The following is a 144,179-nucleotide window of genomic DNA, read 5'->3' on the forward strand; positions in this document are numbered from 1 at the left end:
TCACTTGGCAGAATGGATGCGCAATGAGATGTGGTTCAGGATTTATGGGTAACAATGGCTGACCGGATCTCCGTGTATTTGTCATGCAATCCACTAAACCTGAACAAAACAAAAATAACAAACATAAAGTAAAATTTCAGAATCTTTGGCCAAAGGGTCTATTAACTATCACAAACTTAGTTGACAACCGTATTCCCCGGCAACGGCGCCAAAATTTGGTACGCCTAAATTACAACTCTCGTTAGAAAGTACAAGCGGTCGTTGTCAAATATGGAACCCAACTGGGTTGGGTGTCGAATCCCACATGGAATACTATGATCACTAAGTATTGCAATTATTATTAGACTGTTGATCGAAGGTTCTAAGGTAAGGGGGTTTCAGTTTAGGTACACAATAATATTATCAGTGTAACGATGAGATAATATGTGTAATAATATTTGATCATAGAGAATGACAAATTAGGGTTATGTCCACCTTGTAGCTTCTACTTCTCTATTAACTATGAGTAATACGGATTTTATACATGCATGCACTTATAGAGAGACGTACTCTAATTCTAAATCCAAGTGTTTCTCAACCATCAAGGATTTATTCACCATAGTTCTCTGGAATCCAAAGTGTACAACCAATTGTACGAACTCTCCAAGAAGTTAATCCTGCTAAGGTATAACGTGTTAAATAGAGGTTGGAAACCCTATTTTCTTGTCACACTCTCTTTTTTAAATAGTAACTTTTCTATCGAACAAGTTACTGCTATAATGGCGCATTCCCTATGTTCGCAACCACAAGAATTCAATCAAAATGAAGAGAGTAATGATATAAGTGGATTAACACATCATAAATTCAAAAACCCATAGCAATAGAGAGTATACTACAAGGTTTCCATAACCCTAACAAATAAACTTAGCTACTCATGAATAAAACGGAAATCACAATAGAAATATTCATCATACCAAAACTTAAAATGATCTTGGTTATAAATATGAATAGCAAAAATAAGAGAGAAAAGGGTTTCTCTCTCTCCGTCCTCAAGCTAGGCCGCTTTCTCTTGTTTTCAAAATAATACAGAATGTGAATCATCCCTAAAAATTCAGCAATAAGGCTTTTAATAACATCCTTCTCTAGTAAATTGCTACTGCATCCTTAACTATTTAAAAATATTGAGTTTTCCCGGTAAAAATTTTCCATACATCACATTCAGTCCAAAAGCTGCTTTCCTTTTTATGTGAAGTTTTCTTTGCTGTCCACAGGTTCCCAAAGTGCTGTAATCTTCCTCATTAGTACCTGAAAAGCATACTAATCACATAGGTCATCTCACTTAACTAAAAATAGACTAAAAGTGCAAGAATTATGCATTTTATCCTCAAAACTTAGCTAAAACATGGGTAAGTTATGGTGCTTAGACGTATAAATACGCCCAACATCATTTATCAAGAAATTCTATAACAAACTGCATGAAATTAAAAGGAGATTCTCCAAAAATGTTCTTTCTGCCTTCTATAATGTTACAATTGAGTGATGAGATAAGTAACTTTAGGCACCTGTCGAATGATGTATTATGTGAAAGATGTATTCGATTTTAAAAGAAGCTGACTCAATGTCTGAATCAAAAGATTGTTGATGAGCAGTTGGAGGAAATATTTTAGACGGAACTAAACCCGAACACAAAGACAATGGTTGATATTCTAATGGCAGGTATTTTAATGGCATATACTTTTATCAATATAATCATGATATCTGATAGATTGACAAAAATTATTGGAGCTTTGCATACTAGGGATTTTGAGGTAGCAAGTAATACATATGCATTTGGTATTTTAGTTGAGAAACACCAAAGATAAGAAAAGTCTGACCAAGATATGGCACACATAAAGATACAGATGGATTCGCTAGCAAAACTATTATTATTTGGTATTGTTAAGATTGTGAAGTTAGTTTATTTATATAATAGTGTAGCTGATTGTGATTCAGACAAAGAAGCGTACTACATAAACAACCATGGGGTTTTGGGGCTAATGTCCAAGGAAACTAAGGTCAGAACTATCGAACAAATAACTACTATGAAAAAGCTAGTATAAAGATTGTAAGCAAGGGAATTATAATAACAAACACAACAAAAATAGATTATTTGTACAACTTGGTAGTCGTAATAATGGTGAAAATGATTTGAGAAAGCTTTCCATAGAATCTATGATGGCTAAGTTGTTAAAAGGGATGAATCTACTGACGCGGGTGTCAAAGAAATGAAAAATGAATTATCTACAATGAGATAACTAGTTGACTATCATTCTACTTCTATCAAGAATCATGAGCACCAAGTGAGTTAATTATCCATAACCATTAACCAGCAGAAGAGAAAACCTTTCCCAATTACACAATACAAAACTCGAGAAATGATGGATGTTTAGAAATCACCACAAGAAGTTGTAAAGTCTTACCTGGAACAAAACCTATGGTTTGAATAAAGGTGGAGGACTTAGTCAATGATTACAAAATGATGGATAATGTCATTGGAGTTGATGAGATTCCAGCCGAAGCTAAAAAATAAAAAAGTGTTGTTGATGAAAAGGCAGATGCTGAAAAATATTTCAAATTAAAGAATGATGAGGCCTAAAATAGGGAGAAAGATAAGGAGGTGACAAAAACTCTACCACAAATGTCTATACTCCAAAACCATTCCCCCACAAAGTGAAAAAAATAGTGGATGGTAAGGTTTATTTGCTTTTGTCCTTTCTTAAGCAGTTGTCAGTAAATGTTCTATTTGTAGAAGCTCTTGAACATATGATGGGATATGCTAAGTTCATGAAGGACTAGAATATAAAGAATAGGATAGTAACTTATGAACTAGTTAACAATACTCTTCACTCTAGTGCTATCCTTTCATACTTATTGGTTGAAAATAAATTGGAACAGGGGCATTCACTATTCCACATAGAATTGGTGGATTGAGTTTTGCTAAGATACTTTGTGATGTTAGAGCTAGCAGCTACTTAATGCCATTAGCTATCTACCAATATTTTAGATTAGAAGCCCCCAAGACATTATTAGTGCCGCTAATGATAGCCAAACCATTCTATTACATGACTAGTTTGGATTTTATATGTTGGCATTGTTGAAAGTGTATAACATCATATTCTTGATGGACTTTGTGATTCTTAATTGTGAAGTGGACTTTGAAGTACCTATAATATTCGGTAGACCCTTTTTGTCCACCAGGAGAGTCTTGCTAGATATGAAATTGTCGTGACTGGAGAGTGAGGGAAGAAGGTTTAATAAATTAGAGGTAGATAACTCATTTCTAGTTAAACAGGTACTTGAAGCTACCCTTGATCATGTTCCATGGTATGAATACTCTACTAACTTTATGGTCAGTGATGTGATATAAGAAGATTTTAGCTTTCATCAAAGAAATAAGTTTCTTCTTGATTTCAATAATTATTTCTGGGATGAACCTTATTTAGTTAGGTTGTGCTCTGACAATATCATTCAAAGACGTGTTAGAGGTAGAAAATCTAAGTATTTTTCAAGATTTCCATTCATCCGCAGTGGGAGAACATTGTGCTGATGAGTGTACAATGAGGATCATTTTTCAAAATGGGTACTAGTGACCTACTATTCATAAAAATGGATATGATTTTGTCAAACTTTGTGATCAGTGCCAGAAGACAGGGGCGAAACTCTGGACATCTACAAATGCCCATGTCCCAAATATTGAAGGTAAATTTTTTTATGTATGGGGAAGTGGCTTCATGCGTCTCATTGTGAGTTCATTTAGGCACAAATATATCTTGGTTCCGATAGACTGTGTGTCCGAATACGTGGAGATTGTGTCGTTAATAGATAATTAAGGAAAGAGTATGGTGTTCTTAAGAAGGTACATCTTCTCTCATTTTAGTACTCCTCGCACCATTATAAGCGATGGGGGTTCTAACTTTAGTAACAAGGTCTCTTAGGAAACATTAGAAAACTACCGAGTAAAACTACACAAGGTGACAACTCCATATTATCCCCAAACTAGTGGTAAAGTAGAGGTATCATTTCTACAAATAAAAATGATATTGGCCAAGTTTGTTAATGCTAACTAGAGCGACTAGCCATGGAAGCTTGATTAGGCTATTTGGACCTATCACACTACTTGTAAGACTCCAATAGGTATTCCACCTTATGAATAATTCTTTGGTAAGTCTTTTCACTTACCAAAAGAGCTTTAATACAAAGCCATATGGGTGCTCAAATAGATTAATTTGAGTTAGAAGGAGCCTACAAACTTTAGGTTAGATAACTTAAATGAAATTGATGGGTTCTGACTCCATGCTTATGAGTGAGTCATACTTAATAAGAAGAAAAATAAAGTTTTACCATTTTAAATAGATTGAAAAAAAAATTAATTCCAGGTGAGAAACTTTTTATTATTATTGAACACAAGGGTTAAAATATTCTTGGGTAAGATGAAATCCAACTATTCCCATCTGGAGTTGTAGAATTGGAAATAAAAAATGGGAAGTTGTTCAAAGTAAATGGTTAACGAGTGAAACAATATGTCGGTCTGCCAGAAGGGGTAAAGTTGGCAATATTTATGTATCTTGATGAAGTCTGATGTAATCCAGATACTTGAGTCATGTTGTGATGTTAAATCATGCGCTAGTAGGAGGTAACCCACAAATGTTCTAAAATCATATTTGTGTTTATCATCATCGTAAGCATGGTTGATGTGTGTGCTAATTGTGCAGGGATTCTAAGAACAAGGGATTTAGGAAATTGTTTGAAGCCGACGGTTCCTCTAAGGAACTATCTATGGACTAATAGAATGTCAACAGAGTAATCATAATAAGCGCAAATTAAATCTATTCTAGTTATGGTGTGACTTACAAAGTAACGAGACGCCAGGACTCTGACAAACTTTCAACTTAACCATCATAAAGAAGAAAAAATTATATCATTCTTGATAGAGCTGATGATTGAGCTATTGCATCAATTAATGCTTTAGGATAGTCAACCCATCCTCCGGAGACAACTCAGTTAGGGTTTATTCTATGTACACTTGGTAGTCGCTCCGGCGTGCCATTTCTTCATTGACTAACTATCATGAGGACCGTTTGAGGTAAATTTCAAATTTCCTTTATTCTTTTTGACCGACTTTACCTAACCAAATTAAACCCAGTTTTCCAACTGATACTAGATCTAAAAACATTGAGCATGTAAATAACCCTATTTTAAATGGATTGCACACATTCTTATTTTCTCTCCTTAAATGCACGTTCTACATTCCTATACTTTAAATAACTCCCACTGACTATGTCCATAACCCATAAATTCACTATAAAATCCTTACTACTATTTATTAAATCACCTCAATCATAATGATTCGTCACAAGTTCCCAACAGTAAAATTTTGGTCCATCTTTGCAATCCTTGTATACATTGTACACTAAATTAACACTACTTTTGAAGTAACCACATTCCATTACATAAGTATTTTAAAATGTTTTTTAACTTTATTTATGAAATAAAAAGCAGCACGAGTATCAGTATATGTAAGTTGGTTAAATAATTGCTGAGTTCTGTTAATTTTTCATCTTTTTGATGTGGTATAGTAACCCTATGGGTAATGTCTTAGTAACCAAATAAGAATGGATTTTGTGTGATTGAGTTAAAAATATAAGGAATCCTATAGAACATTAAAACACTTTTACAGTAAATTGGGCTACCGACCAAATATTTGATGAACCTTCAAAGAATAGTTTCCATGAACTAGTATTCCTTGAAGCTTAAACTACTAACCCTTAAATCAATTATGGTTTGGTAAGTTAACCATCATAAAAAAGGTAAGAAATATTTAAAATGGTTAAGGTTTGAAAGTTCAACTAAAAAACCATAAGTATCCCGACGTACCGTCAGATCAATTATAATAAATCTGATGTTTTTAGTTAAAATTGAATAACCAAGATGACTATAGTGATGAACTATCACCCTAACCCATCAAAGATAAGTAGTTTAAAATATTATTTTTTTCTGAATGTCTTATTTTATGCAATGTCTATTGGTTTCCCTTATATGTACAATGCCTCATAAGTTTGCACTAACAAAAGAGAGAGCAAGAGAAAGATCAACATGAATGCCTCCCTCGCCAGACTGAGAGATGAACCTGAAAAAGATAGTAAGAAATATGAATCCCCTACCTATAACACCAAACAAAATGAAAAGAGAGGCACTCATGTATCAAAGTCTAATGAGGAAGTGGGTCATCGAGTGAGGCTTTGAGTAGTGATGGGGAGAGAAATGATAGTTCCAGCTTTATCCTTAATATAAAGGGGGAGAATAAGGATATCACCAATCCAGAAGTAGGACCCGAGGATGATAGGAGTGATATGATTGATAAGAAAGAGCTGGGGTATGAGAACTAATTTGTTGGCAAATTGAAGAGGTAGAAAATCACTACTATGAATAGTTTGAGCAAACACAATCAAGAAGCATGAAAAGGCCATAGGTAGAAAGTATTAGATAGTGACGACATAACTACCAGAGTAAGCAAATATTGAGCAGAGGTTTAAGAGTATAAGTTAGTCTATTTGAGAAAACATCTGGGGTTTTACAATCCTACTGTTGCCTATAAGTTTATTGCATATTATTTTACTATTCTTGAGAAGGATTAATCCAAGGGGGAAAAGGTGGCTGATATGAGGTATAGGGTAAGAATTTTAGTTTGGACGTGTCACTTAAAATTTTGGACCACACAATCAGTAGAATTTTTTTTGTTAGCTTTATACACCACCAACCATCACTCTAGATCTATAAAATTTAATAACCACTGCCTCAACTCAATGTCTATGGTTCGCATGATTACTTACTAATAATAGAGAACCATCTAGGTTGAAATCTATAGGGTAAGAATTTTTGTTTGGGGGTGTCACTAGATGTTTTAGACCACACAATCAATAGAATTTTATTTTGGTAGGTTTATACACCTCCAACCGTCATACTAAAGCTTGATAGTCGAATAAAAACATACGCAACGCAATGTGAATGGTTGTCCTAATTACTTACTAATAATAAATAACCATATTGGTTGAAAAAAAGGAGCATATATCTAAATCCTGATTAAGCTTCAAAGAAAAACTTTAGTGGGCGGTGGTTAGCGTATGATTGATTCCTACCTATGGAGATAGTAACCTAGATCCCCAAAAAGTTGTGTTAGTAGTGAGTTTGATAAAGAGGCTAAAGGTTTAATTTGTCTAAGTTATTGTCGATGAGTTATTTCTGAGGTCTCAAAAAATTGCCAGTCCAATGTATTTCCCTTATCTCATTATAAAATTATGTAAGCTAGTAAAGGTACCGATAATCAGTAGAGTTAATAATAAGGTAAAGGTGACTAATAGAAATGACATGAAAAAGACGATGGATGGTAGCAAGTCTGAGTTTAGGGTTAACAAGCTACCATTATTTTGACCTCAATCTCAAGATACTCTAGAGACATATGATATCCCCATAGGTAGGCCCATGCTAATTGATACTATTGATCCACAGGGTGCCTCTACAGTAGCTGCTTCTATACCCAGAAAGGTTGAGATTACTGACTTACCCCATGCCTCTGCCTACTTAGACTATCATTTCACCCTTGATAATTATATGAAAGTGGTAAAGATTCATAAGAAATTTGAAAAGCAACTGAATGCATGGGCAAAGCAATTTGAGCCATTTATGGATCAAATCATTGCACAGGCTTTGAATCCATTTACTAGTTTGCATGCCTGTATGAATAATATGGAGAAGAGAGTAAACAATAGACTTATTGAGTTTTCTTTTCTTGATTTGGCCAAGTCTATGTCTGAATAAAAGTAGGCCTAAGATAATATTCCTTCATTAAAAAAGACCCCAACCATTAGGTTCGTGGAACCAACGATCATAGAATCAAATGAGGATAAATATATTTTGGATTAAATAGGGAACCCAATAAGAGATAACGACAAAGTAGTAAGTGAAGATTCATAAAAAGATGATATCCATGAAGGGAGTGAATAGAAATAAAATAGGTAAAGAAAGAGCAATGAGAAATATGGAAAAAGAATCATGGAAGAATGAAGAAGCAAAGATAAAAAGAGTGTAGGAAGAGATAACAGGCGTATGTTCTATTTATACACTTGTAGGTGGGACCACACCACTAGAGTTATCGATGCCTACTTTAGTGGTTAAGAAGGTAGATTCTTAGAACACCTCAATCACTACCAGAGTTACTATTTCTTATTCTATGGACACCAAGGCCTCTGTAGACTTGCCAAACTCCCAAGACTATGGGATTTAAAAGTATTCCATCCCTTGAGTTTGTAATGAACAGTTAATGTATTGGGGATAGTACATCTTTATTTGTAGGGTGAAAAACCTGTTATTCATTAACCTTAAGGTTTTTTCGCCTATGCTATTTTCCTTCATGGTTTATCTAGTACAATCGACATATTAAGATTTTATGTTTCTCATTTCATCATTATGTTTTTTTTTTTTGTATATTGTGTATGAAAAAGGATGATAATTAATGAATGATAGATACTACTTTGAATATGGAAGAATGACGACTCTCACTAAATATTTCAAAGATTTTATGGAAATATGATAGTTTGTTATACTATTGAGTAATACAGATCTTTACTTGGTATTGCATCCAAGCATACAAAAAAGTATACCCGGTCACCCAAGTAGTAAAGTGGCCTTTGAAAGCTGATAATTGAACCTATAAGGACTAGGTAATTCACAACTATCCAATTAAATAATTACTAATGAGATTCAATAAGTGCGAGAGTAACAAATTGAGATTTTAAAGTTTTTAATTATAAGAAAGTAAAAAGAAATAACAATGGTACGAACTTCAAATCACAAAAAATACAAGGAGAGCTTCTAGGGTTGAGATATTTGTGTCACATTAATGCGTAACTATTTTTTCTAGCCGGTGTTGGTATTTATTGTTGATGTTGATCTATGAGGTTGATATTAAGACTTAGTAATTTTCCTCCTCAAATTAATCTAGAAAAACTAATCTCTCAACTACATCATTCAGCATGACTGTGAGTCGTAATTCTATACATTAAACAATCTACCCATTTCATTAACTAACTGAGGAATTTAGGTATATTGCTATCCTAATTATCCTTTAAAAATTAGATTCTAATAATTAAAGAAATGATCCGCACTCTATACATTCTTTATTCCACTCCTATGTTCAATTTGTTATAGGACTTAGATTTATCCACAAGTATATGACACTTTTGAATAGTTAAAAAAGAAAGTAAGAACAATCATATACTTAATAAACATATAAACCATCTATAAACCACAATTACACAATGATGTTTGTATTCTCAATCCTAGAATGAGTGATTTTATCCACTCATAGTCTTGCAAATAATCACCATAGGTGAGTTCATCAACTAAAACTGAAAGAAAGTAAAGTTTGAGAACAAAGAACCATTATTTGAGCACCTTGCTTCCTTTCTATCTATCCAATTCGTGTATTGCTCAAACTGTGCATTAATATTTTGTGTAATTTCTTATTTTATACTATTGTAGTACTTCTTAAAGTGACAAAAAACTAAATATATCTTTTGACAACATTCCCCTCAAGTAGGAGGCTTAAAGTAATGTTTTTGACGTCATGGAGGCTTCCCCACTTCACGAGGCCTCAAACTAGCATTTGGGGTCATTGACAATACCTAAGCAGAGGATAAACTAGTTAGGAGTCACATTAAGGGTCATGCCACATCCCCTTGCCTTCGTTGAGGTATATGGCACAAATGGTATCCCAAAGTTCCAAATTTTACTTCTTTTGGCTTAGATTTTGTTGTACATTGGCTCTTTGTTTCCCACTTATTATATAATACTCCATATTATTCCTTGATTATTTCAGCTCGTAGTGGCATGTATAAGAGGTTTAAGGCCTAAAAATCTTACTAAATATTGGGGACTTAGTCACATTTTTGGCCTTTTAACTTTGAGAATATTTAAATTTGTCTTACCGACTACGAGGAGTTATTTTTTGAGTTAATTCATGTTTAATGGTGAAGGGAGCATGTCTCGAGGATGTTTTATATTTTCAAATGACGATTGGGTCATGTTTAGATTTTGATTTTAGCAGCTCACCACGATAGCATCGCATCGCTGTTTATAGAAATAAAATACTCACCGTATCACGGTCCCCTTTTAATCTACTTTCCAGTTATGAATTTAACCTCCAAAGTGATAGTTATATCTTTCCCCATCGGCCTAATTTGTAAAAAGATGAATTAAAGCTTCAATTGCGGCATTATTAACCTATATTCTCCAATTTCCTCTAAAAAAAACTCTAATAATCTCCCAAGAACATCAAATCCAATTACTTCCACTACAATAGAACATAGAATTTAAGTTTTCCAATTTGAGAACTTTAATGAAAGCATATGAATTGGTGTTCCTCTTTCAATCTCAAGGGTTTAAAGTATGTGTGATGTTCATCCATGGGTCCTTTTCACCCATGGAGTCCAAGAATCTATTTTATGTTTTAAATGATGAATTTTACATATTTATAATGAATTATCTCCCTGAAGATCTTATGAATTTCTATTTTGTTTACAACTATTTTTATTGAATGAGCCTTTACAAATTTGAATGATGAAGTTTTTATATTAAATCCCTAACTTATGGTTTTACTATTGTAACTATGTTTTAATAGCAAGATTTACCCATTCCAAAGCTTAAGTTTATGTTTTCTGCGTGCCTAATGAAATGCCTAAGGGTTGTTTTTGAATGATGATCCCTTATTATGGCTTGTAAAGATATATATGTCCCTATTGATATTCCCATTCTGTGTTAGAGGGTTATGAACACCCGATACTTAATTGTTTACATAATTTCAATATTTTCAGAATAGTTTTAGTTAAAACATGAGCGTTGTCATTCAGTTAGTTATCATGTTCAGTTTTTCTCTTAGTTCAGCTTAATTCAGTCCAGCAATCAGTGTTATTCAGTTGAGAGTAGGGTTTTGCACTAAGAAAACCTAGGGATAGGGACTCACCTACGAGTAGAGGGTGTGACCTTTTTTAGCAATCCCTATGTTCTAGAACTACGTAGCTAGCATAGGTTAGACATATCAACCTTCCAGTTGAGGGTTGACATCGTGTCTACTGCTAATTAAGTGTAAGACATATCTTATTAGACCACAGTGTTAGTTCTATATTCAGTATAAAACTCAGTACAGGTTTTCTTAACCATAGAATACATACTTCTAGTTATTCAATAATCAGTTTTCAGTATTCAAATTTACAAATTATTCCAAAAATGTATATATGCTTCGTCTTGCATTCTTAAGATTTCAATTTTTTTGTATATATAATCAGTTATCTCGTGCTACTCAGCCAGTCATTATTTCATGCACCGTTGCCCCTTGTATTTCAACCTAACCTCATCTCATATACTAGTACATTCAAAGTACTGATCGCATACTATTTTTCATGTTATGATGTCTTATATCATAGGTTTGTACACTTAGTTTCCTGACCGCGCTTAGATAATCAACTTGTAAACAGGCAAAGTTATGGTGGGTCCTCATGTATTGATGAAATAATTGTTTTATTTTAGTTTATCTCAATAGTTTAGTATTTTCATTCAGTCAGAGTTAGTTGGTGGTTTTTCCAATAAACTCCACAGTCAACCAATTAGAGTCTTTTCTGACAATCAGATAGTTAGTTGGTTTATCAATTATTTTATCAGTCTTTTTAGAATATTTTCAAGCATTTTAGATCTATATTTAATTTTGTTTCAGTATATAAACCTTATGTTGTTGACATTTGATTTCTGCATATGTGCATTTTGTTACTTTATTAAGTGTTCACAATAGTTACCTACTTGATCATGGGTTAGCTTATGGTCACCTGTGATTATAAGCATTATTGTCGTGACAATATGGTAGCCTCAACTAATTATTAAACATGGTATTCGAGCCTAAGATATACAGTGTCATAGGGAGTCTGAAAGGCTGTGTTGAATAGAGTTTTGTGCATAGGTGTTAAGCGCGCCATACCTATGGACATGAAGCTATGAGCTATTTTAGGTAACGTTTCCCCTCTCACAGTATTTATGTCATCCAACTAAGGATGAGCACTATTTAAACTCTCTTTCTTACTCGTTCCTTATTCTAATTATAGAAAATACCTCCTAAAGAGACTAACAAAAGACGGAAAAGGAACCAACCCACCTCTGCCTATTTAGGAAGATCCCCTAATTAAGTACATCTTTTATACCAAGTTCAAAGTTATATTCACTACTTTAGTTCATTCAGTAGGTGCTAAACATAATCATCATATTGATGCACCAGCTTATCCATTAGAAAATAGAACTAAACCTACGATCTAGGATTTCACATGAATAAATCTCTCTCAGTTTTTGGGATCCAAGTCTAATAAGGATCCACAGGAGTTTCTTGTTATGTTTTAGAAAATGATGGATATCATAGGTGTCACTACAAGTGAGAGTTCATAGTTGGCTTCTTACCAGTGGCAGGATGTAGTTCACACCTGGTTTAAGAACTAGAAGAAGGATAAGGGTGCTGAAGTAGGTCCTCTATAGTGGGAGGAGTTTCCCACAACCTTTTTAGACATATTCTTTTCTTTAGAGTTGAGGAAAGCTATGGTGATGAAGTTTATTAATTTGAATGAAGGTAATATAAGTTTGAAGGAGTATTCGCTTAAGTTCACTTAGTTGGCGAGGTATGCTCTTTTGATGGTGGTTGATAATAGGTGTAGAATGAGTAAGTTATTTCTGGCGTATATGATAGTGTGGTCAAGGAGTATAGGACTGCTATGATAATAAAGGTGATGGACATATCAACGCTTATGGTTTATTCTCAACATATTGATAAACAGAAGGATAAAGATGAAAGAGAGAGAATAAGAAGGCTAGAATAGGTAGCTTTAATTTTTTTAGTTAATGTCAAAGGGTGGTGACCATTCCTAGTTTCATCAGAAGTTTTCTGCCCCACCTTCATCTCTAGCTATTATGCCAATACCGAGCTTCAGGAATGATAGTCAGGATAGGACGCCAGGTTCCAATACCCATGGTAGTGTGAACAGTAGTCGTACTAATCCACTTAGTAGAGAATGTGGTAGGAATCATAACGGTGTGTGTAGAGCCAACAGTGAGGAGTGTTTTGGGTCTGGAAATCTAGGCCATAGAGTCAAAGACTATCCAAAGAGTAATTAGCAAGGTTATTCCAGTCGTCCTCCAGTTCTATTCGGTCGCCCAACTTAGTAGGGTACCACTTCCAGCATAACCTGTGACCAAAGTTAGAATAGGTTATATGCACTCTAGCCTTGACATGATTAGGAAAGTTATCCTGATGTAGTTACTAGTATGTTACATATCTTTCATCTTTGTATGTATATTAAATTGGACCCTAGAGCCTCACTTATTATTTTAACCTCGTATATTGCTGTCAATTTTGGTATCAGTCCAAAAACATTAGCAAAGCCTTCTTCGTGTCTACCCTGGTGGATAAATCCATCATAGAGAAATAGATATATAGAAACTGCTCAGTTACATTATCTCAGAAAATCACTTAAATTGATTACAGAAATAGAACCATTTGATTTTTGTTTCCTAATGAACCATTCATTAAATGGAGGAGTAGTACCTTAGTTCTTAGGGGTTGGTGTGTTTTCAAATCCTTTCTTAGAATCCTATACCAATATATGATCTAGACTTAGAAATAATAATCCAAAATTTTAGCAATAGTAAAGTGGGGATAGAATTTATCTAGATTTAGTAGACTATGTATACATGGGGCTAGTTGTATGAAAGGTGATTAGTATTCTTGAAAGAGTGTATCAAATAATTTAAGTTTTTTGATTCGAAATTATATCTTTTAGATGTTGGGTATGTTAGTGTAATGGTAATTCTTCTAGTTTAGAGAAAGATATAAGTTTAGAGATGTCATAATAGTAGGCTATGAAGGAAGTTGGTATGGTTAATTAAAGGTTTGGGTATATCCATGTTAAGTATTGGATTCTAAGTTTGAATCTTTGAAGATTGAGCTAATAGAAAGTAGAGTTGAAGCACTAGATGGTGTAAACTCATGGTATGGTGATACTCCTTGAAATTCTAACTTAGTCAGTGCTTAAGTTATTGTATGATGATTGCTGGGGCTATAGAAAGCTATAAATTGCCTATTAGAAGGAAGTACTAGAAGTGGGTCTTACATTATTAGGATTAGTCTTTTAGGGTGAGTTTATCCTGATGCATATTATGGTACCACCAAATTAAGAGGATGGATTAAAGATAAGGGGGAGATAATAGGACAAGTAACCAAGTCAAGATCTCAGATTCTAGTAGTGATGCCAGTGCATTGCCAAACAACACTAGGGAGGAAGATGCCCTACCCATGCTTATTTAAGTATTTGTACTTTAGTAATCACGATATGTTCTCATACCTTATATGTCAAATCCATGATCATAGTTCATGTTCATGTACATCATTGAGAATTATGTCCACTTCTAGTTCCTACTATAAGGAGTTCCAATTAACTCAGTAGTACGAATCATGAGCTCCAAACTCAGGTCATGCAGATCATGAATTAGGTACCCTATTTGACAGTCTGTTCAGTTCCAGGTACTCATGCTACACTCTTAATGGTCATCAAAATTTGGATTATGACAACTATATCCTTTATTTAAACCTCATTTATTAATTCATGATGTTAATACTCTTTTCGACAGGCCTCAATTAAGTGTCCAAGTTATGCGTAGTTTTCTTTCATGTTTCAGGTTCTCATGTTCTAACCTATCAGTGATCTCTCCTTATGTAATGATAGTGGTGATGAGTAATTGATTAGATAGAATAAAAATGTTCTTTATGAAAAAAGGGTTGTTATATGTTTCTTTTATCTAAGGCTACAAGGTTGAAAGAAGATTGAGGTTATCCTTTCTAATATGTCATAGTAGGTTGAAAATTCTATGTGTGTTTTCTCGTGGTAGTAAATGCAAGTTGTTAATGGTAGAGAGTTAAAGAGTGAGAGGAATATGCTTTTATGGGTGTTTGTTTAGGAGTTCATGTATGTGCACCTTGTAGATTTGAGAAGGCTTAATCTAGTGAGAGAATTGAGTTCTGTTCGGACTTCAATAGATAGAGTTATCAGTGCTCGCGTGAATATTTTAAGTAGCCTTAAGTGAAGTTTAATACTGAAGTGGAATGTATAGCTGAGGGAGTATTTTAGTAGTATGTTTAAGCTGTGGAGTAGCAGTTACTTTGTCTAAGGCATTGCAGTCCTATCCAAGCTTATGTTTAATAGTCTTGTGATCCATGTTATAGAATTATGGCCATGTTGTGATTTTCTTATACAGATGTCTTGTTTAGATCTTGCTTAAGATTCTCGGCTATATAATGTTATTCTAACTTCCTAGAAAGAGTGTTGAAGAAATGCTCCAATTGAATATAAGCTTTCAATATGAGTTAGCCTTTAAATCAAACAATTCAGTTTAGCAATCAGATAGATAAGTTCCTATGGTTTTCCATCTTCCCATCTAGTCATACAATCGAAATTCTCATGAATATGGCTATTTGAAGAGGCAAAAATGTTTGCATCAGGTTAATTTGGAGTTCAACTCAGTTCATGGATTATCCATCCGTCTCAGATTCTAGATATTCCATCATGATTCAGTCCATAAGTGTCCTATGCATTATCTCAGTTTTTCTTTAGTATTTTAGATAAGCCAGTATCATTCAAGGTGAAGAATAATCCCAAGGGGGATATGTTGTAATATCTCAAGTTTTCATGTCCTAAACCTCTTAAGTTTTCTTCACGGAACCAGATCCAGCTGGTGGTAATGGTTACCCCTAAGTTGTTTCTTTCATTTCCTTCTTATCCTTATAACCATTCTCATATCATTGCATGTATTCATAAAAATAGTTCAGCTCATTTACCTTACCCAAAATGATTTATGTACTCATGTTCCAAGTCATGCATATTCAGTATGTGATCTCAGTTGCCTTACTTCAGAACTCTAAGCTTAATCAGTCACATTTGAGGACGAATGTTCCCAAGGGGGAGATATTGTAATACCCTATATTATTCCTGGCTTAGTCCAACTCCTAGCAGCATGCATAAGAAGTTTAAGGCCTGATAATTTAACTATTAGGGACTTAGTCATATTTTTGACCTCTTAACTTCAAAGATTTTTGAATTGGTCTTCCCGACTATTAGGTTTTGGTTTTTGAGTTCATTCATGTTCATGGGTGAAAGAAACATGTCTCGGGGATGTTTTAGATTTTTTAAACGAGGATTGGGTTGTGTTTGCATTTTGATTCGTGAAGCTCACCACAATAGCATTGCGCCGGGATGATTATAGAAATAAGACACACAATGCATCGCGGTTCCCTTTTAATCCACATTCAAGTTATGAATTTAATCTCCTAAGGATATATGTCTTTTCCCATTGACCCAATTTGTAATAACTTCAATTAAAGCTTCAGTTAGGGCATTATTTTCCCATATTATCCAATTTTATCTAAAAAAACAAACCCTACTAATCTTTCAAGAACATAAAATCCAATTACCTTCTCTCTAAGAAAACAAAGAATTTACGTTTTCCAATCCATTAACTTTTTAGAAAGCATTCGAATTGGTGTTCCTCTTGCAATCTTAAGGGTTTAAGTTATGTGTTATGTTCATCCATCGGCCCTTTTCACCTATGGAGTCCACGAATCCATTTTTATGTTTTAAATGATGAATTTTACATGTTTATTATGAATTATCTCCACGAAGCTCTTATGACTTCCTATTATATTTTGTGTTTACAACTATTTTGATGGAATGGGCCTTTACATGTATGAATGATGAAATTTTTATGTTAAATTCCCTAACTTATGGTTTTAGTATTGTAACTATGTTTCAATCGCATGCTTTACCCATTCCCATGCTTAAATTTATGCTTTCCTTGATTTTGGATAAATCCCTAAGGTTTGGTCTTTGAACAGTGATCCCTTATTATGGTTTTTAAAGCTATATATGTCCTTATTATTATTCCTATTCTGTGTTGTAGGGTTATGTAAACTAGATACTTATCTATTTTCATAATTTCAGTATCTTCGAAATAATTTCATGTAAACCATGAGTGTTGTCATTCCATTAATTATCATGTTTAGTTATTTTCTTAGTTAGGCTTAGTTCAATCGAGTAATCAGGGTCATTCAGTTTTGAATAGGATTTAGCAATGAGAGAAAACAGGGATGGGGCTCACCTGCTAATAGAGGGTATGACCTTTAGTAGTAGTCCCCGAGTTTCAAAACTACCTAGCGAGCATAGGTTAGAGATATCAACATGCTAGTTGAGGTTTGACAAGGTGTCTACTTGCCAGTTGAGGGCAATACATATCTCATTAGAGAACTTTCCAATTAGGGGTAACTCATTAATCCTTCTGGACATTTGTTTAGTGGATCAACACAACAATTTTTAGTACCCATGGCATGGTACTGACACCCTTCTAACTGGAGTTACAAGCTGGACCCGGATTAGCTTAGATTGGGGCATATCGGTTAGATGATATTTTCCCCCACATTCTTAATTCAGTACTGAGTATAGAATTTAGATAAGATTTTGCTTGACCATAGTATAAAAACTTCTAGTTCTTCAGTAATCAGATTTCAGTATTCCAATTTACAAATTATTTCAGAAATGTACATATGATTAGTGTTGCATTCTCTGTATTTTAGTTTTCATGCTTGCATACTCAGTTATCTCATGCTACTCAGCTAGTCATTATTTAATGCACATTTAACTCTTATATTTCATCCTAACCTCATCTCATATACCAATATATTTAAAGTACTTATTGCATGCTTTTCTTCGCGCAATGATGTCTTATATTATTAGTTCGGACACTCAGTTTCCTTATTGCGCTTAGACAGTTTAACTTATCAGTAGCAATATTTGTGGTGATTCCTAATATATCGAGGGCATGATTTCTTGATTTCAGTTTATCTCAATAGTACAGTATTTCCATTTCGTAGTTGTTAGTTGGGGGCTTTTCCCATCAACTCCACAGTCAGTTGAGGCTTTTCAGACAGTTAGTCAGTTTATCAGTTATTTTATCTGCCTTTCATTATTGTCCTCAGAAGTTTCATATCTATGATTTAATCTTGTTTCAGCATTTAAACCTTATGGCATTAACAATTAATTTCTGCACCTTTGTATTTTGTTACTTATGAAGTGCTTACAGTACATACCAGCTCATGGGTTAGCTTGTGGTAACTTGTGACCATAAGCACCATTGTCAGGACGTGGGGGTAGCCTAGGGTAGTGACATATTAAGACTTATTTTGAGGCATCATTCAACGTCAATATAAAATCCAATTGTATACTACAACATCAAAGAACAACGATTAATTCACACAAACTAATAAATTTCAACAAAGTACACTAGAACCAAGCATAGCTCAAGCTAGCGTAAATAGTTTCCTTGTATAAGCTATATTTGATATTTTTGACTCTAAAATTGTTTCAATTGAACATTAAACACTCTCTACATGTTATGAAACATACGAATACACAATTAAGCCCTTAATAACGTAATGATATAATCAAGAACTATTTAAAACTAAGCTAAACATGCATATATAATGACACTTAGGAGTATAAATATGCCTAAGATCATCACCCAACACTAAAAACTTTGTTCGTCCTTGAACAACACTTTTACATCAAGAATAATCAAGAAAAAGTGTAACATAACTACTACAATGAATACACTCAAGGGTAAATAAAATGGGGTCTAAACATGGCTACCAAAGAATTGCCTATATCTTCTCCAACACCCAATATTATTTATTTCTCTTTCCACACACATTGGGCAAGTTCTAGAAAATAATATGCAATAAGGAATATACAAGAGAGCTCACATCACAGATGGCACATGCCTATGTAAAGTAGGATCCCTATATAGTCTAAACTAATCAATAGCACAAATTCAAAATCAAGCCACCATCATGCCAGACTCATAAATATCAGCCTAGGTGTCTAAAAATTAGTCATTCAACACGAACAACATGATTTACATTCAAAACTAACTTGCATCATATATTCATATATATAAACTAGCAAGAACATCTTACTAATACTAAAACAAAAATTTATAAAATTTAATCCTTAAAAATGAAAAACTAGATACAAGGTTCATAGGGCACCCCCTCAGAAAAGAATCAAAAAGAAAAACAAAGAGGAGGGTGAAGTGTGCACTTACTAGATTGACACCAAACAAAGAAAAAGACAAAGAGAAAATTTTCTTATAATTTCTTTTCAAATGTATTAAAAAAACATGAAAACAACGAAGAACGAAAATCTTATAACAATGTTTCACCCTAAACCATTGGAATATTCTCCATCCCACACTTAAAATCACACTTCAGCACCAAAGTATATCTAGAAGTAGAGATATAAATACACCCTAAGGTCTGTAGTCCTAGATAATAGCATCTTTATCATTAGTGAGGTATGGTGAACCCCATATCCAATCTTTTCCATACTTATAGCTTGGGTTTCCGGTACTTAGATTTCCATTTAACTTTGACTCAAAACAAAAACAAATAGAATGTTAATAGTAAAGAATACTAAGAAAATAAAATACCTACCTTAACGTGGGTTACCATCTAATCAACACATGATTTTTTTCATGGAATGACCCAGATCACTACCTTCAATCCTATTTTTGCAAACGTTTCCTCCTATTTGAAGGCGATATTCTCACTCTTTTCTAACCTCTTGAGTTTTTATTATCAAGATTTGCTTCTTTTTGAACACCAGACATTTTACATTCTTCTTTCAGCTTCACTACTTTAGGCTCAAGTGGTGGCTTGCGCAACTCTATGAGAAAGTCCAAATAGCTCATTGGTAGTTTGAATTCTACCACCCCACACTCATCCACTTCCATCACCATAATAATGCATAAATTATTATAATATGAAGGTGGATTGAGTGGTTTGTATACTTTATAGACCACCTCTTCATCATCTATTATCTTAGTGAGAATGCCTTATCTAAGATGAATCATTTCTCCTTCCATTGCTAAAAATACACACCCAAATATGATTGGTACCTTATCACCTCCATCATAATAAATAATAATTAAATTAGGAGAAATAATAAGCTTACTAACCTTAATGAGGATGCCTTTAATGATTTTTTCTGACTACATACTTGTTCTATCTGCCATTTAGAGCACCACAAAATGCGGCCTCAGCTTCCCTAATCCAAGAGTGCTGTAAACAGATAGGGGCATTAAATTTATCCTCTCACCCAAGTAAAAGCATGGACCATATTACTTTCACCAATTTTTATGGGGAGTATAAAGCTCCTTAGGTCCTTCAACTACTTTGGTATTTTATATATCACAGTTGAATTGCAATTCTTAGTATGTTCCATAGTCTAGATGTCACTCAGCTTCTTCTTATTGGTCACCATATCCTTCAAGAAATTAGAATACCTAGGCATGCCCTGCAAAACATTAAATAAAGGAATATCAATGCAAAGTTCTCTGAAGATATCCAAAAACTTAAAACATGCATCCTCTTTAGCCTTTTTGAAGTTTTGAGGTAATGATGGTTTCGGTCTCTCTAGTATATGCTCTGTTGTCTTTAGTTTTGGGTACTCAGACTTCCACAAATTTTTAGCTTCTTTGGGTTGCACTTGTTTATTTTCTACCTACTATAGGACTAACTCTGCTTGTACCTCTTGCTTTTTCTCTAGAGGTCTATTTATCAAGTCTCTACCACTCCTCAAGGTGATTGCTATTACCTGCATTAGATTCTCTCTATCACTTGGAAATCCTCCTTGAGGTTTGTACCTGTACATAAGCTAACAAACTCAATTGCATCTCTATATATTTTTGAGAAATTTGCTCATTTTTAATCATTATAACCATATGTTCTTTATTTTCTAGGATATTTTTCAATGTCCCTTTAATATTACTGGCCTACATGTTCTACCGCTGATGAAACTACTAAGTTTGAGCTTGATTATTTCCCTATGAGTAGTTGGGCTAATTCTATTACTTGTGGTTGTAGGAATTACAATAATTAAGATTTCCTTTTTTTGCATTATCTAAAAAGTTCACTAATTCTGGATTTTCTCCACATGAGATTGATGAGTGTCCACTAATGACACAAATCTCACACCAAGTTGGGGTCTACCAGACTGTATTTAGTTGTGCCTGAGGTTGGTTCACACCTTACTTGCTGAACTATTTCATTATTTGATTCTACAAGGCTGAAAACAAAGTGGCAAAGCAGTGACACTATCTACCTTAATCATCTTGCCAAGGTTCTTCACTACACTTTTGGACATATCACACTGCCATTCGAGATTACCTTGTGAAATTATTTTTAACAAAGTATAAAACTCATCATAAGTTTTCTCCAAAGTTTGACAACCTGCAGTTGAATCTAATGGAATTTTCATGATGTGGTCAATATCTTTAAAAAAAGAATGAGCCAGTACCTCATTTATTTGTTGATAGTGTAGGCAGCCCTTAAGAAGAGATTTTAATCCCTCCCAAGCATGAATAATTTCTCGTATGGCTTCTGCTTAAAACTCAAAATCTGATAAGGTATATTTGTAGTCTTACTAGATTAGAAGAATTAGATAAGGAACTTCGTCGCTAGATCATCCCATGTAGTGATAGAGTTTGAAGGTTCTACCATCAATCATTTCTTTGCTTCCCCAAAGAGTAAGAAGGGGAAGAGAGTGAGTCTCACATAGTTTTTAGAGAATATAGAGGGGATGAAGGTGTCACTGATCTCTAAAAGGTTCTGTAAATAGACCTGTATATCCTCATTTGACAAGATGTGAACTGCCCATTATTGTGCAATAGTTGAACCATGTTCTGTTTGACCTTGAATCTACCTCTAGGCTTTGCTCTACTAATAACATAGGTAACATTGGGTGGGAGTGTGATTACCACTCCGTTCACTATCTTCCAAGTTGGTTGATCTTCAACTATTGGTGTGGGAATAGCTTCTTCTTGATGAATTTAAGGTAAGTTGTAGATAAGTACCTCTTATCTCCTAAACTAATGTATGAATTGCTTAGGTTCATGATATGGGTCAACAAAATTCCTTTCCTTTTCCATCTTACTCATGTTTCAAACATGTACCAACAAATTCAAAAGCTAAGATAAAATTGATAGCATTTAAGAAACCAACTTGTAAAATCAAAAGTAAGAGAGTTTCCAATTTTAAAGTCCAATTTCATTAATCTGTGGGATTTTTAGGTATATCTCTATCCTAAACACAAATCATCCTTTAAAAATTTAATTCTAACGATTAAGGACATGATCCATACTCCTTAGATTCTTCATTCCATTGGTCAAATCCTATGGTCAATTCATTTTGGGACTTTTAATTAACCTAAAGTTCATAGTGCTTTAAAATAGTTAAATACGAATATCAGAACAAAAACATACTTGATAAAAATATAAAACAACTATAAAACACAGTTAAAAAATAATGTTAGAATCCTCAACCCTATAATCAGGGTGTTTATCAACTAATAGTCTTACAACAATTCACCTTAGATGAGTTCAATAAGTAAAACTACAAGAAAGTAAAGTTTGAGAACAAAGAACCCTAGTTTAAGCCCTTGCCTTCTTGACTTCTCTCCAATTCGTGTATTTCTACAAAGGTATTTTAAAATTTTAAATAATTTCTTATTTTATAGTGTATAAGGTTGTTCAATTGTTCCCCAACACAAAATAGATAAATTGACAACATTACCCTTACTTAGGAGTCTTAAAATCAAGTTTTTGACATTTGAAAGCTGCCCCACACTGCGATGCCTCAAAATCACATTTGAGGTCATATAGCACACCCAAAACAATGAAAAACCAGGTATGTGTTGAACTTAAGGTATCCCTGAACCCCACCCTATCATACCTTGAGTTGTACGGTGCAAGGGGTAGCTTAAGCTAACCGATTTTGGATTGATTTTCTCATGCTTTGGCTACTTTTTTTTCCATTTCTTAGGTATTTATTTTAGGATTAATATATCTAAAAAAACACCTCCAATGATATCCTACAGCATCAAATAAGAATCATTAGTGTTCACAGCACAATAGAGTTCAACAAAGTACACTAGACCAGGCATAACTCAAGCTAGTGCAACTAGTTGCATCGTCTAAACTCTATCTGATCTTTTTAAATCTTAAAATGTTTCAATCAAACCTTAAGAACTCTAAAAATTTCTTAAACACCTAAATCGATAATTAAACCTTTAATAACTAATTAAGCTCACCAAGAATTCCACAAAACAAAGCTAAATATGCATAGATAATGATACTTACAAAAATAAATACGAATAATATCACTTAGAATTAACAACATATAGATGAATGAAAAATGATTAAGATTGAGTACAAGTATGACAGTTGGTAACTTGTCAACGCCCTCCAATTTGAGGATAAATGGCTCGTAGTCAAGTATAATAACCCAACTCAGCTTGGGGCCATACACACAGGAATGAATAGGAAAATGAAGAAAGTAAGAAAGGACTGTATTTACTACATTAGGTGTCCATGTGCACCTGGGTAAGTTCCAGAAAATGTTTCCAGCTCCTGTAACTCTCTGGGTCTTCAATTCTTACACATTCTTTGGCCATATACAAGCGGCATGTACTACATACGGACCATATGAGTCCTTAGCAAGTGGAAGTGTCTTTAAATTCTAACAACTAAGGTTCTATAAATCAATTTTTGCTACAAACTTTTCTCCCATGTGTCTACTAAGTGCCATATGTGCTGAAAAATTTCCATGTAGCCAAAAACTGCATTTTTAATCTCTTTCATCCATTTACCATCCAAAACTTAATTTTCTCTAAAACATACCTAGAACACTTTATATCTAAGAAAATAAAATAAGAAACTTGAATATATTCATTATTTCAAGTGTTTAAAGTGCTAAAAATTATAACACCCTAGGTTTTGAACCTCAGAAAATTTCCTAGAATTCTGGTCTCTGGACCTTATATAACTCATGGGTATGATCCGTATATTGGGGTACTGATTGTATAATCCATTCATATGCTGACTAGTGTTGGTTGGTGGGATGGATTTTGGTTATTGGAATGGATAGGACTTTGGGTTAAGAGTCGTACTAGTGGTTACAAAGTTTTTAGTTCCTCAACTAAATCTTGGAATTGATTCCTTAGGTTGGATCTGAGTACAAGTGGCTCACCACAAGCTAAAATCTAGGGTATGAGTCATACCATGGACTCGTATGGTGAACAATGTCTAAATCTTTCTTGGGTTGAATCTTCCATGGGTACGAGTGAAGGGTATAGATTGTATGTTTTGTATATGACTCTGATGGATAAGTCTATGCTGGATAGTGTATGATCCAAAGATTGAGGATAGGAAACGAGTAGAGTGTACTAATCATATTGGAGGGTATGACTCGTGATGGTCAGTAACACCCTTAGGATGAGATTTTTTGTAACTTAAGTGGGGGTATTCGGGATATTTCCCCACTTATCCTAATGAGGTCCCATGACTTCTAACCTACTTGGGAAGTTATTTACCCTACTATCCCATTCATTAACACTAAGAAACTCTTCTAAAACACACTATAATTCTCTCAAAATCTTTTGGGTAAAGAAAGTTAGGGTTTTAATGAAAGAATTAATTAGGGGCTTGTCTTGGTGATCTCTTTTAATCATCATCTTGGTTGAAGGAATATTCTCCTCCCTTACTGTTATTTCTATCTAAAAGTGTGGTTTTATGAATGTTTTCACGACTTCATTGATTGTACAATTGTAGTTTTCAAATATGAATTAGGGGTTTTGATATTTAAAGGTTTGTTATGGTTTTCCATGGTTTAAATTATTCTTTATTTGTATTAATAGTCGTTTTAGATAATTTGATTGCATGGGAATAGTTTAATGGTAATGGGAATTGATTTTGGTAATATTATGCCCCTAATATGTTTGACAAAATGCATATAAACTTGTTTTCATTGCATTGAGTACTTTAATGGAACTCTTGCTTATTTTAAAAACTTAGTAAATGAATTATGCATGGTTTAAATGACTTTGAATGGTAAATGGATAAATATTTATCCTTTTGGGACACATGGAATACCCAAAGGTGTTTAATGTGGTAAATAAAAGCGCATTTGGAAGTCCCCTTATACCTGTACATGGTTGGCTATGGATAGTACTTGTAAGTATGGTTGGTATAAAGATACCACCACTAAATAGCCTTGGTTAATATATGGTAAATGGATTTGTTGGTTTGTTGGCAATGTTTTTAATTTGGAAGTAGTGGTGGGATATGTGGAAAAGCCGTGGAAGGTAGAGGTCCTAGGTGGACCAAAACTGAAAACTCATATTTTCCAATGTGAGGTTGGTCTTGGTGACAGTGTGCATGATGTTACACTATATTTTAGAGTATTTACTATTCATCCCAGGTTTTTCTTCCCTAGTCATGTGGCTTTACATACTGGGGCGCTTTTAGCAGGCGGAGCTAAACCCATATAGCACGTGGGTGGTTTAGGATGGCAAAGCTACATAACCTAGGTAAATGTATAAATTGCATGGTAAAACTCAGTTCCCTTTTCCAGCATACTTATATATATATATGTGTGTGTGTGTATGGTTGTGTGCATATGCATAGTTTAACTTGGATCTATAAATGGCATTATTTTATCCATATCTTGAGATCATGCTAACATTCACCGGCTAACCTATCTACTGGTGGTTGTATAGCATGCTATATAGGAACCAGCCATTCTACTCCTCCTACATAGTGATTAAATCAGAGATTAACCTTTGGACTAAAGTAATGAGCTTCTATCCTTTCAAAAAGGTTCCATTTTATGTTATGGATATTTATAGACACTTTGATTTTAGTTTGGATATTGTATTCGACCATGGTTGTGGTCATGTGTAAATCAAATTTTATAACTCTTTTCAATTGAGTCTTTGTGTTATTGCTATGGGTTGAAAGAGCTGGGATCGTTATGGGTGTTAGCCTTGGCATTGGCATTGGTACTGGGCCATACACCCTTGGATGATAATATTGGTTGTTCTATCCTTTTTTATTTTGGGATAGATTATATTATGTTTTGTAATCTTCTTAGTTGTGTCCTAGTTTATAGCCATTGGTATGGTTTGGTACGGTTGAGCGATAATGTTTTATGGTTAACTTGGTTGGGTCGGTCACGGTTATGATCGTATCCTAGATTCTTTATGTTAGCATTTACACTATGTTGTTATATGCATGAAGTTCAGCCAACTTAGGGCAGACAACTGGAGGTTGTATTGGGTAACAAAGGTGGTTTTCCATCCTGATAGGACTTGGGATGCCTATTACGACAATCCTCTCACGTGGGTCTTGTCAACTTTATATAAGAGCCTAGGTTCATGGTCAATTAGGAGCACCCAAATCCATGTTGGTTATAGTGTCTTTTAGAGATCTATTGCATGCCACACTACATAAGGAAAATTCACTTTCTTGGTGTTCAATTTATAAGAATAGAGTCTCAGTCCTCAAATCTTCTCTAATCCTTATTTGTTCATCTTTCATATTATGCCTCGTAGATCTAAAACATAAGAAAATTATTTTATTCAATCTTGGGGCAATGCTAAAGGAGGCATCCTACTTCTGGGTTCATTTTTGATCTCATGATCCTATCCCTCATAGTTTTTGAGTTCCACCATTTGCTACTAGTCCTCCTTAAGGTGAGGTAACTAATGGAGAATTCAATTAGACTATTTATATTATTGCTCAGATAGTCGCTGCTCAGGGTGAAGGGGGTGAGACTAGTGCCTTATCTTCTGAGGCTACAAGGGTTGGTCAATTTATGAAAATGGGTCCTCCCACTTTTCTTATAGTAAAGGTTGAAGAGGATTCATAGGCTTCATAGATAAAATAAAAAAGATATTTTGGGTGATGCAGGATACTAATATGGAAGGGGTAAACTTTATAGCTTATCAACTCAAAGATATAGCATATAAATGGTACATAGAATAGGGCAGGGGTACGGGTGATGTGGAAGAATTGGTCTCCTACAATACTTTTTTTAAGACCCTCTTATATCAGTTCTTTCCCCAAGATTTGAGGGATAAAAAGATGGAGGAGTTAGTAAACCTCAAGTAGGGGAGGACGTCTGTCAAGGAATATACCTTGACATTTCACTAATTATCAAGGTGTGTTCCTAATTTAGTGGCTGACATGTGGGAAAGAATGAGAAAGTTTTCTTCTGGGTTTAATCAGGATTTAATTTTAAAGAGCAAGATGGCCTTGCTGATTAAATATATGGACATCTCTAGGTTGATTGTTCATATTCGGCAGGTAGAGGATGAGAAGAGAAAATAGGCAGAGTTCAGAGATAGACTTAGTAAGAGGAGTAGTTTTTCTAACTAGGGAGGTGCTCTATCTCAAGGTGGTCGAGATGGTGGCAAATGGCAGAAAACAGTCAGGGAGTTCTTGTTCTTTCTTTTCTTCTAGTGGTCCTTACCACTCGAGCAACAAGCGTCTTCAAGTTGGTGATAATTTCTAGGCACAGGATGCCCAATCTCAAGTAAGTAGATGTTAATCTGTTTCTTTATGCCCTTCTTATAAGTTATATAGTCGTACTGATTGGGGTTATTACGATGAAGGAAGGGACAAATGCTTCAACTATGGCAAGGTAGGCCATCGGCTCAGGTATTGTCCAGTTAATAAGCTTACTACTGAGGTTGGTAAGATTCCCGTGGCTTAATCTTTTCTCCTACACCTAGTTGTGTTGTATTTAGTTTTGTTACTACTCCTAGTTCTAGTGTTAGTCTGAACAGGTCGTATTATTTGGCATCCCAATAGGATTCTGAGGCATCACCTAATGTCGTTACTTTACGTTATAGATTTTCTCTCGTAACATTTATTATCTGCTTAATCCATGGTCCATTATCTCCTCTATGACTCATTATGTGGCTATATCTTTTGATTTTAATCTAGAAGTTATTTTAGACCCTTTTTTCTACCCTAGTAGGTGACTCAATTATTGGAAAGAGAGTCTATAGGGGATGTGGTATCTATTGTGGTAAGCAGACCTTGGTAGATCTGGTTGAGTTGGGTATGGTGGATTTTGATGTCATTTTAGGTATGGATTGGTTACACTCTTGTAACACGTCATTGGATTATAGGACCTATAGGGTTATCCTTAAATTCCCTGGTGAATGGGTTATAGAATGCGAGGGTGGTTCTTTAGCTCCTAGAGGGAGATTTATTTCTTAACTTAAATCTCGAAGTTTAATATTCAAAGTTTGTCTTTATCATATGGTCCAAGACAAAGATTCTAACTCAGAAGATCCTTCTTTCCAGTTAATTCCAGTGGTTAATGTGTTCTTAAAAGTCTTTTTGGATGATCTTATAGGTGTTCCTCTGGTAGGGACTCGAGTTTTGTATTGATCTAGTTTTAGACACTCATCCGATTTATATTCCTAAATATAGAATGGCTCAGGCTGAGTTGAGAAAACTCGTGGAGAAACTTAAGGATCTTCCAGATAAGGGGTTAATTTATCCTTGTGTATCCCCGTGGAGTGCATTGGTGTTGTTTGTGCGCAAGAAGGATAGTTACCTATGGATGTGCATTGACAATAAGCAGTTAAAAAAGGTGACAGTCAAGAGCAAGTATCCTCTACTAAGGATAGATGATCTATATAATTGTAAGTTTCCAAGTTCTTTTCTAGGATAGATCTTGGGTCTGAGTATCATCAACTAAATATTAGGGGGCGGATATCCTTAAGTTGGCTTTTTGTACTCGATATGGGAACTTTTAGTTTTTGGTATTGTCATTTGGGTTAACTAATGCTCCAGCGACATTTATGGGTCTGATAAATAGAGTTTTTTGTTAATTTGAATCTCTTGGTTTTTATGTTTATTGATGATATTCTAGTTTATTCAAAGAGAGTGCAGGATTATGCTAATCACCTTCGTGTGGTGTTACAAACCCTAAAGGAATAATAGTTGTATGCCAAGTTCTCTAAATATGAGATTTGGTTGAACGATGTAACTTTCTTGGGTCATATTATTTCTAGTGAGGGGATTATTGTGGATCCGTAAAAGGTTGTTGTGGTGAAGAGATTGCCTAGAACCATGACACCATTCAATATTCGAAGCTTCTTGGGTATAGTCGGGTATTATAGGAGGTTAGTTGAAAGCTTTTCATCCATTGCTACTCCTTTGATTAAGTTGACATAAAAAATGTCAAGTTTTCTTGGTCTGATACTTATGAGGAGTGTTTTGAGAAACATAAGGATGAGCTAAATTTGGCTCCAATTATGACGTTTCCTTAAGGAAATAAGTTGTTCGTGGTTTATTGTGATGTATATTGAGTAGGTCATGGTTGTGTGTTGATATAGCATGGAAAGGTGATAGCCTATTCTTCCAGGCATTTGAAAGTGTATGAGAGAAATTATTCTACTCATTATTTGAGGCTATTGGCAGTAGTGTTTTATTTGAAAATATAGCGGCATTATTTGATGCTGTTCAAATGGATATATTTTCTAATTATATGAGTCTAAGTATTATTTCACTTAGAAAAAGCTTAATCTCAGGTAGAGGTAGTGTTTTGAGCCTCTCAAGGATGGCAATATGAGTCTTCACTACTAACTAGGTAAAGCTAATATGATTGTTTATGCTCTTAGCAGGTTTTCCATGGGGAGTTTGGCTCATATGGAGGAAGGAAAATGGGAATTGGTAAAGGACATTCACCGCTTTCCTAATTAAGATGTTTGCCTCTTGGGCTCAAAGGATGGTAGTGTGGTTGTACAAAAAGTTGTTTGATCATCTCTTGGTTCGGAGATTAAGGAGAACCAACTGATAGATCCTATCATGATGAAAATCAAGAGTGACATTTGATGGCAAAAGTTAATAGGGTTTGACATCAGTGGTGTCGGTACTTTACGGTATCAAGAAAGGATGCATACTCTTGATGTCGATGGGTTACAACAAAGGATTTTGGTTGAGGCACATGAATTGAGCTATGTTATTTATCCCACCTCGATGAACATGTATCATAATATTAAGAAGATATATTGGTGGAATGGTATGAAGAGAGATCTGGCCTATTTAGTGGCCAAGTGTATTGTGTGTCAGTAGGTTAATGTTGAGAACATGAGGCGTGGAGGGTTTTATAAAGAAATTTATTTTCCCAAATGGAAATAGGAAGTGATCAATATAGACTTCGTTTCCAGTCTTTCTCTGTATCTGAATCAATATGATTCAATGTGGGTTATGGGGGATAGGATTAGTAAGTCTGCCAACTTTTTGCCAGTGAGGAAAACCTTCTCGGTGAAGAATTATGTGAAGCTGTATCTTTAGGTGATTGTGATGATGCATCGGGTGCCTATTTTAATTATTTTTTATCATTGCACGCATTTACATCTCACTTTTGGCGATCTTTCCAGAAAGGGTTGGGGACTAAGATGAGCCTGAGTACTACTTTCTAGCCACAAATGGATGGACAAGTGAGGACAAATATTTAGATATTAGAGGATATGCTTCGGTCTTGTGTGATTTATTATGGTGGCAATTGGGTTGAGCATCTACTTTTGGTGGAGTTTACTTATAACTATACTTATTATTCTATTATTGGTATGGCCCCTTTTAAGGAATTGTATGGTACAAGGTGTAGATCTCATATTAGTTGGTTTGAGCTAGGTGAGCAAGACATTTGAGCTCGGTGAGGCAGACATGTTTTGTCATGACTTGATTTATCAGGCTATGAAGAAGGTGAAGGTGATTCGGCATAGGCTTAAAGGTTCCTAAAGTCGTCAAAAGTCCTATGTGGATGTTAGCCATAAAGACATAGAGTTTGAGGTTGGTGATAAGGTTTTCCTCAAGGTATCTCCTATGAAAGGAGTAATGCAGTTTGGAAAAAAAGGAAAGCTTAGTCCCCAGTATGTTGGTCTTTATGAGATATTGCAGATAGCTGGTAATGTGACTTATGAGCTGAAGTTTCCTACAAGCTTGATCTTGGTTCATTAAGTCTTTCATGTTTCCATGTTAAGGAAGTGCATTGGTGATCCTTCTTCCGTTGTTCCTTTGAAAGCATTGGTTATCTCCGACTCTCTGTCTTATGAAGATGACCCAATTGAGATCTTTGATAGGCGGGTTTGTCGGTTGAGGACCAAGGATATAGCCTAAGTTAAGGTTCTGTGGTGGAACCATAAGGTGGAAAAGGTTACCTGGGAAGCGGAGGAGAACATAAAATACAAATATCCACATCTATTTTCTTCTCTTGGGATTTTTGTGGAAAGCATGTATCTTTAATAAATCGTTATGTTCTGAGTTTGTTAAAGGAAATATTAATATCTTTGCCTCTTTTTTTCAAACTGTATTAAAGATTGGGAATATATTTGATAATGCAAATTACTCGTGTGTGTGGCGGAGCCTATAATACCCTGGGTTTTCATTGTATTTAGTACTTTAATGGAACTGTTGCTTATTTTTAAAACTTTGTAAAGGAATTATACATGGTTTAAATGGGTTGGAATGGTAAATTGATAAATTTTTATGCTTTTAGGGCACATCGAATCCCCCGAATGGTTTAATGTGGTAAATGGAAGGGAACTTGGAAGTCCCCTTAAACCTAAATATGTTTGGTTATGGATAGTACTTGCAAGTCTGGTCGGTATGATGATACCACCACTAAATGTCCTTGGTAAATAAATAGAAAAAGGATTGGTAGGCTGCTTCATAATGGTTTTAATTTGGCAATAATGGCAGGGTATGTTTCAAAGCTGTGGAATGTACAAGTCTCAGGGGGACCTAAACAAGAAACTCATATTTGTCGATGTGAGGCTGGTCTTGGTAACTATGTGCATAATGTCACACTATATTTTAGGGGATGTACTAGTCATCCCAGGTTTTTCTTCCCTGGTCATGTTACTTCATGCACTGGTACCCTTTCAGTAGGGGAAGCATAATCTATATAGACCGTGGGTGGTTTAGGACGGCAAAACTACACAACCCAAGTAAAGGTATTAATGGAATGCTAAAACCCGATCCCCTTTCCCGACATGGTTATATATATGTATGGTTTTATGCATATGGGTGGTTTTACTTGCATTTATAACTGGCATTTTTTATCCTTATCGTGATATCTTGCAAGCATTCACCTTCTAACCCATCTACTGGCGGTTATATCCCCACACTATATAGGAACCAGCCATTCTACTCCTCCTACATAGTGATTGACTCAGGGATAATCATTTGGACTAAAGTGGTAAGCTTTGATCTTTTTGGAAGGATCCATTTCATGTTATAGATATTTCTATACACTTTGATTTTATTTTGGATATTAGTTTTGGCCATGGTTGTGGGCATGTTTGAATAGGATTTATTACTCTTTTGATTAGAGGCACTGTTGTACTGCTATAGGTTGGAATGGCCTGGATCGGTATATATGCTAGCTATGGCATTGACATTGGTACTTGGTCTTACACCATTAGACAATATTGTTGGTTGTTGCATCGTATTTTATTTTGGGATTAATTATATTATGTTTTGGAATATTCTTGGTTATGGCCTTTGGTATGGTTTGGTAAGGTTAGGAAGTTGGTGTGGTATGGTTGGACTCGGTTGGGTCAGTCACAATTACAATTCTATCACAATTACAATCCTATCCCAGAGTTTTATATGAGTAGTAACACTATCTTGTTATAGCTCAAACTTCAGCCAACTCAGGGTAGTTGACATGAGGTTTGGGGGCCTCTGATCTTGGTCGGACTTGGGATGCCCATTATTGCAAGCCCCTTGGGCGGGTAGTGTCATAAATTTATAGCATATCAACACCCTCTCCTTATAATGTTTGCATATACTAAGGAAATAAAATAATAAAAACAAAACACGATGCTTAACTAGGAGAATCTAACGCATCGAAGGAAGTCAATCAACATTTTAGGTTCAAATTCATTATCCCTTCCTGTATAACAAGTGAAAACCAACTGTGTGTATACAAGAAGCAAAGTAGTATGTCACAAAAGAATCAAGTTATAGAAATTACATTAGAAATAGAGAACAACGCATATATACAAATTACACTTACCCAAACAAGTATGAAACTAGCAATACAACCCATGTCCCCTAACATAAATGATGTCCCCCTAACTCATATATGAAATCAAGTATATCAATGTAGGGAAGGTCAAGAGACACTCACACTCAAAAAAGAAGTCCCAATAAATGCATGTCAAATACTATAGGCTCGCCGTTATTTTATATACCTATGTTTTCAGACAGTTAAGTCACGATCAGTGTAGGACTTTTCTTGATTTGTAATGTATGCTTGGGGGCTGGTAAAGTGCATATAGATATGAAGTGCCTAATCCTTCTTGGCATTATACTAACTTTGGGGTCTCACTTATCAACCAATTTTTCTTTTTCATTTTGCCTTTATTTCATCCTTTTTATTTTAAAGCACATAGGTTGGGTGTGGTTTTCTTTTTCTTTATTATTCATTATTTTTCAATATTTCACATTTTTCTTTTTCTTTTATTTTCCTTATATTTTTAATTTTCTTTTGCTACCACACCTAGCCCTACATTTTTTTTCTTTTATTTTTCCCTTCTTCATACCCACTATACCTTATGCACCCCAATGATAGTTGTCGTCAACTTAGGCAATTTGCCTAAGCTGAGGAGCACAATGTTAAAGGAGGACAAGGGACAAAACCGCTTCATTGTAACACAGATGGGAAGGTGAATGGTTAAAACAAAGAAATAGGCTATAAATCTCAAAACAGTGGTCAAGGTATGAAACTACACATTGTGATGGTCATTTAGGTGACTAGTGGACTTACATAAAATATGGCCTATGATCCTTTCATAAACGACTATATAGGCTAGATCAACCAAGCATGATCTTGATTTAACACAAAAGAGGAACTTGGTAATATCTCATACACACATGACATAGGACTATATCACAAAGCTACAACACCTATCTGGTTCATGCAATTGGTAGCAAGTTCTTAGCCATAGTTATCATGTTCCTAATTCTAATGACATAACAAAATCCGAAAAGGTCACACATATATACATCACACATAATTCAAAAAAAAATCGAAGGGGTATTATTTTTCTCAAGCAATATCAACTGCCCTAAATACTCAAAGATTACCTACTTATACAAAAACACACATCACAACACGAAACAAAGTACTTCATGAAATATATTTAAAACTAGGCATGTCGGTTCTGCAACCATATTGCGGCCGATCAAAAAATAAAACGGCAACAAAAATTAGTAGTTGCTATGGTTTGCCAGACCCCCAAGTAAAATATTGCGCAAAATCCCTAATGTGCAATGATAAAGTAAAACCAACTTAAATGAGAACACACATAGGATGCACTAAGTGTCCGTGTCATCATCAACCCCATGTGGGGGTATATCTACTGGAAGAGGCAATAGTGGTAGCGGTGCACTACTACAAGTTGCACCTACTGCTATATCATCATGCCTCAGCCTTTCAACAAATATTATCTTTTGTGAATTATACGTGTCCCAATTCAAGGCCTGAACATATGGTATGTCTAGATCATGCAACTCCTCTTCTCGTCCTCTCTTGGTCCCGAATACAAGTGTCATGACCCCATTTCTTATGTAATGATGGCACCTACTACAACCCACCAAGAGTCAAAACAAAACTGTAGTCTGGAACGATTAGTAACGAATTACCAAATAAAATAAGGAAAGAACGTGAAATATATGTCACAAAAGATAGAATAAGTAGCCAAATCCTAAAAACCTGGTGGTATCAGTACAAGAGAATCTAATATAACAATAGTACAAGAGTGAAATACAAATGAATATACTGATACAACGTATGTCCAAATACAATATAAAGACTAGTCTAATAAATAATGGAGAGATAAGTAATACTCCAAACGTCAGGAGCTCAGTCTAAGTTTCAAAACCATGGCCGTTTCGCATGATGCACACATTAATGATGATAACTCGTACTATGATTTTAAGCTGCAGAAATGTAGTATGAGTACCAAACAAATTGTACTCAGTAGGTAATAGCCAACTAAGTTCCTAAGATAAAGCAGATATATATTACATATAAAACAGAATGAAAAACTACACTCAAATATTAAACATCCTTTTAAGACAACCAATATGGTAATAAGGATAAACTATCCTATTTATGTCCAAGAGACTTAACATATTAAGTCTAATGGAGTAATAAGGATGAACACTCCTATTCTAGTCATATTAATAAGTCTCAACACTATATCATATATCACTGGACAATATATGAAGTACGAGTGGAAGAAAGATACATATAAATATACGAGGCTATCGAATAAGTATACAATATGAACAATTAAGGTGAGGGATATACGGTAGTTCCATTGCTACATATAACTTGGTATAGATACATACATATATATATATATGACGATAACTCAAAGCATAACCTAAATCATCATGTCTTCACTTTACGTTTTCATTATAATCCTATCAGAATTTAATGCTATCATACTCAGGGTTCTAATCCACATGGCTAGACATGAAAGAATCGTGCATAGTAATGCAATCATAAGAAAGAAGTGTATGGAAAAATGCCGCAAATCTCAATACCAAATCAATGACCAATCTGCCATAAACTAGACATTATAACGATCATACCTATGATAATTAACAATATCAATTAAAATACGAGTAACTGTTTATTCTAGAAAACCAAATACCTAATCTAGCCTATGTGTTACCCCACCACCCCAGGCTCGAAAGGTTCAAACATCATACAATAGCACAAGGCATAGTCATGACCCATATCTATGTAATTGTCCCATACCTACTGGTAGACATAGGAACATACTTTAATATGCGATGCACAAGAAAGACTAAATGCAACATAATCGATAATACCATAATCATCATCATCATCATATCCATCATCATCAAAATTAACCTACAGCCTTGTTAGAAATATAATCATCAAAACATTCTTTAGTCTTGCTAGGTATCAATATCATCATCATAATATCCTCCGGCCTTATTCGAGATCATCACATCATCATAATATTCTCCAGCCTTGTTGGGTATCAACATCATTATCAAAATATCCTTCGACCTTGCCAGGTATAGTCACATCATCGTAATACCCTCCGACCTTGCCGGGTATCAACATCATCATAGTAATATTTAAACCAATTTCACATAGTAGAGAGAAATCCCCATGAGGGCTAATGCAAATAGTCATGAAAGGAAAAGCAAGGTACTATAAATTTCCATAATTAATCGCTCATAATCAATGTCACATTATCCATACATATATATATACATGTATATATATAAGGTCTACAGACTCAATCCATGACTAAAACTGTGTAAGTATAAATCTATTGCTCGTAGTGATCTTCATGACATAATTATTAATAAATGTTAAAAGGTTTGAAATCTTCCATGACCGGGGAAATTAGTAGTATTACTTCATTGACCAAAACTTATCTCGGTCAACTCGATAAAATATCATTATTACCATCTATTATGTATAAAATTTATTCATTAAAACTGGTAGTTATTATTATAACAAAATCCATTGTAAAGGTAGAAAGTGGGCTTCGACCCTTAGTTAGAGACAATAATAATAATATTATAGTGTAATTGGAATTGTATCAATCATCAATGAAACAATCATTCAAATACCACATCTATGCCTTCCATCACCGGTATTCAAACATGTCAATCATAAAAAACATACCGCATCTTTCTCCCTCCAATTGAAAAGATGTGTATATAAACATATACATATATATATATATATTTATAAACTACAATTGTATCCTTTACAAAGATAATTACTTCCCGAATATCCAACCAATATCATAATGAGGCCTTTGGCCTATTAATGTGTTTGGAATAATCAAAACTTCATAATCATATCCTTAGGCCCTCATAAGAATTCAAATCTTATATCAATAATAATGTATCATAATTATAGGCCATAGCATACTAACAGGGCATAACATCTCTCTATGCTATGAAGCATATCTATAATTATCTTATATATAGGAGGCATTTCACTTCTAGGAGGCATAATGCATCAAAAGGAATAACTCATAACTATGAGTCCTATCACATCTATAGGGCATCTCGTATCTATAGGTAATGTATCATGACTATGGGATATCATCTTTATAGGTCAATTGTCATGTCTACGATGAATATCATCTTTAAGGTCCCCATATCATAAATAAGAGGAAGTACATATCTATAGAACAAATATATCTTCTAGGAGGAATATCGTCTCTAAGGCCTTTAATCATAATCTGGGAAAGTCAACATTGTCCATCAAATCACTAAGCAAATCTCATAAATATGGTTTATTACTCTCAACTAGGCGTAACATACACAATTAAGTCCACAATGGCTAACTCAAGTCTTAATGTAAGTAGGCCGAACTAACTAACTTCTAATCCTAATTTTCCATATTTTGGCAATCTATGCCCCAAACTAGGCTAAGGTATCTAGTTTGACTTCTAGGTGTCAAGTAAACCACAATCAAACCTAAGGTAGGAATTTTTACTAGAAATATGGGCATTTAAGTCAACACTACCAAAGTTATAGTTTCAAGACCACTAGACTATGCCAACAAAAGTTAATCATAATACCCCATAATTCAATAATTTAACCACATCCCAAGCCTAGCATCATACCATATCATGCTCAAACTTAGTCCAATATAGGGAGAAGGAAATAGGATTCTAAAAGATTCATAAACATAAAAACTTATGATTCCAAAACCCTCATCGAATCCCCAAACATCAATAATCAACGCTAAGTTATTCTAAGCATAATCAAGCCTAACATTCACATTCACACGCAATATATATCACACATTATCCTCAAAGAAGAGTGGGTAGAACCCTACCACAAAGCTGGACCGCAAAACCATACACTATTCACCACGTGCTCATCTTCAGTTCACAATCCCTAGAATGCCATCACACTATCAAAATAGTTGTTTGCTCATTAATACGAGTCTAGCGATACCTATATTGCACCATTGTGCTTTGATAAAAAAAAATATCACTAGAAACCCTAAGTGGGCACCAATTATGAAAAATGCATTTTCGAGGTCAACCCAACATTCATACATTAACAAGAAATCATAACCCTCAAGAAATAGGTGAAAACTAAACAAATTTTAGTCTAAAACCAAGCCCTACATGAAATTGGTGGTTTGGGTCTAAACTAAGAATTTGAGTCATGTAATTCGAAGGATTCTTACCTTAGATTTAAAGAAATTCATGTTAATAAATGATAATCAAGTTCTTAAGTCACCCACATAGCTCAATTTTGAGTTATCATACCCATTTAGGATTTTAGGCTCTTAAGTTTGAAGAAGAAATGGCCAAAATTGCGGCTTGGGGCTTTATTTATAGACCGCTCAGGTAAAGAGATGTTAGGGTCGCCATCATAGGGTCTCTATTATGTTAGTGTGATCACCCATGGATCCCTGCGATCGCCATCCACCTTGTACAATCATCATCGCACCAGAAAAAACAAAGTCAAAACCAGATTTTAACACTTGAAAGTTATTTGGTCTCTGATTTTCGCAAATGAACTATGTAACCTCACTAATATTGACATTTTAGATGCATTGGAAAAGTCAGATTTTCAATTTGAGATTGTTTTGACAAAATGTGGGTCCCATACCTAATTTTCAACTTTTCAACTTTTTGATGAATAGGTCGAAATGAGTTCGGGCACATTAGGACTCGAACGAATAGTCTAACTAGCCTAAAATTGATATTTCAAATATGATGGTGTAGTCAGAATTTACATTCGAGATTGTTTACTAATGTTAAATCCTTGTGGCTATTTGGAAGTAAAAAGGACTTCATAACAGCGAATTGGCTCTAAAAACCAAATTAACTACCTTGTAATCAAACCTTCAGTCCCAGAAAGTCATGAATGACTTGGGGAAGCTATGGAGAAGCCCTATCAACGTAAATAAGCTAAAAAATTAGAAATGACCTTAATGGTAATTACAATATCGACTACTACAAGGAATTTTGTCCCCCAATGTCAATAGATAGAAAGAATCGCGAAAGCTTGAATAAATGACGTACTAGTCCCACAAACTCTAAGCATGACTTCCTAGAAAACCTCCACGAAGAGAGAACACTTGCAAGGGATTTCTCCATAGTTATCCCTTTTCCAACCAGTACTATCATTTCACTTCCAAACTGTCAAAACTTAACTTTATCCACTGTCTGGCCTCCAATTGAAGAAAAAAGGTTGATACACGCTAATCTAAACCACAATATACTGATACCATCTGAATATATGCTCTAATCAACAAAGGTCCATCTGAGCCAAAACTAAACCAAGACTTGATTCATACCATCGATACCAAATCCATAGATAACTTTCTTTAACCATTTTACACTTCCTATCCACTCCAAACTCAGAGGAAAAACACTTGAGTCTCATCCACACAATCTCATCACGAAAAATTCAAAAAGAACTAAGTTTGATCCGCTAAAAACTTATAAGGATAATATAAGAATAAGCCCATAAGGTGCTATGTGGACTCATAAATGGAGATAATCAAGTAATGCAATCTGCACCAATGCTACAGCTAGTTCGGGTTATAATAAAACAAAAATCCAAAAGATCAAGGCATATATACCATCACTATACAATATCATCCAGGATGTCCCATCTGCTAAGAATGATCAATACTGAATCCAACTTAAGTATATTAATCCTAATATCATCAAAAATTCCAAAAGAAAATTGGAAACTCAACGGCTAAGCTAAAATAATAAATGTTAGGTCCATGGGCCACCATCTGAACTATTTTCTACTATAATCCATCCAAAATTGAAAAGATTGAATAGGCAACCATGGAGTAGGCTCAAGCATCCTATAAGTGAAATATAAACTGAATCAAGTATAAAATGATGGTTGCATGCAAGCTCTATAGCTCTACGCTGAGATCTGAATATCGAGGCTAAATTGCTTGATCTCGACTACAAACTAAATATAAAGATGGGTAGGAATTAATACACTAAATCAATCAATCATAACTTCCAAATATCCATTCAAAGGCATCAAGTCAAAACTTAACTAATAAGCCTATATCATTGCCCACCATTCAAATCAACTTTAGCATCCAAATATGACATATCAAAGCTAAATCTTACCAAGCATAATTGAGTCATAGCAGGAGAACAAAAATTACCACACAGATAAACCATCTACCAAAAATGCAAACTACCTACTCTATATAACCTAGAGGGCACAAAATATAGCCACAAAATAGAAATCATGCCAAAGGATGAATCACTAGCTTGAGATGTATATAACCCATTTTATAACTGCTGGAGGCACATAAATTATAAAAGCATACTCAAAAACTCCATAGGACTTCAAACCATACTTTTAGAGGAAAAAACTCTCGCAACTTGAAGAGATACAACTCAACCTAGAAATAATTAATTCAACACTCTATTACAGTAAAGAATAGCCATAGGAACCTATTATCGAGGACAAATACTCTATCAAGCCTCATTAGGTTGAATAACCTCTAAAATATAAGTCTAAAATATAAATTTTCTTAATCCACCCAAGAATCACATCATCAAAGAAGAAATGTACCAATCTCGAAATCGAGGTCAAAGTCAAGACCACCACTAGAAAATCAATGACTCATGATAATGAATTTCCACATTGACAACTTAAGAATAAATCATGGGAAAGGGCTCCTGTCTCTAATTGTAAAAATCTAATAGACAAAACAATAACACAGCAAGAAAGGATCATGTAATCTCCACACAGTTAACAAAGACGATCAATCATAAGGGAAATAACCCAAAAAATATAAGAGATCAATCCATGACATCTTAATCACAGTTTGAAAACCAGCATCGGTGATGAAATAGCTACAAACAATGAACAGACCCAAATTAGTCAAGCTCAAAACACGCTATATCGAAAGGGACAGTCAACATAAAAGCCTTCGCAACCTAAGAGGCAAGTATTAGAATTATAAGCTCAATGACAGGCAATATAACTAAATTTCCAACTCTAGAGTCATATAGAATAATGGAAGGTTAAGTTACCTTTAATGCCACAATACTTCTGAAAATAATCTAACACAGCTAAACGAGGGGGAACAAAATAAATCTCAGCAACCTAGGTGAAAGAAATCATCTAATTAGGCTATATCTATTCAAGCCACAGAATAAGAGCACAAAGAAACAAAAGTGAACTAGATAACACTAGTCTATACAAATACCTAGTGAAGCTCCATTACATCGAGTAATAATATAAAATAATATCAATAAGCTCAAGCAGTGATAGTAGTAGAAGTAATAATATCAATATCAGTATAATGAATAGGTGATACTATACAAACATCACTATCACGCACAAAAGATAAAGGAGACTCAAACACAAAAGATATACTGACAGAGAGGAAATATCAACCTAGATCTACTCCATCCAATACTAAAAAAACAAACCACTAAGTAGTAACATTATCATGAATTCAATAATAAGGAACATAATAACCAACATGAACTCATCAAGGCACATAATCATCAATGGTTATGAAAAACCTAATACGCGTAATAACAGATAAATGCAGGAAATAAAAGCTCATCATTATGGTGAAATCTGAAATTAAATACCTAACAAGCATAGGGAAAATAATCTGAATGGGCACCGCTCGCACTAATTAGTTAAATCATCACTGAGGTGCCACACACACTTTCTCTTAGTAAATATGCCACAACATCATGAGGCTAATCTGAATGAGCTAAATGTCTTAAAACCCCATGTCGAGTATACTCTCTAGTACAATATCCAATATCTTTACAGTTATTTCAACTCTAAAGCATCAATATGGCGAGAACACAAACTAAGGAAAAATGGCTATCTAACTGACACTGAGAGTAAGTTCTATAATTATGTCCATTCTTCCACAATAATAGCCTATTTTGGTAACTCTAGTCTGGTGAGAAATATATGTTAACTCTGTCTGACCATCTATCTTATATTTAAGGGACTCTTTGAGTTAGTGTCCCATCACAACACAACTAAAACAAGATCTTAGAATACTTTGATATATTACTCCACATAATTCAGAATGGCTTCCATGACTTGGAGAATCATACCACAACTCCGTAAGGTATGAAGGGAACTTTGCCCACCATGATCATTGCGACTAATATTAGAACTACTCATAGTTTTGAATAGTATCTGCGGAGAGCTAATAGGCTACAAATAAAGCTGAACTCCAAAAGAAGGATCACCACACCTAGATAAAATACCAATAGCACTATACTAATGGTGTGGAATCTTGCCTCCACTCCCATAAGTCTTAATACATACTCTCTCTATGGGACTTTCATAATAAGAAGTCTGAGAGGAGAAATACCCAGCTTCTATCAAGTGCTTGGATGCCAAATAAAGCGACAATACTAATTTTCTAGCTCTATTTTTCTCTTATTTTTTTGAGTACCTTATTTGTGCTAAAACACCTACAAAAATCCAAAATAACACAAAATAAGTGAAGGATAGATTGCCTCACAATAAGTGCCTAATTTAACATTACAACATTACTCCTTCTCATTACTATGTAGCATCTTTGAAGTTAATTTCCTCAACATTGGCTGTCATGGGGAATTTTTCATTGTAGTGCTTCACTCACTAGCCATTGATGAAAAATTTCTTCCCTTCATTATCTTCTAACTTTACTGCACGACATGGTTAGATTTTAGAGATCATGAATGGTCCTAACCATTTTGAGCGAAGCTTTCCCACAAAGAGTTTTAAACAGGAGTTGTAGAATGAGTACTTTCTCTCAAACATAGAATTCTCACCGCACTATCCAAGGATTATGCCATTTCTTCATTTTCACTTTTTACAATTTCACATTCTCATAAGCCTTTAGCAAGAATTCCTCCATCTCATGGGGTTGTGTTATACATGCCTCGAATGTTTCTCCCATTCATATTCAATCTCTTCAAATCCCACTAAGCATTATGCGCAAGTTCAACAAGTAAATGACATGCCTTAACAAACAATAATGATAGGGAGACATACCAATCGGGGTTTTGTATGTTGTCTTGTAGGCCCAAAGTTTCTCTTCAAGTTGCCTTGCCCAATTAGTGTGTCCTATATTTATCGTCTTTTCAAGTATGGATTTGATTTAGAGATTTGATACTTGTACTTAAGCACTTATTTGGGGGTGGTATGGGGTGGAGAATTTTTGCTTGACTACATACTTGTCAAGAAGAGCACCAAACATCCTGTTGCAAAAATGTGACCCACCATCACTAATGATGACCCAAAGGGTACCAAACCTTGTGAAAATATTCTTTTTTAGGAAAGAGGTGACACATTTACTCTCACTAGTATGGAGTACAATGGATTCTACCTATTTTGAAATGTAATCGACCACCACCAAGATGTATTTATTCCCAAAGAAGCTCAAAAAAGGTACCAAAAAAATTAATTCCCCATAAATCAAAGAGTTCCACCTCCAAGTTATGCTTGAGAGGTATCTAGTGACTTCTTGAAATGCCACCATGCATTTGACAATTTTTACAAGATTTCACCTATTCAACATCGTTCTTATGCATGGAAGGCCAAGAAAATCTATATTGGAAAATCTCAGCGGTAGTTTGGCTTCCTCCATGATGACCTCCGTAAGGTGATGAGTGACATGCCTTATAGTTGTCAGTTATATCAAAGTCCAAGACACACTGCCTAATAACTCCATCAGCACATTCTCAAAATAAAAATGGGTCATCCCAGATATATCACTTCATGTCAAATAGAAACTATTTCTTTTAATGATAACTCAGTCTCTCGGGGAATACACCGCTCGCAGCATAGTTGGTAATGTCCATATATCATGGCGTACCTTTCCCCTCGATGGCCATAATCAACATATCAGGAAAAACATCATTAATTTCTATCTTCCCATGCATTTTAATGTTGCCTTCTAGATGAGAGAAATGATCGGCCAATTGATTCTCACATCCTTTTTGGTCTTTCACCTCAAAGTTGAACTCTTGTAGAAATAAAATCCACCTAATTAACGGCGGCTTTGCTTCTTTATTTTCTATGAGATACTTAAGAGTGGAATGATCAGTATGAACCACAACCTTTGTGCCTAACAAATAAGCTTAAAACTTCTCAAAGGCGTAAACCACCGCCAATACTTCTTGTTCGGTGATGGTGTAGTTGTTTTGAGCATTATTCAAGGTTATTCTAGAAAAGTAAATAGGATGAAAAAGTGTAACGCCTCAAATATGGTACCAAGAATGCTACACGATGCTCATGAACCCGAAGGACCATAAGTTAACCAATGACTGATATCTGTACTTATGTACTACATAATATGACATAATAATGTGGACATATGCACTGTAAGGCCATATGGTACAATACTAAACATGATCTGAATGATATAACATCTGTGTGGGGTAATAGAATACCCAAAACAAAACTGAACATACTGAAGTCTAGAATAAGATAGTCTAGAAAACCTCTAACTGAATAAACTATATGAGTAAGGAGTTGATGGAACATATCCTCAACTAACTAAAACTAATAAACTAATTAATAAGAAAATAGAGAAATAATCATGTCCTCAAAAGCTGAGGACTCACTTCTAACTCTATTTGCGGATATCTGGAATCTACTATAGCTTTGGAGCTCATATCTCTGAACCTATGGTATAAGACACCACAGCACAAATATGTCAATACTTTGAATATACTGGTATGCACGTGAGGTTGGCTAAATTCATGGGGTTCATATGCATGAATAATAATAATATCTAACTAATAACCATGAGCGTGAGAATACAAGAATGAGACGTAACAACAGACACTAATACTATTATGGCATAATTACTCAATCTTAATATGATTGATAGCCTGAGTAACTATAATTGGTAATCCTAAATCGAATTTAACTATCTGAGTTCTATACTATATCTGAGTTGACTGTATTTGACCATCATAAAATCTGAAGAACTATCTGAGTTCTATTACTGAGACTGATTGACTATATCTGATAGTCCTAATTCTGTTACATGAAATTGTGGAAAGTAGTTAATATGACTCTAATATGCCAATATGGTTGAGTTGGGGGCCAATTTGTAACTTCAATTGGAAGGGTGTCAATACCGTGCCACTGGTAAGGACAAGCTGTGGGCGATCGTCATCTGATAGTGTCCCCTATATGAGAATGGTGGGGCCCTTATCTGACATTGCTTATCCACCTTATCAACCCTCATCGGAAAGTGATGATGACTCAACCTATGCTGGATATATAGTTCTGGAATTCAAGGATCACTTCTAAGAATCATACCCTTATCTGATAGTGTAGGCTCCCATTCTTGGGTTCACTTGGTGCTAATTCCTACTCCCATCTGAATAGACTCTGAACATGATTTACTGAACTGAACATGGGTTGAGTTACTTAATTCCATCGACTGACCGAATACTACTAATATCTGACAACTGACTGAGTTAATGAGATCATGAAGATTTCTGGAGTCATGGGACTAACATAGAATATCATGAAAACATGACATGGCTCTAGGAACACAACTAATGTTTCAGGTACGAGTACCCCCAGGACTCGATAGAAGAAAATTGAACAAGCATATCTTACTTGAATATATAACTAACATCATAATCCATAATGCATCATAATCAAAACATGTGATAGGCATAACTTATATATACATGGGGATTTCATGGTATCATGCTAGTTGGGCACTTTTCCTTCATCTAGGCATTTAATCATACATATTGTAGGCATGGTATATGTAAACATTATTTTACAATAATTAAAAATTATTCAAGGGTGTAGTCATAGGTTTGCATGAATCTATATCTATAATAATTAGCCTACATAGAATTTATCACCCAACATGGAGTAGGATTCAATTTCTCATTATCCACATGAACAAGAGCAACCCAATCATTATATTCATAAGAAAATCCATAAACATGAATTTAGAAAAGGGATTCTTGTGCTTCCTGGATGAAAGGAGTCCATGAATGAACACTAGCATACCGTAGTTCATGATTTTGTGAGGATTGACGGTGAAACCTTATTGAATACGACTCCCTAATAGATCCCTAGCTTGTTCTTGAGAGAAACTAGTATATTTTGGTGAAGAATAGCTAAATCACGTGTTATTGGGTTTAAATAGGGGTAGGAAATTGACCCTTTTAACTCTTGGATGCGTCTTTTAAAATTGTAAAAATTTCTCGTACTGAACCTTTAGCGCGACGCGGCGTTATTGCATCGTGTAACTAGAATTTGACAATTGGGAAACTAAGGGATGGCGCAACATGGAGCCATCATGTTTCCCCTTCTTTTGTGACCTGGAACTTTGACGCAACACGGGGGAAATCATTCTGAGACACTGGAAAATAGACAATTCTAAAATTAGGCCCTGGCACAATATGCAATAATCGCGGACCCCTACTGTAATTTTTCAAATGCCATTTCCTCTTGTGGAATGGCACGCCACTGACTAATATGGCACTTTTTTACGATGGAAACTTGAAATAGTCATAACTTCTGACCCGGTTATTGGATTTGGGTGAATCTTATATCGATGGAAAGATTATTAAATTTCCATATTACAAAAATTTAAAATATAGAAAATTCCTCAGGGAATTACCATCATTCACTTTAGAAGATAATAATAGATATTCTTGAGATAAAATTAGCTAGGAAAAAGTATGGGGTATTATAATTCTCTCTCTTGAGAACATTCGTCCTAGAATGAGACTGACTGAGAGGGGAGAAAAGACAACTGACGTACATGTTGAACATGAATAGTTGGAACATGATCGTATCATTGATATGGATGATAACTGAACATATCATACTAAACATACATATCTAATACATGTGTAACTGATTTATGAATGTATGACTGAGTGTTCTGAAGAACTAAGTTTCTCACAATAAGAATGCATGTCTGATGCATAATCACATAACTGAACTGATACATGAGTGCATGACTAAATATGCAATGGTAATTGATGCCTAGTTTATAATGGGAACATGAGCATGAAACTACATACCATGTTTGTGATGAACACTGAACATGAAACTGATTAAGATTAAGAAGAACTATTACCTTGAGCTTGGTCTATGTTGGCGAAGAAGAGGTGAGGATACTTGGTACGCATGTTTACCTCTGTATCCCAAGTAGCTTCCTCGACGGACTAATTTCTCCAAAGAACCTTAACTATATGGACTTCTTTGTTCCTAAATCTATGAGTCTGATAGTCTAAGATTTTGGCTGGAATCTCTTCATAAGAGAGAGTGTTCGGAACACCAATGCTCTAAATAGGGACTACAACTGATGGGTCACCTATGCACTTCTTGAGCACAGATACATGAAATACTAGATGAACTGTAGCTAGATCTAAAGGCAATTCAAGCTTATAGGCTACCTTGCCAAAGCGACAGAGAATCTTGAAGGGACCAATATATCGAGGACTATGCTTTCCCTTCTTGCCGAATCTCTTCACTACATTCATGGGAGAGATCTTTACATACACTTTATCACCAATCTCAAACTCGAGATCGTTTCTAAAAACATCTGCATAAGACTTCTGTCAACTCTGAGCATCCTAGAGTCTTTCTCTAATCAACTAGACCTTTTCTAAGGCATCGAATACCAAGTGAGGACCTATAATGGACACGTCACTAACTTCGAACAAACCAATTAGAGATATACATCTCCTACCATATAGAGCTTCAAATAGACCCATCTAAATACTGGAATGATAGTTGTTGTTGTATGCAAACTCAATCAAAGGTAAGTGGTCTTCCCAACTTCTCTAGAAATCGATTGCTCACGCCCTTAGCATATTATCTAATGTTGGAATGGTCCTTTCTACTTGACCATCTGTCTGAGGATGAAAGGTTGTTCTAAGATGAACTTAGGTACCAAGACCCTTTTAGAATGCTTTCCAGAAATGAGAGTTGAACTGGGTACCTCTGTCTAAGATAATAGACAATGGAACACCGTACAATCTGACCAACTCCTTGATGTAGAGTTTGGCATAATCCTCGACTGAATAATAGGTATGAATTGGAAGAAAATATGTTGATTTGGTCATTCTGTCTACAATGACACAGACTGAATTATATTGATGATAAGTTCGAGGGAAACCCATCAAAAGTCTATGTTCACAACTTCCACATTCCAAGTAGGAATACTGAGCTCCTGCACAGACCCACTAGGCTTCTGATACTGTATCTTAACCTACTGACATGTAGAGCACTTAGCCATAAACTCTACAGTATCTCTCTTTTATCCCACTCCACTAATAGACTTCCTGTAAGTCGTGGTATATCTTTGTGGGTCGTGGATAAATAGAGTAGCATGCACCATGTGCTTCTGCAAGAATACGCTGCTTTAAGTCATCTACACGTGGAACACAGAGATGAACCTGACAATGAAAAATGCCATCTCCCCCTTGGTATAAAACCTTTACTTTCTAATCCTGTACTAACTTTTTCAACTTGACAAGGTTGGGATCTCAATATTTCTTTTCTTTCACCTCAGAAAATAAAGATGATTCTGAACTACTCTGAACCCATATAACACCCTCATCTGTATCGACTAAAAGAACACCTAGTCTGGCAAGCTAATGGACATCCAAGCTAAGTTTTTCTTACTATCCTCAACATGAGAAACACTACCTATAGATAATCTACTGAAAGATTCTTCCACTATATTGGCCTTGCTCGGATGATAAAGAACACTCATTTCATAATCTTTCAAAGGCTATAACTACCATTTCTGACAAAGATTGAGATCTTACTAAGAAAAGACATTCTGAAGACTCTTATGATCATCGAAGACATCTACATAAACACCATATAGATAATGCCTCCAAATCTTTAAGGTAGAGACTATGGCTACTAACTTAAGATCATGAGTAGTATAATTTCTCTCATGGAGATTAAGTTCTCTGGAGGCGTAGGCTATGACCTTACCATGTTGTATGAGGACCCAACCCAGACCTACTCTGGATGCATCACAATACATTACGAACCCATCTAGACTATCTCGAAGAGCTAAAATTAGAGTTGAGGTGAGTCTAGTCTTCAACTACTAAAAACTCTTCTCACAAGGATCTGACAACTGAAACTTGACTTTCTTTTGAGTCAATCTGTACATATGGGATGCAATATAAGAAAATCCCTCAAAAAACCATCTGTAATAGCCAGGCAAACCTGAGAAACTCCAGATATCTGATAGAGAGACAAGGTTAGGCCAGTTTCTTAATGCTTTGGTCTTTTGAGGATCCACTCTAATGCCATCACCGGAAATGATATGACCAAGAAATGATACTGACCTCAGCAAAAATTCATACTTACTAAATTTGGTAAATAGTTGATTATCTCTGAGAGTCTGAAGTACTGTTCTAAGATGTTTTGCATGATCACGCTCACTATAAGAATAGACCAGAATATCATCTATGAAGACTATAATGAACAAGGCCAAGTAATGCTTGAACACATAGTTCATCAATTCCATAAAAATTGTTGGGGCATAAGTAAGACAAAAGGACATAACTAAGAATTCGAAATGACCATATCAAGTATGAAAAGCTCCTTTTAGAATGTCACATTATCTAAATCTGAGCTGATGATAGCCGGATCTGAGATCTATCTTAGGGAAATAACTAGCACCCTTAAGTTGATCAAACAAGTTGTCAATTCTGGGAAGAGGATACTTGTTCTTGACTGTTAACTTACTAAGTTAAGGGTAGTCTATATATATTCTAAGAGAACCATCTTTCTTGCACATGATTAATACTGGAGCGCCCCATGGGGAAAAACTGGGCCTGATGCATCCTTTATCTAAGAGATCTTTCAATTGTTCTTTCTATTCTATGTGTTTTGTTGGTGCCATTGTATATGGTGAAATAGATATAGGCTGAGTATCTTGAAGAAGATCAATGCCGAAGTCTATTTCCCTTTTGAGAGGAATTCCTGGAAAATCTTTGGGAAAGATATCTGAATAATCACCTACAACTAGAACTAATTCAAGGCTAGGAGTTTCGATACTAGGGTCCTTAACTCTAGCAAGATGATATGCACATCCTTTAGGTATCATTTTTCATGCCCTAAGGTAGGAAGCAAGCTAACATCTAAAAACTGAAGTACTACCCTCCCACTCAAGGACAGGTTCATTCAAAAACTAAAATTGAACTATTATGTTTCTGTAGTCGACTGTGGCATAGCAAGAATGAAGCTAATCCATGTGGAGAATGACATCATAATTAGTCATCTGTAATTCCATAAAGTTCGCTGAAGAGACTTTCTCAAATATCATAACCGGGCAGTTCCTATATACCCGTCGGTCTATCATGGTTGTACCCATTGAGGTAGATACTGAAAAGGGCCATGCTATGATTTTGGGATTGGTTCAAAAATCGCCTGCTATATAGGGAGTAACAAAATACAAAGAAGATCCTGGAACTAGCAAAGCATAATCATGCACATGTAAGATATATAACATACCAGTAACTACATCAGGAGAATTTTCTCTATTTTATCGGTACTGAAGAGCATAGAAAAGATTTGGGTGTTGCCTAATAGTAACACTAATGGTGGCACCCGTTTGATTCGTGCGACCAAACTAAGGTGAGAAGTATAGATAACTCTGATAACTTGACTAAGCACAGTCTCTAACTCTGTGTCCTAGCTTTCCATATCAAAAATAGACATTGCTACTAGCTCTGTAATCACCCTTTTGGTTCTTACGACATGTCTTACAAAGGAGATTAGTTGAGGCCTTGCTAACACTGCCCTAAGACCTAGAGCCTGGTGCTCTATCTCTGTTACCCTCCCTGAACATAGAAACAGGAGCACTGGCTGAAGAAGGAGCTAGAAATTATGACTTAGGATAAATTTAAGAGTGATTGCCTGCCTCTGACTTCGGCTGACTAAAATTAAAGCTACCTGTCCTAGCTCTCTTATTCTATTTCTCCCACTTCTTAATCTTCTGCTCCTCTATCTGCTGAGCATGAGTCATGAACTTGGATAAAGATATGTAACTATTCAACATGGCAGATATGCACTCATTAACCATACTATCATTTACCCCTAAAGAAAACTTACTCATCTTGGCTCTATTTTCTGTAACTATATGAGGGGCATATCTGTCTAATTGGGTAAACTTAAGAGAATACTCTTTCACCGTTATGTTGCCCTGCCTGAGGTTGCTAAATTATAAAACCTTATCCTCTCTAATCTCTTGAGGAAAGAATCTATCAAGGAAAGCAAAAGAAAACTCCTCCCACTGAACAGGCCCTGCATCATCTGGCCTTTCTGACTTTCACTGTTAAAACCATGCAACATCCTCCAACTAATATGCAGCTAGCTCATCACTCTCAGTAGAAGTAACCCCCATTATTTTTATCACCTTCTAAACCTGATCAATGAATTCCTGAGGGTCCACATCTACCTTAGATGTGTGAAAGGCTGGAGGATTTATTTGGGAGAAGTCCTGAATCATAGTTGCGCATGAATTGTCCACTGGGTTGGCTGAACTAACTGTTGTCCATTCATTTTTAGTGGCAACAAAATGGGCAAGAGTAGTGAATATATCCCTAAACTCTACATGAGAAATATGATCGCCCAATGGATCTTCAGGCTGAGGGACTGACTAATTTTCACGTTTTCTTTTAGGAGGTATGTTCTATAGAAGAAAGGGGGAAATAGATTAGACTAAGAGATTGACTTGAGATTAAGCTCACTGGCATGACATAAATACCGAAAGAAGGGAAACTATTGCTAAAACATTTTATAGCCTCTTGCACATAAATGTACCGCAGAACACACCCATGTACAAGACTACTAGATGAGGCTTCAGACTTCCTAGGACTCTATTGAACCTTAGTCTCTAATACCAAGTTTATAACACCACAAATCTAGTACCTGAAATGCTACATGGTGCTCATGACCCCGAAGAACCACAAGCTAACCCATGACTGATATCTGTGCCAGTATACTTCATAATATGATATTAATGCGAAAACATGTACTGAAAGGCCATAAGGTTCAATACTAAACATGATCTAAATGATATAACATCTGTGTCAGGTAATAGAATTCCCAAAACAAAAATAAACATACTGGAGTTTGAAATAAAATAGTCTAAAATGCCTCTAACTGACTGAACTGCTTAAGTAAGGTGTTGATGGGACATGTCCCCAACTAACTTTAACTAATAAATTGATTAATGAGATAATACGGAAATAATGTCCTCAAAATATGAGGACTAACTTCTAACTCTATCTGTGCATATCTAGAATGTACTATTTCTTTGGAGCTCGTGTCTCTGAACCTATGGTATAAGACATTATAGCACAAATGTGTCAGTATTTTGAATGTATTGGTATCCACGTGGGGTAGGATGAATGCATGGGGTTCATATGCATGAACAATAATAATAACCGACTAAAAATCATGAGCATAAAAATACATGACTGAGACATAACAACTAACACTAATACTGTGATGGCATGATTACTGAATCTCAATTTGACTGATAACTTGAGTGACTGTATCTCACAGTCCTAAATCAGATGGAACTATCAGAGTTTCGTACTGTATCTAAATTGACTATATCGAACAGTTTTAAAATCTGAAGAACTATCAAAGTTCTATTTACTGAGACTGATTGACTGTATCTGATAGTCCAGATTCTATAACATGAAATTATGAATAGTAGTTATCTAACTGACATGCCCCTAATATACCATTATAGTTGAGCTGGGGTCCAATCTATAACCCCAATTAGAAGGGTGTCAATATCACTCCACTGGTAATGACAAGCTATGGGCGACCCTCATCTGATAGTGTCCCCTATACGAAAATATTGGGGCACTTATCTAACAGTGCTTATCCACCTCATCAACCCTCATCGAATAGTGTTGATGTCTCAATCTATGCTGGCTACATAATTTTGGAATGCAAGGATGACTTCTAAAAATCACACCCTTATCTGATGGTGCGTATTCCCATCCTTGGGTTCACTAAGTGGTAATTCCTACTCCCATCTAAATAAACTCTGAACATGATTTACTGAACTAAACATGGGCTGAGTTACTGACTTCTATTGATTGATAGAATACTACTGATATATGACAACTGACTGGGTTCATGAGATCATGGAGATTTCCAGCGTCATCAGACTGCCTAAAGTATAAGGATTCATAGCTTGACTAAGAGTATCTTGAAAACATGACATGGCTCTAGGCACACAGCTAATGTTTCGGGTACAAGTACCCCAAGGACTCGATGGAAGAAAACTAACCAAGCATATCTTACTTGAACATACAACTAACATCATAATCCATAATACATTTATAGAAGCCTTTCAACAAAACATGTGATAGGCATAACTTGTACATACATGGGGATTTCATGGTATCATGCTAGTTAGGCCATTTTCCTTTATCTACGAATTTAATCAAACATATTGTAGGCATGGTACATGTAAACATCATTGTACAATAATTAAACACCATTCAAGGGGGTAGTCATAGGTTTGCATGAATCGATATCTATAATAATTTAACCCACATAGAATTTATAACCCAACATGGAGTAGAATTCAATCTCATTATTCACATGAATAAGAGCAGCCCAATCATGAAATTCAGAAGAAAATCGATAAACTTGACTTTAGAAAAGGGATTCTTAGGCTTCATGGATGAAAGGAGTTCATGAATGAACACTATGCATATCTTAGTATGTGATTTCATCAGGATTGACCGTGAAACCTTCTTGAATTCGAATTCTCAATAGAAACCCAAGTTTGTTCTTGAAAGAAACTTGAGAGAAACTAGTATATTTTGGGTGAATAATTGCTAAATAATATGTTATTGGGTTTAAATAGGGGTAGGAAATTGACCCTTTTAACCCTTGGATACGTCTTTTAAAATTGTAAAAATTTCCCGAACTGGACCTTTAGCGTGATGCGGTGCTATAGCACCATGTCACTGGAATTTAAAATTTGGGAAACTAAGGGATGGTGTGATGCGGAGCCATTGCATTGCCCCATCTTTTTCAACCTGGAACTTTGGCATGATGCGGGGGAAATCGCGCTGAGAAACTAGAAAATGGACAATTCTGAATTTGGGCCCGGGCGCGATGAACCATAATCGTGAACCCCTATTAGAATTTTTCAAATGCTATTTTCTCTTGTGGAGTGGTGCACTATTTATTAATATGGCACTATTTTACGATGGGAACTTGAACTAGTCGTAACTTCTAACCCGGTTATCGAATTTGGGTTATATCGATGGCAAGCTTATTAAATTTCCCTCATGACAAAAAGTGAAAATCTTAAAAATTCCTCATGGAATTACCATCATTAAATTTAGAAGCGAATACTAGACATTACTGAGATAAAATTATTTAGGAAAAAAGTATAGAGTATTACAAAAAACTGATCCTTTCACTGCCCTAGCACCGCACCTAATGCAATCCCAGTGGAATCTCACATAACCTTAAATGGGGATGATAAATCTGGAGCAATAATAATGTGTGCTGAAATAAGAAATTCCTTAAGATACTCAAAGGCATTGAGACATGATTCATCAAAGTGGAACTTCGACTCTTTATCAAGAAGTTCACTCATAAGAGGTGCTATCTTGGAAAAATCCTTGATAAAACAATGATAGAACCTGGCATGGCGAAGAAAACTTTGAACACCTTTTAAAAAGATTGAGGAGGAATTTTATCAATTACCTCAACTTTAGCTTGATCAACTTGATTGCCCTTCCCCAAAATCTTGTGGCCTAAGACAATTCATTTTTTACCATGAGGTTAAATTTCTCCCAATTCAAGACAAGGTTTGTTTCCACATACCTTTCAAGCACTTTATTCATGTGTTCAAGGAATGAATTGAAAGAATTTTATCCTACCAAGAAGTTATGCATGAATACTTCCATAGACTCTAAAACCATGTAATAAAATATGGACAACATAAAACGGTGAAAGGTTGTCCGGGCATTACACAATCCAAAGGGCATTCACTTGAACACAAACGTGCCATATGGTCAAGTAAAAGTTGTCTTCTCTTTGTCCTCTTAGGTGATACAAATTTAATTGTATCTCGACTACCCATCCAAAAAGCAATACCACCCTCTTCCGACAAGTTTATACAATATTTGATCCCTAAATGACTTTGGAAAATTGTCCTTCTAACTCCATGAGTTTAATTTTTGGTAGTCCATAGACACTCACCATCCGATGACCGGTCAGACAAGGATGAGGTCATTTTTTTCATTCTGGACCACCGGGATACCACCTTTTTTTAGAATGCATTGAATTGGGCTTACCCACATGCTATTAGATATAGGATAGCTCACTACTACATCGAGCCACTTTATAATCTCATTTTTCACCACCTCTTGCATGGGTTGGTTTAGTCTTCTTTGGTGCTCCACACTTGGTATGTGATTTTTCTCGAGTTTAATTTTATGTAAGAGTATATCGGGATCTATGCCTATGATGTCTGTTATCCTCCACATTATGGCCCTAATGTAATATTTTACCACTAACTTTAGTGCTTCTACTTGAGAGAAATTTAGGTCACTAGCAAAAATGATCGGTTAAGTCTTATCCCCCCTAAGAACACATATCTGAGATGAGGTGGAAAGGGTTTTCGTTTAATTTTGGGAGGTTCTAGTGTGGATGGTTTAGCGGGTGGACTTTTGTAGTTTTTATGATTAAGATCTAACTTAGCCGTGTTCTTGGTGTGAAACCCAACCCCAGTGAGAGAAGCTGCCACTTAGTCCTGCTCCACTTCTTCCCATTCACTATTCCATAGCACACCAACCAATGGGTCATTAAAAAAGCCTACATCTACATGGTCGGATACGTCACCATCAACAACATCGATTACCAAGATGACTTATTGGTCCATTGGTCATTTCATAGTCTTGCATATATTGAAAGATATTAATTTACCATCGAATCTAAAATTCATTTCCCCGGCAATGGTGTAATCTTTATAATGCTCAACTTACTCTCATAGTTGAGGGATTAGGCGGTTGTTGTCAAGTAACCCAATGTAAATTGGGGTCAAACCTGTAGGAGTGAATGCTATAGACTTCAAACCTATGGGTACTGAAGTTACTATAAGGTTACCTAGAATGTTAATGGAAACAACATGTATAAGTAAATGGAGGGATTTGTCAAAAATTCTTCACATAAACTTTAACTAGTACGGAGTGAATGCTATCTTTGGTCTAAATTCAAGATTTTGAGAAATCTTCGTATTATATCACCTTAGTGGTAATGTATGTAGGATAATGTTGGTTTATCATGGGATTCATTTGTTAATTAATGGATAGGCTAGGTCGATTATCATTGAGGTCAATTTTTCGATAAAACCACAATGATTTCACCCGTTGTCTCTTTTGAGCACCTAATAAATGTGGAGTTTATGTAACCACCCAATACATCAAACAAGCATCCCTATTACTAGGATGATGCTCTTGATAGGATTTACACTTCCTAAACACTTAATTCTAAGATTGAAAAAGGTAGTAAACCATACACTTAGTTGTTCACCATTGCCATGTCCCTTAATAGCCCTTTTTTAAGGATATTATGGGTTACTAATATTCACTAAGTCCATCTTTCTAGGATGACAAAGGGTTTATAGAGCTTGTAGCTTTTACCCATCAAACCTATTTTGAAATTTGCAGTTTTTACCCATAAATTCCAAACTCATAAGCTCAAACAGAGGTAAAATCCATACTCAACAGCTAATATCCATGCAAACACAATAATACCCACACACAAGTACACACTGGTTCAACATAATCCCAAGACTAAAGAAATTATCTACTAATTAGATAAGGAAAATTAATACCAAGTAATGTATCCATGGAATTCATATCAAGAGAGGCTGAAATAATCTTCAATTCTACATTCTAATTTCACAAATTTCTCCGTACAAACAAAAATCACAATGCTAGAAAAACTATCTAAAATTCTCTTTTTCTCTCCTACCACCCTTCCTAAATTCTAGGGATTTTCTTCCCCTCCAAGAGTGTTTTTAAATCTATATCTAAATCTTGACTCAACTGTCAAGTTTACCAAACTGCGCTTTCTTTATTTATCCCGCTATGCCACAGTCGTGAGCCTAGACTGTGATTGCACAACTACGGTCATGGTTATGATTAAGTGATCGCATGATGCTGGCCAACTTACTTGATTTGGGATCGTGCCCATCAGACTGTGATCACATTACCAGAGGCTAAACAGGTTCTCTGGTTGGCTGATATTGATTGCAGTAATCTACCCACAAGCACAATACAAGAGGTCCTTTCAGCTATGAGTATTCATCTGTACATTTTCTAATCTTTTTTTATTATTTCAAGCTTTAATCTACTTCTTTCTATCTTTTCAACTCTATACCTGCAAGGAGTGGATATTAGTGAACTTACTCATACTTAGGTCTCACTAAATCAGTTAAATCAAAGCAAAGTGTATGAATGTTAGATGTAAATTAATGGTAAAATCACCACTCATCAAGAAACCACCGATACTTAGTAAAAAATGTCACTATTTCTTTTTTAATCGTACTCTGCCCCTTGAACCAAGGGGTCTCATCACCTAAAAGTGAAATACAGTTGGCGATGTACCTTGCCATCTCAACTTTATCCTACTTATGCTCACATCCCTCATAAAATATCTATCTTATATAACTCTCTGTCTACAGTCACACACTATTATGGAAGTTGGCATAGCATAGTTTGGTTTAAATAGAACTCGATGGATGGCCGTAGAAGAAATACCAACCATGATCCCTTTCACAAGGGCCTACTAGTTGTAACTACTCAGTGTTCCTTGGAAATCCTCTAGATATGGATGTGTTAGAGATACTATAGAATAAAATGATTCATAAAATTCCTACACCACATTTGGGCTATAAGAATCAAGTGGTCTAGTCAACCACTCAAACTGATAATGATCCAAACTATCCCCAAACTAAGGTGCTCTGCTCAATCCCACATTTCTTATAGGTGACCCGATTGGGCCAGACGGCCTAAAATATATGGTAGAATTGGGACAAACTCAAAGTTGCTTCAATTGGGAGTTATGGATGTTGAGCAAAGAGACAAAGTGGAAGAGTACGTTATCAAAAGACATGTTTTTAGGGTCATGCGATCATAAGAAATGGTGTCCTCGGGCGAAACCAAATTTGTTACAAAATTAAAGGGTTATGCAAAGGGAAAGATAAAAGAAACTGAAAGAGTTCAAGTCTTTTAAGATGTCACCTAGTATTATAGTTGCTAATTTTATACATTTGTTTGAATTGAGACGTGTAGAACCAGAAAACTATGTAGAAATCTCGAATTGAGAAGCATTAGCTATTTTAGTAAATTCTCTCTGTGATCTTTGAGGTGAAAAATTAATTAATGTTTACGATAAGATTTGGCGTAGCAAGCCTTTTTGGGTGCATATAAGTCATTTCAAATATTTGTGGGATGACTTTTACCTTTTGATTGATTAGTAACTTGAAGTTCTTTATTAACTTAAGATTACAAAAATTTTAAGTTGTTTCTCTCCTTTTATATGAATTTTATTCATTTATTTGAGTTTACAAAGTCTTAACTGAAAGAAATCATCCTAATAAATATTATCAAATTAATTTCAAATTTTGGTCAAGTGTTTATTTGTATATGATGATTGGATTCATAAGTGTCCTTTCGATTTTACACTAACCATTAAACTTTTATGTGCAATTATTTTCTTAAATTTATAATTTGAACGAATAATTTATAAAATACTTGCATGATTTTCTCTTAATAATAGACATGTCATCAAAAACATAATAGCTGACTTGAACAATGGAGAAAAACTAAATAGTGACAACTATGACATTTAAAGTCATAAAATTTAGTATGTACTGGAAGAGCAAAATATTCTTGTCGGTACTAACCATGTATTATGTCTACCAGAAGAGGGCAATAGTTCACAACATAGAGTAGACCTTGAAGCTTATAAGGCTTGGAAAAAGGTTGATTCCATTGCACGTGGAATTATAATAATTTCTGTGGTTGATGACCTCATATATGAGTGTAAGGAATTTCCTACTGCCAATGCCATCTAGGAACACTTTAAACAGACATATGGGGATACTTTTGTCACCCCCTTAGATAGCTGACTATCATGTTTGACACTTGTAAGAAACATCATAATCAGAACATCAAAGAACACTTTAGGGTGATATTGAATATGATAACTCAAATAAAAAGTGTTGGTCACATTCTATCAGATGAGAAAAAAGTTTAGGTAGTGATATGAACACTTACCAATAGTTTGGAACACTTGAAAGTCAACTTAACCCACAATGATCACATCAAAGTATTTTTTGATATTGCCAGTTATGTTAAAATTTAGGATAAGTGGCTTGGTGCTGCTAAAGCTTCTTCTAATGACTTTATGGAAGAATCAAGTGGCTAGAACTCTTCAGTATTCAAGCATAAGAAGACATGAAAAGAGAATTGGAAGTGTAAAGATACCGAAGAAGGACCCTCTAAGAAAAAGAATAATCCAAATTCTAAGAAGGGAGAAAGGTTTTTAATAAGAAAGACAAGAGAAAGATGAAGTGCTACAATTGCAAAGTTCTTGGGCATTTTGCACGGGAATGCCCTAAGAAAAAAAGGTAGCATTTCTAAACACATCTCTAAGTGTTACATACATTTCTAGCACTGTTTTTTTAATTAAATCTTATCCTATATGAATTACAGACTCATGACCACCGACTATGTAAGTTGAGATCTAGAAGTATTTGTGGTGTTCCATCGAGTTTCACCTAGATCAATTTTTTAGGAAATAATGCAAGACTTGAAGGCAAAAGGATTGGCACTTAAAACGTAGATTTGTGTGAAGGTCGATCTTTAATGATGCATGATGTCCTATATGCTCTAGAAATATGACGAAACTTAGTGTCTGTGTCTGATCTTTTAGATGTTGGTTTTCATTTATTTTTAGTCTAATTGTCTAAGAATTACTCTAGATTATGTTTTTATGGTTTTGGACTTCATTATGATCGCTTTATTGTTTTATATTGTAATCCTTCAACTTATGACTATTATGTTGGCCATTGTGTAATGTCTTGTTATTCTAGTAATAATGATGTTGATATACTTACATAGAATGCTAGATTGGGTCATATAAGGCAAGATCGAATAAATAAATTGGCAAAGGAAGGACATCTAGGTTCTTTCTTCAAAATTGAAATGCCAATTTGTGAAAATTGTTTTGTCAAAAAGATTACACGTAGACCAATTAGGAAGTCTAAAAGAGCCGAATTCCCATTATAATTAATACATTATAATATTTATAGTCCAAAGAATGTGAGGGCAAGCACTGGTGCTTCATATTTTATTATATTTATTGATGATTTCACGCAATTTTGTTATGTCTATTTGATATCTCATAAATTTGAAGCACTTGAATGCTTCAAAAGATACATAAATGAAGTTGAGAATCAATTAGACCAAAGTATAAAGGGATTAAGAACCAATAAAGGTCATGAATATTTATCAAAATAGTTTCAAGAATTGTGCATTAAAATAGCATTATTGGATAATTAATTACTTCTTAGACACCTCAATAAAATGTTGTAGTCGAAAGAAGGAATAGAACATTGTTAGATATGAAAAGGTCCATGATGGTGTAGGCAAATTGATCTATCTATTTTTAGCGAGAGGCATTATTAACTACGGCCTACATATTGATTAGAGTACCTTCTAAATTAGTATCTTCTGTTCCTTATGAATTATGGACTGGTAATAAACCAAACTTTAAAGGTCTATGACCTTGGGGTTGTGCTGCATATATTAAAGATTGTTTTGAAATCTTTGGAAAACTAAGTCCAAAGAGAAAGAAATATATCTTTATAAGATACTTAAAACATTTCTAAAGGATATGTGTTCCTTGGTGAATTGTAAGATGGAAGCACTACTAATATTGAATCATGAAATGTCATATTCTAGGGAAATGATTTTTCAAAGAGGGGTGAAATAAAGAAAAATGAGCCTCTTTACGAAATGCTAAATTTAGATAATCAAATAATGCCAGCGAACATACTTGATACTTTAATAGATTAAGAAATAATTCTTGGTCCAAGTGGGAGTTGTGAATCCAAAAATCCTATTGAGGAATCTAAACCTCAATTACGTAAGAGTACAAGAAAAGTTGTATCTAAATGATATTATGAGATTGAGGATTATGCTTTCTAGCTATCTCCCATAGAATTGGATGAACCTAATTCTGTGAATAAGGATTCATCGAGTCCTTAATAAAGTTGAATGTATAAAAGTGATGAAAGAAGAATTAGAGTCCATGAAAACCAATAAAGTATGGGATCTAGTTGACCTTTCTTCTAGGAATAAATCAATTGGGAACAAATAGATTCAAAAAATTACACACAAATCTGATGGGTCAATATAAAGTCACAAAGCATGATTGGTGGTAAAAGATTTTACTCAAGAAGCTGGAATAGATTATGAGGAAACTTTTTCATGATTTATGAAATTTACCGCATTTTGCTTGCTTTTGGCTATAGTTGTACGTTTAGATTTAGAATTACACCAAATAGACGTAAAGACTGCTTTTCTCAATGAAAAACTAAATGAGTAAACCTACATGGAACAACCTATAGATTTTGTTGTCAAAGGCCAAGAAATAGAGGTTTGTCAATTAAACAGATCAATATATGGTCTTAAGCAGTATTCAAGGTAGTAGTACCTGAGATTTCATAAGGAAGTCATTTCATTTGATTTCACCATGATTGATGAAGACCATTAGTCTATGTGAAAAAATCTAATGAAATGTTTGTGATCCTTTTGCTTGATGGTTTTATTCCAATGTAGTGAAGTTGCCCAAATTTCATAGTTGATATTATTATATGAAGTATGCCAAGATTTAGGTGCTCAATTTAAAGTATGATTTGTATAATATATGGTTATTTTGGGCATGTTCAAGTATTCGAATTTCAAGTTATGCAGTTAATTGATATTTTTGTTCTCCTCCAATTTGTCCAAAAGTCCACGTCATAATGTTTATTGATGCTCATCGAATGTGCTTGAAATCCATTCGGGAATTAAACTATGTTTATATGTAAAAATTAAGAGATATTCAGTAAGTTGATATATTTATTTGTTCCATGTTTACTACTGTTAGGGTATGAGGATAAAATTTGTTCACTAGTAATTGGTAGCGTTGTTAGCATTAAAAGTTTATTTAAATATTCTTTTATAAAGAATTTAAGAAACTGATGTTTGATTGGGTAAAATTTTATGATTGATAAAGTCACTTAGGAACTGAATTGTAGTAGCAAATCAGTGTTGTCGTTCAAGTTAATATTTTCTAGTGGATTTAGTTAGGTTGTTGGTTCATGTTGCAATATTAAAACATTTTGCTATGTAGGTTCTATTTTTGTTAGATAATCGGCATATACTTTTAGACCAAATATTTTTTGATAGTTTTACTAGAGAAGTATTTGGGTAGAGACTTAATTTAAGGCTCAATAGAGAAATAATTACTTGACAAGAATGAGTTTGGACAAACCCAAAGGGTCATAAATAACGTTTAATCATATACATAATATGTGGTAAGGCTTGAAACCACTCCTATCTATATGCCACACATTAATATAATAAGACAGTTTAAACATGTTTTTATAACAAATCAAAAGGTCAGACGTAAACAGTTCTCTTCCTCATAGGCATTATATATCCAAAGGATTAAATAGAGCCAAATCTAAGTCACTAAAGCAATCGTGCTAGAACCACAAAACCTAGGGGTTCCTCACACCTTTCTTTCGGTCAAAAAAATTCTTAGCCTGAATTACTAGTTTTTAGACCAATAATAAAAGAGACATTTTCTTTTGTGAGAGATTCAATTAGGTGACTTGGAAAACCAAAACTCAAATCCAAGTGAAAACTCTATAAGTAAAATAATATCTTTTCAAAATGTCACATTAGTTTTAAAAGCCTTTTTCAAAACTACTATTAGTGGGGTGAGGATTAAAAATAGGGGTCTGACAGATAGCGACGGAAATCGAGCTTTGTATTACACTAGTTGGTCTAATGTGCTACTTGTCTACTTGTTTACTTCTTTAATATTATTTAAACTCTAATATAAACTATCTCTTTCTGTACACCCATCTGAGGCTTATAGAAGATACTTTACTTTCAGAGATGCAGTGTACTCTCTCAAGCCCTGAGATACCAGAGATGCAACAACATTTCTTTACAGAATTCTATAGTCACAATGCTTTATAATGGGTAGGACAAACAGTGAGGTTAAAAAGCACTGCTACTGATATGTTTTCCTTGCACGACTTGAGTTTTCTGCTTATTCCAATCTCGACACCTATTTCATTTGGATGGTGAACAAAGTAGAACAAGTCTTCGATATTGATTATCCATAACAGGATCCACTTTATCAGCATCACATTAATTTTTACTTAGTTGAGGCTCGACGAAGGTCTTAGTCTATATAAAGTTACCCTTTTTTAAGACTATTGAATTAAGAATTAATCCATTAACGTAAGAAAGCGTGAAAATTTTCCTCTAATACTCGTTATTTATAAAAATTCACATGAGAAGTGATGTTCATTTTTAGAAAAAAAAAGCTTTCTAAATTGTTGAGTTTGCCCCGAATCTTCATGAACTACAGACACATGATTCTTATCTCAGTGAGATACGTAGCCAACCCTCCATGATTTTGGTAATCCTTAAAGAAAGTTATCTTTCATTCCAATAAAAGAAGGGAATTTTGATTCTTATAAAAAAAAAGTTAGTTTTCAAATATAAAATAAATGTTTTTATCATTATTAATAAGTCATCAAGAAAAAAGATTTTTCCCTCTCGTTATTCCAAAAGTGTGTGTTTGTTCACATCTCCAGTTTCGAGGACGACACACACCTGATTCCCACTCCGATGAGATACATTAGCAGCCCTACTCTAATTCAGAGATCTCTATTAAAAAATACAAAGAAAAAGTCTTTCATCCTCATTAAAAAAAGGTTTTAGTCGCTATTAAAAAACAATCCTAATTCAATAAATAATAATAATAATAAAAAATTCTCTATTCATTTTTTTTTTAAAAAATCGTTATTCATGTTTTAATTATCATCTTGATGAGATACGTAGGCATCTCTCCTTGAATTCAATGATCTAAGTTTAAAAATAAAAAAAAATATGTACATCCTTATCCAAAAAAATTGTAAAACTGAAAATTTTTAAACCCTTTAAAAAGTTTTTATCCTTATTTCACAATAAAAAAAGTGTTTTCTTTCTTGGAGTTTTGACAAACCTGGGTGGAGTCAACCATAAAAATTTGCCCAACATATTTTGCTCCACTGTAGACATAACAATATAGGTTGTTATCAGTTGTGAGACTACCTGTGCTAGAAGAACCTCTATCTCTTACTAGAGATCTAGCAGCCAGCTCGATGTCCTAATCTTCGGTTGTTATACCCTGTGTCTGAACCATCTGCAAAAGAGTGAAACAAATTAAAATTTAGAAACCAATATAAACACAACGCTCAAAAGTGAACCAGAAAGATGAGATTTTCCTGAAAGTATTTTGTAGCCTCCAGAAAATTAAATATGGACGTCCCTGCACCAATTCGCAGGACTTCACTGGAAATTATCCATTATAGCAATAATGCCGGTGAAATATAGGCTTCGATATCAAGCTATCACAACCTAATTTCTCAAGTCAAGATACGATATACTTTATCCCATTAGTACTTAAATCAATCCATAGCTCAAAATGGTATATAATTGTCTAACAGACAAAAAATAAGGAAAGTCAAGAAAGAAATCAATACCATACAAAAGTAAGCGGAACATAGAAATATAAATAGTTAAATAACATATTACACATTTGGGGAAGAGTACAAAATAAATAAAATAAATCTCTTCTAAGACCTGGTAAGGTCGGTACTAGAGCCACTACAACCTAAAGTAAAATATCTAGATAAAATTTAAAATAGACATTTATATATAGGAGTATCAAAATGCAAAAGATTATAACTGGAACAGATTGAGGAGGATTAGCTTTGAACTGTAGAAAAGTTATCCTGTCTATAAATCAACGGAAAGGCTAGACGACAATGTAAATATTGGTGGCTCATACACGAATCTTCATTAGGGAAAGTTGCAGAAATACAGTATAAGTACCAAGGTGACAGGTACTCAGTAGGTATCACCAATCAAATGATCTCACTATAGTAAGAGCATAAATATAATGCGGCAGTGTAGGCTAAGATAAAAGACACAAGGGTAGAAGTATAAATATCTATTGAGCTATGCACGTGTGATAAAAAAATAACAGAAATAAAAAAATAAAAAACTCAATAATATGAAAAACAATGTAACTATGAACTAACTGGGACTCCATAAGTCTAGAAGCCATACAGATGAAGACAATTAACCCTACCCATCCCTCATTAGGCGATGGGTGCACATGAGAAGTAACTAAAGTAGAAAACATAAATAGTCATAGTTAAAGTAATCTCAGGTAACCATCAGATCCCAAGTCTATCATAAAACTATCCATATGTGTCTTGGGCTTGAACTGACACTAATGGATAATAACAAGAGGCTAGATGTTAGGATCGAACTGAAAATAATGGATAACTATGAGAGGCCATACGTATAGTTCAAACATAAAATTATCGGTAATAGCAAGAGGACATATAATTCATGTACAACAGATCTTAGCATCACTGGCAATACTCCAAGAATCAACGCCAGAACACCTTGATCATATCATAAATCGATGTTACACTAAAATTAAAATTCATAGTAACTACAGAAAAATAAGAAACCACTGATCCCAAAGATAGAAAATCTCAACTATAAGGTTGATACCAAAAATATAGAATAACCAATGCCAGAGATGTGCCTGACCTCATAATAAATAGTAGAAATAAACCATATATTAGTCTTGAATCAAAATAGAAATGCATTTGAATAAATATGCGCATCACTAGCTAAAAGAAAGAAATCCAAGATTTCTAAGCCTATTTCTAGGCCATCGAGCCTATTGTACCCATCTCGGGGGAATAAATCCACCATGGCAAGGTCGTTCCCAAATTACTAGGTCAAGTAACAGTGTTCCAAGTCAAATACTACTCTACCAGGAAAATGGGCACAAACAGGCCAAAAATCAAATCTAGGTCGAATTTAACACATGTTAATAGTATAAACTGGTAATCAAGAGCCTAACTAAGCATAAAAGTCTTAAAGCCAAGAATACTAGCTAAAAAGATAGTTGGGCCCACTATGGGGTCCCAAAATCAAAATTGAGGATGAAACCAAACCTTGTCTAGCCTAAGGCTTCTTAATCCTATTTCAACGTACTAATAGTACTTATATTAGCCCTAAAGTATTACACTACATTGTACTAAGTTATAATATGCCCAAAATTCACCAAATTAGGACCCTAATCAGTTAAATAAGGCATAAAATACAAAATCAATAATAGGTATAAAACTAAATGGCTAAAACTAGAATAGTAACATACTAATACCATAAATAAGATCGATCTAAAGATAGGATAAGCTTTGTCTACTTGGATTCCATCGAACACTCATTAAATCTTCTAAACTGGAGCTTTCCCAATACAGAGAGGCCTCCGAGAGATGTCGCTATAAAAATAATAGTCTAAGCATTTAGATGAGATATATGATATCCATATTACTTATAAATTATTTGGATTAGAAATTGAACTAAAAATCTTATATAGGGACCGCTTGCACAATCATAAAATTAAACAGACACAACATCCGACACAACTCAAGGATTAAATACTTCAAAAATATTTCTAATTTAAAGCTTAAATATTGCTAGACCATCCCTGATAATAGTCCCAAAAAATAATCAAAAAGAAAATTAAAGGAGAAATTGGGTGAAAGATTACGAGGAAATAGATAATAGCCCACTAAATTGCTACCTGACTAATTACTAGTTCAATAAAGAAATTTCCTTTTTATTCTAGAGTTATAAATACAAACAATAGTGTTTGGGACTTGAAAATAAAAGAGAAAGCTTACATACTACTAGATGTCCCATCTTTACAAACACTGGACCCCTATTGCTAATGCGAGTGCTAACCTAGATAGACCATCACAAATGTGGCATATCAACCATGATAGTGGAGAAAAAGGCTAGACTAGCCTAGCCAGCCTCCATTATGCAAACACTATGTGTATCCCTCAAGCACAAAGGTCTAAAATCCTAGCATCGCAAATACAAAGGTCATTCTTGGCCTGTACAAGGTGCTTATACACCACTAACTTTTAAAGGTGCAAATATAACAATCGGGCCCTCAAGATTCATCGAGAATCCCATGAACAAAAATGTGCTATGCTACACTACAAAATTCTACATTCTTCACTAAAGGGAACTATCAATATTTTAATCGAAGGTCATTTTGATTAAATGTGAGGCCCACACAATAAGTATCAATTTTTCCCAAATTTTACCTTATAGCCCAAAATGCATTCGAAAGCCTTGAGACATGGATCAAGGGTCATCTAGACTACAATTAACATTACAGAGCAGTTGAAATTATCAAAAATGGCATTTGTTACCATTTACCTAAGGTTTATGGCTCGTGACCCATTTTTTAACTAAAGAAACTCCTAAATAGGAAAATGATTCTAAAAACCAATCAAACTACCCGATAACCAAAATATTAGTCCCAACGAGTTGTAAATGACTTGGGAAATCTATATAAAATCACTAAATAAAGAAAATTCACAAAAACAAAATGAATGACCTGGAGGGTCATTACACAATTGTATTGAAAGAGCCTACAATCTTTTCTAAAGTCAAGTGGCACCCAAAAATTTTCCTTAACAAACATTCAAGCCAAGTTCTCGATCTATTGAGTGATGTCATAGAATTTTCAATCAAAATCTCACCATAAAAAATGTGTGAAACATTAAGGTTAAATTTATTTTAACCCTTACTTAGAGCGAGAGAAATCCTTAAGATTTTTAAGTACAATAAGAGGTAGCAAAAGAATCTAGTGTTCACAATAAAGTTGGTCCACTCTATCATGTCAAACAATTTTACACTTCTTATATTTTCAATTTAAACTTCTAAGTATATTGGTATAAACCAAGTTAAAGTCTTTTGTATGTGAGATCAAACCTGAAAGACAGGTTGCCTACATAACTTATTAAAACAAGAATTTACGTCAGAGGTAGTTCAAAAAACTCAAAATATTAATTAAGGATACTTATGAGTTCCTTACCAGTTTTGATGATAGGTTACATAATTGGGGGTTGGTTGAGTCATCTGGAGTAGATTTAGTTACTTATTAGCTAAATACAACAACGAGAAGGTGGTGAAGAGGTTATCATGATTCCAAGCTAGTTGGATTTTTATTTCTGACTTAGAATCAGTTCTTTAAGGATTTCATAAGGAATTATGTGCCTCACAACAAGCATAAATGCCAAAGTTATGCATTTTCTTCTTTGAGATAGATTTTTACGTTTGTAGACTAGAATAAGGCTAAATTTCAGAGTATGCAAGACATGCCACTATGATTCTACGTATAGTGTAAGAGCAGATTTAATGCTTTGTTAGGGGTTTAAGGCAACTCCTTTCAAGGGAAACTCATATTTTGGTGACTTCAAGGAAGTATTTTTCTAATATAGTCGGGCATTTTAATTATATTGTGGAGATATATTGTGAGGCCTAAGAGGGAAATAATAAAAGACCCCATTTACAAGGAAATTACAGTGGGAGATACAATAACTCATAACTTAGAGGTTGAGGATTTCAGGGTAGGTACCCCCAATATCAACTTTATCATTAACAGGTTTAACATGTGTAACGATTCGATTTTTTTGGAATTGGAAGGTCACAAGGTACTCATGATCCCGAAGGACCACAAGCCAACCATCTATTGCTATCTATACCTGAACACTGCATAATATAGATAATAAACATAACAACTGGCCATAAGGTTCAAAACATCTAAAAATACTCAAAATTTAAAACTAAATACTTATACTCCGAAAAGCCTCTAAATTGTCTAAACTATAGAGCTGATTGGACATGTCCCCAACTAACTCCGTCTATTAAAAATAAACAAAATCTGATACAAAATAATAAAAGAATCATCCTCAAATGATAAGTACTCACTGCTATGTCTACTGTTGTTGACTGGGACTGAGCTGCTAAGGATACTCTGGATCTCATGCCTCTAAACCTATGGTGTCAAATAAAACACCATAGCGCAAATGCGTAAGTAAGGGAATATACCATGTCTGAAGATGAGGTCAGGCTAAATGCAAATGCTTCTGAATGAACAATTACTTCATTGAATAATCATGAGAGTACAGAAAGAGAACACATGCATGAATGCACAAACCATAATCAAAATCATCGTGACTCAAAATACTGAAACTCGGATACTGGTTTATTGTCATCCAAACTTACTTATAATGCCTGAGATACTAAACAACTAAATTATCTGATACTGATAACTGAGAATTGGAGTTAAGATCAGTCTTATATTATGAGTGATCTCAAAATCTGAGAATACTAAAACTGATTAACTGAATATACTTATATCAATGACTAAATTCTGAGTTCACTTCTCTAACTAAGTTAATCAGAGATCAACCTATCTAACAGATGATTCCAGAATCTTTTATTAATAATAAAAAAAGATCATGTTCAAACTTGACCACAAGAATACTCAACAAAATCTGGGAGTGAGATCAAACCTATCTATTGGGTGATCTCTGAATCTGATAATGAGTTACTCAACTGATTCTGAAACTGAGATCAAGCCTATCTATCAGGTGATCTCTGGATATGATACTGAATAACTATATATGAGACCTATCCTATCTGATGGGTGGTCCATGAATCAATAAGAATATCTGAGTTCCTCGCTAAGATAGATAACTATATCTGACAGTCCTGATTTCTGAAGATTGATACTAAAACTGCAACTGTGGGAAGTAGTTACTTAACCAATATACCCCGACCTCCCACTAGTGGGGTCCAACCTGTAACCACAGCTGGAAGGGTGTCAATACCATACCACAGGTAAATACCTCTCTGGTCAAGCCTCTCTAGTGGTTGACTCTTACAAGAAGTCACCATCAAGCAATATAATAGTTAAATCTATCTGTACGGGTAACAGCCTCCACTGATGGTGTCTCCTATATCCTGTCCTGGCTATGCAGATCTAGAGTTTAGGGATTTCTCTTAATGACTCGGCCTCTCTCTTTGATGGGGAGCCATCATCCCTTCCCTAACTCGGTGGTTGCTCCTACTCCCAACTTAAAGACTCTGAACTAAATTCTCAACTGAATACAAACTGAACCAAATTTGATATTGATCATATTTCTTAATTGATCTAACAGAGTTAAGCTGAATTCACTTGGTTCTGTATCTGACGGAATACTACTAAATCACCGTATCTGACTGATGATACAGTGTTTTAATAGAGTGCTTATTTACTACCGGGATTAGAACTAAACAATTGACTACTACTAGATCTGAGCTATGTACAGAATTATGGGTAGATTACTAGTGATACTGAGATTACAGAGATTGGAGATATGTAAAGAATTGGACAATTTCATACTATCATGTCTTAACTTGTTCACTAAGGCTTTTCAACAAACACTAGGCATGCATGGACATGCATACAATTGGGGGTTTCCTAATTAACATGCTGTAATGGCCCTAATTTCTTCACATAAGCATTTTATCAAACATATGGGGAGCATGCTTTCCTTATTCAACTATTTCTATACTTAATTGACACAAACACATCATATAACAAGCAACTTGAAGAGGATTGATCATGAACATCACATGGGCATCACATTCTAAGGTGAAATCTTGATAACCTTGTAAACAATATGAATCACAACATAATCATAGCAGGAACATCAATAACAACTCACATAAATCATTAAGACCCATAAAAATAAGATTTTTGAATTTTAGAAAAGGGGTTCTTGTGCTTCTTGGATGAAAGGGACCCAAGAATCAACATCTACATACCTTGGGGTAACTGATTTCTTGATAGCCCTTGGAGCGATTCTTGATTTCTTAATTTCTATTAATCTCTATCGATTTTTCTTGAAAAAGAAACAAGGGTTTTGATTTTGTAAAACCCTAGTTTTGATGTTGAAGATGGGAAATAAGGCTGAGAGCCTTTTATCGAGTATATATAAGGATGAAAAATAATGGGAAAATAAGAAAAAGCCCTTGTAATTATAATCCAAAACTTGGAGAAATCCTATTTTTTCATGCTGGCGCGACGTGTAATATTCATGTTAGCTCACTAGAAATTGGACAATTGCAAAACTACTTAACGGTGTGATGCGGTGGAAATTGCATTGCCATCTTAGTTGCGAACTGGAAAAGCACTACGATGCGGTGGAATTGAGTTGGTGCATTGGAAATTGACAATTCTAAAATTAAGTCTTGGCGCGATGCACCAAAATTACAGAGGCTCACTGGATTTTGACTATTGCCATTATGGTTGGTGCCGCGATGCACTAAAGTGTAAGGTGGCATATACTCTCACTAAAATAGCTCTAACTCTTTGTCCGAGTATCGAATTTGGGCAAATTTTGTATCGAGAAAAAGCTTATTAAATTTTCTACATGAAAAAATATCGATATTTGGGAAATTCTATACGGTTCAAAATACTTCTCACTTTGGAAGACACTTCTCAACCTTTTAGGGCCAAATTAACACTTCACTAAACATGCTCTAAGGCTCAGACTATGAGATACTTTTATTGGTTCTTATAGCTTGGTAGGGTAGTTCAAGCAACACTTCCAGTATTTTATAGAGTCAGTCGAGTTATAGTGGTTTTTATGGTTAGGGAAATGGTTATTGATTGAGGGGTATTTAGTTAGGGTCATCAGGCCGAGGTGGTCATTATGGATAAACTAGACCTTCCAAATAGAGCAGAGTGCTAGGGACATGTTTGGATTATGGGTTTGTCAGTCACTTTACTTGCGAGTGTTCCTGGTGTGTGGGATGACTGAGTTTTCAGTTTAGACTACACGAATAATTAAATCAATGCTGTTTCTATCTAGGGATGATGCGTAGAGTCATAGAGGTGGTCACTAGGGTTTTAGAGGTGCTCCTCAGGTAGGTAGGATAGGAGGTCGAGTAGAAACCCAGTCTGGTAGAGAACAAGGCCATTTGTATCATATACTAGGTAGATCAATGGGTGAGACTTTGGATAGTATGATTACAAGTAAAATTTTTATACATCGTCATCAGACATTTGGTTTGTTTGATCCTGAATCCATGTTTTCATATGTTTTTGCTTATTAGGTACTATGATTAGGTTTGTCTTTGGTGCATTTATCAGTTTCTTTATGTGTAGCTACTCCTATGAGTGATTTTGTAGTAGTAGATTAGGTATGTTGATCATATTTTATGACTGTTTGAGAGTATACTTCTCGGGTTGATCTCATTATTCTTGATATGTTGGATTTGATGTGATTCTGGGCATGGACTAGTTATCTCCTTAACATGTTGTCTTTGATATCTTCACCAAGAACATTACATTATCCATGCCTTACATATCCTAGATTATCGTTCTTTTATCTATGCACTGATACGGATTATTTGCTATGTTTACTCTAGTTGATTAGTGGCAACGGGTTGCGAGTAATATCTTTCTTATATTTGTGATGTTAGTACTAAGAGTCCCTTATTTAATTTTGTTCGTATTTTCCATGAATTTTTTGATATATTACCTATTGATCTACTAGGCTTTCGTCTTGAGCATGATATAAAGATTACTTTTGACATCAATTTGGGCACATGACCAATTTTAATATCCTTTTATCGTATGTCCCTTGACAAGGTGAAAGAGCTAAATATTTAGTTTTAGGATCTTTTGGGGAAGGGTTTTATCTGACTTAGTATATTTCCTTGGGATACTCTAACTAATTTAGTTAAAAAGGATGGCTCTATACATATGTGTATCGACTATAGTTAGAAAAATAATTTAGTAGTGAATAATTAGTATCTTATTCCTCGTATTAGTGATCTTTTTGACCAACTTTAAGTTGTGACAATGTTTTCTAAGATTAATTTGAGGTCAATTTACAATAAATCAAAGATCAGGGCAGAGAATGTCAACAAGACAGCCTTTAGGAGTCTTTACTATCATTATAAGTTACTAGTGATGTCTTTTGGGATGACTAATGCTCTAACAACATTTATCGATTTTACAAACCAAATTTTCAAGCAGTATTTGGAAAATCATTAGTTATTAGACTAGGTTAGGGTGATTTAGGATAGGCTTTGGACAGCTTAGTGCAAGCGGACGAGCTATGATATTCATAAAGTTAATGCCTTAAAGTTTAGAGTTTGTGATTTGTCATTTCTTCAAAAATTTCCTATCAAGGGTGTGCTGAGGTTTTGGAGGTGTAATGACCCTTCGGGTCATTTTCCATATTACCACTTATTTTTGCCATTAGAGCTTCTCTATATCTACCCCATGTTATTTATGACTTGGTGGAGTTGACAATTCAGCTATCTTGAAATTTGTTTGGTTTTTAGATCCAATACTCTATTTAGAAGTATTCAATGGTTCCAAATGGCCACCGAGAAAGAACTTCAGTAAAATAATCTTTTATAAAAATATTACTATTCCAGTAGCTGTGGAATATCGATTTAGGCTTAGTAGACTTTTGATTCTTCTCCCGAGGTACCTGATTTATTTTGACCTATTGGTTAGAAAGTTAAGAAAATAAAATATGGGGCAGGACCTATGTTTTTCTTAAAAGTTCTTGGATAAAAATATTGAGTGCGCCATCATATTTAGAACGTCAAATTTTGTGCGGTTACCTATTTTTTTTTGCATATGCGGTGTTTGAAATGAATCCTAAGCACCTGGTTGAATTCATTTTTGGACTTGAAAAATCTGGTGCACTAGTCTTTTAGGTGCACCATAATAGCAACACTTTGGACGACGATCGCGACTCATCTTGTAGAAGAGATGCCGCGATCCCGATGGGATATTATGTCATAAAAGATAAAAAAATGCCGTGATTTCACGCCTCAGGTCGTGATAGGGACTTCTGAGCGCTTGTATTGGGTATAAAAGAACCCCTTAGTCCACAATTTTAGAAATTTTCACCAGAATATAGAGAGCCAAAAACACTAAACCGTGAGATAGAGTGGAATTAAAGATTGTTGGTGATTGGGAAGCTAGATTAACATTTCTTTTTGTAATTACCTTTCGAACTAAAGGAATAATTCACCTTTTCCTTAGTAAAATTTCTTGATTATCTCGAAACCCCAAAAACCTTAATGCTTGATTTTAGCCCTAATTTAGCTGTTTTTCACTCAATTTTTAGGGTAATTATTCCTTGAACTTGTATGAACGTTGGGTTAGTATAGGAAACTTGATTTCTATACGTGGGACCAATATGGGGATTTTAAGATTATATTTCAACCTTATTATATTTATGAAATATGGGTTTTGATATTCATGTATTGATGAGTTGATTGTGGTTTGAAAGATTGGAAGCTCTAGGGTACTTCTCAGAAGGAAAAAATAGTGGCTTAGCGGGTCGTTGAGCTTTCTTTGGCAATGAGGTATGCTAAGTTTATTCATTGTTATATTGAGCTATCTTATATTATTATTATAATATTATGTTTGATTTGGGATGATTTTTAGGTGTTGGAATGATGAAATGCAAGACTTGGGTTAGTTTGACCATTTAGGCTAACTTGAAGCCATAGAGTAGAAACACTTGGCCTTTTTTCCTTATGCCTTAGGTTAATTGGACTTCATTACACATGTTTTGCATGATAATGCCTTAGATTACTCAAGTTATGCAAAAATGATCTAGTTGTTAATGCTAGGGTAAGATTGGCCTTAGTTGTTTACAATAATGAAGGTTGCCTTAGTTTCCATTAGACTTATTTAAAGTGCTTGAGAAGAAGGTCTACCTTTGGGATAATTGTGGCTTACTATACATATAAGAGTATATTTAGATGCCTTAGCCTACTTTGGGGTATAATTTGACTTAGAATATATTTCAAAATTAAGAAGTGGGATCTTTGACCCACCTTATGTCAAGGCTGATGAATAATTATAATAAAACCCTTATATGCGTATTAAAATCCTAGAGAATGCCCTTTTGATGAAATATTTAGAAATCTTTGTACTTGTTAATTATGATGAATGGAATTGGGAGTGATGCGTCAGTGATTGTTGTTGGAACCCTTGGGGGTTTCACCACACATTGAGGGACCCGGTCCCTCAAAGAAAATAACAAGCAACCTAACACTAAAGTGCAGGAAAACTAAAGATTGTGTAGGAAAATAACAACAAACAAGATTTAATGTGGAAAACCCCTTGCTTAAGGTAGGAAAAACCATGTCTTGCCCTCACATGCACCAAAAAAATCCACTATAATCAACCTCTTGATTATCAACTAGATTTCATCCTAACTCTAGGCTCCTTCTTGTACTAGTAACTCTACAATAGTCTTAACTTGGCAACTCTGCCTAGACTACTCAAAACTGATAAACTCTAAACAGTATCAAATTTAGGAAAATCCACCTAAGCACTCTCTAAACAAAGAGAAAATATCATTAATCTTATAGACTAAGTAATTTGATTACAATTCAGGACTCAAGAACACTTACACTTTTATGTTACTACATAGATAAGAACATGAACAATACTTGAGCAATGTTGAAAATGAGTTTTTACTGCCTCTCTGTCTCTCTTTCTAATTTTTCATAAACTATTTGATGAAGAACCATCTTTTTCTTTTTATATATAAGTGGTGATTTGGGCTGAAATATCATTAGACCATGTATCCTAATTAGTCTAATAAGTACCTTTCAATTTGTTACACAAATGGACAAAGTTGCGCAGATATGTGCCAGTTGTACTGTTACTTCGAACATTCTAGGACCTAGTCCCTTGTAGTCAAATTCTCATCATCAAAACTATAGATAGGAATTTTCCCCATTTTAAATGATGACAAACCAACCATAAAACTTTGAGCATCAATGCACATTCATCACATTTAATTAGTGTCATTACAACTCTGAATATTAATGTTGCCCCCATCATAATGCTTTCATCATCATGCAACATAAGGACCTAAGACCTTGTTTTGATGTGCTTACTTCCCCCATCAACAAGCCTTTCTTTATTCATCTATTCAGCACATCACTTACTTCCCTTATTATGATGCCATTCAAATTTGCAACTCACCTGATTATAGGTATCTGTATCAGTTGCACCAAGTACCTAGTCCCTACTACATGAACTAAGTATTCCTTATTTTTGCATGATTGAAAAGTAAATTTAGTAAACCAAGAGTAAAATACACACAAATTAGTTAAACTTGTGGCAACTAGGGCAACACTAACATAAAGAAGGACTTTGCAATTTAAAGGGAACAAATGTAAAACATAACACTAGGTGGGAATAAACTAGGTATGTTGTTGTTTAAAATGTAACACAGAAAAAAAGATTCATTAACAAATGAAGGACTAGGAATATTTTTTTAAGAAGTAGGATCAGGTTGTTGTTGAGATTCCTTAAATCTAAATTTAGTCTAAGGACCTCATAAGTTAATATTGAAAAATTTATCTTCAGTTTCTCGTTGTCAGTTTTGAGCATTTTAGAGACACATGGGCTTCTTTTGGTTAGATGCTCTATTTTTACTTTGAGCATGCTAATTTTTTCAACCTTGGTAGCTTGGTGAACTTCATTTATTCCATTTCCTTGTTGAAATCCCTTTGAGAAATGCTACCTAATTTTACACATTTAGTTTTGACCAATATCTTTATGCCAATCAGTTGTAGCACATTCTATAAGGGTTTAATTTTCAAAGACAAAACCAAATTGGTCAAATACCTTGTTCAGTAAATATCCATAAGTCATGCCACGTTTTCCATTTTTCCTAAAAATCACTTTGTGAATTTCTTTCATCATTAAAGTAGGTAGATTAATGAAATAAAAATCCACTAAGGCATTTCATCACATACAAATTAGTGGCGGAGGCAATATTTTTCTTTTGTGATCTTGGCAGAATCACCTTGTTCATAAAGTCAAAGACCAATTGAAACTCACTCTTGAGTAATTTCCTATTAACTGCACCTACTAAATTTTCAATGACCTTTGATGTATTAGCTAAGAATTCTATTGAAGGTAGTTGCTTCGAGACAGTTATCATACATTATCTAGGAACTTCCAGAATTCCTCCTAGTATTTCATCATTCAGCTTTATTTTTTTCCTTGGACTTGTGCAGTCAGATCAACCCATCTTTTGAGAATTCCAAAGTAAAATAGAATTCACTAACTATGTCAACAAAAATAGTTGAAATATATCCTTCCATGAGATGCATCTATCCTTGATGTTTTACTAACTTAACTAGTTCCATCATTCCTCTCTATCTCATATCTGAGGTAGTGGTATAGACTGCATACACTTACCCTCCCCAGACCCCACTTGGTGGGAATATATTGGGTATGTTATTGTTATAACTAGTTCCATCATACCAGGTTTTGTTAGCGCATTCAAATATATAATCCTCCTAGGTAACAACTTTTGATTTTTCAAGAACCTATTTTTGACTTCCTTGGATATAATCTTACTATTCTTCCCTTTCTTTCTTCTAGTATAAGTGATCACAAATTCTTTTTCAGCTGCTTTCCTTTTCATGGGACTAGGTCAATCAAGTGTCAGCAACATCTCAATAAAAATTCTAGACCATTTTCCAGAAGATCTTATTAATTTACTTATATTGTTCTCTTGTGATCAACTATGCTCTTTCCAGGGCTATTTGACAATAACATGAGGTTTTTAGCAACCCAGGTTTCATCTACAACAACATTATCAGAATAGTTGTGTAGATTCAGGGATGATTTTTCATCAACAGGTTAAGTGATTAAGGAGTTAGGATTTGGATGATTAATAATAGATGGATGTTATTCAGGAAGGTTTTGGATAGGATTTTTAACTATGCTAAGTCAGAATCCATTAAAGAAAATAAAAATAGGAGAGGTGCAACCATTAGGAAAGTATTTTTCTTATAAGGATTTTTGGATTTAAGATTTTCCTTTTTGATACGAGAAGGAGTGGGTGCAACAAGATTTAACAAATAATGAGCACCAGTAAGGGTTTTCTTGTGGGAATAGGATATGATCAATTCCACATTTTAGATGACTCACCACCCCTTTAAGAAAAGGACAACCTTTTTCTGACACAAGGATAGAGAGGATGTAACTTTTTCTTGAAAGAAAAGATAAATATTGCATATACAAGATACTAACCTAAGGTATGGGATAAAGTCCCTCTCTAGTTTGTGTGAACCTTCAACTTTGTTCTTATCACATCAAACCATTGATGTATGCCTGCAATGGTACGGTAATGAGTTAGAAAAATATGTACCTATTTTACCAAGGATTCCTACCGCTTGAACATAGCCATATTTTGCAAGGGAATCAGATCATATAGTAAGTCAGGTTGGTTTGGTAAATCCCTGCTACAACTTTTTAGTTTTAACAAACCATTTCATTACAGAAGTTTTCCTGAAGGTTGGTCTAAGTAACAGTTCCTAGAATTATGATCTTTTAAATTTTCAAGGTTCCTTATGCACTACTTTAAACTAGCCAGCATCTTTTAGAATCTTTTCCCAACTTTGTGAGCTCATCTTTGGGATAGGAATACTGAAAAAGCAATGTTCCCAACCAGCTAATGTTTGTTTTACTACAAAATCAACTGCAATATGTCTTCTTGATTTTACAAGGACTTGGTCCCTTTTCTTTTCTTTTTCACCTCCAATATTGAGATACTCCCAATGGTCCATTTTGTGCATAGGACAATCTTTATTGAAATGCTCAAACCGACCACATTTGTGACACTCCTCCATAGTGACACTTTTTATTTGCTACTTCTACTTCTTTGAAACTGGCCACTCTTCCTCAAATCTCTAACATTTCTTTTTTTTCAAGTAGGGAACATTAGTGTCTTCTTTATTTTAACCTGACGTTAAAGATTTTAAAGCCAAAATGTTTTCCTTTTTGACTTTCATTTTCTCTTAACCTTGCTGCTTCTTAAGTTCATAGGTTTTTAGGTTCCCTACAAATCATCCATAATGAGGGTTTTAAGGTTTCGTGCCTCATTTATGGTATCCACTTTGCTTTCCCATGACTTCGTAAAAACTCCTACAATCTTCCTCACTTGCTTAGACATTGTAATCACTTCTCTTAAGCAGTGTACCTCATTTTTAATGGAAGTTAATTTTGTATGCATTTCATGTATTGTCTCTCCTTCTTTCATAGTTAAACTTTCATATAGAGTAGTCAATAAATCAACTTTTGTATCCTTCAAATCAGTGGTCCCCTAATGAGCTGTCAAGTAGTTCCAGATTCTCTTAGCAATTTCAAAAGTTAAATATCATATTGTATTCATCTATTCCTATGACAAAGACAAGCAATTTTTGGCTTAATATTTTTTCTCAATTCTTTTTCCATCTTCATCGTCATATTCTCTTCTATTTTCACCATAGTTTTTGTTATATCTCCTTCGTTGACTTCTTTAACTGCCACATGAGGACCATCAAGGATTATATCTGTTAGCTCACTGACCTCAGCCATAATAAAGTCAAACATCATTGCTTTCCATACAGTGAAGGACCAGGTCCCCTCAAAGTAGATTACAGGCAACTAAACTCTAAAGTTCATAAAAACTAAAAGTTGTGTAGGAAAATAACAACGCATAATATTTAAAATGGAAACCCCCTTGCTTAAGGGTGGAAAAACCATGGCTTGCCCATACAAGAACCCAAGAAATACACTATAATAAACCTTATTATTACATAATTGATTGTAGCTACTAGTAGTAACTCAACTACAGCCTCAACTTGGCAACTCTACCAAGACTACTCAAAAATGATTAGTGTAATCAGTATCAACCTTAGTCAACTCTACCTAAGAACTTTCTAAGCAAAAAAAAAAGATCATTACTCTTATAAATTGAGTAAGTTGATTAAAATTCAGGACTTAAGAACACTCACTCTTCTAGCTTAGTACAAAGATAAGAACATGAGCAATACTTGAGCAATGTTAAAAATAATTTTGCAAAAACTATTTAATGAAGAATCATTTTTTCCTTTTATAGAATAGTGATGATTAGGCTTTAAATATCATTGGTCCAGGTGTGATAATTAGTATAAGAAACACCTGTCAGTTTGTTGCATAAACAAATAAAGCTGTGCAGATGCGTTCCAGCTGTACTATTACTTTGAACATCTATGGACCTAGTCCCTTGTAGTCATCTGCTCATCATCAAAACTATACATAACAATTATTAATGTCTAATTTATTGGTTAATATTATGAGATTTATTTATTATATTACTATTTTGGCTATCATTTCGACTACAAAATATACCATTGAATGAGCCCTTGACTATGATATTGTCTTGCCATATATTTTGTTATTGACTATTCTATTAATAAGCTATATATTATTCTTTGGATTATCTATTTCTTAAGCTATTAAAAAGCTACATTCTGCGCAAATGATAAGCCATTAAATATATTATTGATAAGTCCTTACTGATGATATTGTTTATGATTAAAATCATGCCAAACAATTATGTTAGTGATCATATTAGAAAAAATCCTTACTGATGACCTTAGCAATTGTCTTATTGTTTGTGCTAGAAGTCCTCCTTGTTGATTATATGAGAAATTATGTTATTAATTATGCCGGCAATCATGATGCTTGATTATGTTAGCACTTATGACATTAATTATATACCCAATAAGGACAGATTATAATTATCATGATATAGTAATACTCGACAAAGTAGGAGGATATTATGATGATATTGATGCCCAACAAGGCCAGAGTATGATTTTTATGATACATGGATAATCTCAAAGACGGAGGATATTATGATGTCATTGATGCCCAACAAGGCCAGATGATAATTATGATGATATATTGATTCCTAACTATGTCGGAGTATATTATGATAATATTTATACCCGACAAGGTCGGAGGATGATTATGGTAATATGTGATACTCGACAAGTCCGAAATATATTTTGATAACATTGATATCCGGCAAGGCCGAAGGATGATTATGATGGTGTATTGATATCCGGCAATGCCAAAGGTAATTATGATAATATTGATACCCACCAAGGCTGGAGAATGACTATGATCATATATTGACACCCGGTAAGACTAGGGGATAATATTATGAAATTGATGCCCATCAAGGCCAAAGGATGTTTATAATGATGTGCTTATATGTACATATACCGATTTAAGTCCGATTATGCCCTATGTATGGCTTTTATATATATATATATCGTTATATATAATTGGGTTTGATATTGATATTTGGGATGTGGGTTATATCCCAAAAGTGGTAAAAATTATTAAGTAGTAGACTTGTGAGAATTAGTGAATATTGTTGATTAGAGATAAATAATTATAAAAAGGCATAGTTGATGCTTAGTGGTAAATAAAGATTAATGGCGGATATTGTTTAAGTTACTAATCAAGACTAGTTGATAAATGCACAATAGTTGGAAAAGGGTAACAAGTAATAAATATTGGTTAGTTAATGAATATTGGCTAGTTGCTCAATATTAATTAGTGGACAAATATTGGCTAGTTGATAACTAGTGATACATGGTTATATTGTGAATTGTTGTTATTTAATGACTAAAGGTTATATGCTGATAGAAATCACATGGTTTTGTTAATAAGAAATAGTTGGCTAATAAACGGTGACTAGTGATTATTGATGATAAAGTTTATAAATGATGGCAATATTAAGGAATTTTGGTACACTGTCAAATATTTGTAAATGACTAATTAATGATAAGCTTTTGAATAATGGTGAAATAATGAGTTGGTTATATGTCAGTGATGAATTGTTACTTTATTGTATCTTGAGCGTACTCTTTGCATATGGGAGTCTATGATGAGTTATTTACTTTTCCATACCACTTCATGTATGGGTACCAATTTTGTATTTGTGATTGCTAATGTTGATTCTTTATTATAAGTTATTATTTATGCATTGTTACTTACTATGTGCGATGATATTGGGATATGTTATGCTTATGTTATACTGTTATTCTAATGTAATTACTTATTATGTAAGACAATGTTTGATATGATTTATGTTCATTTCTGTACATCCACTTAGTTATGTTATCTTGAATTTTATCATTTTTATATCATAATATATATCAGTTGGCAGATGATGCCTACTAAGTACTCATTATTTTTGTACTCATACTACACTTCTATTCCTTTTTTGTACTGATTCGAGTACTAGCTTTCATCATTGATTGTTGATCATACTGTGTTGATATTTCTAAAGATAGGGCAAGATATTGGCATTTGAGTTTCCAAATTCACTAGATGTATATATTCTATTTTTTGTTATTGAGACAGATGTTGTTGACTATTCTAAGTCTTTATGTTATAATAATATTAGATGATCTTAACCTATCTCTACCAGGTCATGGTATGGTATCTTGTACTGACTATTCTTATCCATGTGAAATGTTTTACCAATTTATAAATTATGTTCTTAAAATTAGCCTACGTTGGGCATTTTTCACCAAATTAACCCATTGCATTAAATTTGGGTTATGGTATTTTTTACCTACTGGTGGGATTTAGTAGGTTCCATTATGACTCATAAATAAGGTTGTGATAAATTGGTATCAGATATTAGGTTACATAGGTATTATAGGTACAAGAGTAAGTGTCTTGTAGTGTCCTGCAGATCAAAACGATGATATTTGCTTCCTATATTTGAGAGGATACATGACATTCTTAGGAGATCATTACTTTTTGCACATATATCATGGTTAGTCTTTGAGTTAGTTTGTTAAAGTATTCCACTAACTTTATTCTTTTATAGATAGCAAGGACACGTGCTATTATCACGCGGGATGAGGGTCGTTATACTGAGCCTAGGGATCTTTATCTTGTTTGTTAATGACTTAGAAGTTGTGGAAAGACACGTGATATATCCCAGCTAGAGGCCCAGATAGCATTGCACCAGGGATTAACCCTGGCTCCACCTGGGTTTATTTCTTCATTTGTGCTCAAACATGTGTTGATTTATCTTTTGGGTATAGTTGGCAGTGTGTTGTCTCATGGTGCATAATCTATATATTAGAGTGGTATTGAGCTGGAGTTGTAGCTTATAGATGTGACTCCTAGAGTTGAGGATTCTTCTATACCTGTAGTTTCTCAGCCGGTGGTTGCTCTGCCTGCTATTTTCATTGAAGAGTAAAAGATGTTGGGTAGATTCTTAAGATTGGATTTGCCAAAGTTTTCTAGTGCTCCGAGTGATAATGAGTATGTGTTTTTGCTGGCTTGTGAGGATAGGCACTATAATTTAGGCTTTGTTGAGACTCGTGGTATGGATTAAACAACATTTTAGTAGGAATTGGCTGATCTTTGTGGAGAGGTTATATGACTTCTATACAAGATTGATCTTTTTCTCTGTGATAGCTCAGTTTTATGAGAGATTCTTGGAGAAGTACATGTCTTGCAACCTTAGAGATCATTTGATGGATCAGTTCTCTAGATTGGACCAGAGCTTTAGGATAGTTATAGTGTATGAGGCCCATTTTCATGAGTTTTCTAGGGATGCAACTTCTATTCTTGATATTGAGTATGAGAGAGTTTGTTGTTTTATTAGAGGTTTGAGTCTTCCTATTTGTATGTCTACTAAAAGTTTAATTGTTGTGGTTAGGTTTTTACTTAGGTTAAAGATCATTCTCATATGATGGAAGAGATGCACTGTAAGGGTAATGATGGTAGTGTGGCCTAGGTTTAATGGAAAATTTAGTGGGAGCCATTATAGTTCCTAACCTAGAGATAGTACTTCTCAAAGTCAGTATCCTCTAAGTCCATCCTGTTAGCCAAAAAGTCAGCCTAAAAGTCTACCTAGTCGACCAGTTTAGGCAGTACTTCAAATTACAAATAGGGTATGTCTACTACAAGTGATCCCCCTAGGAATGGCAGCGATCAGTATTCGAGAGGTTCATAATCTAATCAGTCAAGATGTGGTGGTTATTCTAGGTTAGTTGGATTTGTTGTTTCTTGTTTAGCTCACATTTTATGTTATAATTATAAAGCTTCAGGTCCCTATTAATGAGATTTCCCTAATTATGTGGAAATTATTCTTTCACTCTAGGTGCTTTCCCTATTAGAGTAGTTTATCCCTCTGATTGGGGAGGTTCTCATAGTCTCAGGGGTGGTTTCCAAGGTACTCGAGGAGGTTCTCAAGTAGGCAGGACAAGAGGCCAATCATGTGCCTAGCCAGTTGGCGGGCGTGGTCAGTTTTATGTAGTACCTACTAGACCCGAGGCTCAAATATCAAAGGATGTTATTTAAAGTATGATTTTGGTGTTTCCCCAGTTGGCCCTTACGTTATTTGATCTAAGATCCACTTATTCTTATATACCTACTTATTATGCCCCATAGTTGGAGTTGTCTTACAACTTATTAACTAGGCCATTGCCCATATCTACTCATGTAGGTGATTTTTTTGTAGTGGATCGTGTTTTTAAATGATATGTTGTTACTGTTTGGGATGTGATACTTATGTTGACCATATTATTCTAGATATGGTGGATTTTGATGTGAATTTCGTCACAAACTTGTTAGAAGTTCTAAAGAAGTTCCTAGTTTTCATGAGACTAAAGTGTATGCTCTGAAAGATATTGTTTTAGTACTTTATCTATCTTACAAGTTTGAGAATAAAGAAAGAATGTAGGTTTAAAATGAAGTGCAATGACTCATGTTATTTACATTACCTGTTTTCTTATTTATGATTATGTTGGTTTTAATTCAAGCTATGTGAGTCATCTATACGAGCATGAATGTTTTCTATAAGGATTTGTGATATTGTTTATTTAATTTCTTACACCTCCATATACTCAGTACATTCCTAAAGTGCTAATCAACATATACGTCTATGTGCTACATTGTCTCATAATGTAGGTACAAGACTTAGTATGCACATTTAGATTCAGACAGGTCGCAGCTTCCAGTCAGCAGGTGATGAATCCTTTAATTCAAGGGTTTAAGCTAGATAGACAGTTTGAGTAGTTCTTTATTTTCCTATTTTAGTCGTATGGAGTTGGGATAGTTGGGAGTCATGACCAGACTATCTAAAGTCAGTAGTAGTAGAGTCTTCAAAGATATTCAGTAGAGTTAATATAATCAGTTTCATTTTTATTTTGGGAAAAGTAGAGTTCTAATCTTGTAAAGTTCAAAAAAGTTTTATTTTCTCGCTGAGTTTGTATAGATTTAAGCATTTTATTAAGTTACTTAAGAGTTAGGCCAGTAGAAGGGTTAGCTTGGGGTCACTTGTGACCCTAAGCATCGTGTGATGATTCGGGATCCATTTTCAAGTTGTTACAAGTGTTGCCAATGATCCAACACCCGCACAAATTCATACAACTCCTTCTCATAAGTTGATTACCTAAGAATAGATCCATTTATCTTTTCACTAAAGTAATCTAATGGCTTCACTTCTTGCATCAATAGACGAACTATACCTACACCCCAAGTATCACAATCAATCTCTAAAGCTTTGTTATAGTTGGATAGTTGGAGTAAGGGAGACGAACTCAACATCGATTTCAAGGCCTGAAAGGACTTATCTTGTTCATTAACCCATCAAAAGGCACATTCTTTTTGGTCAATTTGGTTAAAAGAGAAACAATCGAACAAAAATCTTCACAAATCTTGTGTAAAAAATTTCTAAACCATGAAAATCTCTTACCTCGATTCAATTGGTTTAAGTCATCCAATATTTAATGAATTCTACCTTCTCTTTATTAACCTCTATAACATTTGCACTAACAACAAAACCTAAGAAGATGATTTTATAAACAAAAAATGAGCAGTTCTTAAGATTTGCAAAGAGCTTCTCCTGTAAAAAGACATCAAGCACTTGTTTCAAATATATCACATGCTCTGCAATGTTATTACTACACATAAGTTTGTCATAAAAATAATCCACCACGAACTTATTTATGAAAGTCTTGATAACACGGTTCATCAACCTCATGAAAGTTCTTGAAGCACCGGTCAACCCAAATGGCATTAGAAGCCACTCATACAACCCAAACATTATCTTGATAGTCGTTTTCCACTCATCACCCAATTTTACGAAAATGTGATTGTAACACCCCCTAAATCAATGATAAGATTAGAAATATGATTCAAGAACATGTAAAACAAAACATCATGTTTTGATAGTGTCTCGACACAAACCAGGGCCTAGCCATGACTGTTATCTCAGGTGCTATGTTGACAAGAGATCACCCCCTGTACTTAACCAAACCAAACACACCACACCCCAGGTTGGCTAAATTTTGAACATATAAAAAGAGAAGAAATAATCAATTTAAAAACATTAAGATAAGTATATAACCAAAGCAATCCATTACCTATATCAATGGCAATACCAATACTAATACTGACACCAATATGACATTTCTTATGCCAACAGTAATCCAAACAAAGCCTCTAGTCAAAAACAAGGAAAGATCTAGTCGGTACATGCCCTCGACCATAGCTAAAACTAAGACCAAAGGAATAGTAAAGTATAAAAGAAAACCTTATCGTAAAATGGGGTCTTCTAAATTATAAAAGCTCACCACTTTAGTCTGACTCGATAGATGATCTCGAATCTAAGTCATTAAGCAGGAGGAATGGGAGTAAGCCCATCCCCTACATCACATGGGGATAGAAAGTCCAAAGATAGTTTGTATGGAAAACACTATAATAAAAATCAGGGATAAGGACAACATAATGAAATAATCAACAATTTAAATTCTTTTAATAGAAATCACACACAATCAAATGCATATACATAAATATATATCACATACTAGGGTAGGGAACAAGGCTTCACATGCTTTTCAAAACTTTATCCAGGATTGTGTAGGTCAACCATTATATAAAAGTACTCAAGGCCTATATGGGCCGCAGATCTCACCCATTAGTTGGGCCCTAGTGCATGTATCCGCACGAACTGGAGAATCATCTCATAAATAGGCACATGGGGGACATGATCCCTCAAACATAAACCAAGGTTTCTTAAGCACCCAATGATATAATGACTTATGGGGGACTCGAACCTTCCTAATAATGAAATAATAAGGAGGGGGACTAAAACTGGTAAAACCTCGTGTTTACACCGCGAATGCTACCCGATGCTCATGATCGGGAAGGACCACTACAAGATAACCCATAATAGGCACCTGCTGTGAGCACTGAATAATAATACTGAAATAATGCAGAAAATAGGTTCAAATTACATAAGGTTCATAGTCTAAAAATAAATACTGAATATTGATAAATAAATACCGAAATAAGAACATCTATCTGAAATAATCAAACTTGGAAAGCCTCTAACTGTCTGAACATGGAGTTGATGGGACAAGTCCCCAAATAACTCCGACTACAGAATATACTGAACTACTGAAATACTTAAATGATAACACTATCCTGAAATTATAAGGACTCACTACTAAACATTATACTAATAGACTAGGCTGCTATGTACGGTCAGGATTCCATATATCTCAACATATGATATAAGACATCATAGTGCTAAAGAAAGAGTATACATTAGTAATTTAAATATACTGGTATGCTAAGTAAGGTAAGTTGATATGCAAGGGTTCATATGCATGAACAATAACTAACTAAGTAACATGAGTATGACTGAATGAGAGTACATATAAATTTATGAAGCTGTTATAAATACTTAGTATACAATGTTATATATAAATCTACATTATTGTAACTGAGCTCGCTGATAAATGAATTACTGATAACTAAGTTACAAATAATTAGGTTACTATTTTTGAAAGTCCTAAATCTATAGAACTAAACTGAGTTCTATACTAAGCTGGGTGACTATGCCTGATAGTATTAATTCTAAAAACTGATCTGAGATTTTATATTGAGTCTAGAGCTACAACTGTAACTATGAGAGTGTTCATCTAACTGACATACCCCAATTATAAACTGAGTTGGGGTCTATCCTGTGACCCCAATTAGAAGGGTGTTATCACCTTGCCATGGGATTCTAACAATGGTTGCGAGTTAACACTATCTAACGGGAAGACATTTTGTCAACCCTCAGTGGCAGGAAAACTCTTAGCAGATGTATCAACCCTTATCTGATAGGAAAAATTTCTCAACCTACGCTAGCTACATATTTCTATAACACAAAGAAAGCTACTAAGAGTCAAACCTTTTACTGACAGGAATGCCCCCATCCCTGGGTTCGCTCGATGCTGATTCCTACTCCTAACTAAATAGAAAATAAACTAATTTATAGACTTTACTAGGATTGACCGACCTATCACTAATCTTGTTAACTGACTAAATTGGACTTATTTCACTGATTTTTATTAACTAACTGAATACACAATTCGTGATACTGACCTGACCTGAACTGATACTAAGTTTCTCTGTGTTTTGTAACTGACTAAGTACTACTATTCATGACATTACTGACACTATTTTGTAAATACTATCGCTCAAGGTAAGCAACTAGATTTTTGGGTATTGAATACCCCTAGGATGTGAAAGTATGGAAAGTAAAGCATGACTTGATCTTGAAAGCATAACAATAAATACTTGATAACAATACATTCAACTGGGCATTTTGTCAAACACTTGAGATACATGAACTTGTACATGAATGTGTCCATATGATGAGATATCAAGATTTCACTATTTAATTCACAAAGGTATTCTATAAAACACTTGAGGAGCATGGTTATTTCACATGAGGATATTCAACACATGAACATCATGGATACAATAATCAATTATAATTTCAAGGGTTTAACTTGAAAATCATATAATTCACCACACATGCTAATTTAATTTCAGGTAATTTGTAGTAAGTCATGGATTAAAACCCAAATAATATCATGAACATAAATAAAATCAAATTCAATATGAAATTCATAAAAGCAATAAACATGTAGCATGTAAAGAGGTTATTGAACTCCAAGGGTGGAAGAAAACCCTTATATGAACACCTAACATACCTTTGTAATCAAATTCATGAAGATTGATGGTGTGATCTTGAAGCTTGAACTTGAAAGTGAATGCCCTAGAGTTTATTCTTAAGAGAAATTGAGAGGAAGAGAGTGAATTTTACCCTTACTCATGTTTTATAGATGAATAGGAATGGAAAAATGATCAGAATACCCCTATGGATATAGACATTTAATTACTGAAATCGTGCCCAGCGACATGCCGTATCAATGGCCGATGCGACAACAAACATGATGCATCGATATTGTGTTGGCTCACTAGAATTTAAGGTGAAGGAGGGTGAAAAGTTCTGCTCGATGCAATGGGCAACGCGATGCATCAAGATCACGTTGATCCACTATTTTGGACTCCTAAATATGCCTTAAATGATAACCAAAAAATCTGAAACTCACTCAAATTGACCTATTGACACACCTAATCATGATTCAATCCAAGCATTCATATTCTTTGTTCATAAGGGTTGTATATAAGATCACTAGCTTAAGAAGACTAAAAAAAATACTTCTAAGTATAAACACTTGGCTGAAATCTCTAAGTTTGGAATATCTTTTCATGCTCTAAAGGAATTAGTTAAGCTAGGATTCTGCAGGGCCTTACAATAACTCCTGTTGGGAACATTTGTCCTCGAATGAGACTGACTAAGCTGAGAATATTGATAGACTGAGTCTACATACGAAACATGCACAACTAAAGCAGGATTACATTACTAAAACTACTGATATGTTGAGTTTTCATACTGGACATGCATTACTAAAGCATGACTAAATTCGGAAGACATGACACATGACTAAGTTGTTTCACGATGTTATGCATGATATGATGATGTTATGCAACTAGAACCGATACAGTGTTTGTATAGGTAATTTGAGCATTAAACTGAGTAATTTCGCAGAAAAATGTTACCTTAAGCTAAGTCTAAGTTTGCATAGAAGAGGTGAGGATACTTGGACCACATATCTACTTCTGCTTCCCAAGTATCTCTCTCTACGGACTAATTCTTCCAAAAAACTTTGACTGGCGGAACTTCTTTGTTCCTCAGTCTACGAACCTGATGATCAAGAATTTTGACTGGAAATTCTTCATAAGAGAGTCTGTTCTGAACATCTATACCCTCTATAGGGATTACAACTACTGGTTTACCAATGCATTCCTTAAGTAAGAAGACATGAAGCCTTGGTTGCACTGATGCTAAGTATGAAGGCAACCCGGGCTTGTAAGCTACCTTTTCGAAATAACTGAGAATTTTGTAAGGACCGACATATCGGGGAATGATCTTCCCCTTCTTGGCAAACCTCTTCACTCCATTCATAGGAGAGACTTTCATATATACATAATCAGTAATCTTAAACTCTTCATCCTTTTTTCGTATATCTGCATATGATTTCTATCAGCTCTAATTTGTCCTAAGCCTTTCCCTGATTAATTGAACTTTTTATAAGGTATCAACTACCAAGTCAGGCCCTACCACTGCGGCCTCAGACACTTCAAACCAAACTATGGGAGATCTACATCTCCTACTAGAGAGCGCCATAAACGGAGCATCTGAATGTTGAAATGATAGTTGTTGTTATATGCAAACTCAATAAAAGGTAAGTTATCAACTACACTTAAAATCAATGGCATATGCTCTTAACATATCTTCTAAAGTCTAAATTATCCTTTTTGCTTGACCATCTGTCTGGGGATTACAGGTTGTACTGAGATGAACTTAGGTACCAAGGCCCTTTTGGATGGCTTTCTAAAAATAAGAGATGAACTGCGTACCTCTATATAAAATGATGGACAACGAAACTCCATGCAATCAGAATACCTCTCTAACATAGTGCTTGGTGTAATCCTCAATTGAATAAGATGTATGAACTAGAAAGTAATAAGCTTATTTAGTCGTTCTATCCATAACGACCCAAATCGAATCATGCTGATGACGGGTATGTCGTAAACCTATCATAAAATCCATGTTTACCTCCTCCTACTTCCAAGTAAGAATACTGAACTCCTGCATAGATCCATTAGGATTCTGATGTTCTATCTTCACCTGCTGATATGTCGAGCACTTAGCTATAAACTCTGCAATGTCTCTCTATACCGTACTCTACCAATAGACTTCCAGCAAGTTGCGGTATATCTTGGGGGCCACTGGGTGAATTGAGTAACGCGCACCATGCTCTTATGCAAGAATCCACTGTCTCACATGGCATACACTATTCTACCCTGAAAACATAACACACCATCTCCCCTGTGGGAGAAAAACTGTACTTTCTGATCTCTAACTGACTCTTTTAGATTAACTAGACTGGGATCCCTCTCCTACTTTTCTTTTACTTCACAAACCAGAGATTATTTTGAACTACTTTGAACCCATACAATACCGTCTACTGAATCGACCAAGCAAAAAACAAGTCGGGAAAGCTGCTGAACTTCCTAAACTAACTTGTTACTATCCTCCATGTGAGTAACACTACCCATAGACATCCTACTGAGAGCATCATCCATTGAATTGGCCTTGCCTGGATGATATAGAACACTTATGTGATAGTTTTTCAATAAGTCTAACCACCTTCTCTGATGAAAATTCAAATCTTTCTAACAGAATATATACTGCAAGCTCTTGTGATCTATGAACACATAAACATGTACTCTATACAAGTAATGCCTCTAAATCTGTAAGGCAAACACTACAGCTACTAACTCATGATCATGAGTGGGATAGTTCTTTTCATGGGGCTTAAGCTGACTAGAGGCACAGGCTATGACCTTACCTCTCTGCATCAAACACACCCCAAACCAACTCTATAAGTATCAAAATATACAACAAACCCAATTGAACCATCTGGTAAATTTAAAATTAGGGATGTAGTGAGTCGAGTCTTCAACTCCTGAAAAGTCTTCTCACAAGAATCTAAACATTGGAACTTGTCTTTCTTTTGTGTCAATCTTGACATGGGGACGCAATAGAAGAAAATCCCTTAACAAACCATTGTTAATAGCCAGCCAAATCCAAGAAACTCCTGATATCTAATGGAGAGATGGATCTGGGCCAGTTTCTTACTACTTTAGTCTTTTGAGAACCAACTCTAATGCCATCACCAAAAAATATATGACAAAGGAAAGAAACTTTTCTTTGTAAAAAATTGCAATTACTAAATTTGGCAAACAACTGAAGGGCTTTAAGGGTCTTTAACACTATTTTGAGATAGTCTACATGATCATGTTCACTGCGGAAGTAAACAAGAATGTCATCATTAAAGACTATAACAAACATCTCCAACTACTACTTGAGCACATGATTTATCAAGTCCATGAACGCTTTCGGGGCATTGGCAAGACCAAATGACATGACTAGGAATTCGAAGTGACCACACAGAGTTCTGAAGGCTATTTTCAGAATGTCACATTCTCTAACTCTGAGTTGATGATAGCTTGATCTGAAGTCTATCTTAGAAAAGTAAATGTCACCCTGATGTTGGTAAAAAAAGTCATTGATTTTGGGATGTGGATACTTGTTTTTTACCGTAACTTTGTTCAATTGACGGTAGTCAATACACATTCTGAGAGAATCGTATTTCTTATGAAAAAATAAGACTGGGGCACCTCAAGGGGGTATAATGAGTATGATGAATCCCTTATCAAAGAGATCCTTCAACTATTCTTTTAACTCTCTGAGTTTAGCTAGTGTCATTCTGTTTGGCGGAATAAAGATAGACTGAGTATTGAGAAAAAGGTCTATTCTAAAGTCAATTTCCTACTCGGAAGAGACTCCAGAAAAATCTTTGGGAAATACATCAAAAAATTTACATTCTACTGGAACAGATTCAAGACTAGGAGTCTTATAACTCAAATCCTTAACTCAAACAAGATGGTAGACAAACCCTTTGATGTCATTCTTCTTGCCCTTAGGTAAGAAACAAGCTGACCCCTAAGTGCTAAAGTACTACCCCTTTATTCAAGGATATGTTCATTCAGAAACTAAAAATAGACAATTGTGTTTCTGCATTCAACTAAAGCATATCATGAGTAGAGCCAATCGATGTAGAGAATGACATCAAAATCCATTATCTCTATCTCTACTAAGTCTACTGACATAATTTTCTGAGATACCATAACCAGACAGTTCCTGTGTACCCTTTCGGCTATGATAGATTTACCCACTGAGGTAGAGAATAAGAAGGGCTCTGCTAGGATTTCCAAACTGACTATGAAATCAACAACTATATAAGGAGTCGTAAAGGACAGAGAAGTTCCTAGATCTAGCAAAGCATAAATATGTAAATGATAAACTTGTAACATACCACTGACCATATGAGGAGAACTTTACTGATCCTGTTTGAAATAAAATGCATAGAGTTTGTTTGGGCATTGAACAATCGTGGCACTGGAATTGGCACCCTAAAATTTGAGCGACTAGATTGAACTGGGGATGATTATGCTAACTTTGCGAATCCACTCGAGGACACTCTTTGACCCTAAGGTCGGGCTTTCTACATTCGTAACATACATTACTGCCAGCTCTGTAGACACCCTAACGGTTGCTGCCATACATTTGGCAATGAAAATTTATTCGAGCACTAGTAACACTACCCTGGGGTTTAGGGCCTGATGCCTTATCTTTATTACCATCTCAGAATTTTGGAATGGAGGCATTAACTAAGGACAGAGATGGAACTAAATATTTTAGGAAAAACTAAGAACGATTACCACTCTCTGACTTAGGCTGAGTGTAGTTGAAGCTACCTGTTCTAGCTCACTTGTTCTCCCTCTCATTATTTTTATTCTTAGCCTTCTCTATCTACTAAGAAAGGACCATGAGCTTGGATATGTCCATCTCCTTATTCAACATGGAAATTCTACACTGCTTGACAACATTTTTAGAACACCCGACATAAACTTGCTCATCTTTGATATGTGAACTGCTACTACAAGAGGAGCATATCTAGCTAACTGGGTATACTTGAGTTAATATACTTTCACTGTCATGTTGCCTATTTTAGGTTAATAAACTCTGAAACCTTAGCTTTCCTTAACTCCAGTGGGGAGACCCTATCAAGGAAGGTAGTAGCAAACTCTTTCTATTCTATAGTACCTGTATTTGCACTCCTATCTGCCTTCTACTGCTTAAACCATGTATGATCCATATCCTAAAATTGCTATGCAGCTAACTGAGCGTTCTTACTAGAAGTCACCCTATGATATCCGTGACTTTCTATAGCATGCCAAGGAATTCTTGCAGGTTCACCTTAGACTAGCCAAAGGATTGGATTGAACGGGAGCTGGGCATTCATTCTAGGCTACCACATAATGAGGTAAAATGGTGAAAGCTACTCTAAATTCTATGTGATAGACGTGCTTATCTAGGGGATCTGCCTGAACAGGCAGAGGTGTTAGCTGATTTTAAGTTATTCTTTTGTTGTTTCTTTTAGGAGGCATACTCTGTAAACTATATGGGAAAACTGGATAAGATTGAGAGTTTAACTTGAGCTCATTCTCACCCATACGACATGAATACTGAAAGAAGGGAAACTTTTCCTAAAACACCTCACAGCCTCTCGTCCATAAGTATGGCGCGCTACACACCCATGCACAAGAATCTACTAGATATGGCTTTCAGACTCCCTAGGACTCTATTGAACCTTAGGCTCTGATACAAAGTTTGTAACACCCTGAGTCTGCACCCCAAATGTGACACAGTGCTTATGACCTCGAAGGACCACAAGCTAATCCATGATTGGTACCTACTATGAGCACTAAATAATAATACTAAAATAATGCAAAAAATAGGCTGAAACGCCCTAAGGTTCATAATATAAAAACAAATACTAAACAGTAATAATAAATACTAAAAGCTAAATATCTTTATAAAATAATCTAGCTTGAAAAGCCTCTAATTATCTGAACGTGGAGTTGATGGGACAAGTCCATAACTAACTCCGACTAATGAATATACTGAACTACGGAAATAGTCAAATGATAACTCTATCCTCGAACTATGAGGACTCACCACTAAATCTATTGCTGATAGGCTTAGCTGCTAAATATGGTCAGAAGCCTATGCATCTGAACCTATGATATAAGACATCATAGCACAAAACAAAGAGTATGCGTCAATACTTTGAATGTACTGGTATCCTAAGTGAGTTAAGCTGTTATGCAAGGGTTCATATGCATGAACAATAACTGACTGAGTAACATAAGAATGACTGAATGAAAGGACATATATATCTAAAATGGCTGTAAATACTGATTATGCTAAGTTACATGTAAATCTACTTTACTGTAACTTAGATTAGTGATAAATGAATTATGGAGAACTAATTTACTAATAACTAAGTGATTGTTTCTGACAGTCCTAATTTAATAGTACTAAACTGAGTTCTATACTGAGTTAGGTAACTGAGCCTGATAGTCCTAATTCTGAAAACTGATTTGAGGTTTTATACTAAGTCTGAAACTAAAACTATAACGGTGGGAGGGTTCTTCTAACCAACATACCCCAATTATAAATGGAATTGGGGTCTATTATGTGACCTTAATTGGAAGGGTATTAGCACATTTCCAAGAGAAACTAACAATGGCTTTGAGTTAACCCTATCTGGAAGGAAGATATTTTGTCAACCCTCACTGGCAAAAAAACTCATACGAGATGTATCAACCCTTATCTTGAAGGAAGATATCTCTACCTACACTGGCTACATAGTTCTGTAACACAGGAATTGCTACTAAGGATCAAACCCTTTACTAATAGGAATGCCCCCATCATTGGGTTTGCTTAGTGCTGATTCTTACTCCCATCTAAATAGACACTGAACTAATTTTTAAACTGTACTAGGCTTGACTGAACTGTTACTAATCGTGCTAACTGATTGAACTGGACTGAGTTCACTGAGTTCTATTAATTGATTAAATACACAGTTCATGATACTGAGCTTAACTGGACTGATACTGAATTTCACTATGTTCTATAACTAATTGAGTACTACTATTCTGTACATTACTGAGACTATTCTGTAACTACTAGAGCTCTAGGTAAACAACTAGATTTTAGGGTATTGAATACCCCCAGGACTCGAAATCATGGAAAGAAAGCATATCATGATCTTGAAAGCATAACAATAAATAATTGTTAACAATACCTTCACCTAGGCATTTTGTCAAACACTTGGCATACATGAACTTGTACATGAATAGGTCTACATGATGACATATCATCATTTCACTATTCTATTCACATAGGTATTCTATCAACCACTTGGGGAGCTTGGTTATTTAACATGAGGATGGTCAACACATGAACATCGTGGATACAATATTCAATTGTATTTTCAAGGGTTTAACATGAAAATCATATAATTCACCGCACATGCTAATTTAATTTGATGAAATTTGTAGTAAGTCAGGGATTAAAACCCAAATAATATCATGACCATTAATATAATCAAATTCAACATAAAATTCATGAAAAAAATAAACTTATAGTTTCAAAAGAGGTTCTTGAACTCCAAGGGTGGAGGGAAACCCTTAGATGAACACCTAACATACCTTGGTAATCAAATTCGTGAAGATTCATTGTGTGGTTTTGAAGCTTGAACTTGAAATTTAATGCCCTAGGGTTTGTTCTTGAGTGAAATTTGAGATAAATTGAAAGGAAGTGAGTGATTTTTTCCCTTACGAATGATTAATTTCGTATTTTGGGGATGAATAGGAGTGGAAAAATGGCAAAAATAGCCTCTCTGGACACAAACATTTTATTACCGAAAATGTTCCTAGCAACGCGCCGCGTTGAAAGCCAATGCGATAGCTAATACAACGCATCGATAACTCATTGGCTTAGTGGAATTTTCAATGAAGGCTAGTGAAAAGTTTTGGTTGATGCGACGTATCGAGATTGCATCGATCCAATATTTTGGACACCCAAACATGCCTTATACGATAACCAAAAAATCCGAAACTTACCAAAAGTGACCTATTGACACACTTGATCATTATTCAATAAAAGTATCGATATTCTAAGGTCATAAGGGTTGTAAAATAAGATTCCCAACTTAATAAGACTAAAATAAATATTTCTAAGTATAGACACTTAGCTAATATCACTAAGTCTAGAACCTCTTTTCATGCTCTAAACGACTGAGATAAGCTAGGATTCAGCGGGGTCTTACAAAACTTCTTTTGTATCTTTGACCCCCATATTAGCAAATATAGTTTCCAGTATCAGTCACTTGGACCTTCACATTCATGACTCAAATACACAACCTTTATTAAAGCCCTATTAAGAAAAGTGTCACACATTCTAATTCATTTAACTAAATTCCACATTAAGGCATACAATGTTGGTATTGTCATACCAACTACACTTGCAAGGTAACATATCATGCCAAAATAGTTTCCATTAACCTAGGCAGAATAACTCCTTTTGTTCATCAAGATAAATTAGGGAACACCGACTCCCATTGTTCATCAAATCATACCATTGTAATTCAAATACCTTTTAATAGCATGCAATAGTTCAAGACTAGTTCAATTTTACAAATTACCATAGTGCTTATAACTAAAACCAATTTCACATTATGGGGTTAGGGTTATAACCACTAAAAAATCCACATGTTTGGGAAAATTATAATTCCCTAATGCATTCACCATACCTATTTACCCACAAGTTCAAAAACACATTAAAAGTATGAGAATCATATATATATATATATATATATATATATATATATATATATATAAACCATGAGAAACATTGTTCAATTCATAGCATTCAAAACTCCCCAACCTTTGCTTTCAAAACCAAAATAATAATCTTAAGAAAAATACTCCAAATTAGATAATTTTGCAAAATTAACAATGAGGGAAGACTAACATGCCTTAAATACCAAGAAGTACGAAAAAACCACCCTTAAGAGCCCTAATTGATAAACCTTTTAAAACCCTAGCCTTAACATAAATAGATAGTTTAAGAGAAAATTTAGGAGTATTTTACTTGTTAATGTATTGAATGAATTCCCCAAAAATGTTTTATGGATGTGGGGTCCAAAGTGTTTTAAGGGGGAAATGTCTAAAGCACCCCAACTTAAGTGTTGGAAAAACATTGTCTTTGGTTACAAGTCAATCCTGTGACTCATACCCACAAATTATGACTCATGAACATGAATCAAAACTAGGACAGTCTCTAGGACCTCAATACTATTATCTTTATCACTTAATCGACCAACTCGAAACATGACCTTACGATTAGTGTCTTATTTTTGAGCAATACAGAACCCTAAGGAATAACACTAGCCATCCTAAGATTTGTAACTAACACTCATAACATATCCTCATGGCTCATAGTGATCCAAGTATACTCAAAGAAGAACCATGCAACTAAGATTCTGATTTGGTTACGACCAGGGTCCTACAAGATGTAACTACTTCTTATGACTCATCAACATGAGTTATGACTAAGGTAATGAGCATAAATCTTAATAATTTTCAAGGGACAAAAACCCTAGGTGTTTTAGAGGGTATGAGAAATGATTTAGAAATGTATTAAAGTCAAAAGTAACTCAATGATCATGGCCAAGTTAAAACCTTCTGTACCTATTGATTTCTTGAGAAGAATATTACTTTACTCAATTTTAGGTGATAATAACTCCTAGATTTGGAAGTATTTTTTAGATTTGTACCCACTAAATAAAAGATCTTCTAGTCCTGTTTCCAACTTATCTAGTTTGGCATAAATTTGATATTGAAGTAAAAATTTATGCCAAGCTTACTAGATGGTGTTTGTCTACCAGAGTGTGATGAATCAGGAGATGAACCATCACACCTGTGACAAACTATCAAGGAATGCCATTAGGCTTAAGCAATAAGACTAAAATTGTTTCAGTGTTTAATGGTTCATGTGATGGTTAGTCAATGATTTGATGGTACATCCCTTATCTATTAACCAGAACTATTCTATACAATTATAATATTTTCAAAGGGGTTCTTTGGTCTATTCCCACACTTTTAACACAAAAACTACTTTGTTTAAGCTATCTTAAAGCTTATATATTAGAATAAAATTTTCCAAAATCCCCATTTACTGAACATTCAGTCAACACATATAGAGAAAGTACTGAATGATGCAATTTTCTTTTTCCAAGGAAAAGTTAGGGTTCTTCAACTTCACGATCCAAATTCAAAGGTGTCACCAAGGTTCTTGTCTCCACGTATGTTTAATTTCATCAACAGATCCCCTTCCATCCATTGAGTCCTAAAGTTATGCCAATTTCTCACTTTATTTTCTTTTTCTGCTTGAAGTTCATAAATATTGTCACTTTCTAGATATTCCAGCTCCTTGATCTCATTGAGTTAAAAACCCATGTTTTAACATGAATTTTAGTATCATTACATATTAAAAATTTTAAACCTTAATTTTATTTTGATTTTCATGATTGTTGGACTTGAGTTATTAAATTTCACAATTCACTTAGTTTATGAAATTGTCGTAATAGTTGCATTCTTTAGAGATGGTAGGTTATGTACACCCGCTGAACAAGGAGTTCATGCATATACTTATGAGTATTATATCCTCCAATTTATTTTTTTTGAATGCTCTTAGGTAATGCATTTATTTTCAATCTCTGGAATATTACTTTAATTGAGCATTCAAGTTATTAGTGTCATTCCATTGGCAGTAGTACTTATCACCGAGAAAACTTATGGACTAAGGCTCATCTATTATTTAGACTGAGACCTTAAGTAGAAGTCACTAAGTCCCAAAACTACGACACCACCATAGGTTCTAAAGAGTCACCCATCAGGCCAGCCTTGACACATTAGTACTTTTGGGCATAAATTTAATAGATCCATGTCAGTTAGTGTTAGTAACCATGGAAAGGTACATAAGGGTTATAAGTTGCACCCTGGGTAGAACAAATTAGGGCATGTTAGTTATTAGTAGATCCCAAAGTCCACTGTTCATAGTTCATAGTTCATAGTTTTATACTTTCATCATCTGGTATTTAGTTGTTCAGTTTATCATAAAGTACAAGTTTAAGACTTGGTAATGTATCAACCTATATGTCATATGTATCATGTTAAACTTATATCAGTTAATTCTCATCTCACATACTAAGTATATTCAAAGTACAGATTGCATACTTTCTTTGCGTGATATTATTTTGTAATATAGGTTAGAGGTTCAACATCCAAATCACACTTAGTACTCTCTCCTACTGCATCATCCTTAGAACACTGCTGAGTCATCATCATCCGAGGACTAGCTTTCAGTACAATTATTATGTTATAATTTCAGCTTCAAATATTTAGAGTTAGCTTAGGGCTTGTCCCAACAACCCATCTTAGTAAAGGATCTCAGATATACAATAGAAATTTAGTTTTTTGTTATGTTCAGTGATTTCCAATTCTTTCCAAAATTAAAATTTTGTTATGATTTTTATTTATCAATCAGAATTTAGCTTCCCAATTATGTTATTCAGCTTTATATATTATTTTTTGTGTCATGCCATTCTATGGGTTTGCTTCGGGAACTTGTGACTATAAGCACTTTCTTATTCCTAAGGGTATTCTCGAGTCATGACATGGATGGTACCCACATCGAACATCAATAATTTAGAAGATACTCGATCCAGAAAATTCACCTAACATGTCTTCAGGTCTAGTAATTTGATACCTATACTAGACAATATTTTATTCGTAGCTCTAAAATCAATGAAAATCCTCTATGTTCCATTCCTTTTTAGAGTAAGAGTGACTGGTGGGGCATAAGTACTTGGACATTCTTTGAGAAATGACTTTTTCTAGAAGCTCTTTCACTTTTCTGTATAGATCCTTAGTCTCTTTCAAAGTGCTCCTATAGGATGGTTGGCTGGGAATTTTTGAACGCGAAACAAAATCAATTTGATACTCAATCCCTATGAAGGATGATAATCCTTAGGGTATCTCCTTCGGGATTAGATCAACTTAGTTCCTGCTAAAGAGAATAAACAATACTATGCAAAGTGCTAGTATCTTTGTTAGTATGTAACAAAAGCTTCGTGTTGAGGAGTCACACTAGAAAACATTTTGTATCCACAACCTTGAGACACATGATTGGTCTGGATATCATACACATGTTCTTATTGTTCTTAGACAATACACCTCCCATCTTTATAACAATGGTTGAACTTTTACCTCTACCCTTCCCTCATCAACCCTTATCCTTTACCAAAGCTCCATTATAAACTTATAATCCTCACTCACTTAGTATGGAGTGAGAGGTGAAAGGACATACTTCTTACCCTCAATCACAAAAATATACTTATTGGACCTCCCATTGTGTATAACATAACTATCAAATTGCTCATAATATTCATAATAATAACTGACAAGCCAACATAGGAAAAATATCACAAATAAACTCCTCATTATACTCACCATATTATTTCAACTCCCACAATCAATAATCATATAACACAGGTTTTCTTGGATTTTTCACCTAGAATGAAATAGATTTTTACATTGACCAATTTCTTCTTTGGCAAGGGCTTCCATAATTTTCCTCATAACATATAAAAGATTGGTATTCACCTTCAATTCTTTTTCATCATTATGGAACAGTCTTTCCCTATCAACGAAGAAAGAAAAATTCACCCTCTCATCCAAACTTTCTTCCTTATTCCCCGAAGAATCTCTATATTTCTCACTTTTGTCTCTCTCTCTTTTACTCTTTTCATCACCCGCTTCTTAATACTAGGTTCTGTACCCATCTTGAAGTGCAGTAATAGTTCTCCTATTGGAAAACTTACTAGCAACATGCACTCTTCTTGAAATCTAAATCATTGAATTGTAGAAGGTCGAGGGAAATTAGGTTTGACATAGTTATCTCCTTGTGGCTTCTCACTTTCTTTGGACATGTAATAAAGCTTGACTTGAGGCACAACTTCCGTTGAACTTTGGAAGTGTTACGTTGATAGTACTTAATATCGCTTTTGGTCATTCCTCTTACAAAATATATCTCATCTTTTCCACATAAAATCACCTTGATATCCAACCATATCTTCTCTATTTCTCATCATATCTTTTTTATTCCCAAATGCATGTGCTCTCATGTCTTGGTCCTTCCTCAATTCCTGTCTGGACCTGATTTACGAGTCATGATGGCACCTACTAAACCCCACTAGTAGGTATGTCAAACAATAATTCAGAGCTAAACACAATGGGTTTACTTGATAGAAATGTCCAAAAAGAGGCCAAATAGGCTATCCAACGCAAGAAGTAAGCAAGACAAAAGAATTAGTTTAAAGGTAGTCATTATATAAATACCATCCCAAGACCTAGTAGATCCAGTACAAGAGAAACTAAAAATACAACCCACGTATCTAAAATAGTCTATACAATCAGTCTTGAAACTAATGAAAAGACATTAGAAAGATAAAAGAAAATGGACGACTCTGACTCTAAGAGCTCACCCTAACTCAAAAAATCAACACAACACGAACATTGATCAATGGTAGTAACTAGTACACAAATATGTAACTTATAGTGTAGTATGAGTACCAAAACAATCGGTACTCAGTAGGCATCATCAGGCGACTCAGATAAATCATGATATAAGCATGATAAAATAGAAGAAATATAACTATGTCCTGGTAAGAAGATGAAACTGATAACTATTTCAACATCACTGTGCATGGATAAATATGTAAACCAGAATAATAGCATAACATAAGGTAAAGCATCAATATATGTATTAATAACTCCAAAACTTTTCCATATAAGCCCGTTAGTATGGAAAAGTAAATAACCCATCACAAGCCCCATTAATCTTTGAAGGTACAAACAAGATAATATAACCCACCACCATCATTTATCAACTCTCATGATAGAACTATAATTCTTTCTTGCCATACCATGCCACATTCATTATTTATCCATTAACTATCATTTATCAACTAGTCATTATTTATAAACTAATCACTATTTATCACCAAGTTATTTATCTTCCACTAATCATTATATTCCAACTAATCATTATTTATCACTAATTACTATTCATTAACTATTCATGGTATTATGATCAAGATCACCTATACCATTATTTTTGTATTTGATGATCGTTGTCAAATATAATAACCCAACTTATGTTAGGGTTGAATCCATGAGGAGTGTAACTAGTATTCAATTCCTATGTTTTGTTAAAAGTTACTAAGTATTTACCCACAATGTAAACATAAAGTAAGACATTAATTAAAATTGGGGGTATGGTTTGGAATGTTGTTGAACAAAATCTACTTGAAATACAAATTTAGAGTAATAATAGTAGGTAAGATTACAATATTAGAATAACTTGGGATTGTATTTTCATTGGGAAAAATAGTGCATAGGTTCATGAGAATCAAATGCAAACTCTAGCTAATGACTATATGAGTAGGCTAGGTTAGGGGTTTTGAGTTTATTTTTTGAACCAAAAACAAAAATATCACCCATGGATCCTCTTGGATACCTCATGGGTGTGGAAAACAAATCAACCCATAACCCCAATTAGGCATCCCTATTTATAGAAAGATGCCCAAAACATAGTAAATTCACAATCCATCCTTATTTCTAAGTAAAAGTAAAAGAATAAACTAACATCTAATTATTGTTCACAAATACTACTCAACAATATCCCTCTTTCAAAGAAGATTTAGGATGTAAATGATTACCCACATCCCCCTGTCAAGGATAATATGGTAAATAGGGAATTTGGGGCTTTTAGCACAAATTCTAATTTGACAATCAAGCATTAGTGAAACCCAACATCATTAAACAAGAATCTACACTAACAATCTAGACCCATACATATTTTCACCCTTTTCCAACATAAGCCCAAGATATGTGTTTAGCTACTCATAAAGTTTGAGTTACGAGATATTCCTAAATTCACATTCAAACTTCAATTGAAGATGTAAGGAAGGGTGTTCTTCAAATTCAACTTCAATTATAACTAAAATTCTTGACAAATTAACTACAATAATGCTTTCCAATTTAGTTGGGGTTTTACAATGCTAGAACTTGAATTCTCGTTGCAAAATATCCTAAAAGGGAAAGTGTTTTCCCCTAAAGAGAATTGGAACCTACTATGAGAAATTACATATCTGCCCTTGGGTTATTTTCTACTTCATCACGATCGCCAATACTTTATCGTGATTGCAACTCTCAAAATCTCAGTGAGCCCATCCCAATCGCCACTTTGAATATTTCTAATTTTTCGTGATCGTGAACCTCAGACAATTATTGCGGTGAACGAGGTTCGGTTCCTACTTTAAATTTTTAGGCATTTGCACTAACTTTTCTCATTTTGGTCTCTTTTTAACTCATTTCACTTATTTTCCTTCATTTACCTACAAACCATGGGAATTAGTGCATTCAAATGGAAAATTCACCTCTTTTATACCATCTAGTCATAGCAGTGTGCAAAAATTTGGATGTATATGGGTGGTAAATATACCACTCATCAACACCTCCAACTTAAACCTTTGCTTGTCATCAAGAAACACTACTTCTTAGTTAATGAGACTATGTAATTTTAATCCCATTTCGATGAACAAATGATCACAATTTCATTAAATATGATTAGCACCAACAAGTAGCTTTCAAGCATGGGGAAGCTATTGCTACAGCTCCTCTAAACATGGAGTACATTTTAAAAGATGCAAAAGACATGAAAGAGCAATTATACAATAATCATTAAACCTCTAGAAGTGACTCTCCATCAATAGCGACTCAACTATACTCCTTTGTCATATTTTTGGAAAATGACAATTTCACCCACCCCCATTAGTCTACAAGTCTCCTCACAACAAAGGAATTCCATGCACTAACTTATCTATCATGATACAAGGGATTTAAATGTAGACACTCACTCTCATCAGGAATATTTCATTCTGAATGAGTATCTTACCATATGTTTGCCCTTATTTTCAATCGCCACTACTATGAATACACTTGAGTGGTGATCCCGAAGGACTTTTTCAAGCTTGTAATGTAGGATTGGGGAAAGGGTATAATATTATTTGGGAATAAAGTGAATATGACTTCCTTGAATGTTTGCATCACACTATTCTATATAACTTTGGACCATGGTCAACCTTATTTGTTTCCAACTTCACACATGCCTACTTTCACTACCTTGATTTACCCATCTCTTTGAAAGAATTTTCTTTATAATTATTTTTTTTGTACATTCTATTCTTTTTCTTTCTTTTGAGGATTACTTTCTTATTCCCTTTTTGACTTACTCTCTCTGATTACATTTTAGGCATCCATTTACACAAGCATATCCCAAGGTCACCTCTTCCAAAACTTACAACCCCCAACTTAGCCTTTTGGCCTCAAGTTGCATTTTCATGTTTAAGGAGGGTAGGGTTCAAAAAAGGGGTAAAATTTAAATTATTCAAGGCTTGTAATGTGGTTGGAAAATAATGTCTTAAAGGTTCAGAATTGGTGACTAAGGGTACTATTCCATGTATAAGTAGTCAATTTAGGTTAAAGCGGGATTCTTGTCCATAAAGAAGGCCTAAGATAATTTCATCAAACAAGAATAATCTTGAGAGACTATATTTGAGAGACTAACGGGGCAAGCTCTAGATAATATAGGCGAGCAGAAGAGCTAAACAACTACGCTCACCGAACAACACATCTAAACCATTCAAGTAGGCTCAATTACATTTTCTAGTAGAGACAAAAATAATGTATTTACCATGCACTACAAACTAAGGACATTGGAGTAACAAAAAGAGGTAAAGTATTGTTAAAATATTATTCACATCCGTGCCCTTGGTTTTAAAAATTTTCTTACAGTGGGGGTGTTTGCTTCGTATTCACACTATGCAAAAAATTTTATTAAGGGAACTAAACCAATTCGGCATTTCACATTTAGGCGCTCATGATGGCAAACCATATTGAAAATCAAAATTTACCATAGGTATACGAGTGATCCCAAAAATTCAATGCTACATGTACTTAGACTTCCCTTGAATCTAGGCTCCAAATTCAATCACAATGATTTTCCCTTATGAATGTCATCACTCAATCTATCATAGGGAAAGACTCATCTGACATTATCATTAATAACATAAAAATAAAAGAAAAATCTAAGAAAGTAAAAAAAACTATTACATGAAGTAGGCACCATCGGAGTGCCAAATTATTACAACCCAAACATATAAATCATTCAAATTAACATAAAAACATCCAACAAATATCTTTATAATACAGACCAAGGAAAAATTAATAAGTACAGAGATGAGCACCCCTAACTTAAAGCTTGCAGTGACCTCTCTACATAATCAATAAAGCATAAAAAAAGTAAATTATACTCCTTATAACCGCATGAAGGACTATCGTCGCACTCAGTCTCTGCATCATCTCCACCACCTCCAACATTATCTAAATTTTACCATGAAGCTAAGACCTTATCCTCACTCTCATCTCTTAGAGAAGGAAGTCTATCCTATAGTTTCAGGACCTTCCAAAGGACCTTCACCCTTTCCACACCCTTGTGAATAATTTATCTCTCCTCTTCTTCCTCTTCATCATTTTCTCATGAGAATCCCTTAGCTACCTATTTGACTATGTCAAAGATGAGTAGGCCCTTTCAAGCCTAGAAATAGTGGCTCCCAACTTTTTTTGGTCCTTCATACACTTCTCATAATCAGACTGAGCAATATAGTAGGTAGTGTTAGACTCTCCTAGCCTTGTAGGATACCCAGCTACAAAATCATTGATCACCTTTATCTCAATCGAGATCTCCTCAAATTGTACGGTTGTGGATGGCCTGCAAGAGTATCTGTCTTTATCTATCGACTTGCCTAAGTCAATCTTTCTTTTTTTCCCTGACATGTATACCTTTACCCCAAATCATAAGAGGGTAGCGTGGGGTCTTTTGATGTACCCAATTATCTCTAGGGTATACCTCAACCCCAACTTTTCTTTAAACTCAGTAATCAAGGATAGAAATAAAAGCAAGGAGCTTTCTTTGAGCTTGGAATGTTTTATGTCTAGTATAATAAATCCCCTAACCTTTAGAGGAGTGTTATTTAAGATGCATGCAATCCTAAAGGCTGTCATATCAGGGACATATGTCATAATAGTGTAAGGAGAAATCCCGCTAAAGATTATAACCAACAAAATTTGAGCCTCAACCGTGAAGTTATGCAGTGATATCCCCATATTTATGGCAGTCGATGAAACCTCTCTACCAGGACACGACATATAAATAAACCAACTCCCAGGTTCACAAACTTATCCTCATATGGTTTTATTTTTGCATTCGCTATCCCATATATGTCATCTATCTGCTCAACGCTAAAGTAATCGACTTGACCTAGGATCCTTATAACTGGGTCTGAGATAGAGACTATGCTGAGATTTTCGTACAACTCCCTCACTCTATGCTTATTTTCCCTGCAAGGATCCAGGGGCATGTACCTCTACCTAGTGGCCACCAAGGTGTCTTGAAAGGTCGGGAGCTTCTCTACTACCATATCTAAGAAGGTGCCTCTCTCTGGGAGTAACTTAGTTCTAGGCAAGTCAGCATAGTACAGATTGTAGCAGTCAGCACCCATTATTAGATTTAGATACCTGAGCATAACACAAAAGCAATAATTATCAACATTTACTTATGAAAACAATGTTATGTTATCCAATTAAGCTAATGGGATTGTACCTTAGAAATTTCTATGCAAGAAATAGACTAGCATTACTTTTGGTCCTGGCAGAAAAAGAACCCCAGATGCCTCGATCACGGGCCACTGAGCCGTGATTGCGCTTACTCAATCACAGGCCACTAAGCTGCGATAGTGCTAACACAATCACGATCCTATCACTATAATTGTGGTAACTGAAGTATGGTTCACCAAATGTTTCAAAATTAAAAATTTCTAATTTCTATGCCCATATATGTTCCAAATAAAATATTTACATTAGAAACATGAAACATATGCTATAGATGTTCGATCTTGTCCTTAGAACATATGAAAATGATTTAGGATTCATTCGGGCATTTATTCAAACACTTCATGTGCACATGCTAATCCTATTATTTTAGAATAAAGTAGGGTACTCAAGAATTCTTCATCTATGTAGACACCAATAGAAATGCTAAACACATCAACAAGCACAATTAATCAAAGATTTAGTATGAAAATCTCAAGTTTATGCAATTCCTAAGACATGAGTTCTATGTCCTACATGTACGCATATAGAAAAAGAATTTAAAACACATATTGATTGAGGATGTAGGGGAGAAGGCAATGAAAAAATAGATTCCCAAAGTATGATAGAAATAGGCACAATCTGAGAGAGATTTGAAAGAAGGGTGGGGTAAAATGGGGTGTCAGATCATTTTTAAAGCTGGCATGACCATGATCCGGTTCAATGTTATGCAATCAGAATTACATAACTATCACAATCGCGATAGCATGCATACCATTATTGCAGTAATTGAGCCCAAATTTTTGGTTCTCTATTTTCCCTGTTCAGTCCCCTACTCGATTGTACTACACTTCACATTTCTCAATCACATTAAAAACACCATATAGAATCACAATTTCATGGATTTATAATTAACAAAAATGAAACATACTCTACTAATCAAAATTCAAAGGATATTTTGTGGTGTTACCCCTCCCACCCAGTGCCTAATATATCATCGCAACATGACATTTTTCAAATTTCAAGTTAAATCCTTGAGGTATCCTTCATCCATCTCTATGTCCACCACATCAATGATTAACACCACTTGAAGTTCGATTGGTTGTTTTTTAGTTTTACAAACCTGAAAAGACACTTTATCATTTTGAAACCAAAATTTCATTTCTTGTTGATCCATCTAAGCAATTTTTCTCCCAGTTGACAAAAAGTGTCTTCAAAGGATGAAGGGTATTTATTGGCCAATCTCACTATATAGGACCGCAAAGTCCGTCCTCAAAATGAAAAGATCAACTTTGACCAAGATATTTTTCAAAACTCCCACCAGTTTAGCGATTGAGGGGTCCTCTATCAAGAATCTCATTTTTGTAGTAGTAGGAGTGACTAAACCAAGCCTTCAGTAAATTGCATATGGAATAAGATTGATGCTTGCACCAAGGTCATAGAATGTTTTATCAAATTTATGTGTCCCAATATTGCAAGGGATTGTGAAGGATCCCAGATCCTTTGTTTTACTCTATATCACTAATCATGATAGCACTACAACCATGGGAAACTTTTATGGTTTTACAATCCATAAGGGGTTTTTTGAAAATCAGTGTTTTCATTATCTTACCATATTGTGGAATTTCTTTAATGGCTTCTAGAAACAATATGTTGATTGAAAGATTGCTTAGATTGGGGAGAAACTTCTTGTATTTGATATTTTCCTTATTTTTCTTTAGTCTTTAAGGGAAATGAGGAGGGATTTTCATTTGGGACAATGGGTCAGATTATATTTCACGACCCTCAACTACTTTAGGAGATCCCTCCTCATCAACCATCTCTTTATTTATCATTTATCCTATCATCCACATCTTAAGACTTTGGAGCCTTATAATTAGACTCACCCACATACTTCTTCTTTGTGCTTACTAGATCATCATGAGACTTTTCTTTGACCTCAACCTCTTGTGCACCAAATTCTTTACCACTCTGGGTGACAATTGCTAAAACTTGAGCATCATTTTTTAGATTTGGCACCTATTACTAGGAATTCCACCCTTGGGCCTAGCATTGAGAATTGTTGAAATTTGGACAATTTGACACTCCAATTGCCTGATTGAAGAGGAGTATGATACAACCATTTTGTTGATTTTAGAAAAGTCTCCTTTTAATTCCTAGACAATCTTGTCCCTCCCTTCCACTCTCGTCAGGATTCAAGCAAGCACATCCTCGGCCTAGAACTTTTCCAGATCCATAGGATTTGACTCCTTGATTTTTACTCGATGATAGGGGGTACATATCTATCATACTCCTATTCCTTGTCCCTCCAATCATGATTGATATCTCTATCACACCATTACTTTTCTTGATCACGATTGGCCTGTCCTTGGTTTCCACCTAGCCTTTGATAGGCTGGACGAGAACCCCATGTAGTTTGCCTAATATCTCATTTCTTCATTGAGCTTCTTTGCTTTTTCTTCATCATATCCTTAGGATTCCATAACATTAACCTCTTTTGTTGGTGCACTCATAAAATGCTTCGTAAGGAGTTCTAATTGTGTCATCATTTTTTCTATGTTTTCCGCTCTCTCTTCTTTTTCCTTTCTTTTCACCCTATCAACAAAGGAGGTGGTTGTGGAACCTTTATCTACCTCGGTGTCCCGGGTGTGCCACCGTGTATTTTTCTTCGTAATCTGCTCAAGCAAAGTTGAAGCCACTCCATATGAAAATCTTGCATGTGATCCAAAGGCTCTTCAACATCTTTAATAGTAGGAAGTAACGGCAGGAAGAAACAAGAACGAGATACAAGGAGGCCTCTTCAACCTTCTAGTTCCTCCATAGAACCTTTACCGAAGCAATGTCTTTCGTTCAAAAATGATGAACTTACCAATCTAAAATTTCAACTAGGACTTCCTCATAAGACAAGGAATTTGAAATACCAATATCCTTAACAGTCATAATCAGAAATGGATCACCCGCATACTTCCTCAACTTTGACACGTGAAAGGCCGGATGAATGAAGCTCAAACTAGAGGGCAACTCCAATTCATACGCAATATTACCAACCTTACTCAACACCAATTATGGACTGATATATTGGGGATAGAGCTTCCCCTTCTTACCAAACTGCATTAATCCCTTCATGGAAGACACCTTCTGGAACACCCGATCGCCAACCTCAAACTCTATATCCATATGCCTCGCATCTACATAAGACTTTTGGGGACATTGGGTGGTCTTAAGCCTATCGTAATCACCTTAACTTTATACATAGGTTGGTGAACCAAATTAGGACAAAAATTCTTTTCCTCACTAACCTTAAACTACCTAATAGGAGATCTACACCTCATTCCCTACAGTGCCTCAAATGGGGCCATCCCAATACAATAGTTGTAGATATTACTATAAACAAACTCTATAAGAGGCAAATGATCAACTCAACTACCACCATAGTCAATCACGTAAGACCAAAGTATATTTTCTGATATTTGAATAGTTCTTTTAACTTTCCTATCTGATTGTGGGTCAAAAGCAGTACTAAGGCACACCATATTTCCCAAACCTCCCTGGAACTACTGCCAAAAGTGTGATGAGAACTGAGTACCATGATCCGACATGATATGAACATATGCCCCATTAAACTTCACTATTTCTTGGAGAAATAAATTTGCTTAATCCTCTACTGAATAGTTAGTTCTTATTGGCAAGAACTGAATAGACTAAGTCAGACTATCCATGATGACCCAAATAAAATAAAACTAATTCTGTGATCGAGGAAGATCGGTAACAATATCCATATTAATCATTATGCATTTCTATATAGGAAACACAATTTCATGACACAAACCTACTGGTGGCCATAAGTACTCAACCTTCACTTATTGACACATTATGAATTTGGCCACAAAATTATCCACATATTGGTTCACATAATTTTACTAGTAAATCTCCTTAAGATCATGATACATTTTTGTTGAACCAGGATGACTGGCATAACGTGACTCATGAGCCTCTATCAAGATCCTTTCTTTCAACCTATCTACATCAAGAAAACATAATCTGCCTTTGTACATTGAGATACTATTTCCACCAATCTTAAAAGATACAATCTTTTACTATCCCATATTTTCCTTAATCTTTTTAGGAAAGGATGCAATACCTGTTTCTCTTTTATTTCTGTCCCAAGAGATGACTGTGCTACCTTTTCCACAAACATAACACAATTCTTTAAATCTAAGAGACAAACTCAAAGATTAGCCAAACGGTGAATATCTCTCACCAAGTCTGACTTATCCTCATCTGCATTAGCTATACACCCTGTGGATAACCTACTAAGAGCATCATCAACCATATTAGCATTACCTAGGTGGTAATGAATACTCATGTCATAGTCCTTAAGCCATTCAAGCTACCAATTTTGCCTGAGATTTAGCTTTTTCTGAGTAAACTCATATTTCAGGCTTTTAAGATTAAATAAATATCAACATGAACTACATAAAAATAATGCCGCCAGAACTTCAATTCAAACACCATAGCTAACAATTCTAAATCATGAGTTGTGTATTTCTTCTCATAAACTTTGAACTGTCTACAAGCATAAGCAATAACCTTGTCATGCTGCATTAATACACAACCTAATGTTCACCGAAGATACATCACAATAAACTATGAATCCATTATTGCCCTCCAAAAGGGTTAAAACTGGAGCTAAAGTCAACTTATACTTTAAGTTCTCAAAAATACCCTCAAGTATTAGACCATAAAAACATTACCTTCCTTTGAGTCAGCTTGGTAAAAAGGGAAGCAATCAATGAGAAGCTTTCTACAAACCTTCTAAATATAACAAGTTCCAAATATCAGATGTAATAATAGGCCTAGGCCACTTCCTAACCACTGCAACTTTATGCGGATCGAATATGATCGCTTTACGATAAATAACATGACCCAGATAAGTCGCAGTATTCAACTAAAACTCACACTTTAAGAACTTAGAATACAAACACTGATGCTTTAGGGTATTACACATAAGGCAGAGGGGATCATCATGATATTTCTCACTTTTTAAATACACCAGAATATCACCAATAAATACAATCATGAAAAATACTTGATCGATTTAAACCTAATTTATCAGATCCATAAATGAGATTGGGCATTGGTAAAACCAAAGGACATTACCCGAAACTCAAAACGTATGTACCACATTCAGAAAACAGTCTTAGGGATATCTATCTCGCTAGTTTTAAACTGATGGTTACCAAATTGAAGATCAATTTTAGAGTAAAATTTAGCACCCTCAAGCTAATTGAAGAGGTCACCTGTAATGACCTGAGACTACCCCTTAGTCATTACATGGTTCTTACGATCCTAAGGGACCACAAGCTAACCCATGAGATTGTACCCACTGTGAGCACTGAATAATATAATCATAAATGCAGAAGAATAATGAAATTTCCATAAGGTTTTAATATTAAAATGACTACTGAATTATAAAACTAGCACAGTACTAAAATTTGAATAATCTGAATAGCTAACTGTAGTGTCTAAAAAACCTTTACACTAAATACTATAAGTTGATGTGATAGGACCCTAACTAACTCTACTAACTACTAAGATATAGACAGGAAGTGATATAATCTATCCTCAGATAATGAGGACTCACCATTGCTTCTGTACAATTGATGATCTGAGAGACTAAGTGCAATGCAAGAACTGACTGTCAGCACCTATGATATGATACACCATAATGCAAAGAAAGGTATGCGATCAATACTTTGAATATACTGGTATACTAAATGAGGTAGGCTGATATGAATGGTTTTATGAACATGACAAATAATTAACTGAATATGGAGGTAAAACATGAACTACTAAGTAGAGAATATAAAATCTATAGATACTAAAAATATGGAGGATCTACAAATACCGAGTATGCATGATAGTCTATAAATACTGAATATACATGAAAATCTGTAGACATTTGGAATGCATAACCAAGCATATAACATGGACTGAGTGAAATCTATAAATTAAAACACTAAAAAATACTGATATCTATATGCTTTGGTGAAGAAACTCTAATACTATGTAACTAAACTAAGACTGTAATTGAGAATATATCTGAGACTGTGGCAGATATCATATAACCGATATTCCGTAATTTGAGCTAATCGGGATCCAACCTATAATCCAATTTGAAGGGTGTTAATATCATGCCACGGGTACTAACGATTATTGTGTGGATCCCCTAAACTTATATAATGAACGAAGAACTTAGGGTGTCAAGCTTGAACTGATGGTAACACCTGAGAGATAGTAATGCTTGATCTGACGGGTGACTTCTCATGCCCAACACTGGCTACGTAGTTCTTGAGTTTAAGGACTGGTACTAGCGACTCTATTTATTTAATGGGGAAACTGCAATTCCTACACTCGCTCGGTTCTAAATCCTACTTCCAATTGAAAGACACTGAAATACTAGACTGTTCTGAGTTTAACTGACTGATATTTGACTATTCTGAAATTGCTCGTAGTATTTTTTGAAGGCTATTTTGTAATATACTAAAACTAGACTAAATAAACATCTATGGATTTTTGGTATTCAATACCCCCATGACTCAAAACAATTATAGTAAAATGACACTAAAACTTAGCGATCAAAACAAGAAGGCTCTTATTAAATAAATTACTCTTGTAGGCATTTTATCAAACACTTATAGTTTATGGTTTAAAACAATCATAGAAATGTCATGGAACTTATAGGAATAGCACAAATTCATCATAATAGCATTGAATCGTGGTTTATATCAACAAATAATAATATAAAAACATGGACGATTGAATAATAACAATAATTTCATGGTAACATGGTACAAAATTAATAGTACATGGAGGTTCATGGCTGAAATCATAATTTAAAATCGAATAACTTGAAAAGATCAAAACTTGAAATTTCAATAGGTTATTTGAACTCCATGGATGAAAGGAATCCATGGATGAACTTCTAACATACTTTAATGGATGAATTTCTTGAATTTCTTGGTGAGTTCCTGAGGATTGGTCTTGAATTTGTTAGGTAGGGTTTCTTGTTTTTCGAAAAAAGGGATCTTTAATTTGAGAGGAATTGATTAATGAAGGATTATTTTGGTCAATTGGGGATAAATTTTGTGTTTTAGGATGAGTTTAGGGTTTAGGAAAAAAACCCAAATACCCTTAAACGGATTTAAAACATAAGCTTAAAACTGACTATCCCAATTTTTGGCCTTGGCACGATGCGCCAATATTGCGCCAAGCCACTAGAAATGGACAATTAAAAATTGGACAAACATCATGAGACGGAGCTATCATGGTAAGCCTTTTGAATGCCAATTTGTCAATATCTGCGATACGCCAACATCGCGAAGGCCCACTGGAAATTGATAAATGGGAAATTGGCTTGCTCCGTGATGCACCATGATCGTACAGTCACACTGGAAATTGAAAATTGTCATTTGGGCTTCCTACACGATGCTCTAAGGATTAAAATGATGGTATTTAACGATTGAAACTATAAATTGCCATAACTTCTTACTTGATTATCAGATTTAGGCAAATTTTATATCATTGGAAAGCTAATTCAATTTCCTATACAATGACAGGGTCTTATTTGTAAAATAAAAAGTTTTTAGAAAATTTAATATATGAATAGTCAGTTATTGGGACTTTGATTATGCTTGGGAAAATGGGGCCTTACAATATCTCCCCTTGGGACCATTCATCCTCGAATGAAATTGGTTAAGCTAAGGAAACCACTGGATTAAGTCGACACACTGAACAAACATATTTAATACATGGAATGCATGATCGAACTGATTCATGAATGCACGACTTACACGAACATGATGTGAAACTAAAACTGAGCATGATATAGAGAAATCATTAGAATATTAGTACGTTATACTGAATCTAGATTTGCAGAGAAAATATGAGGGTAATTGGTCCACATATCTGATTCCACCAAAGAACTTTGACTAGTGGAACTTCTTTGTTCCTTAGTCTACAAACTTGATGATCACGAATTTTGACTGGAACTTTTTGTTACGAAAGACTACTCTAAATACCTATATTTTCTAAGGGAACAACTACTGCTGGATCCCCAAAATACTTTTTCAACAATTAGACATGGCACACTAGGTGTACTAAGGCTAAATCTAAAGATAACTCAAGCTCACAAGCTACCTTTTCAAAATGACTGAGAATTTTAAAGAGACTGAGATATCCGGACTGAGTTTCCCTTTCTTACTGAATATCTTCACTCCCTTCACGGGAGAGATTTTCAAGTATACGAAATCACTAATCTCAAACTTGAGATCCTTTCTCCTCACGTCTGCATCTGACTTCTGTTGGATCTGGACAGCCCTAACCCTTTCTTTGATCTTTTGAACCTTCTCTAATGCATCAAAAATCAAGACAGGCCCTACTACTATAGCCTCAACTACTTCAAACCAACCAATTAGAGATCTGCATCTCCAACTATAGATAACCTCAAGTGGAGCCATACATATACTGGAATGATAGATGTTATTGTATACAAATTAAATCAAAGGTAAGTAGTCATCCCAACTACCTTTAAAATCAACTGCGCATGCTATCAGCATATCCTCAAGTGTTTGAATGGTCCTTTCTACTTGACCGTCTGTCTGAGGGTAGAAGGTTGTACGGACTTGGGTACCAAGACCCTTTTTGGAATGCTTTCCAAAAATAAGAGGTAAACTAGGTACCTCTATCTGAGATGATAGATAAGGGAGCATCGTGCAACCTAACCAACTCTCTAAGATAGACTTTGGCATAGTCCTCAACTAAATAAGAGGTATTGATTGGAAAGAAATGAGCTGATTTGGTCATCCTATCTATGATAACCCAAATAGAATCATGCTGATGATGGGACGCAGTAAACATGTCACAAAGTCCATGTTCACTTCTTTCTATTTCTATATGGGAATACTAAACACCAGCATAAACCCACTAGGGTTCTGATGCTCAATCTTAACTTGCTGGATATAGAGCACTTAGCTACAAACTCTGCAGTATCTCTCTTTATCCCACTCTACAAATATATCTCCCGTAAATCGTGGTACATCTTAGTGACCCCTCGATGAGTAGAGTAATGCACACCACATGCTTATTTAAGAAATATTTGCCTCAAATCATCTACTCCAGGCACACAGAATCTACCATGACAACACAAAACACAATCACCCCCTTGGGAGAAAACCTCCACTTTCTGATCTTTGGTTGATTCTTTCAAATCAATTAGATTGGGATCTCTATCTTATTTTTCATTGACCTCATAAACTAGAGATGATTTGATGCTACTCTATACCCACACAATACCCTCTACCAAGTCAACTAAGATAACACCTAGTCGGGCAAGATGATCAACTTCTTGATCTAACTTATTCTTACCATCCTCAACATGAGCAATATTGCCCATAAATAATCTACTGAGAGTATTCGCCACTATAACTCCAACCACCTTCTCTAGCGTAGATTCAAATATTTCTGAGAGAACACATACTAAAGGCCTTTGTGATCTGTGAACACATCAATATGCACCCCATACAAGTAATGCCTCTAAATCATTATGGCAAACACTACAGCTGCTAGCTCAAGATCATGAGTCAAATAATTATTCTCATGAGGCTTAAGATATCTGGAGGCGTAGGCTATGATCTTACCTCTCTGCATGAGGACACAAGCCAAAACCTATTCTTGATGCATCACAGTATACAACAAAACCATCTGAACTGTCTGGTAGAGTCAAGACTGGGGATGAGGTAAGTTCAGTCTTCAACTCCTGAAATCTCTTCTTGCATAATTCTGACTACTGAAACTTAACTTTTTTTTAGTTAATCTGGACATGGGGGATGCAATAAAATAAAAACCTTAAACAAACTGATGGTAATAGCCAGCTAAACCTAAGAAACTCCTAATATCTAACGGAGAGATGGGTCTAGGACAGTTTCTCACTTCCTTGGCCTTTTGAGGATCAACTCTAATGCCATCGCCAAAAATAATATGGCTAAGGTAAGCGACTGATCTTAGCTAGAATTCACACTTACTAAATTTAGCAAATAAATGATGGGCTCTAAGAGTTTGCAACAATATTCTGAGATAGTCTGCATGATTGTTTTCACTACGAGAGTAAATGAGAATTTCATCAATGAAGACTATAATGAACATGTCTAAGTACTATTTGAAAACTCAGTTCATCAGGTCTATGAAGGGTACTGGGGCATTGATAAGACCAAAATACATGACTAGAAATTTGAAGTGACCATACTGGGTTAGGAAAATAGTTTTCTAAATGTCACATTTTCTAACTCTGAGCTGATGATAGCCTGAATTGTGGTCAATCATTGGAAAATAGCTGGCACCAAAAAATTGTTCAAACAATTCATCGATTCTTGGAAGTTGATATTTATTCTTTAATGTGACTTTATTTAACTGACAATAGTCTATGCACATTCTGAGAGAACCATCTTTCTTATGCACGAATAGAACAGGGACACCCCACGGGGAGACACTGGGTCTAATGAATCTCTTATCTAAAAGATCCTTCATCTGGTCTTTTAATTCTTTGAGTTTAGAAGGAGCCATTTTATATGGCGGAACAGATATAGGCTGAGTATCTGGGAGAAGGTCTATTATAAAGTCGATTTCTCTTTTGGGAGAAACTCCAAAGAGATCTCAAGAAACACATCTGGAAATTCCCTGACTACTGAAACTGACTAAAGGGTTAAAGTTTCTGATTTAGAGTCCTTGTCTCACACAAGATGGTAAATACACCCCTTTGATATCATCTTTCTAACTCTAAGGTTTGAAATTTATTGACCTCTAAGAGCTGTGGTACTACCCCTCTATTCAAGGACTGGTTTATTTAGAAACTGAAAATGAACTATTTTGTTTCTACAATAACCTGAGGCATACCATAAATTGATCCAATCCATGTTGAGAATGAAGTAAAAATCCATAATCTCTAACCCTACAAGATCAACTGAGGTAACTTTCTGAGATATTATGACCGAACAGTTCCTGTATGCCTATCTAGCTATAATGGAAATGCCTACTGAGGTAGACACTTAAAAGGGCTCTACTAGAGTTTCAAGACTAACTTCAAAGTTGAAGACTATATATGGAGTTACAAAAGAAAGAGAAGCTCCAGGGTATGGTAATGAATAAACATGTAAGTGAAAGACCTGCAACGTTTTAGTAACTATGTCAGGAGAATTTTCCTGATCTTTACAGGATTGAAGAGCGTATAATCTATTTGGATGTTGCCCATTGGTGACACTAAAAGTGGTACCCTACTAAGTTTGGAAAACCGAATGGAACTGATGAATGATGGGACTAGCCCTGTTGGCGCACATCCCTTCCTTTTTGAGAAACTACCTGACACTCCCAAATCTAGTAGCCTGGCTTGCCATACCTAAAGCAAACATCATGGCCCACTCTATACTCACCCTGATGGTGCCTGCCATAATTTGACATAGAGGATTTTTATGATCACTTCTAACACTGATGTAGGATATAGAACCTGGTGCCTTATCCCTATTTTTGTTTCTGAATTTGGGTACTGGGCACTAGCTAAAGAGTTTATTTGGGATGCAGACCTCTAATGAAAGTAGGAACACTTACCACCTTCTAAATTCGGCTGATAGAAATTAAAACTAACTATTCTAACTCTCTTGTTTCCTCTCTCTCTCTCTCCTTAATCTTCTACTTCACTATCTATTGAGAATGAAATGTCAACCTACACAAGTTATCTCACTAATCAGTATTGTGATCCTATACTCCTTGACCACCCTATCAGATACGTATTTACTTATCTTGGACTTATTGTCTGCTACCACATAAGGAGAATACCTAGCTAACTGAGTAAACTTGAGGGAATAATCCCTCATGCTCAGGCTGCCCTAAGTCAAATTAATGAACTTTAAATCTCTGGCCTCCCTCAATTCAAATAGGAAGAATCTATCTAAGAAAGTTATGGCAAACTCTTCCCATTCTACAGGCCCTGTATCTACACACCTATCAACTTTTCACTATCTAAACCAAGTATGGGCTATATCCTGTAATTGATACCCAGCCAACTCAGCACTCTGACTAGATGTCACCCCTACAGCATCTGTCACTTTTTGCACCATATCTAAGAATTCTTGTGGATCCTCTTCAAACATGGATCCCATGAAAGATGGAGGATTGATCCAGGTCAAATCCTAAATTATAGTTGCAGCAGTATTGGCCACTAGGTTGGACAGACTAGTAGTTGGCTGGTGCATCTACGAAATTGGCTAGAGTAGTGAACGCAACCCTGAATTCTGCATAAAAGACATGCTTGTCCAGAGAATCTGCTTGGGCGGGCTGAGGGGCTGGCTGATTTACTGTTCTTCTTCTATTCTTCTTGGGAGGCATGTTCTGTAAATGAAAGGAAAAAATGGATTTTACTGAGGGTTTAACTTAAGCTCATGCTCAATCGCATGACATGAATACTAAAAGAAAGGAAACTTTTTCCTAAAAGCCTTACAGCCTCTACTCCATAAGTGTGGTGCGATACACATCCATGTACAAGACTCTACTCTATACGATTTTCATACTTCCTAGGAATCTTTAAAACCATAGGCTCTGATACCAAGTTTATAACGACCTAAGACTACCCCCTAGTAGTTACATAGTGCTTATAATCCTGAAGGACCACATGTTAACCAATGAGCTAGTACTCGATGTGGGAACTAAATAATAATCATGGATGTGGAATAATAACTACATTGCCATAGAGTTTTAATAATTTAATTGCAACTAAATTATTAATCTAGAACAATACTAAAATTTGAATAATCTGAATAACTAACCGTGGCGTCTGAAAAGCCTTTAAACTGAATATTGTGAGTTGATAGGATAGGCCCCCAACTAACTCTACTAACTACTGAGATAAAGACTAGAAGTAATATAATGTATCCTCAGATGATGAGGACTCACCACTGCTATTGTTCTACTGATGATCTGAGAGACTAAGTGTGATCTGGGAACTGAGCGTCAACACCTATGATATGATACATCATAACGCAAAGAAAGGTATGCGATCAGTACTTTGAATGTACATGTATACTAAATGAGGTAGGCTGATATGCATGGTTTCATGAACAAAACTAATAATTAACTGAATATGTAGGTAAACCATGGGGTACTGAGTAGAGAACATGGAATTTGTAAATACTAAAAATATGGAGAATCTGTAAATACAAAATATGCATAATAGTTTATAAATACTGAATATACGTGAAACTCTATAAACATTGGGAATGCATGACCAATCATATAATATGAACTGAGTAAAATTTGTAAACTGAAATACTAAAAAATACTGATATCCGTATGCTTTGGTCAAGCAACTCTAAGAATGCTTAATTGAACTGAGACTGTAACTGAGACTATATCTAAGATTGTGGAAGGTATCATCTAACCTACATACCCCAAATTAAGCTAATAGAGGTTAACCTATAACCACAATTAGAAGGGTACTAATACCATGCCATGCATACTAACTATGGCTGTGTGGATCCACTAAACATATATAATATCCAAAGGACTAAGGGTGTCAAGCATGAGCTAAAGGGTGACCCTTGTGACATAGTCAAGACTAAATAGAGAGTGACTTCTCATGCCCTACGCTGGCTACGTAGTTATGGATTTTAAGGACTACTACTATTGACTTTGCCTATCTGATGGAGGAAGCCGCCATCCCAACACTCGCTTGGTGATAAATCCTACTCCCAACTGAAAAACACTGAAATACCTTATTGTTCTGAGTTTAACTGCCTGGTATTTGACTATTCTGACAATTCTCATAGTATGTTCTGAAGACTGTTCTGTAAGGTACTGAGATTAGACTAAATAAATATCTATGGATTTTAGGTATTCAATACCCCTAGGACTCAAAATAATTATAGTAAAACGACACTAAAACTTGGAGATCAAAACATGAAGGCTCTTATTAAATAAATCACTCTTTTAGGCATTTTATCAAAGACTTGTAGTTCATGGTTTAAAACAATCATAGGAATGTCATGGAACTTGTAGGAATAGTATGAATTCATCATAATAGCCTAAAATCATAGTTTAATTCAATAAATAATAATATTAACACACGGAGGAATGAATAATAACAATAATTTCATGGTAACATTGTACAAAATCAATAGTACATGGAGGTTCATAGATAAAATCATAATTTAATATCAAATAACTTGAAAACATCAAAAATTGAAACTTCAATAGGTTACTTGGACTCCACAGATAAAAGGAATCTATGGATGAACATCTAACATACCTTAATGGATGAATTTATTCATGTTCATGGTGAGTTCCAGAGGATTAGTCTTGAATTTGAGACTCAGGATTTCTTGTTCATGGAAAAAGGGGATCTTTAATTTGAAAGGAATTGAATAATGAACGATTATTTAGGTCAATTAGGGCTAACTTTCATGTTTTAGGACGAGTTTACGGATTAGGAAAAAAATCCAAATACCCTTAAACGGATTTAAAATGTAAGCTGAAAACTGACCATCCCAATTTTTTGCCTAGGCGCGATGTGCCACTATCGCGCGAAGCCATTGTAAATGAATAACTAGGACCTAGAAAAACATTGCGATGTGGAGCTATCGCTGTAAGCCTTTGGAATGTCAATTTAGCCATCTCAGCGATGTACCAACATCGCGAAGGCCCACTAGAAATTGACAAAGGGGAAATTAACCTGCTCTGCAACGCGCCATGATCTCGGAGTCGCACTGGAAATTGACAACTGTCATTTGGGCTTCCTATACGACGCGCTATGGGTTAAAATGAAGGTGTTTAATGAATGAAACTTTAAATCGCGATAACTTCATACCCGGTTATAGGATTTAGGAATATTTTATACCATTGGAAAGCTAATTCAATTTCCTACACAATGACATGGTATAAACTGAAATATAATGAATATTTAGAAAATTTTATATATGAATACTCATGTATTGGGACTTAGATTATGCTTGGGAAATACTAGGCATTCCATCATCAATCCTCAAGAGAGGGTACTTATTCTTTATGATTACTTTATACAATTATCAGTATTCAATTAATATTTGAAAATAGCCATCCTTCTTATTAATAAAGGAAATGGGTGCACCCCATGTGGACATACTAGGACAGATGCAACCCTTGTCTAGAAGATCTTTTATCTGCTCCTTGAGTTCCTTCAACTCAGCTAGAGCCACTCTATATAGAGAGATAGAGATAGGACGAGTGTTCAGAACAAAATCTATCCTAAAATTAATCTCCCTATCCAGAGAAATACTAGGAAGATCATCAGGGAATTCCTTGGAAAACTCGTAGACCACAGGGACAGTTTGGAAAAAGAATCTTCGAATCTAGAATCCTTAACATGCACCAAGTGATAGAGGCATAATTTAGAAACTAGTTTTCAGGCTCTAAGATATGAAATAAACCTCCCCTTAGGTATTAGGGAACTACCCTCCTACTAAATAACTGGTTCATTTAGGAATTTGAAGACGACATTACAGATTGAACAATCTAAAGAAGTATAACACAAATAAAACCAATCCATCCCAGTATGACATCAAAATTTAATATGTCAAACTCTATTAGGTCTACCAAAGTTTCTTTATCACAAATCGACACAACATATCCCCTATAGACTCTCCTAGAAACTACGAAGTCACCCACCAAGGTAACAATAGAAAAGTGATCAGAAATACACTCGGTTCCAAAACCAAAATATACAGTTACTAATGGGGTCACATAATAGATAGTAGACTTGAGATCAAGCAAATAATACACATTACTATAAAAGAGGTTCAACATACCAGTAGCGATATTAGGGGATGCCTCTAATTCTTAACGAGTAGCGAGATCATACAGACGGTTCCAACAAGTGCTGGAGCTAGAAGTAGACATAGCACCCTTCGGTGGAGGAGCAGATGCAGTAGCAACAAGAACCTTATTTTCTCTAGAAGCAACCTTAGAAGGACAATCTCTCTGCAGGTGATCAACCTGACCATACTTAAAGAACGTGTTCCTCCTTTCTTTGAAAAACCCATGGTGAATCTGTCAATAAAATCTATAAGGAAGATATGATGGAGCTAACTGAGCCCCACTAACCTGTGACTTGGCACCCTACACCCTGAAACTATCACCACTCTTCATATGATGATCACCTAATTGATTCAGGTAGGGAGCACAAGACGTTAAGTAGAAACCAGAGTTTCCCTACTTCTTCTTTGACCATTTACTCCATCCTTTCCAATTTGTTGCTGACTTCCACCCTGATCCAATAGGAAAACTTCTTAATCTACTTATAAAAAATTCAGGTTGTTTCTTCTTCTCTTCTTTGGTATGCTGCATATAGACCACAAGACAAGAAATATCAATATCCTTGTTTATTAAGGAAACTTTAATTTCCAAAATTAAGTCTCAAGACAACATGAAAGCAAACCTCCTCTTTCTATCCTATATGCTAGACACAAACTTTGGAGCATACCGCCATATCTGATGAAACTTCAAGGCACACTCCTTGATTGACATCTTACTTTGCTTCAAATTAACAAACTCTTCGCTGAGAATTCCTTAACTCTTGAGGAAAGAAGTGGTCAAGAAAAATGCTAAAAAATCATCCCATAAAGTAGACTCAGCATCATCGCCCCTAGACTATCCCATTCTGCGTACCATTGATACGCCATATTTTTCAATTGGTTGGCAGAGAACTAAACGCCCTACACACATGTGGCATGCTTCACATGAAAGATCTTTACCATCTCATCAATGAAATATTGAGGATCTTTATCAACTTTAGAACTAGTAAAACTAGGAGGACTCAATCTCATGAATTGGACAACTCTAGTGGCCTCGAAGGATAGAGCAATAGAAATAACTCCCTCAGTCTGAAAGGTAACCAACTGGGTAAAAAAGTGCAATGACTAGTGAAACTCCAAATTAGACACATCAGCTTGAGGTACCTGAGGAGGAATAAAGTGAACCGATGGAGCTCCATCAGTGTAATCAGAAGCAACGACCCTGAACTGGGTCAGAACTCCTGCAGTAAGAAGAGCTACGTACATATTTTCATCATACTACCAAGAAGAGTTGCCAATGACAACACATCATACTGGAGGCATGATCTGAAAGGCAAACAAATGGGAATTAGAGATATTCAATACCTCAAACTCTATAGCTCAAAATAGAAGAAGAAAGGGAAACATTCCTAAATACCTCATGGCCCTTCCCTTATTAGTGTGGAATAATACACACCCATAAAAGAGACTTTAATCGACATAACTTTATTGCACACCAAAGGACACTAAATTTCCCTCTAATACTATCTTCTTTACAACCCAAACTAAGTCCTAGCTGTGATGGTTATCTCAAGTCCCACGTGGATCAAATATCACCGCTTGGACCTAGCCAACCCAAACTCAACACACCCTAAATTTAGATGAATCTCAAACATATAAAAAGATATCTTGCAATAGCTTAAGAAAATTTGATTTCAAGTTCATGACGAACCACCATCGATCAGCCAAATAACAAATCGACCAACACCACCAAATAACCATTGTATTCCAAACAAAGTCTTGTAATAAGATCCTAGAATGAATATCAATAAATCATTGGGACATGCCCCCGACAATAGCTAAAAACCAAATCTAAAGGAATAGTCTAGTGTTAAGGAAACTATATTGATTAAATGGGATCTTCCGAGGCATAGAAGCTCATCACTTTATTCTAAATCACTAGTGGATACTAAATCCAAGTCATTGAGCATTAGATGTAGAAGTTTGACTGAATCCTAGATCGGGTGGGGATACAACATTCAGAGATGGTATGCACCGCACAAGGTAACGCCTACTGGAGGTAGTGGGCTTAGCTTATATCTTAGGTGATGCCTTTGCCATGGCGTATGTAAAATTGGGCGTCACACACCCTATAGAACACTTAAACTTTGACGCCATGCACCCCATTCTCTATATGAGGCATTGTGAAAAATCTGTGCAATTCTAAGATTGAATCATGAATCAAACCTTAACATTGGACCACTTCAACTTACCTGTAATGATACTATTACTCCTAACTTACCACCTTTAGTATGGATCACTTTCAAATCGACTTTAGAACCTATCACCTCTTTAGTGCTTCACATACCTACTCTTAATAAAAAACAATTAAAAATGATTAGATGTATGGGTTGCCTCCCAACAAGAGCCGTAGTTTTAGTCATGGCTCGACTCTTATTTTTGAATTTTTATTTAACACGATAAACTAAGAATAAAATCATGGGTTGCCTCTCATGCAATGCCTGATTTAACGTCGTAGCATAACTCGATTATCTTTACTACTGAGGCTTCATCAAGATACATAGATGATACCATTTGTACCTCATATTCATAGAATACATCAATGATCGAGAAAACACTTTTCTACTTTTATTGTTTCATGGATTTACACACTTCAAAACTAACCTATTTCTCGTTGAGCCTAAACTTTAGCTAATTCAACTCTTGGTCAACTAACACTCTTCCAGTTGCTAAGAACGGCCTACCTAAAATTATGGGTACTTCAAAGTCCTCGCAATCAATAATTACTAAGTTGGCAAGAAATATAAAATAGGCCACCTTTACAAGTATATTAATTCATATCCCAACCGGCCTTTTCACTGATCTATCTGCAATTACATGTCACATGTTTTGGGTCTGAGGTATCTCAAACCCAACTTATTATAAATAGCTAGCAACATCAGATTGATGCTAGCTCCCAGATCATATAAGGCCTTAGCAAAATCTAGAGACGCAATCATACAAGGGATGGTGATTGCTCTTAGGTCTATCTTCTTCCACACCAGTGACCTTGTAGAAATAGCACTACAATAATGGAGATTATCCACCAGTTCATAGCTTACCACTCATATCTTTGTCACAAGATCTTTCATAAATTTAGTATATCCTAGCATCTGCTCAAGTGCTTCAACTAAAGGCATAATCACTGTCAATTTCTTCAACATAGCCATGAATTTGTTAAACTTTCCTTCATCTTCTTTCTTCTTTAATCATTGTGGAAATGGGGGTGGCATTTATGGGATTTCAACTGGAGCAACTTTTACCTTCTTTCTTATACATTGGTCCATATCACTAACATTCTTCAGCTTCGGTGGTTGTTCCACTTCCGCACTCTTCTTTTCAAACCTCCCAACTCAACAGGCACCACAAAAGATTTATCAACCATTTCCCATCAATTTTGAATGTATTAGTATAAGAGGATTCTCCCAATCATGGACTAGATAACATCTTATAGCTCCTAGTGGTAATAGCCATACACGATCCATCAGTCCTCAGATTCTAAACTGTATCACTTAGTAGAGTCCCATTCAGTCTTTGGTTAAATGTTGCAGATAATTAGCTTATTTGCAGATGTAGTTGTTTCATAGAAATTGAGTGTAAATTTACTAGTTGACTCATGGAAAATATGTCACTCTTTAACATAGTCACAACAGAATTAGCCGCCTTAACTCCCTTTAATAGTTTCTCCATCATGTCTTCTATGGACATTTTGCCTGAACTGGTGGTAACATTATTATGAATTCCAGGAGGTACATACAGTCCACTCCTGACACTTTCATTCTTCCAATCTCCTTGATGGTTCCAAACTTGGTTTCCTTGACCACTGGTCCAAAAAACCCTTAGTTATACAAGTAGTTAGCCTCTTCATCGGTGATTGATTCAACTCTCTTACCGTGGGAATCCACAGCTTTTACCTTTTCTACATTCCCTGATAGTAAATGTTTTATGAGCAAATCTATCTGGGTTTTTATGTGATCCATATCCTGCTCATGCTCCTCTTTTTCCTACACTGCTCTACTGATATTACACTAGACCCAGTATTACTTGCTATTACAAAATCTCTGCTATGCCAAGCTCTACTTGTCTAAGTCATTCTTTCTAATATATTTGTAGCCTCAGTAAAGGTGAGCTAAATAAAAGCTCCTCCTGCAGCATTATACAATGTTGTCTTTGTAAGTGAGTTCAAAGCTTTGTAGAATGTTTTCATCAAGTGTTCATCAGTCATCTTATGGTTTGGGCATTGAGTAACCTTCTTTTTAAACCTCTCCCAAGTCTCATAAAACCTTCATTAGCCAATTCCCTAAAGTTGCTAATCTCGTCCCTCAATTATAACATTCTGGAGGCTGGAAAGAACCTTTTTAGGAAAGATCTTTTCAAATGACTCTAGTTTGTTATAGAAGTAGGAGTCAACTCATTCAACCATATAGTTGCCTCTCCAGACAGAGATAGTGGGAACAATATCAAACTTATAGCATTTTGTCCCACTCTAGGATTATCAAACAACTTACAAATATTATGAAATTCACCAAATGTAGATTTGGATCATCACCAGGTAATCCACCAAAGAGTCCTTTGAAATTTAGTAGCTGGATCGTAGTACTGGTGATGTTGAATTTCACCACAATAGCTAGTTGTGGTACAATGATTGCCCCTGTAGCTATAGCTTCATCTAAATCATCCTCATCATTTTCAACATCAAACTGCACAACTTGGCGGTCTAGTATTCCTATGAATGGATGATTTTGATTTATAGGTGCAACTACTCTCGCTGCACGCCTTCTATTAGTCGGGTCAATTATATCATTATCTCCCAGGTCATATTCATATAGTCTAGGTAGCTGACCTGTTTTATCTGTATTTTGTTGATTTAATTGAGCATTAGCCAAAGCGGCTAATATTTTAGCTTCATATTGGATAACCATTCTTTTAATGAGATGAGGTTCAGGATTGAAGGGTAATAATAGTTCTCCTAAATTTTTGGTTCGTGGAATAAACAACAATGAGCCTGTAACAAACAAAAAAAACAAATAAACATAAAATAAGAAAACATGAATAACAGTGAATTAATGTACATAAAATCAATCAACAACCATATTCCTCGAAAATGGCACCAAAATTTGATACACCCAAACTATAACTCTCTTGCAAGAGTGTAAGCGGTCGTTTTTAAATATATAACCCAACTATGTTGGGGTTGAATCCCATAGGGAATATGGTTCTAATTAAGTTGTATTCAGTTCAGTTGACTTTTAATCATTCATTTTCGTTAAACGAAAAGGGTGAATTTGATTCAGTTCACAAATTAATGGTTTCAGTTTAACAAGATGAGATATGTGTAGTAGTATTCAAATTCAGAGAAATAGCAAGCTAGGGTTATGTCCAAATATTAGTTTTCAATAATTTCTAACTATGGGCTTTATGAATTCATACATGTATCATGCTTACACAGAAACAAATTGTATTTAATAACATAATCCTAGTGTTTCTCAACCATCAAAGACTAATTCACTTCAGTTTCCCAAATCAAAAGTGTTTACATAAAAACAATATGAAATCTCCAAATCGTTAATCCTATTAAGGCACTAACATATGAAATAGGGGTTGGAAATCCTATTTTCTTGACACTACTCTCTTTTCCGAACCTTAACCTTTCTATCAAAGAAGTTGAGTTTTAAGGCACATCCTCTATGTTTGCAACCACGAGAATTCAAGATAAACGGAGAGAGTATGATATAAGCAGATCAATACATGATGAATTTAGAAACCCAAAGTAACAGATTGTATGTTACAAGGCTTCCATAACCATAACTAATAAACTTTTCTACTCATGAATAAAATGGAAATCACAATAGAAATATTCGTCATACCATAAAGTCAACCCAATTTTAGATGGAGAAAAAGGAGTTGAATTTCTCCATTAGTGCCAAGCCGCCATTCTCAGTACAAAAATAATATAGAGTAATGAATAATATATGAATTTTCAGCATCAAGTAGTTTTAATAACTTTTCCCTCATAATTTCCTTCTAAGTCCCTAGACTAACAGTAAATAATTATTTAGTCTTGGACATAGTTTTTAGGCACCATATGTGGTCCAAACTTCTACTCTCTCTTGTGTTATATGCCATCCGCATTCCATAGTCTCATTATATCTCCATCTACCTCATTAATACCTGAAATCATTGTAATAACATCGGTTAGCTAAATTACATAGAAGTAGGGTAAAACATAAGAAAATAGGAACTTCATTCTCCAAACTTAGCTCAAATATGGGTAATTTATGGTGCTTAGGCATATCAATACACCTAAGATCAAGGACCCGACACATAGTGTTTGTTATTCTCCTTAGCTCAGTTTTTCTGGTACTCAGACTTCCCATCAGCCTGTAACTCAACAAACACAAAAACTACATAATGTAAAAACTAAAATTACTAAAACTAAAACATAACGACTTAACTTGGCCTCCCAAGCAGTGCCTGCTCTTGTGTCATGGCACGACCCTACTATAACTCATATGCATTCCTTCATTGTTTTTCTCACTATTAGAGGACATCTTATTATCCATTTCTAACCTCTTGAGTGTGAACTATCATGGTTAACAAATTTTTCACAAATAGCCTTTTTAGGGTCATCAATCTGCATTATGTTAGGCTCAGGTAATGGAGGCTTAGGTTTCTTAATGAGGATATGTGAAGAGGTCTTTTATGGAACAAGCTCCACCACCCCACACTTATCCCTTAAATTCCTAGAGGTTATTTGACTTATACTTCCTCGTTCATGTTTCAATTAAGAAATGCACTCTTGATATCTATTTAGAAGAGTTGGAATCTCATATAGGCACTAAAATAAATATATTAGTGATGATTTTTATACTAGCTATAGGGGAAAATGTCTCAGCATAATCAATTCCTTCCTCTTGGTTATAGACTTGAACAACCAGCCTTGTTTGGTTTTTATTGATAGTTCCTTCTTTATGTTTCTCATTTTTTACACCCACCTAGTCCCAATAATTGTTCTATCAATAAGTTTGGGTACTAGGTATGAGCCATTACTTTTTTTGATTTGCTGAAGTTCCTCCTACATTACATTGATCTGGTCAGCATCTTTTAGTGCTGATCTATATTTTATGGTTCAATTTTGGACAAGAATTCTGAGAATTCTATGGAATTTCTCACTTGAGCTCATGTTTAAACTCTAGATTCCAAAGGTGTCATCAAATTCTCAAGTAGATGAGAAGATTTGTGCCTCCAGTCTGATCTTCTGGGATTATCTCTACTAGGAAAAGGACCCTAAGGAGTTTTACTAAATCCTTCTTGATGTGCTTTAACAAAAGTTGGGTTCTATGACTGAGACCCATGATCACCCTCACTCCCATTATTCTCATCTGTATTATTTACCTTTTGACCATCATCTTTAGTAATATCATCTCTTTGAACATAAATATGTTCTTCAATTTCTAGTTATTCACCATTACCTGGGTTTAGTAGCTTTCCTGACTTATTAAAGACCATATGTTTAAAGCTCTGTATGACTTACTTGTTGAGAAATATACCAAAAATACTACTTCATCACTTTTAGAGTCAAACTTTCCTCGATAATTCTTTCCATTGTTTAAAACAAATAATTTGCACCCAACAGGTCTAAAGTAGTCCAGTTTAGGTTTTCTATTGAACATAAGATCATATGGGGTGTTTTTTACGAGTGATCTAATCAAAAACCTATTTGTCACATATCATGCAGTATTCACAGCTCAGCCAAAAAGTTCTTTGGAAGTCTACTATCAAACAACAAGGTCCTGGCAATCTCTATAAGTATTTTTTCTTTGTTTCAACTACTCCATATTTCTTAAGAGTCCTTAGAGAAGAAAAGTTATGACAAATTTCATTTTCAGCAAATAATGCCACAACTTGGGAGTTTTCAATTTCCATTCCATGATCAGATATAAATTTATCAATCTTATAATTTAGCCTCATTTGAATTTTCTTGGCAAAGGTAACTAGAACATTATAGGATTCATATTTTATTATCAAAATCATTGTCTTGGTGAGCCCTGAATAGTCATCTATAATCACAAACACATACATATTTCCTCCTCTCTCTTGGAATATAACATGTCCACATAGATCCATATGCAACATCTCTAAAGGTTTAGAAGTAGTACTCACCTACTTCTTTAGCTTAAAAGAAGACCTAGTTTGTTTTCCCTTTGACAAAGGCATTACACAACTTTTTATCTATAAATTTCAACTTTGGCATTCAATGAAGTAGATCCCTTGAAATAAACTTGGTTAGCAAGGAGGAACTTACATGCCCCAACCTTTTGTGTCATAATTCAGCATCATCACTTTGAATGCTTAAGAAAGTTAATTCACCATCAGATACAAACTACAAATCAGCTACGTACATATTTTTTATTCTCTTAACTTTGAGAATAAATTTCCCATATTTCAATCTTGACATAGCACATCCATCAGCTAAGAATTTAACCTCACTTCCTTTATCACAAAGTTGAGAAACACTTAGAAGACTACACTTAAGCCCATTCACATAGTACACATATTCTATTGCTTGATCAAATAATCTTCCAATCTTTCCCATACCATGAATATAGACCTTTTAGCAATTTCTAAAAGAAACACCTCAATCTTGAAGTGTCTTGAGAGAAAGAAAGTAGTCAGTTCTCCCTATAATATCTGTAATACCTCGTACTTCTACCTAGCTTAATTCATCCCTAAAATGTCAAACACTTATTTTAAAGATGAATCCACTTTTATAAATATGGTATTTTAAAGACTTTCACTTGTTATCATGTGGAAAATTAAATAAGCTTTCCATAGATACCAAATTTGGCCAAATTTGACACCCAAGAGAAGAGTTAGAGCCTTTTTAATTAGATATTCGATAACAAGATTTTCACTTGTTATCTTGTGGGAAATTAAATAAGCTTTCATTGATACGCAAATCAGTACAGCCTTCCATTCTCAGATAGATAGTCAAGGAGAAAGAACCATTCAAACTCTAGAAGATATGTTGTAAGCGTGTGCAATTGATTTTAAGGGATGTTAGGATGACCAATTGCCTTTGATTGAGTTTTGCATATAACAACAGCTATCATTCTAGTAATTGGATGTCTCTATTCAAAGATATCTATGTAGGATATGCAGATCTGCAAACGGCTGGCTTGAAATTAGTAAGGCCTCAGTTATAGGCTCTGACTTAGTGTTTGATGCCTTAGAAAAAATCTAGTTGATCAGAGAAAGACTCCAGACTGCTAAGAGAATAATAAAGTCTTATACAGATATTTGTATAAGGGATCTCAAGTTTGAGATTGGTGACTATGTCTATCTAAATATCTCTGACATGAAAGGAGTTAAGAGGTTTTGCAAGAAGAGAAAGTTCAGTCCTCGATATGTCGGTCCATTCAAAATTCTCAATCATTTTGGCAAGGTAGCTTATGAGCTCGGGTTGCCTTCAGATCTCGCCTTAGTTCATCTAATATTCTATGTCTCTTTACTCAAGAAGTGAATAGGTGACCCACCAGTTGTAGTCCCTATTCAAAGCATAGATGTTCAGAATGACCTCTCAATCGAAGAAATTCAAGTCGAAATCCTTGACTACCAGACTCATAGATTAAGGAACAAAGAAGTCCCGCTAGTCAAAGTGCTTTGGTGGAATCATTCCATTGAGGGAGATACTTGAAAATTAGAAGCAGATATACGGACCAAGTATCCTCACCTCTTCTCTGTAAACTCAGACTCAGCCTAAGGTAGTAGCTTTCTTTAAAGCTTATTTAGTTTAATGTTCATGTTCCAGTTACAAACCAATTCCATACTCGGATTCCTAATTTAAACTTGGTATCCATTTACCATAGCATATTCAATCATATACTCATGCATCAGATTAGACATGTGTTCATACATCAAATATCCATTCTCTTTTTGAGAAACTCAGTCATCAAAAATCTATGTGATGTATTCATGAGTCTGTTCAGTCATGAAATCATACATCAGATATGCATGCTCAGTATGAATCTAAGAAATGTCAGTCATGTATTCATGTTTCAGTTTTTTATGCTCAGTATTTACTTCAGCTTATCATTTCTCCCATCTCAATCAGCCTTATTCGAGGATGAATATTCCCAAGAGGGAGATATTGTAATACCCCATACTTCTACCTAGCTTAAATTCATCCTAAAGATGTCAAAGACTTATTTTAAAGATGAATAAACATTTATATATGTGGTATTTTGATGATTTTAATAAGCTTTACATCGATACCAAATTCGCCCAAATTCGACACGCGGGTGAAAAGTAAGAGCCTTTTTAGTAAGACAGTGTATCACCTGAGCCATCAGTGTATCATAGAGCCATCTTAAATGGAAATTATCAATTTCCAGTGTTGCTCCACGATAGTGACACATCATGCCAAAGGCCCAGTTCATAATTGTCCTTTTTCCAATGAATTTGTGCAATGTCTCTGCTTCATGCCAAACATCTAGGTCGCAAGCAAAGTTGCAACACTATTGCTCTACGTTTCACCATAATGCAGATTCCTAATTGTCCACTTCCAGTTGCTTGGCCCGATAGTTGTGCGTCGCGCCAAGGATGAAAATCGGGAATTTTCCTGTTTTTGCGTTATTACATACCAGGGGTCGTTTGGTGTTTTCCCATGACTTCAGTTCCATCTAATCATGGGATTCAACCCCAAAAGGGTATTATTTACTTAATTTGGCATTTTTTTTTCAAATTAAAATCAACTCTACTCAAGAACAAGAACCCTAGCTCTCAAATTCAAGGGCTAAATCAAAAGAACTCCCCATCAATCCTTTCAAATTCATTAACTCAGGTATGCATAGTGTCTATTAATAGATTTCTTTCATCCATGAAGCCCTAGAATCAAGTTTTAAATCATGTATTATGAATATTATGTTGTAGGTTGATTATGTTTATGTGATTGTTGTAGTATGGTTCCCAAGTTGAAATGTTAATGTGTTTTTATGAAATTACATTAGTATATGTGTTTAAATCCATGAATTAAGTGGTTTATGGTGTTTTTATTGATGATTATACCTATTTCCTAAGTGAGGCATGTAAGGTGTTTGATAAAATACCTTGAAGACTAGAAATTATGTAATATAGTTCAATTGTGACTTAAGTGATGGATTTATGTTTTACCCTTAGGCTAAAAAAACTCCTATGCTATAAATGTTCCTTGTAAATATTTGTTGGATTTCTCATGAATTAGCCTTATGAAATTATACCATGTTTACATGCAAACTTATTCATGTATAATTTTGTGATGACCATGTACTTCATGAAATCCCCAACCTATTGTATAATGGATTGTTGATATTGGTCATGTATTTATGAATGTCACGGTTTTTCAATTTTCTTCTATCAAGTCTTGGGCATAATTTTACCCAACAACTTAGCTATGTTCCTAGAGTTAGTGTCATGTTTTCACATTATCCTCAGTCAAGTCACGTTCAGTAGAATTCATCCAGTCATATGACTCAGGAAAATTTAGTAAACTCGATTATCCCAGTAAATCTCAGAAAGCTCAGTAATTAAGTAATCTAAGCAGTATTCCGTTAGTCAACGAAACTCCATGAACTCATTCCAGTTCATTTCAATTAATCATGTTCAGTATCTATTCATATGGGAGTAGGAGTTAACTCCGAGTAAGCTCAAGTATGGGAACTTACCTATTATTAGTGGGTGTGATTCTTAGAAGTAATCTTTGCACTTTAGAACTACATAGCCAGTGTATATTGAGACATCATAACCTATTCTATAAGGGTAGATGAGGTGGCCTAACCTGTTATATGAGAATCTTACTATTCTCATTAGAGTAATATCTTATATGAGGGTCACTCACAGTTTCTCCTTAACAATGGCGTGATATTGACACCCTTCCAATTAGAGTTACAGATTAGACCCCAACTTAGCTATAATGGAATACTAGGCACATTTCGATTAGATGACTACTTCTTACAGTTACTGTTTTAGTCTCAGTCTTAGTAATAAAACTCAGATAGTTCTTCAGATTTCAGGGCTGTCAGGTTCTATCAACTCATAATTGTATGGAACTTAGCTAGTTCCCTCAGAACCTAGACTATCAGATCCATTCATCAGTATTAGTTATTTTAGTTATACTATTATCAGCATCTTGTGTTATCAGTACTCAGACTTAGTAATTATGTTATCATGAATTCTGTTATAGTCTCTTATTCATGCATATATTCTTTCGTTCGTATTATACAGTGAGTTAGTATAGTTCATGCATTTGTACCCTTTGCACTTAACCTACCCTACATGCATACTAATACATTCAATCATACTGATGCATTAGTGCTATGGTGTTTTACCTTATACCATAGGTTATAAAGTATGAGCTCCAGAGCATCAGTAGCATTCCGGTACACAGCAGTCAATTTTCAGCAGTGAGTCCTCATCCTTTGAGGTTATGAGTTATTTTATCATTTCAGTACTTAGTTTATTTCAATAATTGGAGTTAGTTGGGGACATGTCCCATCAACTCCGTATTTAGATAGTTAGAGGTTTTTCAAATTATTATGATTAGACAGTTATTTCAATTGTTTTGGGTATTTTAAACCCCACTCAGATGTTATATTTTAATAGATATTATGTCTTAGTTTTGAACTTTATGGACTTTCATATTTTATTTCAGAATTTATACAGTATGTTATGAAATATTCAGGTACATATATCAGTCTTGGTTTAGCTTGTGGTCCTTTGGGGTAATGAGCACCGTGTAGCATTCTGAGTTCTAGATTTAGGGCATTACAAACTTGGTATCAGAGCCTAAGTTCAATAGAGTCCTAGGAACTCTAAAAGCCAAATCTAATAGATTTTTTTACATGGGTGTGTTGCACAACACATATATGTACAAGAGGCTATAAGATATTCTAGGAACAATTTCCCTTCTTTCTGTATTCACGTCGTACCAATTAGCATAATCTCAGTTAATCTCTTAGTCTGGTTTAATCCATTTCTCCCTTTCTTCTACAGAACATGCCTCCCAAAAAAAGTAATGGGAATCAGTCAGCACCTAAGCCTATTCAAGTAGATCCCTTAAACGAACATGTTTCTTATGCAGAGTTTAGATCTACATTTACTACTCTTTATTAGTTAGTTGTTTCTTAGAATGAATGACCAGCTGTCATTCTGGCTAATCCAGTGGCCAATTCAGCAGCAGCTATGATTTGGGACTTTACCCAAATAAATCTTCTATCCTTTTTTGAGTCTATGTTAGATGAGGACCCTCAAGAATTCCTTGACCAAGTTTAGAAGGATATAGACATCATGGCGGTTACCGCTAGTGAGAGTGTTGAGCTAGCTACATATTAGTTGTAGGATTTGGCTCACAAATGGTACAAACAATGGAAAGTAGAGAGGGCTATAGATGCAGGGCCTATTGAGTAGGAGGAGTTTGCTACTTCCTTCTTATGTAGATTATTCCCCTAGAGCTGAGAGAAGCTAAGGTGTTAGAGTTTATCAACCTTATGCAGGGAAACATAACAGTGAAAGATTATTCTCTTAAGTTTACACAATTAGCGAGATATACTACCCATGTAGTGGCAGACAGCAGGGACAAAATCAGTAACTTTATTTATAGCGTGAATGATAGTGTTGTCAATAAGTGCAGCTCTATGATGTTGAATAGTGACATGAACATAGCTAGGCTTATGACCCATGCTCAACAGATATAAGAGCAAAACATTAAGATGAGGTAGAAGCAGAATAAGAGAGCAAGGACCAGTATTTTAAACTTTGCTCTACCTAAATTCAGAAGGAGGGAATCGTTCTCAATTGCATCCAAAGTCATCCATTCCATATCCTTCCTTATCCAGTGCTCCAGCTCCTAAGTTTAGGGATGGTAGTAGAGATAAAAAACCAAGATCTAAGTCTTAGGACATAGTTAGCAGTGCCCGCACCTATCCTCTTTGCCAGATTTACAGCAAACACTATCAGGGTACTTACAGAGGTGGTAGTGGTATTTGTTTTAGATGTGGCAAGCCAAGACACAGAAAAGTCCTCAGGGTCAGCAGAACCGTTCCTCACCTTAGTCCAATGACCCAAATCAGCAGGGTACTTCTAGTGCTACTAGTGAGCAACGCCCAAATAGACTTTATGTTATACAGTCCTGGCAAGATTAGAAAAATTATCCTAATATGGTTACTGGTACGTTATAGATCTTTCACTTGCATTTTTATGCTTTGTAGATTCAGGAGCTTCCATATCTTTTGTTACTCGTTATATAGCAGTTGATTTTGGAGTCAGTCCCAAAATCCGAGCAGAGCCTTTCTCAATATCTACCCTAGTAGGTAAAACCATCATAGTAAAGCGGGTATACAGGAACTGTCCAATTATGATATTTCAAAAAATCACCTCAACAGACTTAGTGAAATTAGAGATGACTGACTTTGATATCATTCTCGGCATGGATTGGCTTCATTCCTTCTATGCCAAATTCGACGGCCGAAATAGAAAAGTCTAGTTTCAGTTTTTGAATGAACCTTTCCTAGAGTGGAGGAGTAGTACTTCTGCTTTCAGAGGTCAGCTTGTTACTTACCTTCAGGTAAGGAAAATAATATCTAAGGGATGTGTCTATCATCTTTTCATGTTAGGAACACTAGTTTCAAAACTCCCAGTCTTGAATCAGTCCTAGTCATGGATGAATATTTAGATGTCTTTCCCAAAGATCTTCCAAAAATTCCTTTCAAAAGGGAAATAGACTTCGGTATTGATCTTCTTCTGGATACTCAGCCTATATCTATTCTGCCATACAGAATGACACTAGTAGAACTCAAAGAACTAAAAAAACAGTTGAAGGATCTCTTAGATAAGGGATTCATTAGACCCAGCGTATCCACAGTGGGTGCACCAGTATTATTTGTGTGCAAGAAAGATAGTTCTCTTAGAATGTGCATTGATTACCATCAGCTCAATAAATTCATAGTCAAGAACAAGTATCCATTTCCCTAAATTGATGAATTATTTGAACAACTTCAGGGTGCCAATTATTACTCAAAAATAAACCTCAAATCAGGCTACATTAGCTCAGAGTCAGAGAATGTAACATTTAGAAAACAACATTCCCTACTCGATATGGTCACTTCGAATTCCTAGTCATGTCCTTTGGTCTTACCAATGCCTCTGTAGCTTTTATGGACTTGATGGACCACGTGTTTAAGCTGTACATGAACATATCCGTAATAGTCTTTATCGATTACATCCTTTTCTATTCCTATAGTGAGCGTGATCACGTAGACCATCTTAGAATCGTACTTCAGACATGCAGAGATCATTAAATGTTCACCAAATTCAGTAAGTGCTAATTTTGGCTAAGGTCAGTTTTATTCCTTTGTCATATCATTTTTGGTGATGGCATTAGAGTAGATCATCAAAAGACTGAAGCAGTAAGAAACTGGCCTTGCCCTGTCTCTCCATTAAATATCAGGAGTTTCTTTGGTTTGGCTGGCTATTACAGATGGTTTCCTGATGGATTTATATATATTGCATCCCCTATGTCCAGATTGACTTAGAAAAAAGTCAAGTTTCAGTAGTCAGATCCTTGCGAGAAGAGTTTTCAGGAGTTAAAGACTCGACTCACCTTAGCTCCAATTTTGGCTCTTCTAGATAGTCCAGATGGGTTTATAGTGTACTGTGATGCATCCAGAGTAAGTTTGGGTTGTGTCCTCATGAAGCATAGTAAAGTCATAGCGTACTCCTCCAGGCAACTTAAACCCCATGAGAAGAATTATCCTACTTATAATCTTGAGTTAGCAGTCATAGTTTTTTCCTTAAATATTTGGAGGCATTATCTATATAGATTTCATGTAGATTTTTTTACATATCATAGGATCCATCAGTATGCTTTTTCTTAAGAAGATCTTAATCTTTGTTAGAGAAGGTGGTTAGAGCTCTTAAAAGATTATAACATTAGTTTCGTTTATCATCTGGGCAAGGCCAATGTAGTGGCCGACACTCTCAGTAGACTGTCTATGAGTAGTGTTGCTCATGTTGAGAACAGTAGGAAAAAAGTTAGTTCAGGAAGTCCATCAGTTTTCCAGGCTAGGTGTTCACCTAGTCGATACAGAGGAGGGTGATATATGGGTTCAGAGTAGTTCATAATCATCTCTAGTTTCTAAGGTGAAAGAAAAACAAGATAGAGATCACAATCTAATCAAGTTGAAAAAGTCAGTCAAGAATCAGAAGCTTAAGGTTTTCTCCCAAAGGGGAGATGGTGTATTGCATTGTCAAGATGACTAAATAAACTCATTTTCTTCCATTTCATACCTCTTATTTAGCAGAGGATTATGCCAAACTCTACATCAGAGAGTTGGTTAGATTGCACGGTGTTCCTCTATCTATTATTTCAGACAGAGGTACTGAGTTCACCTCTGACTCCTGGAAAGCATTCCCAATTGGTCTTGGTACCCAATTTCATATCAGTACAACCTTCTATCCTCAGACAAATGGTCAAGTAGAAAGAACAATTCAGAGTCTAAAAGATATGTTATAAGCTTGTGCATTTTATTTCAAAGAAAGTTTGGATTACCACTTGCCTTTGAATGAGCTTCCATACAACAACAACTATCATTCAAGTATTTGGATTGTTCCATTCAAAGTTCTCTATGGTATGAGATTCAGATCTCTAGTCAGGTGGTTCAAAGTTAGTAAGGCCTCAGTTATAGGGCCTGACTTAGTTTTTGATGCCTTAGAAATAGTTTAGTTGATCAGAGAAAGACTCCGAGATGCTAAGAGCTGACAGAAGTTTAATACAGATGTGCGTATAAAGGATCTCAAGTTCAAGGTTTGAAAATATGTCTATCTAAACATCTCTCCTATGAAGGGAGTGAAGAGGTTCAGTAAAAAGGCAAATCTCAATCCCCAATGTTTCGGTCCCTTCAAAATTCTCATTCATTAGGCAAGGTAGCTTATGAGCTCTAGTTTACTTCAGATCTAGCCTCAGTTCATCCTGCCTTCCATGTATCTTTGCTCAAGAAGTGAATACGTGAACTAGAAGTTGTATTCCCTATTCTGAGCATAGATGTTCAGAATGACCTCTCATTGAAACAAATTCCAGTTGAAATCCTAGACTACCAGACTCGTAGACTAAGGAACAAAGAAGTCCTACTAGTCTAAGTTCTTTGGCAGAATTAGTCCGTTTAGGGAGCTACTTGGGAAGCATATGCAGGTATGCGGACCAAGTATCCTCACCTTTTCTCCGCAAACTCAGACTCAACCCAAGGTAGTAGCTTTTCTTAAGGCTTATTCAGTTTCATGTTCAAGTACCAGTTATAAACCAATTTCATGCTTAGATTCCCATTTTAAACTTGGTGTCCATTTACCATTGCATATTAAATCATATGCTCATGAATCAGATCATACATGTGTTCATGCATCAGATATGCATTCTCCTTGTGAGAAACTCAGTCATCAGAAATATCAGTCATGTACTCATGAGTCAAATCAGTCAAGAAATCATGCATAAAATATGCATGCTCAGAATGAAACTCAGAAATATCGGTCATGTAGTCATGTTTTAGTTGCTTATATATAGTATGTACTTTAGCTTATCATTTCTCCCATCTCAATTAGTTTAATTCAAGGATGAATGTTCCCAAGGGGGATATATTGTAATACACCATACTTCTATCTAGCTTAAATTCATCCCAAAGATATCAAAGACTTGTTTTAAAGATGAATAAACTTTTATACATATGGAATTTTCAAGATTTTCTCTTGTTATCATGTGGGAAAGTGAATAAGATTCTATCGATACAACACTCGCGCAAATCTGACACCTGGTCAAAGAGTTAGAGCCTATTTATTGAGACAGTGTATCACCTGAGCCATCAACGTGTCACGGAGCCAACTTAAATGGAAATTGTCAATTTCAAGTGTTGCTCTGTGATAGTAGTGCATAATGACAAAGGCCCAGTTCACAATTATCCTTTCTTTAGTGTATCTCCGCAATGTCTCTGCATCACACCAAACTTCCACGTTGCAAGATAAGTGGAAATGCGATAACTCGCATCGCGCCACCATGCAGATTTCCAAATGTCTAGTTCCAGTGGCTTGGCGTGATAGTGGTGCGTCATGCCAAGGATTGAATTTGTGAATTTTCCAGTTTTTGTGATATTAAATCGTAGGGGCCGTTTGGTTTTTTCTCATGACTTATATTCCACCCAATCACGAGATTTAGCCATAATAGTGCATTATTTGCTCACATTAATATTAGTCTCTCACATTAAAATCAACTATACTCAAGAACAACAACCCTAGCTCTCAAATTCAAGGGTCAAATTACAAGAACTCTCCATCAATCCTTAAAAATTCATTAACTCAGGTATGCATAATGCTCATTCATGGATTCCTTTAATCCATGAAGCCCTAGAATCAAGTTTTAAATCATGTAATATGAATATTATGTTGTGGGTCGATTATGTTTATGTGATTATTGTTGTATGGTTCCCAAGTTGAAATATTAATGTGTTTTTATTAAATTACATTACTATATGAGTTTAAATCCATGAATTGAGTGGTTTATGGTGTGTTAATTGATGATTATACCTATGTGATCAGTGATTCATGTAAGTTGTTTGATAAAATGCCTAAGAGACTAGAAATTATGTAATATAGTTCAATTGTGACTTAAGTGATGGATTCATGTTTTACCCTTATGTTCAAAGAAACTCCTATGCTATAAATGTTCCTTGTAACTGTTTGTTGGATTGCTCATGAATTATCTTTATGAAATTATACCATGTTTACATGCAGTCTTATTCATGTATAAGTTTGTGACAACTATGTACTTCATGAAATCCCCAACCTATTATATTATGGATTGTTGATGTTGGTCATGTATTAAAGAATGTCATACCTTGTCAGTTAACTTTTATCGAGTTCTGGAGGTACTTGTACCTAAAATTTTAGCTGTGGGCCTAGATTTAGTGTCATGTTTTCACATTATCCTTAGTAAAGCCACATTGAGTAGAATTCAGTGCGTCATGTGACTCAGGAAAATTTAGTAAACTCGTTATTCCCTGTAAATCTCAAACAGCTCAATAATTTAGTAATCTCAATAGTATTCCGTCAGTCAATGGAACTCCCTGAACTCAGTCTAGTTTATTTTAGTTAATCATGTTCAGTGTCTATTTAGATGGGAGTAGGAGTTAGCACCGAGTGAACCCAAGGTTGGGAACTCACCTATTATTAGAGGGTGTGATTCTTAGAAGCAATCTTTGTGCTACAGAACTATGTAGCCTTCGTAGGTTGAGACATCATAACCTGTTATATGAGGGTAGATGAGGTGGACTAAAATATTATATAACGGTACCACCATTCACATTTAAGTAACCTATAATATGAGGGTCACTCATAGTTTATCCATACCAGTGGCGAGGTATTGACACCCTTCCAATTACGGTTATAGATCGGACCCCAACTCAGCTATAATGGTGTATTAGGGGCATGCCGGTTAGATAATTACTTCCCACAGTTAGAGTTTCAGTCTCAATCTCACTAATAGAACTGAGATAGTTCTTCAAATTTTAGGACTGTCAGATACAGTCAACCCAGAACAGTATGGAACTCAGCTAGTTCCATCATAACCTAAACTGTCAGATACAGTCGCTCGGTATCAGTTATTTCAGTTATACAGTTATTAGTATCTAATATTTTTAGTACTTAGACTCAGTAATCATGCTTTCACAAATTCAGCTACGGTATCTTATTCATGCATGTATTCTCACGTTTATGTTATACAGTCAGTTAGTATAGTTCATGCATATGTACCCTTTGCATTCAGCCTACCCCACATGCACACCAGTATATTCAATCGTACTAATGTATTTGTGCTATGGTCTTTTAATTTACACCATAGGTTCCAAAGCACGAGCTTGAGAGCATCAGTAGTATTCCAGTACTCTACAACCATTTTTCAGTAGTGAGTCCTCATCCTTTGAGGACATCAGAATTATTTATCGCTTTAGTACTTAGTTTATTTCAGTAGTTGTAGTTAGTTGGGGACATGTTCCATCAACTTCTTATTCAGACAGTTATAGGCTTTTGAGGCTATCATGATTAGACAATTATTTCACTTTTTTTTTGTATTTCATACCCTACTTAGATATTATATTTTATTAAATATTATGTCTCAGTTTTTAACCTTATGGCCTTTCAGCCTTTCTTTCCGCATTTATATTGTATGCTATAAAATATTAAGGTATAGATATCATTCATGGGTTAGGTTATGGTCCTTTGGGGTCATGAGCACCATGTATCATTTCGAGTACCAGATATGGGGCATTACATATGCTTTTA

This window comes from Capsicum annuum, unplaced genomic scaffold, assembly GCF_002878395.1.
Source record: "Capsicum annuum cultivar UCD-10X-F1 unplaced genomic scaffold, UCD10Xv1.1 ctg2888, whole genome shotgun sequence".
In the NCBI taxonomy this organism is placed as follows: Eukaryota; Viridiplantae; Streptophyta; class Magnoliopsida; order Solanales; family Solanaceae; genus Capsicum; species Capsicum annuum.